General features: G+C 37.1%; 1 protein-coding gene and 4 pseudogenes across 1 annotated transcript; 4 read left to right on the forward strand and 1 right to left on the reverse strand.

Annotated features, from left to right (window-relative positions):
* The first annotated feature begins 41,926 nt into the window (after positions 1–41,926).
* LOC119520719 lies at positions 41,927–42,231 on the forward strand (annotated as a pseudogene).
* An 11,185-nt stretch (positions 42,232–53,416) lies between these two features.
* Positions 53,417–84,681, forward strand: LOC119520854 (olfactory receptor 5M10-like). Its single transcript, XM_037818738.1, is given in 4 exon segments — positions 53,417–53,752; positions 53,755–54,014; positions 83,846–84,163; positions 84,165–84,681. Coding segments are annotated over 4 exon segments (1,431 nt in total).
* A 2,267-nt stretch (positions 84,682–86,948) lies between these two features.
* LOC119520720 lies at positions 86,949–87,903 on the reverse strand (annotated as a pseudogene).
* A 14,371-nt stretch (positions 87,904–102,274) lies between these two features.
* Positions 102,275–103,211, forward strand: LOC119520832 (annotated as a pseudogene).
* Positions 103,212–126,026: 22,815 nt separating this feature from the next.
* LOC119520866 lies at positions 126,027–126,966 on the forward strand (annotated as a pseudogene).
* The last annotated feature ends 17,213 nt before the right edge of the window (positions 126,967–144,179 follow it).

The following is a 144,179-nucleotide window of genomic DNA, read 5'->3' on the forward strand; positions in this document are numbered from 1 at the left end:
CATTAAAAAAATCATACACCATGACCAAGTGGGGTTCATTCCAGGCATGCAAGGATGGTTCAACATCAGAAAAACAATCAATGTATTACAACACATTAAAAACTCGAAAGGGAAAAATCAATTGATCATCTCAATAGATGCTGAAAAAGCATTTGACAAAATCCAACATCCCTTTTTGATAAAAACACTTCAAAAGGTAGGAATTGAAGGAAACTTCCTCAACATGATAAAGAGCATATATGAAAAACCCACAGCCAGCATAGTACTCAATGGTGAGAGACTGAAAGCCTTCCCTCTAAGATCAGGAACAAGACAAGGATGCCCGCTGTCACCACTGTTATTCAACATTGTGCTGGAAGTGCTAGCCAGGGCAATCCGGCAAGACAAAGAAATAAAAGGCATCCAAATTGGAAAAGAAGAAGTAAAACTCTCATTGTTTGCAGATGATATGATCTTATATCTAGAAAACCCTGAGAAATCAACGATACACCTACTAGAGCTAATAAACAAATTTAGCAAAGTAGCGGGATACAAGATTAATGCACATAAGTCAGTAATGTTTCTATATGCTAGAAATGAACAAACTGAAGAGACACTCAAGAAAAAGATACCATTTTCAATAGCAACTAAAAAAATCAAGTACCTAGGAATCAACTTAACCAAAGATGTAAAAGACCTATACAAAGAAAACTACATAACTCTACTAAAAGAAATAGAAGGGGACCTTAAAAGATGGAAAAATATTCCATGTTCATGGATAGGAAGGCTAAATGTCATTAAGATGTCAATTCTACCCAAACTCATCTACAGATTCAATGCAATCCCAATCAAAATTCCAACAACCTACTTTGCAGACTTGGAAAAGCTAGTTATCAAATTTATTTGGAAAGGGAAGATGCCTCGAATTGCTAAAGACACTCTAAAAAAGAAAAACGAAGTGGGAGGACTTACACTCCCTGACTTTGAAGCTTATTATAAAGCCACAGTTGCCAAGACAGCATGGTACTGGCACAAAGATAGACATATAGATCAATGGAATCGAATTGAGAATTCAGAGATAGACCCTCAGATCTATGGCCGACTGATCTTTGATAAGGCCCCCAAAGTCACCGAACTGAGCCATAATGGTCTTTTCAACAAATGGGGCTGGGAGAGTTGGATATCCATATCCAAAAGAATGAAAGAGGACCCCTACCTCACCCCCTACACAAAAATTAACTCAAAATGGACCAAAGATCTCAATATAAAAGAAAGTACCATAAAACTCCTAGAAGATAATGTAGGAAAACATCTTCAAGACCTTGTATTAGGAGGCCACTTCCTAGACTTTACACCCAAAGCACAAGCAACAAAAGAGAAAATAGATAAATGGGAACTCCTCAAGCTTAGAAGTTTCTGCACCTCAAAGGAATTTCTCAAAAAGGTAAAGAGGCAGCCAACTCAATGGGAAAAAATTTTTGGAAACCATGTATCTGACAAAAGACTGATATCTTGCATATACAAAGAAATCCTACAACTCAATGACAATAGTACAGACAGCCCAATTATAAAATGGGCAAAAGATATGAAAAGACAGTTCTCTGAAGAGGAAATACAAATGACCAAGAAACACATGAAAAAATGTTCAGCTTCACTAGCTATTAGAGAGATGCAAATTAAGACCACAATGAGATACCATCTAACACCGGTTAGAATGGCTGCCATTAAACAAACAGGAAACTACAAATGCTGGAGGGGATGTGGAGAAATTGGAACTCTTATTCATTGTTGGTGGGACTGTATAATGGTTCAGCCACTCTGGAAGTCAGTCTGGCAGTTCCTTAGAAAACTAGATATAGAGCTACCATTCGATCCAGCGATTGCACTCCTCGGTATATACCCGGAAGATCGGAAAGCAGTGACACGAACAGATATCTGCACGCCAATGTTCATAGCAGCATTATTCACAATTGCCAAGAGATGGAAACAACCCAAATGTCCTTCAACAGATGAGTGGATAAATAAAATGTGGTATATACACACGATGCAATACTACGCGGCAGTAAGAAGGAACGATCTGGTGAAACATATGACAACATGGATGAACCTTGAAGACATAATGCTGAGCGAAATAAGCCAGGCACAAAAAGAGAAATATTATATGCTACCACTAATGTGAACTTTGAAAAATGTAAAACAAATGGTTTATATTGTAGAATGTAGGGGAACTAGCAGTAGAGAGCAATTAAGGAAGGGGGAACAATAATCCAGGAAGAACAGATAAGCTATTTAACGTTCTGGGGATGCCCAGAAATGACTATGGTCTGTTAATTTCTGATGGTTGTAGTAGGAACAAGTTCACTGAAATGTTGCTATATTATGTAACTTTCTTGGGGTAAAGTAGGAACATGTTGGAAGTTAAGCAGTTATCTTAGGTTAGTTGTCTTTTTCTTACTCCCTTGCTATGGTCTCTTTGAAATGCTCTTTTATTGTATGTTTGTTTTCTTTTTAACTTTTTTTTCATACAGGTGATTTGAAAAAAGAAGGGAAAGTTAAAAAAAAAAAAAAAAGGAAAAAAAGAAAAAAGACAAACAAGGGGAAAAAAAAAAAAAAAGATGTAGTGCCCCCTTGAGGAGCCTGTGGAGAATGCAGGGATATTCGCCTACCCCACCTCCATGGTTGCTAACATGACCACAGACATAGGGGACTGGTGGTTTGATGGGTTGAGCCCTCTACCATAAGTTTTACCCTTGGGAAGACGGTTGCTGCAAAGGAGAGGCTAGGCCTCCCTGTATTTGTGCCTAAGAGTCTCCTCCTGAATGCCTCTTTGTTGCTCAGATGTGGCCCTCTCTCTCTGGCTAAGCCAACTTGAAAGGTGAAATCACTGCCCTCCCCCCTACGTGGGATCAGACACCCAGGGAAGTGAATCTCCCTGGCAACGTGGAATATGACTCCCAGGGAGGAATGTAGACCTGGCACCGTGGGACGGAGAACATCTTCTTGACCAAAAGGGGGATGTGAAAGGAAATGAAATAAGCTTCAGTGGCAGAGAGATTCCAAAAGGAGCCGAGAGGTCACTCTGGTGGGCACTCTTATGCACACTTTAGACAACCTTTTTAGGTTCTAAAGAATTGGGGTAGCTGGTGGTGGATACCTGAAACTATCAAACTACAACCCAGAACCCATGAATCTCGAAGACAGTTGTATAAAAATGTAGCTTATGAGGGGTGACAATGGGATTGGGAAAGCCATAAGGACCAAACACCACTTTGTCTAGTTTATGGATGGATGTGTAGAAAAGTAGGGGAAGGAAACAAACAGACAAAGGTACCCAGTGTTCTTTTTTACTTCAGTTGCTCTTTTTCACTCTAATTATTATTCTTGTTATTTTTGTGTGTGTGCTAATGAAGGTGTCAGGGATTGATTTAGGTGATGAATGTACAACTATGTAATGGTACTGTAAACAATCGAAAGTACAATTTCTTTTGTATGACTGCGTGGTATGTGAATATATCTCAATAAAATGATGATTTAAAAAAAAAAAAAAAAAAAAAAAAAAAAAAAAAAAAAAAAAAACAAACAACACACTCCTAAACAATCATTGGGTTAAAGAAAAAATAGCAAGAGAAATTGCTAAATATATAGAGACGAATGAAAATGAGAACACAACCTACCAAAACCTATGGGATGCAGCAAAAGCAGTGCTAAAGGGGAAATTTATAGCACTAAACGCATATATTAAAAAGGAAGAAAGAGCCAAAATCAAAGAACTAATGGATCAACTGAAGAAGCTAGAAAATGAACAGAAAACCAATCATAAACCAAGTAGAAGAAAAGAAATAACAAGGATTAAAGCACAAATACATGACATAGAGAACAAAAAAACAATAGAGAGGATAAATATCACCAAAAGTTGGTTCTTTGAGAAGATCAACAAGATTGACAAGCCCCTAGCTAGACTGACAAAATCAAAAAGAGAGAAGACCCATATAAAACAAATAATGAATGAAAAAGGTGACATAACTGCAGATCCTGAAGAAATTAAAAAAATTATAAGAGGATATTATGAACAACTGTATGGCAACAAACTGGAGAATGTAGAAGAAATGGACAATTTCCTGGAAACATATGAACAACCTAGACTGACCAGAGAAGGAATAGAAGACCTCAACCAACCCATCACAAGCAAAGGGATCCAATCAGTCATCAAAAATCTTCCCACAAATAAATGCCCAGGGCCAGATGGCTTCACAGGGGAATTCTACCAAACTTTCCAGAAAGAACTGACACCAATCTTACTCAAACTCTTTCAAAACATTGAAGAAAATGGAACACTACCTAACTCATTCTATGAAGCTAAAATCAATCTAATACCAAAACCAGGCAAAGATGCTACAAAAAAGGAAAACTACCGGCCAATCTCCCTAATGAATATAGATGCAAAAATCCTCAACAAAATACTTGCAAATCGAATCCAAAGACACATTAAAAAAATCATACACCATGACCAAGTGGGGTTCATTCCAGGCATGCAAGGATGGTTCAACATAAGAAAAACAATCAATGTATTACAACACATTAAAAACTCGAAAGGGAAAAATCAATTGATCATCTCAATAGATGCTAAAAAAGCATTTGACAAAATCCAACATCCGTTTTTGATAAAAACACTTCAAAAGGTAGGAATTGAAGGAAACTTCCTCAACATGATAAAGAGCATATATGAAAAACCCACAGCCAGCATAGCACTCAATGGTGAGAGACTGAAAGCCTTCCCTCTAAGATCAGGAACAAGACAAGGATGCCCGCTGTCACCACTGTTATTCAACATTGTGCTGGAAGTGCTAGCCAGGGCAATCCGGCAAGACAAAGAAATAAAAGGCATCCAAATTGGAAAAGAAGAAGTAAAACTCTCATTGTTTGCAGATGATATGATCTTATATCTAGAAAACCCTGAGAAATCAACGATACACCTACTAGAGCTAATAAACAAATTTAGCAAAGTAGTGGGATACAAGATTAATGCACATAAGTCAGTAATGTTTCTATATGCTAGAAATGAACAAACTGAAGAGACACTCAAGAAAAAGATACCATTTTCAATAGCAACTAAAAAAATCAAGTACCTAGGAATAAACTTAACCAAAGATGTAAAAGACCTATACAAAGAAAACTACATAACTCTACTAAAAGACATAGAAGGGGACCTTAAAAGATGGAAAAATATTCCATGTTCATGGATAGGAAGGCTAAATGTTATTAAGATGTCAATTCTACCCAAACTCATCTACAGATTCAATGCAATCCCAATCAAAATTCCAACAACCTACTTTGCAGACTTGGAAAAGCTAGTTATCAAATTTATTTGGAAAGGGAAGATGCCTCGAATTGCTAAAGACACTCTTAAAAAGAAAAACGAAGTGGGAGGAGTTACACTCCCTGACTTTGAAGCTTATTATAAAGCCACAGTTGCCAAAACAGCATGGTACTGGCAGAAAGATAGACATATAGATCAATGGAATCGAATTGAGAATTCAGAGATAGACCCTCAGATCTATGGCTGACTGATCTTTGATAAGGCCCCCAAAGTCACTGAACTGAGTCATAATGGTCTTTTCAACAAATGGGGCTGAACTGAGTCATAATGGTCTTTTCAACAAATGGGGCTGGGAGAGTTGGATATCCATATCCAAAAGAATGAAAGAGGACCCCTACCTCACCCCCTACACAAAAATTAACTCAAAATGGACCAAAGATCTCAATAGAAAAGAAAGTACCATAAAACTCCTAGAAGATAATGTAGGAAAACATCTTCAAGACCTTGTATTAGGCGGCCACTTCCTAGACTTTACACCCAAAGCACAAGCAACAAAAGAGAAAACAGATAAATGGGAACTCCTCAAGCTTAGAAGTTTCTGCATCTCAAAGGAATTTCTCAAAAAGGTAAAGAGGCAGCCAACTCAATGGGAAAAAATTTTTGGAAACCATGTATCTGACAAAAGACTGATATCTTGCATATACAAAGAAATCCTACAACTCAATGACAATAGTACAGACAGCCCAATTATAAAATGGGCAAAAGATATGAAAAGACAGTTCTCTGAAGAGGAAATACAAATGGCCAAGAAACACATGAAAAAATGTTCAGCTTCACTAGCTATTAGAGAGATGCAAATTAAGACCACAATGAGATACCATCTCACACCGGTTAGAATGGCTGCCATTAAACAAACAGGAAACTACAAATGCTGGAGGGGATGTGGAGAAATTGGAACTCTTATTCATTGTTGGTGGGACTGTATAATGGTTCAGCCACTGTGGAAGTCAGTCTGGCAGTTCCTTAGAAAACTAGATATAGAGTTAACATTCGATCCAGCGATTGCACTTCTCGGTATATACCCGGAAGATCGGAAAGCAGTGACACGAACAGATATCTGCACGCCAATGTTCATAGCAGCATTATTCACAATTGCCAAGAGATGGAAACAACCCAAATGTCCTTCAACAGATGAGTGGATAAATAAAATGTGGTATATACACACGATGGAATACTATGCGGCAGTAAGAAGGAACGATCTCGTGAAACATATGACAACATGGATGAACCTTGAAGACATAATGCTGAGCGAAATAAGCCAGGCACAAAAAGAGAAATATTATATGCTACCACTAATGTGAACTTTGAAAAATGTAAAACAAATGGTTTATAATGTAGAATGTAGGGGAACTAGCAGTAGAGAGCAATTAAGGAAGGGGGAACAATAATTCAAGAAGAACAGATAAGCTATTTAACGTTCTGGGGATGCCCAGAAATGACTACGGTCTGTTAATTTCTGATGGATATAGTAGGAACAAGTTCACAGAAATGTTGCTATATTATGTAACTTTCTTGGGGTAAAGTAGGAACATGTTGGAAATTAAGCAGTTATCTTAGGTTAGTTGTCTTTTTCTTATTCCCTTGTTATGGTCTCTTTGAAATGTTATTTTATTGTATGTTTGTTTTCTTTTTAACTTTTTTTTTCATACAGTTGATTTAAAAAAGAAGAGAAAGTAAAAAAAAAAAAAAGAAAAGAAAAACAAGGAAAAAAAAAAGAAAAGGAAAACTAGGAAAAAAAAAAGTTGTAGTGCCCCCTTGAGGAGCCTGTGGAGAATGCAGGGGTATTCGCCTACCCCACCTCCATGGTTGCTAACATGACCACAGGCATAGGGGACTGGTGGTTGGATGGGTTGAGCCCTCTACCATAAGTTTTACCCTTGGGAAGATGGTTGCTGCAAAGGAGAGGCTAGGCCTCCCTATATTTATGCCTAAGAGTCTCCTCCTGAATGCCTCTTTGTTGCTCAGATGTGGCCCTCTCTCTCTGGCTAAGCCAACTTGAAAGGTGAAATCACTGCCCTCCCCCCTACGTGGGATCAGACACCTAGGGGAGTGAATCTCCCTGGCAACATGGAATATGACTCCCGGGGAGGAATGTAGACCCGGCATCGTGGGACAGAGAACATCATCTTGACCAAAAGGGGGATGTGAAAGTAAATGAAATAAGCTTCAGTGGCAGAGAGATTCCAAAACGAGCCGAGAGATCACTCTGATGGGCACTCTTACGCACGCTTAAACAACCCTTTTTAGGTTCTAAAGAATTGGGGTAGCTGGTGGTGGATACCTGAAACTATTAAACTACAACCCAGAACCCATGAATCTCGAAGACAGTTGTATAAAAATGTAGCTTATGAGGGGTGACAATGGGATTGGGAAAGCCATAAGGACCAAACTCCACTTTGTCTAGTTTATGGATGGATGTGCAGAAAAGTAGGGGAAGGAAACAAACAGACAAAGGTACCCAGTGTTCTTTTTCACTTCAATTGCTCTTTTTCACTCTAATTATTATTCTTGTTATTTTTGTGTGTGTGCTAATGAAGGTGTCAGGGATTGATTTAGGTGATGAATGTACAACTATGTAATGGTACTGTAAACAATCGAAAGTACAATTTGTTTTGTATGACTGCGTGGTATGTGAATATATCTCAATAAAATGATGATTAAAAAAAAAATGATCATGGCTGTTTCGGAGGGCATAATATACCCAAACCAGCCCAGTAGTCAAAATCAAATATGGAAAAATTTGCATGTAGTCAATGATGATTTAAAGTCCTCAGGGCAACTTCAATGGTGCAAATTATATCTCCAAGTAAACAGCACTTAGGCTGCAGTTTCTTGCCCAAATTTTCTGGGATATATAACCAAGAAGAAATGTTTTCAAAGGCAAAAATACAAATGAATGGGTAAATAAAATGAGAGAGAGAAAAGAACATTTAACTCTGAGAGTTGTGAATTCTACAAGCACTTTTTTCATATCTCCTGGCTCCCCAAAATGTACAGAAACAAATGAACTGCAGAACATGGACATTCAACACAGATTCCCAAGTGTGTAGCATATAAACTATGTTCTGACAAACAAGTATGACATAAGCAAAAAAGTGAAGTGTCACAGAGCAAAATCTCTGAAGCTCCAAATAATATCTAAAAAGAGATTCTGAAGAGGAAGAAAGGAGATAAAATACTAACAGACACTGGATTTCAAAATGCCAATATGAATTTAAAATAGCCATATTCCCCCTCTGATAATGCAACATTTTTTCTCTATTCATTTCAGTCTGTAAAAGGGCAGATTGTCTCTCCATTTTTGTGGAAAAACACTGAAAATTCCAGTATTTCCTTTCAAAGAAACTGAATTATAAAAATGCAGCTGATATAGGGAGGGAGAAAGTCATGCTAGCATTTTACATTTTGGGGGAAAGAGAATATATAGCAACTTAAAGCAAATAAATATCAAAACTTTTTAAACTTTAAAATATCACAAGACAGAAACCACCAATAACTAAATTCCAATTAAGTGTTTCTGGTTAATACAGACACCAAGGATAAATGTTTCACTCAAAAATAATTTTTCAGAAATGAAGTGAAATGTCAGTATTTTATACTGCAGCTGTTAATTAATATTTAATTATGGAACTGAAACTTCTAACTATTCCATATGAATTTATTATTTATTTTTTTATTTTTTTTTAACTTTCCCTTCTTTTTTCAAATCACCTGTATGAAAAAAAAAGTTAAAAAGAAAACAAACATACAATAAAAGAGCATTTCAAAGAGACCATAGCAAGGGAGTAAGAAAAAGACAACTAACCTAAGATAACTGCTTAACTTCCAACATGTTCCTACTTTACCCCAAGAAAGTTACATAATATAGCAACATTTCAGTGAACTTGTTCCTACTACAACCATCAGAAATTAACAGACCATAGTCATTTCTGGGCATCCCCAGAACGTTAAATAGCTTATCTGTTCTTCCTGGATTATTGTTCCCCCTTCCTTAATTGCTCTCTACTGCTAGTTCCCCTACATTCTACAATATAAACCATTTGTTTTACATTTTTCAAAGTTCACATTAGTGGTAGCATATAATATTTCTCTTTTTGTGCCTGGCTTATTTCGCTCAGCATTATGTCTTCAAGGTTCATCCATGTTGTCATATGTTTCACCAGATCGTTCCTTCTTACTGCCGCGTAGTATTGCATCGTGTGTATATACCACATTTTATTTATCCACTCATCTGTTGAAGGACATTTGGGTTGTTTCCATCTCTTGGCAATTGTGAATAATGCTGCTATGAACATTGGCGTGCAGATATCTGTTCGTGTCACTGCTTTCCGATCTTCCGGGTATATACCGAGGAGTGCAATCGCTGGATCGAATGGTAGCTCTATATCTAGTTTTCTAAGGAACTGCCAGACTGACTTCCAGAGTGGCTGAACCATTATACAGTCCCACCAACAATGAATAAGAGTTCCAATTTCTCCACATCCCCTCCAGCATTTGTAGTTTCCTGTTTGTTTAATGGCAGCCATTCTAACCGGTGTTAGATGGTATCTCATTGTGGTCTTAATTTGCATCTCTCTAATAGCTAGTGAAGCTGAACATTTTTTCATGTGTTTCTTGGTCATTTGTATTTCCTCTTCAGAGAACTGTCTTTTCATATCTTTTGCCCATTTTATAATTGGGCTGTCTGTACTATTGTCATTGAGTTGTAGGATTTCTTTGTATATGCAAGATATCAGTCTTTTGTCAGATACATGGTTTCCAAAAATTTTTTCCCATTGAGTTGGCTGCCTCTTTACCTTTTTGAGAAATTCCTTTGAGGTGCAGAAACTTCTAAGCTTGAGGAGTTCCCATTTATCTATTTTCTCTTTTGTTGCTTGTGCTTTGGGTGTAAAGTCTAGGAAGTGGCCTCCTAATACAAGGTCTTGAAGATGTTTTCCTACATTATCTTCTAGGAGTTTTATGGTACTTTCTTTTATATTGAGATCTTTGGTCCATTTTGAGTTAATTTTTGTGTAGGGGGTGAGGTAGGGGTCCTCTTTCATTCTTTTGGATATGGATATCCAACTCTCCCAGCCCCATTTGTTGAAAAGACCATTATGGCTCAGTTCGGTGACTTTGGGGGCCTTATCAAAGATCAGTCGGCCATAGATCTGAGGGTCTATCTCTGAATTCTCAATTCGATTCCATTGATCTATATGTCTATCTTTGTGCCAGTACCATGCTGTCTTGGCAACTGTGGCTTTATAATAAGCTTCAAAGTCAGGGAGTGTAAGTCCTCCCACTTCGTTTTTCTTTTTTAGAGTGTCTTTAGCAATTCGAGGCATCTTCCCTTTCCAAATAAATTTGATAACTAGCTTTTCCAAGTCTGCAAAGTAGGTTGTTGGAATTTTGATTGGGATTGCATTGAATCTGTAGATGAGTTTGGGTAGAATTGACATCTTAATGACATTTAGCCTTCCTATCCATGAACATGGAATATTTTTCCATCTTTTAAGGTCCCCTTCTATTTCTTTTAGTAGAGTTATGTAGTTTTCTTTGTATAGGTCTTTTACATCTTTGGTTAAGTTGATTCCTAGGTACTTGATTTTTTTAGTTGCTATTGAAAATGGTATCTTTTTCTTGAGTGTCTCTTCAGTTTGTTCATTTCTAGCATATAGAAACATTACTGACTTATGTGCATTAATCTTGTATCCCGCTACTTTGCTAAATTTGTTTATTAGCTCTAGTAGGTGTATCGTTGATTTCTCAGGGTTTTCTAGATATAAGATCATATCATCTGCAAACAATGAGAGTTTTACTTCTTCTTTTCCAATTTGGATGCCTTTTATTTCTTTGTCTTGCCGGATTGCCCTGGCTAGCACTTCCAGCACAATGTTGAATAACAGTGGTGACAGCGGGCATCCTTGTCTTGTTCCTGATCTTAGAGGGAAGGCTTTCAGTCTCTCACCATTGAGTGCTATGCTGGCTGTGGGTTTTTCATATATGCTCTTTATCATGTTGAGGAAGTTTCCTTCAATTCCTACCTTTTGAAGTGTTTTTATCAAAAACGGATGTTGGATTTTGTCAAATGCTTTTTCAGCATCTATTGAGATGATCAATTGATTTTTCCCTTTCGAGTTTTTAATGTGTTGTAATACATTGATTGTTTTTCTTATGTTGAACCATCCTTGCATGCCTGGAATGAACCCCACTTGGTCATGGTGTATGATTTTTTTAATGTGTCTTTGGATTCGATTTGCAAGTATTTTGTTGAGGATTTTTGCATCTATATTCATTAGGGAGATTGGCCGGTAGTTTTCCTTTTTTGTAGCATCTTTGCCTGGTTTTGGTATTAGATTGATGTTAGCTTCATAAAATGAGTTAGGTAGTGTTCCATTTTTTTCAATGTTTTGAAAGAGTTTGAGTAAGATTGGTGTCAGTTCTTTCTGGAAAGTTTGGTAGAATTCCCCTGTGAAGCCATCTGGCCCTGGGCATTTATTTGTGGGAAGATTTTTGATGACTGATTGGATCTCTTTGCTTGTGATGGGTTGGTTGAGGTCTTCTATTTCTTCTCTGGTCAGTCTAGGTTGTTCATATGTTTCCAGGAAATTGTCCATTTCTTCTACATTATCCAGTTTGTTGCCATACAGTTGTTCATAATATCCTCTTATAATTTTTTTAATTTCTTCAGGATCTGCAGTTATGTCACCTTTTTCATTCATTATTTTGTTTATATGGGTCTTCTCTCTTTTTGATTTTGTCAGTCTAGCTAGGGGCTTGTCAATCTTGTTGATCTTCTCAAAGAACCAACTTTTGGTGATATTTATCCTTTCTATTGTTTTTTTGTTCTCTATGTCATTTATTTCTGCTTTAATCCTTGTTATTTCTTTTCTTCTACTTGGTTTATGATTGGTTTTCTGTTCATCTTCTAGCTTCTTCAGTTGATCCATTAGTTCTTTGATTTTGGCTCTTTCTTCCTTTTTAATATATGCGTTTAGTGCTATAAATTTCCCCCTTAGCACTGCTTTTGCTGCATCCCATAGGTTTTGGTAGGTTGTGTTCTCATTTTCATTCGTCTCTATATATTTAGCAATTTCTCTTGCTATTTCTTCTTTAACCCACTGATTGTTTAGGAGTGTGTTGTTTAACCTCCAGGTATTTGTGAATTTTCTAAGTCTCTGATGGTTATTGACTTCTAATTGTATTCCATTGTGGTCAGAGAATGTGCTTTGAATAATTTCAATCTTTTTAAATTTATTGAGGCTTGTTTTATGTCCCAGCATATGATCTATTCTGGAGAAAGTTCCGTGAGCACTAGAAAAGTATGTGTATCCTGGTGATTTGGGATGTAATGTCCTGTAGATGTCTGTTAAATCTAATTCATTTATCAGATTGTTTAGGTTTTCAATTTCCTTATTGGTCTTCTGTCTGGTTGATCTATCTATAGGAGAGAGTGATGTGTTGAAGTCTCCCACAATTATTGTGGAAACATCAATTGCTTCCTTTAGTTTTGCCAATGTTTCTCTCATGTATTTTGTGGCACCTTGATTGGGTGCATAGACATTTACGATTGTTATTTCTTCTTGCTGAATTGCCCCTTTTATTAGTATGTAGTGGCCTTCTTTGTCTCTCAAAACATCCCTGCATTTGAAGTCTATTTTATCTGAGATTAATATTGCTACACCTGCTTTCTTTTGGCTGTAGCTTGCATGAAATATTTTTTTCCATCCTTTCACTTTCAATTTCTTTGTGTCCCTGTGTCTAAGATGAGTCTCTTGTATGCAACATATTGATGGTTCATTTTTTTTGATCCATTCTGCGAATCTATATCTTTTAATTGGGGAGTTTAATCCATTTACATTCAACGTTAAAACCGTGAAGGCATTTCTTGAATCGGCCATCTTATCCTTTGGATTATGTTTGCCATATTTTTCCCTCTCTCTATTAATATCCTTTATTGTACCCATACCGAATCTCTTTAGTACTGAACCTTTCTCCAAGTCTCTCTGTCCTGTCTTTGTTTCTCTGTCTGTAGGGCTCCCTTTAGTATCTCCAGTAGGGCAGGTCTCTTGTTAGCAAATTCTCTCAGCATTTCTTTGTCTGTGAAAAATTTAAGCTCTCCCTCAAATTTGAAGGAGAGCTTTGCTGGATAAAGTATTCTTGGCTGGAAATTCCTCTCTCTCAGAATTTTAAATATATCGTGCCATTGCCTTCTCGCCTCCATGGTGGCTGCTGAGTAGTCACTACTTAGTCTTATGCTGTTTCCTTTGTATGTGGTGAATTGCTTTTCTCTTGCTGCTTTCAGAACTTGCTCCTTCTCTTCTATGTTTGACAGTGTGATCAGTATATGTCTCGGAGTGGGTTTTTTTGGATTTATTCTATTTGGAGTTCGCTGAGCATTTATGATTTGTGTATTTATGTTGTTTAGAAGATTTGGGAAGTTTTCCCCAACAATTTCTTTGAATACTCTTCCTAGACCTTTACCCTTTTCTTCCCCTTCTGGGACACCAATGAGTCTTATATTCGGACGTTTCATATTATCTATCATATCCCTGAGGTCCATTTTGAGTTTTTCAATTTTTTTCCCCATTCTTTCTTTTATGCTTTCATTTTCCATTCTGTCATCTTCCAGGTCACTGATTCGTTGTTCAACTTCCTCTAGTCTTGTACTATGAGTGTCCAGAATCTTTTCAATTTGGTCAACAGTTTCTTTAATTTCCATAAGATCATCCATTTTTTTATTTAGTCTTGCAATGTCTTCTTTATGCTCTTCTAGGGTCTTCTTGATTTCCTTCATATCCCGTACTAGGGTCTCATTGTTCATCTTTAGTTCTTTGAGTAGCTGCTCTAGGTGTGTCTCTTCTGGTCTTTTGATTTGGGTGCTTGGGCTTGGGTTATCCATATCGTCTGGTTTTTTCATATGCTTTATAATTTTCTGTTGTTTTTGGCCTCGTGGCATTTGCTGTCCTTGATAGGGTTCTTTTAGGGTTTGTAGACCAGTTGAAGTCCTTATCTCTAGTTTATCAGATCTACAGCTTCGTGGAGTACACTTTCTCTAACTAACCAGCAGGTGGCGTCCACGAGGCACCTGTTCTCCACAAGCCAGATCTCCCCTGCTTAGCCTTTTTGGTGAGTGGGGGAGTGAGTCTTGTGGGGCCCAATTGGTGTCCCAAGCTTGCGTGTGTAGTTGGTGTTGCCTGCCCTGTATGTGGGGTGTGTTTCTGGGCAGTCGGGGAGGGGGGGTGGCCCTAACAATCAAATCTCCCTGATGATCCTAGAGTTTTAAAGCTACTGCAATAGTCTAATCCTTCAGTTCAGTCCTGCCACAGTTTGTCTCTGCCACTGACCCACAAGTCTTTGGTATTGGCGTATGGCTCCTGAGACTTGCAAGTGGGCCCCTCTTCCAGGCTGTGCACCCCGGGTCCTCTGTTGAGGGATGACTGTGCTATGTCACAGGTGAGTGCCGTCCCCCCAGGGCAGTTCTGGGCTGCTGGGCTGTGTTGGGAGGCTCCCAGTCTGCTCAAATGATGGCTGAATGGGGCTCTGTTAATTCACACTGCTCCCCCTTCCCAGCTCTGGGACATTCAGCTGAGGTTGCAGGGAAGGCTAATGTCCACGCCCAGTTTTGTGGTGTGTGCCTGTTATTTGAAGCACTTCCGTCACACTGGGTTGTCTGGGGCAGCTCTGGGCTATGGGGCTGGCGATGGGCAGGAGTGTTTCCTGTCCACCAGGATGGTGGCTGTGAGCGGACACCCCCCTTTTCTTGGGAAGTTGTGTTGTTTAGTGAATTTTCTCAGCCACTGGATTATTGCCTTTTGTCTCAGAGCTCTCTTAGTTCTGCTCTTGACTTGACGTGCCCAAATTTCAATTCTTTGAAGCTTTCTGTATTGAGCTTCTTAGAGTAATTGTTTTAGAAAAAGCAAAAAGGATTTAAAAAAAAAAAAAAAAAAAAACGGCCCTCCTCAGAGATCTAATGGGTTATTGAAATGCTAATAGACAAAGCAACCAGGGCCATTAAGGAAAGGTGCCCTGGGCAGAGAGATCAGCCTTGCTTCGGGATTTGCATATGCGCCTCAAGGCCTGATCTCCGCCCTTCCCCTTTCTGTGTTCACCAGAACTCCAAAAATCCTCTGCTTTTACTTTGGAGCTTCTCGTGTTGTTTTCCTTCTATGCCTCTCTGCTGGGCTGGCTGCTCTCAGAGTCTCTGGTGTCTGGCCTCAGTCTATCTATGGTTGGAGTTTGAATCAGTAGAATGATTTTCCGATGAGAGCAGCCACTGCAATTCTCCCTTCTCCTTCCTGGAGCTGACAGCCCCTCCTCCCCCGGGACTGAGCCTGGCAGGGAGGGGCGCGGGTCCCCTGGCCGCAAAAACTTACAGATTTCGCTGATCTCAGCAGTTCCACGTTTTCATGAGTGTTGTATGAAGTATGCCCAAAGACAGATTGCTCTGTGGTGTCCAGTCCACGCAGTTCCTGGCTTTTTACCTACTTTCCTGGAGGAGTAACTAAAACATACAGCTCACCAGTCTGCCATCTTGCCCCGCCTCCGCCTTCCCATATGAATTTAAATACTTCAATAACTAAGATTACTTTTCAAAATACAATCAAGAAATAAAATATACCTGTTACTAGCTTATTTATGTCATATTATTTGTGCCACTTCTTAATCTGGATTTCCAGTTCTTAATCCAAAATCTCCTACATCACCACTGCCTTATACAGACACCTGCTGGGAAGTGCTGGAATTGTCTATTACTCTTTCATTATATGTACATTTGTTATTTTTGCATATGTGAAAAGAATATGTGGAAGAGAACATTTCAATTTCAAATCATGCAAATGTCAACTTTCTAAAAGAGAAAAAAGTAACATTTATTTTCAATATTTAAACATTTATTTTGATGGGTTCATTAGGAAATTATAAGCCTCAGGATGTCTGCCCAAAGAGCACTTCAGACAACAGTTAACTAGTGACTTTGGTAACATGATTTCTACTTATATAGGGGTATAATTAAGGAATGGATTAAGCAACTTCCTCTGCACTGGGCTTCCACTCCTCACCTCAGACTCACTTAATACCTGGGTGGCTGGACTTGAGATAAAAATCTGGCTTTGTGGAAAAAAGATCCTTTATATATTCATAGCATACTTTAAAATAATTTTCAAAAGATTATTGAATGAGTTTTCTTCTCTATTAACAAAACTGACTTTTCATGAAAAAAAAGTTTTACCAGAATGATTTGTTTTTTCAAATGGACCAAAAAAAAAAAAAAAAAAAAAAAACATTGAAATAATTCCATTTATGAGTTTTTACAAAAGGATCAATTATTAGAGATTACATTTTAATTAACATGTTGTGCAAATAAAAACACTTCTAAATATTACTGCAAAGAATGCCTCACTACCTTAGTCTGCCTTCTAAAACTTCTCAAAATAAAAAAAAAAGTTTCTCAATAGAAACACATGTAATTGACCAAACTGTAAGAAATAACAATATAATATCATCAACTTAATAGAATGTTCCTCCCCAGTCTGCTGCCTTGTAAGCATATTTTAGGTGCTTGTTCATGTCACATTTTACATCATCAGAAAAATAATATTACCTGGCAGTCAGTCACATTATAAATGATTCTAGGAAGCTAACAAAAACACCGGGGTACCTTCCTGGTCTTATATAGAAAATGGCAGTAAGAATATGATACAAAAGAAGAATTGACACTGGGGAGTTGTATAAATTGCTTTAATGTTCCTCATATAATTCCTTCCTCTTTTATATCAAATCCTTTCCAAGTTTTGAAAAGAGTAATGACACACTACAATCATAGTTTAAATAAAACAAAATTATGAATGGAACTATAATAGCTAACTTTTTAAAGGTGCAAAGGTTGATTCAATTGTCCATGATTTGGATGATGTGGTATCTGAAATTTGCCCCTGTTAAACATATTGCCTTCTGGAAGTCTACTGAATCAACCTGTTCTAACGAAATTAAGCTCCTCAAGTTTATACATGGAAACAGATGTTTTATGATAATGAGAAAAGAATGGTAGCTTCAAAAAGGTGCTTTAATATTTTTAATGAAAAAAATGACCTTATAAAATGATAGGCAGCTATTAAGTAATCTACTGAAAGATTAAACTCCTCTTTCAAATTTACTGATATTTGCATAGGATTAATGTGGCATTCTCTATGGAGAGACTGGAAAGAACCCAAAGGTAATAGGTCTTGATGGATGAGTTGCTCACATATTTTTCTCCCAGCAGTTCACTAGCTCATCTTCAAAGGCAAGGTTTTGTCCATTGCAAAATAAAATATGCATTAAAGCAGTACTTATTGCAGATTCTTAAATCAAATTGAAACAAGCCATCCCCTGTAACAGCTTTTACATTTACTGAGAAAAGCAATATTTCTCTAAGAACTAAGTAAGAGTAGTTTTCAGAGTCTGAAAAACAGGAGCTTTGTCAGACCCCCAAGTTCCCAGCTCTCAACCAGTTACATTAAAGAGCTTCTGATACTGAGGAGAGGAGACTGCCATTCCCTGCAAAAGAAGCAACAAAACCACAACTTTCTGCAGACACATCTGCACCAAGCCATCATCTTAAGTTTACCACACTTCTGGGGACACCTCAGGATTTGCACTATCAAGGAAGAGCCAGGATCATTTCCTCATGGTCTCTGGACCACAATCTGCCCATTTCCAGGGATGCATTTGAAAGATACAGCAGTTCAGGGTCTAGGGTAAAGGAGGCTGGTATTCCTCCAACTTCTTCCCAATTAATAAGCAACAGTAAAACAAAAAACAGATATGACACAGCACAGAAAGCCCCCAGCAGATGCCCCCAGCCAGACCCTGCTCAGCCAGGAATGGAGAGGACATGAACAAGCTATTCAGCAATTGAATGCTGTCTGCCTGCCTCTGGGGAGGAGCATGCATGGCAGCCAAAAATGGTAGGAAGTGAAACATTACAGCTGTGGCTTCAAAGCAGATATCCCCGGGAAACCCAAACCCAGTGTGTCTGTGCAGTGCCAGCCTTGCAGCAGTTTATATGAAGGGATGGAGGGGCAGTGGCTTGCTATCATGGTGAGGAGGTTGCATTCCCTCCTGGCTAGCTGCAGTTCTGGCAGGGCTCAGAGTATGCATGGAGAATGGACCCTGTCTGTGATCAGTCTCAAGAGGAACAGGAGGGGACCTTCCTCCAACAGTATCAGACCAGACATTAGGTGCCAATAAATCACAGTCAGGCATCTCTGAGAGCCAGACAGTCTGAAATGACATAGCATAATGCAACACAACACAACACACCTGTGGGGTATGCAGCTTTACCCACAATACCCTATAAGTAGGGTCAGATCCTACCCAGGGTTCTTGTGCCTACCCAGGAGGGAAGCTGTTAGGACCATAGTGGGTGAGCATCCAGCTCACTGAAAAGCAAACTTAATAATAACAACTGTAAGTGATGAACAAGCATCCCAAAATGCCACAACCCCTTCTGGACAGCATCTCCCTGATCTCACTTTATTTGCAAAAAGCTACCTTAATTTTATGGTAAGAGGTAGAAGACCTTGACAGTATCATGTAAGGGTGAGCACATATTGGGTTGCTTTCAGTTTTGGATACAGGAAGAGCACTGTCATGGACACCAGCTGTGCCAGGCATTGTGATGGTTTCAATCCCCATTTCAAGCTGAACAAAAGATCTCAGAATGGTTAGATGGCTGGGTCAAAGGGCACAACCAGAAATAGAGGCCAGAGTCCCCTCACCAGCATTCTGCTGGAGCTCTGGGTGGGGCTGAAGTCCTCCATCCCACATATATCATGGCTGAACTTCATTATAAGTTGTTGTTCAGAATGCATCTTATTCCAGTTGTTGTAATTTAGGTGTATTGGGTGATACATTCAAGGCCCCAAACCCACATAACTGCACCTCAGTTGGTTTTTACATTGTTTGCTTCTCTTTTTTTACTTCACCTGTGCCCTCAGTCCTTCATTGCTGCAGGATTTAAAGTGCTGTATTGGGCCTTGGAATAGTGTTCCTCAAGCAGCACCCTCAGAGCTTCTGTTTATCTTTTCCCTTCAGTTCTCTACTGAGGATCCATACTGCCTCCCTCTGATCAGGATAACAAAATCAAAATAACTACATAAGCCAAAATCAGGTGAGGAAGTCAACTGATGAAGTCACTGAAATAGGAAGTTACCAGGAAAATATACAAGGAAGAGCTAAGATGAGTGACTGTGTGGGGCATGGATGACTGGGGGATAACAGGTTTATTTTGGGGTGATGGAAACTTTCTAAAATTGGTGGTTTCTATGGTTGCACTACTCTTGTGAATATATAAAACCACAGTGTTGTCCACTCTAAATGGGTAAGTTTTATGCTATGTGCATTATATCACATAAACTGTTATGAAATATGAAGCCATAATTCTAGTACATCTCCCTGAACCAACAAGTGTATCTCTTATGACAAGGCACTTTGTCACCCAAACCTGGTGCTCACAGAACTGGGTGGGGAACAGCTAAAACAATCCACAGCTTCTAGAGGATGAAAAATGGGCAAAAAGGGAAGGAAGGAGAAGAAAATATAATAACCTCCAACTGCTACTTGTTAGGGAATAAAAACAGCCACCTGTTGTCATATGAGCCCAGAATAGCAGCAGGGCAGCTGCAGGGTTTGACTCAGAAAAGAATCTGAGCACCTTAATTAAGCAGTGTCACTGAAATGTAAAGCTTGAGCTAAGAAATATAACTGAAATAACAGAATCCTAGAATGTTGTCATGACTCTCAAGAAAAAGATGCATCTGTATTAGGAGAGAAACTAGGAAGTTGTTCTAGTTTGCTAATGCTGCTGGAATGCAAAACACCAGAGATGGATTGGCTTTTGTAAAAGGGGGTTTATTTGGTTACACAGTTACAGTCTTAAGGCCATGAAGGGTCCAAGGTAACTCATCAGCAATTGGTTACCTTCACTGGAAGATGGCCAATGGCATCCAGAAAACCTCTGTTAGCTGGGAAGGCACATGGCTGGTGTCTGCTCCAAAGTTCTGGTTTTGAAATGGCTTTCTCCCAGGACATTCCTCTCTAAGTTGTAGTTCCTCAAAAATATCACTCTTAGTTGCTCTTGGGGCATGTTTCCTCTCACAGCTTCTCCAGAGCAAAAGTCTGCTTTCAACGGCTGTCTTCAAACTGTCCCATCATCTGAAGCTCTTCTCTCAGTTCCTGGGCATTCTTCAAAGTGTCCCTCTTGGCTGTAGCTCCTCTTCAAAATGTAACTCACAGCTGCACTGATTTCCCTCTGCCCATCAGCTGATTTATATGGCTCCACTGACCAAGGCCCACCCTGAATGGGTGGGGTCAGGCCTCCATGGAAATATCTCATCAGAGTTATCACCTACAGTTGGGTGGGGTGCATTTCCATGCAAATCTAATCAGCACCAAAACATCTGCCCCACAAGATTGCATCAAAGAATATGGCTTTTTCTGGGGGACATAATACATTCAAACTGGCACAGAGTCAATCTTTGGTTTTCATTGAAACACAAAAAAGACCAAAAAAAGTTCTTGGCCTGTGACTGAGTTCTCTCCTCTGAACAAATGTCCCTCCCAGCATGGGTGGGATGGAAGTTACCACCCATCATGCTCCATGGATTCCCCTTGCACTGACAGTCTCTTCTGTATGTTCCTCCAGCTGTGGCTCCTCCCCTCCTTTACAGGCTCCCTGTACTATCAACTCACCAGGTCCAGCACTCCTGCCACTGCCTTGCTTCTGGCTGACACATCCCCTGACCTAGACAGCCACCAGCACATCCCAGCAGGGGCTCAATTGGCAGACTTGCCCATCTCCCCTCCATTCTCTATTATGCCATCAGAGTACAAATCTCATGGCACCCCTTTTAGGCACAGTGTGTCTTACTGAGCTCTCCCCACAGCCACCAGGACATATGGCAAGCAAGGCCTGCCACAATCTGAGGGCTTTGCTCCCCAAGAGCTTCTCTCCCCTTCAGATCACCAAAGGATTAGGTTTCCTTTGTTAGGGGCCTCTGCTGGGGATGAAGACCCTGTGCCTTGCAGCAGAACAATGGAAGGCAAAGGCACACACCCAGGAGATGGCCCTTCCAGGATGAAATAGAAGGAGTCCTCTGCCATAGTGCTACCAAAGGAGGCTTCAACATGCTCATCTTTGTGAAGTCCTCCCATGCTCTTGACCAGGCTGTCACAGACACAAGGCCACATACCCAGAATCAGTGGGTAAGCAGCCCCACCTGCCCCTGTGCAAGGGGTCCTCCTTCCACCCTGGGAGCCTTCCCACCAACAGCCCTACCACTACCACCTCACTGCTGCTGAGAGCAGATTCTGCAATTTCAGGGGCCTCTTCAGATCCATTTTCCTCCAACAGTTGTCTTACTGGGCTCCCATTTAAATATGTTTACTTGCAGAACAGAATGATCCACACAACAGCCCAAAGGAGTCCCATGTCTCAAAGATTCTCAGCTAAAGGAACCACATCCATCACAATCACAAACCTATAAGGCACCCACAGGAAATCATGGAGTTACTTTCTAATAAAGTGGACATTTTAAAATAAAGAGCATTTAGAAAAGGAGGAGGTGGGTGGGAAACAATGAAATTACTCTAATCTACTGGGAAATATCTTAAATGGAAAAAAATGAGTGTGTTTATCCTTAGATAAACAAGGAGATTTTAATGGACTCCTAATAAATGCTCTCTTTAATGCTTCCTATGAGGCAAAACAGACTAGTTTAGCCACACTAAATTATTTTTGAGAAGCAGTTACTCTAAATGCTTCAATGTATTTTTGTATTTTCTTCATTACCTTTTTGCCTTCATTCCATTTTCCATAAGAAAAGTCATCCTATGCTTAATTACTTTTTATTTAGAAAAATTCTGAATGCTTCTATTTACATATACTTCTTCCCAAGTTTGAATATCCATCAAGTATTGAGAAGCATTTTGGCTATGGCAAGAACAGAACCAAGACATGTTTGTGCAAGGGAGTCCCTAAAGTCTATGACAGGCCTGGTCTTCCTGCTCTGTCTGTAAGCAGCCCCCACTCAAGAACATAACCTGGAGGCCTGTGAATTTAATACTATTACATAAATCAAGCAGAGTAAGCACTGATAGTTCAGTCTTATACTTGTTGAAATCACAAAGAACAAGATGCTCTAGGACCTACACACCTGTAGAGCCCTCTAGAACCCCTTAAGCCATGTACTCTCCAAGGATAGCCAGGTTATGTTTCTTTTTAGTGTGGCCCTTTGTGGTTCCAGAGCAGGAAGGCAAAAGAGCAGATTTCACCCCACACTTGCTGGGTTGCCCTCATCACCATGTCACAAAGGGATTTTGCAAAAAGCAGGAAGTCAGAAGCATCATCGTGATCAGTAACAGCAACACATGTGAGTGAGGACTTTCATCTAATTATGCTTGAGAATACAAAAGAAAAACTCCATAACCATCCTTATGTGGGGAACAAGTTAGAAATAAGTCTAATCAAAAAAGTTATCTTTTTCTCCCCAATTTTTGTATTCTTTTATTGAAAAGAACCTTAGAGAAAATTTGTAAGATTAAGAAATGTTTGAAGAAAGTCTACCTACCCTTGATCCAGATTTGCATATTGGGAACATTTTATGGAAAGGTCCTAAGAAAGGGTTCAGAGAGGGTCATCAGGCAACATTCCACAATGGTGGCATCTGGGTGGTTGGTGGTGTGTTTTCAGGACTGCACCCAGGGCACTGTGCAGGCAACAGCTGAAGTCAGATCTGCTGCCCTTGGAGAAGTATATGATCACCAGAAGAGGGGATGAGGGAATGCCCACTCCCAGCCTACAGGAGGGTTACTTTCAAAACATGTGAGACTGGCATAGCCAAAGAAGCAAGCAGTGGTACAGCCATGACAGACAAGGAGAATTCTCCACCAAGAAGGGCCTTGAGCCAAGTCTACATGACTGCAAGAGCAGCCCATTCTTCACAGAGAAGGGGGCTTCAAGGGCACTTAGGGGCAGAGGGAAGCTTCTAGCATGCTTCATAAGGGTCCTTATAAATTGTTTTAGAGAAAAGATTTTGTATATCACATTTCATGTAGAAGAAAATTTTGACCTTCAGACTGCCCATATAATCAGTTATCAAGCTAAAGACAAAAAAATGAATACCTTCAAACCTATATCCTTAGTTATAAGCCATGCCACAGAGTCTTTGCAGCATATATGTTAGGTATTTATGATAAAAGAGGAAGAAAACTTCAAGTTAAGTAAAAATGCCCATATAATTTAGGATTTAAAAGTTTGATTTGTGATAGGGCTGAAAATGACAGAAAACAGAATAGCCATAAGCCCATAAGTCTAAATCAACAAGTATTATTTCAAAAAAGCAAGGTATTTTGCCTCTATTACTAAATAAAATAATTTTGTAGACCTTATTACTAGAAACATATTAGTCCCCAGGGAGCATGGATTTCACAACAGAGCCAGGTGACAACAGCAGCTTCTATTTTAACAGCCACTAGCCTGCAGGTGGGTAGGTCTGGGTGTGGCCCAGGTGAAGGTGTTACTTGTGCTCCCCCCACTCACCTGCACCTGCTGCCTAAGCTCCCTGGCCTGGGGGCCCTCCTTGAATGTGTTCTACCACTGAAGGTCTTCTGCTGGCATGTTCAGAATGGTTTCTGCTCTCTGGATCCACTTGAGGAAGTTCTCCAGGACACAGTGAGAAGCCTATGCCACCCTCATATAAGCATCCAAGGCTCTCTGCCTTTCAGTAATACTGAAAGAACAAGCAACAGGTGTTCTTGTTAGCTCTGGGCCCAGACTGCACCCACAATTTAACAAAGGGCATTGGCTGCAAAGACCATCATTGATGACCATCACCCCTGCAAGTGGAAGGTTCATTGATACTGCATCCAACTAAGCCTTCATGGAGAAGACACATTAATTGTGAGATGAGGGATAGAGATAGGCAAACACGGACAAAATCACAGCCATCCATATTTCAAAATCATTATGACTATATTTTACAAATCATAACTGCAGGTGATGTCATTCCTCAGAACATTTTAGTCAAGTTCCTTAGTGGTTAGAATGCCTGGTGCTCAAAATACTGTATCAATAAATATTTATAAGGAGCACCAAAATGAATTCTAGAAAGAAGGAAAATCTGAAGAAATATTTAAGGTGAAAAAAAAACTTCAGGGGCAACTTGGTTTTATACGGATAAATACAAATCAGTTTTTTATGCTGATTCAGTAATGTTATATTTGGAGGAAATTAGACAATCAAGCTTTTACAAACCCTTCCTTAAGACTACATCAAAATTGGGTACTTTGAAGAGAGAACTATTTTGGAGATAACTGATTTTAAAGATACACCTACCTGTTAATTCAACATTTAAAACTTCATATACCTCAGAATTCCAGAAGGAAAAAAAAACCATTAAAACAATGAGCATCAGCAATGCCACCCTGAGGTATTTAAAGCCAAAATTGAAAAATCCACCCATACAAAATGTGCACACAATGTTCTTAGCAGCATTACTTATAATGGCCATAAAGTGGAAGCAACCCAAATATCTGTCAACTAATGAATAGATTTAAAAAAATATGGTATAGCCATACAATGGAATATTTTCCAGGTGGAAAAAGGAATGAAATTCTGGTACATGTTACAACATGGATGAATCTTGAAAACGTGATGCTGAGTGAAAGAAGCCAGAACCAAAAAGACCAAATTATATGGTTTCCCACATATGAAATGTCCAGAAAAAATAAATCCATAGAGACAGAAAGTAAATTAGTGGTTGTCAGGGGCCAAGGGGTTGAGGAGGGGTATGGGTTTGTTTTGGGAGTGTGATGAAAAATGTTCTAAAATTAAGAGGGGTGATTTTTGTACAACATTGTGAATATATGAAAAACTGCTGAATTGCATGGTTGAAAGGTTGAATTTCATGGTATATACATATTTCAATAAAGCAGCCTGTATTTTATGATCCCACTTATTTATATGTATTTTTCTCTCTGTCCAAGTACTCATTCATCCATTTAACTACCCATCTATCTTTATATTCCAGAAATGTCTGGAATATTATTAATTTAATATTAAAATAGTTATTTTGGGGACAGTAATGGGAAATATGGTTATTTACTTAGTTATTTGTAATCTTTGGCATTTACTGAATTTATAATGAACATGTGTCTAACAAATCAAGAATCACAATCTTTACAAAATAAATAAGAGATTTAAACAACTCTTCACTATAGAAGTTACATGGATGAGCAAGAAGCCCATGAGTAGATCTAAGCATCATTAGTCACTGGAGGAATGCAAATTACAACCCCAATGAGATGCTGCTGCATATTAAAATGGCTTAAAAAGCTGACAGTTCTAAGGGTTCCAAGGATGTGAAGCAGCTGGGATGTTTGTTCACTACAGGCAGGAATGTAAAATGGGACAGACCATTGAAAAGAGTTTGGCAGACTGTTATAAACTTAAACATGCACTTATGATACAACCCAGCAATACCACTCCCATTTACATTAAAAACTGGAATTTGTTCACATCAAACCTGTATAAATATGCTTACAGAAGGTTTATTCATAATGGTCCCAAACTGGAGACAAGCCAAATGCCAACAACTGGTATACAGATAAATTATGGTGCATCCATGCATTGGGCACCACTCAATAATAAAAATAAACAGACTATTGACACACTCAACAACCTGGATGAGTCTCAAATGCACTCTGCTACGTGAGAGAAGCCAGACAAAAAATACTACATATTACAATTCTGTTTATATAGCATTCTGGAATAGCATCAGCCTTTTCCTAGTATTTATTATTTAAAAACCTCCAATTGTTTCTGATTGTTCACAGATTAAATTCAAACTGCTCAGCCTGGAATGCAACATCCTCCATAACTGACCCCCAATTTACTTTCCAACTTCATCCCTACTTATCTCCAGTGCTTTGTCCAGTCAAAGCAGCATACTCCTTTTCTTTGGAGCATACTTAATGTTTGCTTCTATCCAGGTAAAAAATGTTCTTCCAACCATCCCTATGTATCAAAATCCTGTCCATCCTTTAAAAGATAAGACACTTCCTCCAGACAATCCCAGTCCAATTGGGTTCCTGCTCTGGGTTCATAAAAGCTCTGTACTTCATTTATACAGATGTTAAACACATGTAAACTGGAAAAACCCATGGATTGTGATCTTGTTTCACTCTTAGATTTCCCTTTAACTATATCACATTAGATTTCTGGTCTGCCTACCTATTCTATAAACTCATCATGGGCAGAAGTGATCTTCATATCTTCATATTCCTTAGTCCTCATTAATGTATGGCAATGAGTATTTACAGAATAATGACAATCAATTCATAATATGTTTTTAAAATTACATCCCAAACACAGTTTTCAAGAAGCTGCTGGAAGTTGTCCTCCACAAAATTCAATGCATAAGTGAAGAAAGAGAAAGGCACAAGAAGCATGAATATACCAGCCCCAACACAAGGGGAAGTAGACAACTGTTGGGGGAAAGACAACCCCAGAGAAGAGGCAGGGGATCAAATTGGAGCAGCTTAGTTGGTCCCACCATGTCAGTCTCTACCTTCTCCTTTTGAGTCAAAATAACTGAATCTGAAGGATGTACTCAGACACAATGAGGAAATAAACCAAAACCACAACAAAATTTAAAACCCCAAAATATTATATCCAGGAACTTGGGAATCCAAATGAGTAGAAAGACACACAGAACACACAGCTGTGCAACAGGTCTAGAAAGCACAACCTCAAGAAAAAAATATGAGCAGTGATGGATAGCTTACTATGCCATACTTGATGGAAAATCATACTTTTGGGTCACTGGAAGGGTAAGAACAATTAGCAATAGGTATAAAGAAAAACCAAGCATATAAAAACAATCCATTGTTATTCTCAGGTCAAAGAAAAGAGGGAACAAAATTATAGTGAACCTTATTGCTTGGTGCTTAATGATGTTTGAGCAAGAATAGTTACATAAACACTTAACATCTATTTATCTAAAAATATAATGCTGAGAAAGGAGAAGAAGGGAGGGTGGTACAGGAAAGTTCTATCCTCATTTATCAAAATAAGACTTCAACAGACAATGTTGAATATTGATGAACTTTTTTTCACTTAATTTGGATTATGGAAATTTAAAAACGATATAAGAGAGGGTCCCAGCTCTCCAAAGAAGGGGAATTGTGGCCAGTGGAGAGAAAGCCACCATATTTTTCCCCATTATTCACTCTTTTATTTAAGAAATATTTTTATTAATTACTTTTTGTACAATGATAGCATTGTGTTAATTTGCCAATGTTAGCAGGGAATTAAAAATAACAGATTATGAAGCAGGGGGAACTGAACTAGTAATTATATTTAAAGGGTTTTTTAATACTTAAATTCAAATATAATATAATTTCTTCTTATATTTTTACAAGGTACCATTTAGAATCATAACATGCAGGACATCAAGATTCTCCTTAAACATTATTTTATAAATAAAATCCAAGCCACAAGTGAGACTACCCTGGGTCATACAGTTTATAAATGTCATTCATTCATACATTCATTCAATTTATTTAATCAATAGCCATGTGCCTACACAAGGATGTGGAGTACCTAAAGGTGATAAAGGCCTTGTCCACCCCAATAAGGATTTACACACCAAGAGTGGAGATTTGAAGTCTGCCCACGTAACTATAATACCAATTATTATAATGTAAGATCAACTAGAAAGTATACAATATCTTAATCTTAAGAGCTATGGAAAATCAGAGACAGGAGTTAAAACTTCAGAAAGGACAAATTTAGAATTGAGTAGTAGAGGCTGGGGAGGCTGGGAGAGAGTCAAAAAGGCTTGTGAGCAGGAGGTGGATCTGGCTTTGTTTGCTGTGTCAACAAGGTAAATAACAGAGCTGGAGAGTTAGGCTGGGGTCACATTGTGGGAAGTCTAGAGCACCCTACAAGGAAAGCTTGACTTCATCACATAAAGAAAAAAATTGAGGATGCATGGCATCTTTACCAGTCCCATCCAGGCAGTCCTGAGGCTCCCAGCAGACCAGGCAGGCCTGAAATTCCTGGCAGTGCACTGAGGCCATGGCCTTTACCAGGTGAAGCCCACAGCAATGATGCCTCCTCATGCCCCACTGCCATGGACACCTCTGCACACATACCCACTGTGCCTTCTGATTGGCTGCCAGGTCCCAGTGCAGAGGGTGGGTGCAGGTCTGGCCATGCACACACACTATGGCATCCCTGGCAGTGACCTGTTGCCACAGATGTGAGGCTGGATGGTGAAGGGGAGCATTTCTGGAGACCTTGCTCTGGGCTCACAATGCTTCCTATCCCAGCTCAGCATCCCTTCTGGCTGCCCATCCTGAGCCTTCCTCCACCTGCACTCTGCAGCTGGTCAGGTGTTCTGAGTTTTCCAGCCCAGGTAAGACTCTGGAGAAGAGATCTGTTGGTAAGGTAGCAAAGAACATTCTGGAGAGAAAAGAATCAGAGGGAGGGGGGCACAATTTCTGGGGTGAGAAAATGGGGTAAAGAGCAGCAGACATCCAGGCTGGCTGAGGGTGGGTGTCCCCTCTGGAGGAGGGAGAGGGGCTCTGAGATTGACCCCTGCCTTTTGCTGGTGAGCTCAGCACACCTGCACAGACCAGACCCTGCACCTCAAAACTGAAGGAAGAAAGTGGACATCAGAAGAGTAGGCTGTGGAGGTGGGCCTTGGTCTCTCCACTCCCCATCTCAGAGACCTGATATTTGATTGGTATGGTCATGGGGGAGCAGCCTGCCACCCAACTCCCAGCCCCCACCCTTTCTAAACTTTCAGGCTAGTCCCAATCCCCTTCCCCACACCACTCCCAGTTCCTCCCCCACCTCTGTAAAATGCTAGTCTCCTCTCCACCCAGGACCAGCCAGTTCCCTCTCTCCACCACAAAGCCCAGCTCCTCCCCACTCCTAAGGAGAAGCCTAGTCCCCTCTCCCCACCAGAAGCCCATTTCCTTCCCCCTGCCTTGGGACCATCCCATTCCCATACCCCACCACAGCTCTCCTCCTCAGGGCCAGCCCAGTCCCCTTTCCTCACCCCAAACACAGTTCCTCTTCCACCCTGTGACCAGCTTCTTAAAAGGCCCCATGCCAGGGCTCAATCCTGCCCTACCATCTTCACCCCATTTTATCAACCCTCTCTCACCCCACACCCTCCCTTTTGGTCAAACAATGCCAACACTGGTAAGGATTCTCCTGGTGAGCTCCAGGGAATTTGCAGAGTAAGCACCCTCCTTCTTTTCCCCCAGCTGCTGGGGGTGTGTGATTTGGATGAAAATCAGGTAAATTCAAACCCCCATTTCTCCATTTTCATGTGGAGTGACTCTGGGTTACCCACCAATTACCCTCCAGGGCATCTGTTTCCCTTCTGTAAAATGCAGATAACAACATAGGGTTCATAGGAAGGCAAAATGAAGTCATGTGCTCCACTCAGGTCAGCCTGGGACTTCTGCTTGTTAAAGTATGACAAGGAGAGAACAATGGGGCAGAAATGTGGGTGGAAGGACAGTACTCAATTTGTTGGAAAATAGGGCATGTCACTCAAATTGTCCCCTGGTTCAGTCAAGAAGGAACTGCAGAGGAGGTGGGGCAAGATGGTGGATTGGTGAGCTGTATGTTTAAGTTACTCCTTCAGGAAAGTAGGTAGAAAGCCAGGAACTCCATGGACTGGACACTGCAGAGCAATTTGGCTTTGGGCATACTTCATACAACACTCTTGAACATGTTGAACTGCTGAGATCAGTGAAATCTGTAAGTTTTTGTGGCCAGGGGACCCACACCCCTCCCTGCCGGGCTCAGTCCCATGGGAGGAGGGGCTGTCAGTGCTGGGAAGGAGAAGGGAGAACTGCAGTGGCAGCTCTTATTGGAAACTCATTCTACTGTTCCAAACTCCAACCATAGATAGACTGAGACCAGACACCAGAGAATCTGAGAGCAGCCAGCCCAGCAGAGAGGAGATAGGCATAGCAAAAAAACAGCAAGAAAATCTCCAAAATAAAAGCAGAGGCTTTTTGGAATTCTGGTGAACATAGAAAGGGGAAGGGCAGAGTTCAGGCCCTGAGGCTCATATACAAATCCTGAAAAACAACTGATCTCTCTGTCCCCTGGATCTTTCCTTAATGGCCCTAATTGCTTTGTCTCTTAGCATTCCAATAACCCATTAGATCTGCAAGGAGGGCTTTTTTTTTTAACTTTTTTTTTCGGTTTCTAAAACAATTACTCTAAGAAGCCCAATACAGAAAGCCTCAAAGATTTGCAATTTGGGCAGGTCAAGACAAGAGCAGGACTAACAGAGCTCTGAGACAAAAGGCAATAATCCAGTGGCTGAGAAAATTCACTAAACACAACTTCCCAAGAAAATGGGGGGTGTGTGCTCACAGCCATCATCCTGGTGGACAGGAAACACTCCTGCCCATCACCAGCCCCATGGCCCAGAGCTGCCCCAGACAACCCAGTGTGACAGAAGTGCTTCAAATAACACACACACCAGAAAACTGGGCATGGACATTAGCCTTCCCTGCACCCTCAGCTGATTGTCCCAGAGTTGGGAAGGTGGAGCAGTGTGAATTAACAAAGCCCCATTCAACCATCATTTCAGCAGACTGGGAGCCTCCCTACAAAGCCCAGCAGCCCAGAACCACCCTGGGGGGATGGCACTCACCTGTGACAGAGCACAGTCATCCCTCAACAGAGGACCAGGGGGTGCATGGCTTGGAAGAGGGACTCAATTTCAAGTCTCAGGGGCCATAAGCCAATACCAAGGACTTGTGGGTCAGTGGCAGAGACAAACAGTGGCATGATTGAACTGAAGGATTAGACTATTGCAGCAACTTTAAAACTCCAGGAACACCAGTGAGATTTGATAGTAAGAGCTACCACCCTCCCTGACTGCCCAGACATATGCCCCATATACAGGGTGGGCAACACCAACTACACATGCAAGCTTGGTACACCAATTGAACCCCACAAGACTCACTCCCCCAATCACCACAAAGGCAAAGCAGGGGAGAACTGGTTTGTGGAGAACAGGTGGCTCATGGATGCCAGCTGCTGGTTAGTTAAATTGTATGCCATGAAGCTGTAGATCTGATAAATTAGAGATAAGGACTTCAATTGGTCTACAAATCCTAAAAGAACCCTAACAAGTTAAGCAAATGCCAAGAGGCCAAAAGCAACAGAAAATTCTAAAGCATATGAAAAAACCAGATGATATGGATAACCCAAGCCCAAACACCTAAATCAAAAGATCAGAAGAGACACAGTCCCTAGAGCAACTAATAAAAGAACTAAAGATGAATAATGAGACCATAGTACAGGATACAAAGGATATCAACAAGACCCTAGAAGAGCATAAAGAATACATTGCAAGACTAGATAAAAAAATGGATGATCTTATGGAAATTAAAGAAACTGTTGCCCAAATTGAAAAGATTCTGGATCCTCATAGTACAAGCCTAGAGGAAGATGAACAACAAATCAGTGACCTGGAAGATAACAGAAAGTAAAATGAAAGCACAAAGGAAAGAATGGGGAAAAAAATCAAAAAAATCCAAATGGACTTCAGAGATATGATAGATAATGTAAAACATCCAAATATACGACTCATTGGTGTTCCAGAAGGGGAAGAAAAGGGTAAAGGTCTAGGAAAAATATTCAAAGAAATTGTTGGGGAAAACTTCCCAAATCTTTTAAAAACCATAAATAGACAAATCGTAAATGCCCAGTGAACTCCAAATATAATAAATCCAAATAAACCCACTCCAAGACGTATTCTGATCACACTGTCAAACATGGAAGAGAAGGAGCAAGTTCTGAAAGCAGCAAGAAAAAAGCAATTGACCACATACAAAGGAAACAGCATAGGACTAAGTAGTGACTACTCAGCAGCCACCATGGATGCAAGAAGGCAGTGGCATGATATATTTAAAATTCTGAGTGAGAAAAATTTCCAACCAAGAATTCTTTATCCAGCAAAGATCTCCTTCCAATTTGAGGGAGATCTTAAATTTTTCACAGACTAACAAATGCTGAGAGAATTTGCTAACAAGAGACCTGCCCTACTGGAGATACTCAAGGGAGCCCTACAGACAGAAAAACAAAGAAAGGAGAGAGAGACTTGGAGAAAGGTTCAGTACTAAAGAGATTTGGTGTGGGTATATTAAAGGATATTAATAGAGAGAGGGGAATAATATATCTGACAAACATAAACCAAAGGAGAAGAAGGCTGATTAAAGAAACACCTTCACAGTTATAATGCTGAATGTAAATGGATTAAACTCCCCAATTAAAAGACATAGATTCACAGAATGGATTAAAGAAAATGAACCATCAATATGTTGCATAAAAGAGACTCTTCTTACACACAGGGACACAAAGAAATTGAAAGTGAAAGGATGGAAGAAAATATTTCATGCAAGCTACAGCCAAAAGAAAGCAGGTGTAGCAATATCAATCTCAGATAAAATAGACTTTAAACACAGGGATGTTTTGAGAGACAAAGAAGGCCACTACATACTAATAAAAGGGGCAATTCAACAAGAAGAAATAACAATCATAAATGTTTATGCACCCAGTCAAGGTGCCACAAAATACATGAGAGAAACACTGGCAAAACTAAAGGAAGCAATTGATGTTTCCACAATAATTGTGGGAGACTTCAACACATCACTCTCTCCTATAGATAGATCAACCAGACAGAAAACCAATAAGGAAATTGAAAACCTAAACAATCTGATAAATGAATTGGATTTAACAGACATATATAGAACATTACATCCCAAATCACCAGGATACACATACTTCTCTAGTGCTCACGGAACTTTCTCCAGAATAGATCATATGCTGGGACATAAAACAAGGCTCAATAAATTTAAAAACATTGAAATTATTCAAAGCACATTCTCTGACCACAATGGAATACAATTAGAAGTCAATAACTATCAGAGACTTAGAAAATTCACAAATACCTGGAGGTTAAACAACACACTCCTAAACAATCAGTGGGTTAAAGAAGAAATAGCAGGAGAAATTGCTAAATATATAGAGACAAATGAAAATGAGAACACAACATACCAAAACCTATGGGTTACAGCAAAAGCAGTACTGAGGGGGAAATTTATAGCACTAAATGCATATATTAAAAAGGAAGAAAGAGCCAAAATCAAAGAACTAATGGATCAACTGAAGAAGCTAGAAAATGAACAGCAAACCAATACTAAACCAAGTAGAAGAAAAGAAATAACAAGGATTAAAGCAGAAATAAATGACATGGAGAACAAAAAAACAATACAGAGATAAATAACACCAAAAGTTGGTTCTTTGAGAAGATCAACAAAATTGACAAGCCCCTAGCTAGACTGACAAAATCAAAAAGGGAGAAGACCCTTATAAACAGAATAATGAATGAAAAAGGTAACATAACTGCAGATCCCGAAGAAATTAAAAAAATCATAAAAGGATACTATGAACAAGTGTATGGCAACAAATTGGATAATGTAGAGGAAACGGAAAATTTCCTGGAAACATATGAACAACCTAGACTGACCAGAGAAGAAACAGAAGACCTCAACCAACCCATCAGAAGCAAAGAGATCCAATCAGTCATCAAAAATCTTCCCAGAAATAAATGCCCAGGGCCAGATGGCTTCACAGGGGAATTCTACCAAATGTTCCAGAAAGAACTGATACCAATCTTACTTAAACTCTTTCAAAACATTGAAGAAAATGGAACACTACCTAACTCATTTTATGAACCTAACATCAATCTAATACTAAAACCAGACAAAGATGCTACAAGAAAGGAAAACTACTGGCCAATCTCCCTAACGAATATAGATGCAAGAATGCTCAACAAAATACTTGCAAATTGAATCCAAAGACACATTAAAAAAATCATACACCATGACCATGTGGGGTTCATTTCAGGCAGGCAAGGATGGTTCAACAAAAGAAAATCAATCAATGTATTACAACACATTAACAAAAGGGAAAAATCTAATGATCATCTCAATAGATGCTGAAAAAGCATTTGACAAAATCCAACATCCATTTTTGATTAAAACACTTCAAAAGGTAGGAATTGAAGGAAACTTCCTCAACATGATAAAGAGCATATATGAAAAACCCACAGCCAGCATAGTACTCAATGGTGAGAGACTGAAAGCCTTCCCTCTAAGATCAGGAACAAGACAAGGATGCCCGCTGTCACCACTGTTATTCAACATTGTGCTGGAAGTGCTAGCCAGGGCAATCCGGCAAGACAAAGAAATAAAAGGCATCCAGATTGGAAAAGAAGAAGTAAAACTGTCATTGTTTGCAGATGATATGATCTTATATCTGGGAAACCCTGAGAAATCAACGATACAGCTACTAGAGCTAATAAACAAATTTAGCAAAGTAGTGGGATACAAGATTAATGCACATAAGTCAGTAATGTTTCTATATGCTAGAAATGAACAAACTGAAGAGACACTCAAGAAAAAGATACCATTTTCAATAGCAACTAAAAAAATCAAGTACCTAGGAATAAACTTAACCAAAGATGTAAAAGACCTATACAAAGAAAACTACATAACTCTACTAAAAGAAATAGAAGGGGACCTTAAAAGATGGAAAAATATTCCATGTTCATGAATAGGAAGGCTAAATGTCATTAAGATGTCAATTCTACCCAAACTCATCTACAGATTCAATGCTATCCCAATCAAAATTCCAACAACCTACTTTGCAGACTTGGAAAAGCTAGTTATCAAATTTATTTGGAAAGGGAAGATGCCTTGAATTGCTAAAGACACTCTTAAAAAGAAAAACAAAGTGGGAGGACTTACACTCCCTGACATTGAAATTTATTATAAAGCCACAGTTGTCAAAACAGCATGGTACTGGACAAAGATAGACATATAGATCAATGGAATCAAATTGAGTATTCAGAGATAGACCCCCAGATCTATGACTGACTGATCTTTGATAAGACCCCCAAAGTCACTGAACTGGGTCATTATGGTCTTTTCAACAAATGAGGCTGGGAGAGTTGGATAGCCATATCCAAAAGAATGAAAGAGTACCCCTACCTAACACCCTACACAAAAATTAACTCACAATGGACCAAAGATCTCAATATAAAAGAAAGCACCATAAAACTCCTAGAAGATAATGTAGGAAAACATCTTCAAGACCTTGTATTAGGCGGCCACTTCCTAGACTTTACACCTGAAGCATAAGTAAAAAAAGGAAAAAAATAGATAAATGGGAACTCCTGAAGCTTAGAAGTTTCTTTACCTCAAAGGAATTTCTCAAAAAGGTAAAGAGGCAGCCAACTCAATGGGAAAAAAATTTTGGAAACCATGTATCTGACAAAAGACTGATATCTTGCATATACAAAGAAATCTTACAACTCAATGACAATAGTACAGACAGCCCAATTATAAAATGGGCAAAAGATATGAAAATACAGTTCTCTGAAGAGGAAATACAAATGGCCAAGAAACACATGAAAAAATGTTCAGCTTCACTAGCTGTTAGAGAGATGCAAATTAGGACCACAATGAGATACCATCTCACACCGATTAGATTGGCTGCCATTAAACAAACAGGAAACTATAAACACTGGTGAGGATGTGGAGAAATTGGAACTCTTATTCATTGTTGGTGGGACTGTATAATGGTTCAGCCACTCTGGAAGTCAGTCTGGCAGTTCCTTAGAAAACTAGATATAGAGTTACCATTCAATCCAGCGATTGCACTTCTCGGTATATACCTGGAAGATTGGAATGTAGTGACACAAACAGATATCTGCATGCCAATGTTCATAGCCACATTATTCACAATTGCCAAGAGATGGAAACAACCCAAATGTCCTTCAACAGATGAGTGGATAAATAAAATGTGGTATATACACACGATGGAATACTACGCGGCAGTTAGAAGGAACGATCTCGTGAAACATATGACAACATGGATGAACCTTGAAGACATAATGCTGAGCGAAATAAGCCAGGCACAAAAAGAGAAATATTATATGCTACCACTAATATGAACTTTGAAAAATGTAAAACAAATGGTTTATAATGTAGAATGTAGGGGAACTAGCAATAGAGAGCAATTAAGGAAGGGGGAACAATAATCCAAGAACAGATAAGCTCTCGTGGGTAAATTGAACATTCTGGGAATGCCCAGGAATGACTATGGTCTGTTAATTTCTGATCAGTATAGTAGGAACAAGTTCACAGAAATGTTGCTATATTAGGTAACTTTCTTGGGGTAGAGTAGGAACATGTTGGAAGTAAAGTAGTTAGGTTAGTTGTCTTTTTCTTACTCCCTTGTTATGGTCTCTTTGAAATGTTCTTTTATTGTATGTTTTTTTAAATTATTTTTTATTGTTTTATTTTTCATACAGTTTATTTAAAAAAAAGTTTAAAAAAACACAAGGAAAAAAATATGTAGAGCCCCCTTGAGGAACCTGTGGAGAATACAGGGGTATTGGCCTACCCCACCTCAACAGTTGCTAACATGACCAGACACAAGGGACTAGTGGTAGCTCAAGCTCTCTACCACAGGATTTACCCTTGGGAAGACTATTGCTGCAAAGGAGAGGCTAGACCTCCCTATAATTGTGCCTAAGAGCCTCCTCCTGAATGCCTCTTTGTTGCTCAGATTTGGCCCTCTCTCTCTAGCTAGGCCAACTTGAAAGGTGAAATCACTGCCCTCCCCCTATGTGGGATCAGACACCCAGAGGAGGGAATCTCCCTGGCAACGTGGAATATGACTCCTGGGGAGGAATGTAGACTGGGCATTGTGGGATGGAGAACATCTTCTTGACCAAAAGGGGGATGTGAAAGGAAATGAAATAAGCTTCAGTGGCAGAGAGATTCCAAAAGGAGCTGAGAGGTCACTCTGGTGGGCACTCTTATGCACAATTTAGACAACCCTTTTTAGGTTCTAAAGAATTGGGGTAGCTGGTGGTGGATACCTGAAACTATCAAACTACAACCCAGAACCCATGAATCTCAAAGACAATTCTATAAAAATGTACCTTATGAGGGGTGACAATGGGATTGGGAAAGCCATAAGGACCACACTCCCCTTTGTCTAGTTTATGGATGGATGAGTAGAAAAATAGGGGAATGAAACAAACAAACAGACAAAGGCACCCAGTGTTCTTTATTACTTTAATTGCTCTTTATCACTTTAATTATTATTCTTGTTATTTCTGTGTGTGTGCTAATGAAGGCGTCAGGGATTGGTTTAGGTGATGAATGTACAACTGTGTAATGGTACTGTGAACAATCAAATGTACGATTTGTTTTGTAAGACTGCGTGGTATGTGCATGTATCTCAATAAAATGAAGAAAAAAAGTATAGGGAGCTGCAATTTACAAGACTATGTTTTATGCTGGCTGCATTTGAGGTCGTTTGTATACCCTCAGAAAACAATCTCCAAGCCACAGGTGCAGATGGGCTATTTTTGAGAGGTGACTGCAGGTGCCTAATCCCATCTATTTGTATTGTTTTTTAATAACATAATTTTTGAAGCTCAGTGTATTTGCAAAGGGTAAACTTAGAAAGTTGGAAAAGGTCTTAATAAAATGATGACCCAAACATAGGGTTAAAGACATGGGTCACTTCCATTTAAAATATGCTACACCATGAGAGGTTAAAATTGGGGAAAATAAAAAAAGGAGCCAAAGAGGACCAGAGTCAGTTGACATGACCATCAACAAACACTTCTGTTTGGTTTTGGATACATGTCTACCTGCATCTCAGATAGAGCAAGACTTTGTCTAATGCTTGTTTATTTGTTCATTATCTGTTTCCATGGTTAAAATGGAGTCCCATGAGAGAAGGGACTCTTGTCTTGTTCATTGCTGTATTCCCAGTGCCTGAGCAGTGCCTGCCATGTAATGAATACTTGTTAAATCTTGATCACTTCTTGACATTCTGTATTTGTCCACCCCATTTTTTTCATGCTGCCTAATAAACACTTACTCTTTGCTCCAACAAAAAAAAAAAAAAAAAAAAAAAAGATGGAACTGGAGATCAAATTGGAAGATAAAGAGGAAAGACACACTGAAAAGGCAGGACTGGCTCTCTAGTTTTCAATTTCCTCAGTCCCATTGGTAAAGGATTTCAAGAGAGACCATTGCTTTATAAATGGATGTGGTAAAAACAGCCTCTTGGTTTGTAGAGCATCATGGTAACTTCACTCTGACTTGGGTGGAAACAGGCCACTGAGACCATAGAAGACCCAAGAAACAAACTCTTCCAAGACATGAGGCCAGTCTGAGTTGGGCCAGAATGGGAAGAAGTCTTTAGGTAATATGGCCCCATAAACTATCACTCCCTCTGTCTTTATCATTGAGAAGCTAGAATGTGACTGTCTGCTGAGGCCTCTGGCAGGGGAAAGAAGAAGCAGTGGTATTTTTCCTGCTACATCATTATCAGAAACAACCACAATGTATTAGAGTACCTTTTCCAAAGCCAATATCATGTTCAGAACTACTGCTCATGGTGAAGGAGCAGAGCAAGTGTCAGACAACAAGATTCAAACTTCTGTTGGGTTGTCAAGCAGGGGATGATGCATGAGCTCAGACAGGGTTTGGGCCCATGTCTCCCTGGGCTTTGAGATCAATGAGAAGGGACCTGTTTGCAAATGAGCAGTGAGAAAGCAGGCTTGTCCTGCAGCTGCACCACAGGGGGGCCAGGGAGGCCAAGAGGCCCAACTTGGAGGGGGAGAATCTAGTTGGGAACCCTAGGTCCAAGAATGACCCTGTGAATTATGACTTTGGGGACAGTTCATGGGTGCTTGTTTTACAAGGACACCTTTTTATAACTGCCATTTTTACTGCTGCTTCCAACACAGGAGATGGTGACTGTCCCAGAGCCCCATATGCTGAGGGAGTCTGATTCAGGGCAGACTGAGGCTAGGACCCTGAGAGAAGGGTTGCATGCAGAAAGGAATAAGGTCAGAGCCATGACCCCAGGTATCCTGGACAGGAGGAAAGAGGATCAGCTCTGGGTGCACAGAAGTTCCCCTCCTTAGCATCTCTTACCTCTGCAGAGAGGGAGGAGAGTGGGCAGAATGGGACCCAGGCCATGGTCATGACATCATGGAGCTCTGCCTCCTGCAGCCCCACCATGGGCTCTAACCTCTCTTGCCAGCTCATATTTGGAAGCAGCCTCCATCCCCATCTGCTCCCACTGGTTCCAGGCCCTGTGGGTGAAGTATGCTCATGATACTCTCCTTACTCACTCCTGGTTAGGAATTGAAGGCAGGGAGGTGTTTCTGCTGAGCCTTGCCTACTGGGAAGATAACTGCTGAGCTGAGGTCCCTTGCATCAGGGAGCACCAGCCCATCCTGATTGCTCTCTGAGTATTTAATTCTCATCCTCCTGCAGCCACCTCTGCTTAAGCACAGATCTTTGTGAATCCCTGCACTGTCGGGTTGATGCCACCCACTTGCATGCTGCCTGCTGTCATTGCTGGCCTTGGTCACAAGGCCAAACAGAGCTAGTGGGATGTACCCATTCTAGTACAACTTCTCAAGGCACAGCTGCCTCAGTTGAGACATGTGCAAGGCTATGAGGGAGCCCTGGATGAGGACCCAGAGTTCTGGACCAGGCCCAGGATTCCTGTTCCCATGTCATCCTCCATTAGCAACTTGGTGTACATTGACTCCCCATGCACAGCCTCAGTTACTACTGTACCTGGAAGGGGAAGGTCCATGTAAGCCTACTGTCAGCTATCCATGACTTAGGTCAGGAAAGTGAAATATTTTTGTAATTTTTATATTTTACCAAATGTGAGGAATTTTTTCACTCCATCATCATAGTACACGGTCCCACCCATTCCTTCTCAGGCTTATGCTCCCTATCTCCCAGAGAAGCACAAATGATTCTTGATGATAATTGTAGATATATATTGCTTTCATCATGTGACCCCCTGATTGTGAAAACTGTGTGACTGACACTCCCTTTATGCAGGCAGATTAGTAATAAGATAAAATATAAAGGAAATGTTGATAGTGTGGGCCTCTGATTGTATACTTTGGATGGAGTATATGGTGTGTGAATAAATCTCAATAAAATTAATTAAAAAAATCAGCCAACCATGGTTCTGAGGTTCTAGTTCTGAGCTCTTAACTAGATTCCATTGATCAATATGTCTATCTTACTGCCAGTACCATGCTTTATTTTTGTTTTTTTAACAATTATTTTTTGTTGAAATATATCCACATACCATACAATCATCCAAAGTGTAAAACACTATCACCATATAGTTGTGCATTCATCACCACAATCATTTTTGAACATTTTTCATTACTCAAAAAATTACCATGATGTTTTGACCACTGTGACCTTATAATATGCTTTACAATCAGGAAGGGTGATACCTCCACTTCATTCTTCTTTTTCAAGATGGTTTTAGCTATCTGATGCACCTTATCCTTCCAAATAAAATTGATCCTTTGCTTCTCCATTTCTGCAAAGCAGTCTGTTGGAATTTTGATTGGTATTGAATCTCTAGATCAATTTGGGTAAAATTCACACCTTAATGACATTAAGCCTTCTAATACTCTAACAACTAAGGAAAATAAAATTATATAGAGATTCAGTATTCATAATACTTTGTTAAATTTGTTCTCATATGTTGTTACCTCTTCCTCTAGTATATCACTTTCCTGATCTTCAGGGGTGTCTAGACAGTGACCACCCTAAATTGTTCATGTTGAAAAGGGGTGTTGACATTGTAGGAAAAGGGGATGCAACTCGATTTTCTTTTGTTGAACCACCCTTGCATGCAGGAATGAACCCCACTTTGTCATGGCATATAATTCTTTTAATGTGTTTGGATTTCATTTGCAAGCCTTTTCTTGAAATTTTTGCATCTATATTCATTACAAAGATTGGCCTACAGTTTTCCTTTTTTGTAGTATCTTCATCTGGTTTTGGTATTAGAGTGATGTTAGCTTCATAAAATGAGTTAGTCAATGTTCAAGTTTTTGAAAGAGCTTGAGCAGGAATAGTGTTAATTCTTTTTGGAAAGTTTGGTAAAATTCTCCTGTGAAGTCATCTGGCCCTGAGATTTTATTTGTAGGTAGACTTTTTTTAAGTTCAGTTTTATTGAGACATATTCACATATCATACAATCATCTGTGGTGCACACAGTACCATCATATATTTGTGCATTCATCACCCCAATCTAATTTTTGAATGTTTTCCTTATACCCTATTTTTTATTTAGTTTTGTCCCCATTTTTCTACTCATCCATCCATACACTAGATAAAGGGAGTGTGATCTACAAGGCTTTCACAATCACACTGTCATGTCTTGTATGCTACATTGTTATACAATCATCTTCAAGAGTCAAGGCTACTGGGATACATTGACAGTTTCAGGTATTTACTTCTAGCTATTCCAATACCTTAAAACCTAAAAAGGAGTTAGGTAGTTAGGTGTGTGGGGTCATGCCATCTCCAGTCCCATGGCTTTGCCTCTCCTTCCCCCTCTCTTTCAACCCCAAGCCTATGGTTTCACAGTACCAAACCTTGGAGGAGTTCAGCCATGTGGCTGAGAAGCTCTACCTAGCCAACTCTATGAAGGCATGTGTTGTTCTCAAATATAGGCATTCTGATGGATGTTGGTGTATTAAAGTACACATGATGATTTAGTTTGTTTGGTGTATAGCACAGAACAAGTTCAAGATGGAAAGAAGATTAAGAAGTTCCACTGTCAATTAATGTGACTTATGGTAGCCAAGGAATCCCACAGATTTGCCATGGAAACTGACTGGTTTGAAATGAAGAGTATTTCTCATGTTCTTAGGAAGTAAATAGATATCTTTTGCATTTAAGGAAGTGTTGGGACAGAAAATACTTTATGTAGATGTAGGTGTCTGAGAAAGAGAGGTCCCAGAGTGGTGGCATTTCACAGAAGAAGTGGTTGACGATATTGGAATCACAATAACTGAGGCTGAAGGTGAGGGAAGTATGGGCTGCCAAACTCACCAGACCAAACAGGTAAGAGCCCAGCATGAGAATGAAGCAGACCCGCTTGGACATGAGGGTGCCATAATGAAGAGGCCAACAGATGGCCACAAAACAGTCATAGGCCATGGCCACCAGGACATAGCACTCAGCATCTATGAAACCTACAAAGAAAGCAAACTGGGTGGCACAGCTGGAGAAGATGACTTTCTGCTTGCTTAGGAAGTCAGCCAACATCCTGGAGGCAGTGGCCAAGGAGTAGCCTAGGTCAACATAGGAGAGATTGCAGAGGAAAAAATACATGGGTGTGTGAAGCTGCATGTCTGTTATGATTAGGATAATCATACTAACATTCCCCACTACATTGACCATGTAGACCACCAGAAAGACCTCAAAGAAGATGATCTGCAGCTGAGGGTCCTGAGTGATGCCTGTAAAGATGAACTCAGTCACCACTGAGTGGTTTCCTCTATCCATCTCTTCAGTTTTGTGTGTGCCTGGATTTGATTTGTTAATGATTGTAGTTAAGTTCCTTGCCACTGGAAATATTCAAACTAAGGATAAAAAATCATAAACTAGAGATATTATACCAATTATATATATTCCTACAGTAAATGAAGGCTTCTTTGGGGCAATTTTTAAAACCCCTGACAGTAAAAAGATTCTGTGACCAATAAGGTAACTCAAATGACTTTGGTGAAGGTGATGGTCATGTGTCATCTCCAAGTCCCCAGTCAAAATAGAAGTTATTAGCTTCTTGGAGATGAAAAATTATGATTTTACAATCTTCTTGGTGCTGTGAGGTCATTTATCCCATGGCATCCATTGCTTGGCCTGGTCTGTGCAATTACCCATTTAACTAATTAGTAAAAGAGGAGTCATTTACAGCATTCCTTATTTCTTTCTAAAACAAAGAAAATATGAATTCAGATAATAAATAAATGTTAACTCTCATTACAGGTAGGCATAGAGAGGAAGCACAAAATGAATTTTGAAGTTTAACACATCACACATGCATATAAAGAAAGTGAAATACTTGGAGTAGAGGGTGAGAAATATAACCTCTAAAATTATAGTATTTTTTAAAAATACAAGTTATTCAGTGTAACTATGTGTCAAATTATTATTGAGTGTTTTGCAGGGACTGCACAATTTCATCCTCACAATATGAGATGTGTCATCATTACCATCATCTCATATGTGAAAAAATAAGCAAATATAGGCTAGCTATTAAGTAACTGCCAAAGTCAACAGCCAGTAAACAATAGAGCTGGGTCTGTCAGACCCACTACATTTTATTGTGTTCCATGTAGATGAGGTTTTATGGAAGTTAAGTTTCTTTATTTTTGTGCCTGTCTTTCCTTTCCTGCTTGGCTATCATGCATGAACATGAAACCAATTCTTAGGTTTCCTTGATTTTTGCAAGCTCTAAGTGGTCAAGCATAGGATATAACTAGTGTGAAGGCACAACTGTGTCTTTGGGAAACTTCTATTGCCTAACCAACAGCCCCTGATAGATCAGCTCAGACATAAGATTCAAGGATCCATCAGTAAGGAGAGAATAAAGTGTTGTCCATTGCTGTGGTCACACAGGAGCATGTATTTATTAAATCTCTTTTCCCTTTGATGACTATCTGACCCTACTACAAGATTTCTAAGAGGGAAATGGGGAAAAATAATGTAGAAATGAGTAGTGCCTCTTATCTAAAGATGAAGGGAGAAAGACTGTAACTTCTTTAATTAGGTTGCTACTTGAGAAAGTAGAGAAGTAGCTTTATATGTCTTTCATATGTCTTTTGTATATCTTTCATAGGTTACTTTAAGTCCTAGGGTAGGCAGAAGTAGGGCCCTCATCTTTTAATCTACATAGAATATAATCAACCATATCAAAGAGGGGGCTCTAATAAATAAACAATACCATGTATTGGTCCAAGAGTTTATAATTTACAAAGATTTTGTATTTATTACTCTTCAATTAATCGTTAATATCATGAATGTGTTTATCATGTCAAATAGGAGACAGAGAATGAAAAGACAAACTAAAGCCTAGAAAAAGCACATTTCTGATAAAGTATATATATATATATATATATGGCAACTATGAATAATAAGAAAACCAACAGCCCAATGAAAATGAGCCAAAATTTGAACAGACACTTAACCAAAGAAGATATATTTGTGGGAATCAAGCACAGGAAAGGATGCTAAACATCATTAGTTATTAATTAGTTATTAAGGTAATTCAACTGAATTATCACTACACATTTATTAAAATGACTAAATTTTAAAAAAAGAGTAACATACCAAGTATTGACAAGGAAGTAGATGGACTGGAACTTCTGTCACTGTTGGTGGGAATATAAAATGGTACAATCACTCTGGACATGCTTTGGCAGTTTCTTATTAAATCAACACACAACTACCCACCTTATTATCCAACCACACCACTCGGGCACTTAGCCAAAAGAAAGGAAAGCACATGTCCATATAAAGACTTGTGTACAAATGCTCATAGTAGCATAGACAATAGCCAAATGTTTGGTTGTTTTTAATAGCCAAGAAACTGAAACAGCCCAAATTTCCACCCATAGGTGACTATATAAACAAATTGTGGCATTTCCATAAAAGGAAATACTACTCAGCAATTAAAGGGAATGAAATATTGATACAGGCATCATGCTGGATGTGTGAACAATCTCAAAACAATTACACTGAATGAAAAAACAGAAACAAGGATGCATGCATTAGATGATTCCATTTATAAAACTCTAGAAATGCAAGTTAATAGGTGACAGAGCATCAGTGGTTGCCTGAGGAGGGGGCTGTGTGAGGGGGAACAGGAGGAAGAGATTACAAACAGGCATGAGGAAACTTCTGGGGATGATGGTTAACTTCACTACTTTGATTGTGGTGATGGTTTCACAGATGTCTTCATGTATCAAAATTTATCAAATTGTGCACTTTAAATATGTGCAACATATTGTATATTCATTATGCCTCCAAAAAAGCTGTTAAAAAGAACAAAGTGCTTGCCCCTATTCCAACTGAGCTCATTCTCACTGCATGTGAATGCATATTATCATTTCATAGGTTAGGTTGCTGAGGAAAAGAAGACTTATTCAGGGTGAGAGGACTTGCCAGGTCATGTAATAAGTTAGTTGCAGAATCAGCCATTGAATCTGGGACTGCTAGTTTCCCACACCATGCTCTGCTGATTTCTTTTTCCCCCATTGCCTCACACAGGAATGTGAAAATGACACATCAGGGATAAAAAACAAAAAGAAGAAAAAATAGCCCTCAGGTTGTCAGCTTCTTTTTTTTTTTTCTTTTTTTACTTTAGAGGGTAAGAAAATAATCCTAATGTTAAAGCTAGAAGGACAGTTTGGTCAAACTCGTCATTTAATAGATGAGGAAACAGACCTGGACATCAATATTGGAAATGCAAGGGTGGTATCAGACTGCAGCAGTGAGAGGAGTGTGAGATGCCTGGTAAGAACAGAGCCCCAGGAGTCAGGACTCTGTGCCACAACTGAAATGGGTATACTCTGGCCAATTCATTTCACTCAACTGGAAAATGTGCTTATAAAATCATTCTTTCCTGCCTTATAGATTCCAGGTGCCGGTTAAATGAGGCAGTGCATGAGAAGATGCTTCACCAGTCATAAAAAATCCTGCTTGCTACTCTGTTATTGTGGACAGACAAATCAAGTCTGTACAAAATATCCTTAAGTGATTTTTAGCATATTATATAACTTTTTGGAGTCTCAGTTTCATACCTATTCAATAGGGTTAATAATGACTGCTTTAATAACTTCATGTAAAAGTTGTTTAGAATATATATGAATTGATTAGAATATATAGTGTAAAGTGCTGAATTCAGTGATTGCATCTGCTAGGTATTAGTGCTTTTGGCCATTGTTTGTTAATATAGATGTTTAGATGCAGTAGACAAATGTGCCCTCATATCTCCTAGATAAAAGAGGTTTCATGCTTTTGCCATAGAGGTATCATGGCAGCCTTAACCTGTGGGAAAGGTGTGATATTATTTCTATAGCACTTCCATTAAATGATAAAATAATTATAGATGATACTATAAAATTCAAAACCAAGTCTTGACAAAAAAAATTCAATTTCTTGTTTAGTATCATCTAGTAAGAATACAGCCCATCTCACTATTGAAAGAATGGTAGAAGTAAATAAGCAAACTCCTTAGTTATCAATGAACTCAAATATTTAACAAAAGACCAGTAAAAGTATTGTCTTATAGAAATAAACACAGGTCCACTATATTCCAGATTTGTATATATCACCTGCTTTTGCATGGTTATTTGAAAAGAATACTAGGGTAAGAGTCTGGAGGTTTAGACTGCCGTCCTGTTTCTGCCACTAACACATTGTGTTATTGGTGAGTTGCTGAACCAGATGCACTGTACTTAACTGTGAAATGGATGGAGCAGAAAATGCAGACTCTCTATCTCTATGGAACCTTCAAATTCTTGTCTTCTCTGAGTCTAAACCTATTATACAATTCCTAAAAGCCAAACCCATGACTTATGTCTCCTTTTGAAATTTTAAAAGGCATGGACCTGGCACCAAGCAGAACTCATGCTCAAAGGAGCACAGGGTGGTGTGATGTGCCACCTCCCAAATGTCACATCTCTTTCTCTCCCAAATACTGACTTGGAACCTGACCTGTTTTCTACCTGTTGGGAAGAAGTTGAATGCCTCCTCTTCTCTTGATTGGGTATACTGAGCAAATATACCAAGAAGAATCCAAAGATGGTGAAATGCTCTGGCAGTTGTTTCTGAGCTACATGCTCATCCCTTGCTTTCTCCTGTGTGTGGAAGGTATTTAAGTCTCACAGTGCATTCAATCCCCAGAAGAAATATGATGAAATGCTTCCTACACTAATGGGAAACTCAAAACTTTATCTGTCATCCCCTAAAGAATTGAACTCTTTTCCTTTGCTTGTAATTTATCATTACAAGAAGGAAACACAAGGATATTATTTTCAGACACTCTAGTTAAGATGACTTAGTGACTCATAAGTGTGGCATTGACTCTTTTGCTCATCCCAAAACTGCCTACAGGGTGTGATTCTGGGATTACTGAGAAAGTTATTTTGCTGATGACTGAAAGCTCTTGCAAGACTAATGATACACTGCAAGTCACATGGAGGGACCCTATTTTAAAAATATATTAATCTGGCAAATGTGACCAGAATCTGAAATTTATATTTACAAAACAACTTAATCAGATTTGACCTTTTATTCCCTAGGGATTCATGCCACAGTTTCAACTATGTGACCCAAATGAATCTTCTGATCATAATAGTACTGCCTCTAGTTTCAGTTGAAATGAGTGAGTCTCTGATTTATAGGAAAAAGGAGTGGAAGAAAATTAATTACCTTTCCCAAGATTCCAAATGGGATAATTTTATATTTTGTTAATTTACTAAGTTCTCTATTTTTGCACATAATTTTTAGGTTTTTTAATATATGAGATGTTAGATTGTGGTGCCTTTTAAACTGGCCAAAGAAATTAATTTATAATGAAATAATATATATTTTAGTAACTAATTGATCAGGTATGACTGCTTGCAGAGGTATGCAAAATCTCCATAAACCTGAAAGTTAAAAATGCGGACTGATACAGGTATGTTATCTAGGCACCTCAACCAATCTGGTGCCTCTTTTAATGACAGTCAACATAGGATTTGGCATGGGTTCTCTGCTTATTCTAGAGCTCTCTTGGTGTCTTTCTTCATAGTGCAGGGCTGACTAGGCCCTACCACCCATCCTGTTCACAATCCAAATTCACCTTCGTGGCCCAGTAGTCTTATTCTACCACTTTGCTATCACCTAGGTTTCTTATATCCTATGTTCCTCCCAATGATCTCTTAGTGCCATGTGATCATTTTTCCAACCTTGATCCACACTCTTATTGTATAAATCTCAGTCTGCTTTAATTTACCACAGTCTGATCCCATATAACAACTAATTCACACTTAGGTGAGAAAGGGTGATTTATTTATTTTTCAATTAAATCTTCATTGTGTGCCAATTATGTTTCTGACTGTGTTTATAGGAATCAACTGTATTTTCCTTATAGTTTACTAAAAATAAATAAATATAAAAACAAAAGATATGACAGTCAAAATAATGCATAATAAATTTTCTGAATTGATGGGGATGAAGCAACAAGTACTTTAAGTCTTTGTGTCTCCCAACATCTAGCACAAATTGTGTTAATTACATGTTACTGACAGGCAAATTAGAGTGTCTCCTCAAAGTAGTATACATACTTTAAATAATCTTCAGATATTTATGCATCTCAATTTCAGACCATGGTAATATTTGCCCACAACTATTTGTCATTTGTACATTTGGGCTCCGGGTAAGTCAGAATCTAGGCTATATAGGCTGATACCTATTTCTTCCTCTGAAGAGTGAGGAAGCAGGTGGCAATGGATTAAATTCTTATTTATAAATCATCTATATTTTCCAGGCATTGGGCTAAGTAATACATTTTCATTATTTGATCTTCAGACAACCTTTAAGGTAGTCATCAAAATTGTCACTTAAAATCAAAAGGTGGATACACAGAAAGACACCGTGAAATACCTGGAGACTCACAATCAGTGAGCCACATAGCCAGAGTTCCAATCAGGTCAACCCTGATTCTCTCCACCTCCCCATGCCTCCTCCACTGGGACAACTCCCTGTAATTCAGGCTGCACAATTCCTTACAGTAAATGTATACCTTAGAGATGGTGGGACCAGAGGTTGAGGGAATCAGCTGTTCTGTGGATTCTTTCAATTCCCCCTAGGAAAACTAAACATTAGCTTCTGAGGGAGACATGGTGGTTGGGAATGTGGGACTGAAAACTCATTCTCCACTAGGCCCAGCTGTCCCAAAGGAGGAGAGAAATATGAAAAATAATATATCTACTTAGTTCAGAGGGAAGAAATGAGAAAACTACAATGGGTGACACAAAGATGTTGTCCCCAGGGACAGAGAACAAGATATATGTCTTATTTGTGGTAAGTCAGGTTATTTCCTCCAGATTCCAGTGTAGAGACCCTGTAATTAGGAATAGCTGTGAGCAATATTACAGCTGCGCTGCAGTGATCTGCTCTATATTTTGAAAGGTATTTTACTCTGATATAACAAATTGGGCTATTTACCTTTAAAGAAAAGTAAAAGAAAGAAGATATCTCTCCTGCATGTAAGAATTCAGAGTAACTTTCTTATGAAGAGGAAGGTATAGAGGGCATCAGTTTTCCTATATATAAAATGGATTGCTATCTCTAAGGTACATTCTAACTATGCCATCAGCTTAACTTGGAAGAATTACAGTTAGTGGTTCTCTAAAAGGAGGATTTTTTTCTCACTTTTGCCTCTTTTTGGTGAATTTAGGCATTGGACAGGAGCAAGCAAAGGGAGTGAAGAGAACTCAAGCAGGTACAAAAGTTAAGTTGAAGATATGAAGGGTGTTGCCAATATAACTTAATGGCATGAAGAAAAAATCACACTCCTGTTAATTCTGCTAACCACCCACTGAACCAAATTTCCAAGAGCACTGAGTTGCTAAGAAAATATGTTAAATAAATGCTCAGTCCATTTTTATTCTTAGAAGATTTGTGAAACATTAAGAGAAATATAAACAGCAGTAAATAACATTATTTTTATGGCTTTTTGAAACACTTAGAAAGATCTCAAGAAATTCCACTACCATTTTCAGGAACTCAAAGAAAATGAAAACTCAGATAAAGAATCTCTGGGTTAAAGAATTGATTGCAAAATCAAAGTAGAAGATAAATTGCATAGAAAGGAGATGAAACTATATAATTATCAGCACCAGACATTAAACAAATGGTATTTCATTAATATCACAAGTAAATCAATGTGAGTTCTAGAAAAGACAATTTCCAACAACTGCAATTACTTTTTAACTTCAGGAGATAAATAGCTGCATTTTCTGTAACTAAATATATTATATAACATAAATGTAGGGCTGAGAATTATAAAATGAAGTGCTCTGTGTATTTATACTCTCATCTATTAATTGAGCGGGTCATTCAAAGTGATCTTAAATGTTAAGAGAATATGAAGTGCATTTCCTGGGTATAAATTCACAGTAACTTTGTGACTATGGGAAACTTAATATTTTTAGCTTTTTATTTTAATGACATATATACAACTCAAAATTTCCCATATGAATGCAAAATTCAGTGACATTAATTATATCCACAATATTATGCTACTTTTTGACCACCTCAAACAGAAATGCTACATGCAGCCCATGATAGCCTGCAATCTACTTTTTGTCTCTATGAATTTGCTTATTCTAGGTATTTCATATGGCAACCTCACTTTAGTACCTCAAATTTCCCATCTACCAAAATGGGATAATGACACTACCTTCTTTGGGAGTCCTCATGTCATGTGCTTCTGACCTGGACAAAAAATCAGGACTGCCTATAGAATAATGGGAATGAACTGTCAGGTCAAGTTAAAGGAAACACAGAGGAAGAACATCAAAGGTCATGGAATGGAAGTTTTGAGGGATTAGAAAAGAGGCATTCCTCATAATTCTTCAATATAAAAGTGTCTCATTGTCTGATCTTTGCTTGTTAAACATATAAGCTTGAAAAGCCAGGGCATGATGAATATCATTTTCCTAAATCCTTAGTAAATGATTACACATATTTATTTTACTGCTAGCTACAATTTGAATGGGATATATCTAAGTTTTTCATGGCTGGGTCATCATCCCAAAGTGCAGACTAATTTTTTCAGAGATCAACCACTGAGATGTGTACATAAATTCAACTTATTGGCAGTATACTAATATACTAGGATATACTAGTATATCCTTTTGTCATAGAAAAAATATACTGTGTCCAAATAGAAAGTAATCCCTTCAAGTATATAAGGTATAATCTTACTATTGGTTACAGTGTGTGTGTGTGTTTTTTAATGAGAAATAGAGCACAAGTCTACAGATTTATCCTCCTCTATTTTGCTTGTTAGATATTGCATATCATATAATTTTCCTGCCCTCCTTTATTACTAACCCAATGACTGTTGCTCATTCATTGTTGGGTAGACTTATGTTATATGAAAATCTTCTCAAATTTCATGGGCTTGTAGCAATGTACATTTTAGTAGTGATATACAGCTTTATCACTGATTTCTCATAACTTAATCCCTCATTTGGAGGTCTGCCAAAATGAGGGAGGCCTCTCCTGTCTTGGTCAGATTTACCTAAATTTATTAATTTTATTGACCTAGTTTTGTGTTAGGATTTTCAGGGCACTAGAACACAAGGACAAATAAAAGTGTCTCTTGATTGCTTTATTCTCTAACAAATGCAATGCCAGATATTCAATTATTATGATGGGGACTCTCTCATCTTCAATAGAATAAATATAGAAAAATTATCTACACATATTTTCTTCCTTCCATCCTATTGAAAGTGGTGCTTAATTTCTTTAAATATATAACGACCCATGCACTCATGTACCAAGCAGGATACACAAATGTTGGATAGGGATTTCAGCCTCAATGGAGAATCTAGCCCCCCAAAACACCAAATTACAGTTATGCCCTTGAGGAACAAAGAAGATTTTAATTGCTTCTATACAATTATTCATAAAATACTTTAGGGAATATACTTAAGGAATACACTATAAATCTTCCCACTTTCAACTGGCAAAATACGGAAAGCCAACTTTTATAGGTAGGTCATTTTCTCCATTTGTATACTAAAAATTCTTCTTGTTCTATTGTGTGGTGATTAGTATCCTACCAATGCAATTTGGGAAAAGAAAAAGAATATTTTCATCAATTGGGCTTGCTTTCCTATTCACATATATTAATGGGAGTGCATTCCATCTCTAAAACATCAATTATTATATGCAAGTTTTTCTGCTATCAGTCAAATAAGCAGTGACCTAGGGGGAAATCCTAAAGAGCATTTGCAGCTAAATCTTATTTCACAATGAATGAATGAAAAAAAGAGTGTCTAGAGCTATAAGCTAAGTCTACATTGTAAGATTATCAGTTCTTTCCTAAATAATTTAATAAGTGGGTTACTGACACAAGAATTTAGGAAAAAATGCCACACTCTTCACAAATACTTGTTTGCTTTATTTACTGTTGAAATACCATCTGTCTAAATGACTTCAAGATGTCCTCATTGCACTCTTACCTGCATTTTTCTTCACAGTGCTTTGTTTGCTTCTACTTGACATTATATATATTTTTTCTCACATTTACTATCTGATTCCTGTACTATAGTAGATGTTCCACAAGCGTGGTGAATTTGTTCAGTGCTGTAACCCCAGAACCAAGAACAGAAGAAATCAAACCTTACAATATAAATAAATAAATGAGTGACTCAATTTACAAATGAGAAAGGACAAAATAGCCACATATTAAGAGATAAATTCAGCTAATGCAATGTTTTTTTTAAATGAAATTAGGCCATAGAACACTGGCTTCCAAGTGAAAATGACATGCGGAACGCTCCTCTCACAATTTGAATCTGAAAAACAGGATACCAGAACTGGAGAATCCTGAGAGATTCAACTCTTCAGTTGTCCATTTAAATGACACAAAGGACATGGTTTTCATACCTGATTTTCTTGCCCTTTTGACATATTTTCCTCATATTTTTAAAAGTCCCAAATGTGCAGTTTCCCAAGTAGATGTGTATAAATGTCTGAGTATGTATATGTGTGCAAGTATGTATATGTGTGTGTGTTCATGTATACATGTATGACTATATAAGAGTATGTATGTGAGAAACTGAGTTTGAGAGGGAAAGAAAGAGGCATATAGAGTAACAGTGTTGTGGTAGGAAGTATATGTAGATATACTAATGTGTTTGTTAAAAAATGAACAGTTATTATCCATGGCTGAGATCTAGGAGACAATGATAAAATGGATGGAATAAACAGGGAATAAGGACCAGATGAAAATCTCACATTCCCTGCCATTTTCAGTTTTCAAAGGATGAGAAAATGTCCTCTCCAAATCATACCACAGTGACTGAATTCATTCTGCTGGGGCTCACCGACGATGCAGTGCTGGAGAAGATCCTGTTTGGGGTGTTTCTGGTTGTCTACCTAATCACACTGGCAGGGAGTCTGTGCATGATTGTGCTGATCAGGACAAGTTCACACCACCATACTCCCATGTATTTCTTCCTGGGACACCTCTCCTTTGTAGACATTTGCTATTCTTCCAACATTACTCCAAATATGCTGTACAATTTCCTCTCAAACCAAAAGACTATCTCCTATGCTGGGTGCTTCACACAGTGTCTTCTCTTCATTGCCCTGGTGATCACTGAGTTTTATATATCCTGGCTTCAATGGCAGTAGATCACTATGTGCCCATTTGTAGCCCTCTTCATTACAGTATCGGAATGTCCAAGAACATTTGTAGGTCTTTAGTCACAGTCCCTTATACTTATGGCTTCCTTAATGGCCTCTCTCAGACACTGTTGACTTTTCACTTATCTTTCTGTGGTTCCCTTGAAATCAATCATTTCTACTGTGCTGATCCTCCTCTTCTAATGTTGGCCTTCTCTGACACCTCTGTCAAAAAGATGGCAATGTTTGTAGTTGCCAGCTTTACACTCTCAAGTTCTGTATCATCCTTCTGCCCTGCCTTTTCATTTTTGCAACCATCTTGAAGATGAATTCTGCTGAAGGCAGGCACAAAGCCTTCTCTACTTGTGATTCCCATTTGGCATCTGTTACCATATTTTATGGAACTCTCTTCTGCATGTACTTGAGGCCCCCAACTGATAAGCATAGAGGAGTCCAAAATAATTGCAGTCTTTTATGCTTTTTTGAGCCCAGTGATGAACCCATTGATCTACAGTCTAAGGAACAAGATGTGATCCATGCTATGCAACAAATGATCAAGGAAATTTTCTTTAGTTAAACTGCAGTTTAGGTGTCTGATCATTTGTAATCAGTAAATGCTGTGGTAACATAATTAGACTCTTTGAAGGACAAACCCATTACTCTGAGATCATGATTTGTTTATTGTCATGAGCTTGGAATGCTTTCTTTTGATAATTGCTTCTCAAAATTAATACATTTAAGAGATATTGCATTGATAAAACACTTTAGTATTTAAACATAAAATATTTTCTTTGGCAATAATTCTATGAAAATGAATTGTTTTTATTCAGCACTTCTGCATGTTAATGATAACTTAATATCTTTACTACTTGGGATTAAATTTTATAACAAGTTGACTCTAATAAGAATGCTGTACAACTGTCTATACTGAATTATATGATCTATAAACCCATAGTGAGACCCAAGGTAAGCAGACATGTTTTACCCTTTCTTTAAATGATGAAAGTATCTCTACTCCAATGTGTTATATAGAACAGTGACTCTGAAGCCTCACTAATCACTACAATCAACTTTAGGAAATTTTTAAATATATGGGTATTCCATAGGTGTAAACTTTCTCCCATTTTTCCTTAAACCACCATCATGTGTATTTTGATAAACATTTTGTCCATGTGATTCTACTGATTATTGTTCTCAGTATTTAAAATTAACTATCCATACCTGCTTATGAGTTTCCAAGCATACAGATCCAATTCAGTCCTGAATATACTATAATGGCATCCCAGATATTTTCAATGTAGTGATTTTGATGTTATAATAATTTACTAAGAGTCAAATGGGTCTATCAGTTTTGACACACAAATGATCTGAAACTGTATGCATATGATTATATGTGTGCATATCTTTTTGAATGAGAAGACATGATGTTTAACCTGGTTCATAAAGCAGTCTGTGACTCATTATTTTTTAGATAAAACTGGTCCAGTAGTTCTCAAAACTTCTACTGACAAAAGCATAAGAAAGCAATATAAGAAATGAGTAATGATCCACATTAGTCCATGTATTATTAGTCAACCAGATGGTTACACATTGAATCATAATTTACCCATTTTTAAGTTGCCTTAAATGTTTTGCATTTTAGTACTGTGCACTCTGATTTTTCACACTACTGTAAGAAATGTCTGTATGAAATCAACTACAGTATTTACTGTAAGGTATTCAAATTATTTTCCAGAATCCTCTAAATAACTTTGAGTGTTCAGAAAATTGAGCCCCATACTTAAATCTCAACTGATTGAAGAGGGCTGTGTTTATCAAAATCCTATTCCAGAAACAGTAAAGTAGAGAAGAGATGATTTCTCAGTGTCTACAGTATAATATTTAAATCATAGGACTGTTTGTTGTTCTATTTGTTAGTTTTTGAATGTGATGGTAGGACAAAAGGAGAAGCTGATCTTCAGAGAGACAATGAAGCAGAAAAACCTATAAATGAGTAACCAAACAAGGGTCCTTACTGTCATAGTGTCCTTGATTCCACTTCCCTTAGTCTTTGGAACATTCCCTATCTTCTAACCATCTTCCCTTTTTTGTAAGCAAAGAGTTGTGTTTCCTTTCCTAGCAACCAGGGTGGTCTGACACTCAAATTTATAATTGTATAAAATACATTTTACAATTAGTGTGAAAAACAATCTCTGTTCTGTCTTAATATCTGTATGTTTTCAATTATTTTCTAATCCTGAGAACCATTTTGGCTTTCAGAACTGAATTTAAATTCAATCTTACTAATCTCCTAACCCACATGGTTGGTATATACAGAGTCTCTCTTTATTTTTTATTCTATTTATATGTTTCTACTTATGAATTATTTTTCCATTTAAAAATCTTTATTGAAAAACACTTCAGAAAATTTGTATAGGTAGTGTACAACATATACCAACATAAATAAATTAATATTGCTATAGATTATGCTTAATTACAGTTATCTCTCACTTTTAAACCACTACTTACTTTAATCCTCAGAAATGAACTTGTAAAAGAGTTAATTTTTTTTGCAACATTTTGAATCTTAGGCACAAAGAGATTGAATGACTTTCTCAAAGTCACTCAGCTACTAGGGAGGGCATAGGCAAGTCCTTTGGTTCTAAATTCTCTTCTCTTTCCAACACACACTGAAGTGGCAACAAAACTCCTCAGCACACTGCAAAGGCCAGATGGAATGTGTTTCATGAGGAAATGGTACAATTATTGCAGGAGATGAAATGATGGTGATTAGGTGGTTGATGATGATGATAGTGATATTTATTCTAATAATTGATAAGGATCTTCTCCAGTATTTCAGGTTAGCATCATAATTGTGTGCATTATAAGTAGACTTATCTTACTGTTCAATGCAAAAGTACATAATTTTGATATATGGTAGTTCTATTCATACTGCATTTTATTAACATATATTCAAAATTATAAATGCATATATTTTATAAATAGAAAATACAGGCAGAAATGGTGAAGTAAATTTTCTTATCTAAATCCAATGAACTATATATGTTTGCATTTTGTCACATTTCCTCTCAATAAGTTTATATGCCTACATATGTTATCATAATTCATAAAACAAAATTGAAATCAAATGCCATAAACAATTTGAACATTTGTTTTCACCTGATAGTGTGGTATTTGTATTTTCATACACAGTAAATAATTTCAGTGAACAAATTTTTAATGTGGCATGATATTTCAGAATTAAACTATTCCCATATTGATTGTAAGAAAATAAATTGAATTAAATTGAAAGATATAAGGAATAAAAACAAAATTTACTTATATGGACTTACTTATGCATTGGTACTCTAAGCAGTTTTGTGTATTTCATTGAGATTGGTTAATTTTCAAACCATCATTCCATCATATCGATATATCATATTGTTTTCAATGATTCATACTCTTTGGACAGTTCTCCAATTATTCCTCTAACATACATTCCTAGAGGCTGGGCAAGATGATGGAGTGGTGAGGTGTGGGTTTTAGTTACTCCTCTGGAGCACTTGGTAAATAGCCAGGAATTCCATGGACCAGATGCCACAGAGGAATTGCAGTTTGAACATACTTCATGCAACACTCATGAAAGCATGGAGCAGCTGAGATCAGTGAAACCTGTGAGTTCTCATGGCCAGGGGGCCCATATCCCTCCCTGCCAGGCACAATTCTGAGTGAGGAGGGGTTGGTGGTGATGGAAACCAGGAAAGAGAACTGCAGTTGCAGCACTTATTAACAGACTCAAACTGCTGAACAAAAACTCCAACCATAGGTAAACTGTGACCAACACCAGAGAACCTGGGAACAATCAGCCCAGTGGAGAGGAGATGCAGCTAGCCAAAATGGCAAAAAATAAAAACAAAAATAAAAACAGAGACTTTTGGAGCTGTGGAGTGAACATATGGAGAAGGGCCAGGCTCAAACAGAATCAGGCACATATGTAAACCCAGGGGGCCAGGGCCTTTCTCTGAAAAGCTGGGTTTTCTGGTTTATTGATTGTTCTTTAATCACCTTGAACTCCTTGGCTTTATGCATTTCAGTAGCCCATCAGAACTGCAAGGACTTAATTAAAAGGCTTTTTTTTTGAAAATAGTCTATACTGGTCCCTTCTTTTCCTTTTTTCCTTTCTCTCTCTCTCTCTCTCTCTCTCTCTCCTCTCTCTCTCTTTCTCTCTCTATTTTTAAAATAACTATACTAAGAAACCTATCACAGAAGCCTGAAAAACTTGCAATTTGGGCCCAGGCAAAGCCAGAGCTAAGAGAGCTCTGAGAGAAAAGCAATAAGTCTAGTGGTGGAGAAATTTCACTAAAGGCCATAATTTTCCAAGAAAAGGGGTGTGTGGCCTAGCTCCAATGGCAGCCCTCCTTTGGGGAATTCAGAAACCAAGGACTGGAATTCAGACACCAGCTTCAGTCAGCCATGCCCCCAGCAGGGTCAGGGTCACTGGGAGAACTAAAGGCTCCATACCTCGTCACACTGGTGGGGAAGCTATGGGTTGGCAAGTGCCACCTGCTGGACAGCATAGGAAAAGCACAGAGTCTAAAAGCCTCACCGGAGGGCCTCATTCTCAAAGAAACTCCATACCTTTCTCCTGAGACCTGGGCATCTCTGGACTGGGAAAACTTGATAAGGGTTAAATATATCTGAGGAGACCCTCATACAAAAAGGCTACATAGAGGGAGGGCAAGAAACAGAAAAACAAGGGGTGAAAAACTCTGATCAACTATATGGAACCTAAGTTAGAGGCCTAACATAAGCTGAACTAAACACCAAATGTTAGATAATAAAGCCAACCAACAAGAAAATCCTTGGTAAAAGAGTGAAAATTAGCTCTAGAATAAACTGCTCAAGAAAGTCAGATGTCTAGACAGCTCAAGATAATGAGACATACTAGGAAACATGAAAATACAGACCAGCCAAAGGCAAACTAAGAGTTCAACCGAGATCCAGGAGTTGTGGCAACTGAATTGTTCATTAAATCTGTTCAATGAACTGATGGAAAAACTAATTAAAGATGCTCAAACAAATCTCCTAAATCAATTCAAAAATCAAGTCAATGAACTGAGGGAAGATATAGCAAAAGAGATGAAGGATGAAAAGGAAGACACTGGATGGCTACAAAGTAAAAGACATAAACATGAAAAAACAAATGGCAGAACTTATGGGAATGAAGGGCAAAATGGAGGAGATGAAAAAGAGAATGGAGGGATACAATAGTAGATTTGAATAGGCAAAAGAAGGGATCAGTGAATTGGAAGATATTTGAATAAGAACATACAAAGAACAGATGGTGAAAAAATGGAAAATTATGAGCAGAGTCTTGAGCTGAGTGACAACATGAAGTACACAAATATCCATGTTATGGATGTCCCAGAAGGAGAAGAGAAGGGAAAAGGGGCAGAAAGAATAACAGAAGAAATAATCACCAAAAATTCCCCAACTGTTTTGAAAGAGAAAATTACAGATTCAAGAAATACAGTGCAACCCAAACAGAATAGACCCCAATAGAACTTCTCCAAGACACTTATTTATCAGATTATCCAATGTCAAAGACAGGGAATTCTGAAAGCAGCAAGAGAAAAGCAATCCATCACATACAAGGGAAGCTGGATATGACTATGTACAGATTTCTTCACAGAAACCATGGAGGTGAGAAGACAGTGGTATGATATATTGAAGATATAGAAGGAGAAGAACTGCCAACCAAGAATTCTATATCTGGCAAAACTGTCCTTCAGAAATGATGGAAGGAAAACCTAAGATGGTGGCTAGGTGAGACAGGGCAAAAAAAAATACCTCCATGAAAAATACTAGATAAAAGCCAGAAAGTGACCCAGAACACAAGTTCCAGTGATCCACCAGCCAGACAAAGTCTGCCAAATCCACAAGGACAGTGCATTTGGTGAAACCAGGAGTCTGTGTTCTGAAATGAGTGAGTGAGACAGCTGAAAGTCTGGTGGCTGTGCTGCAGTGTGGGGAAACTGTGGGTTGGTGTTTGGAGACAGACTACTTCTTATAAAAAAAAAAAAAAAAAAAAAAGCCTGGGAGCAACTGCAGATTCGGTGACAAGAACTGTGCAGTGAAGTGCGGCACAAACAAGCTGTGCCAACACCTCAATATCTGGCATGAAAGATAGGCCTTCTCATACCCACTGCTAATTATCTTGGAGCCAGGAGGGCAGAGGGGAGCCAAAAGAAGGAAGAAACCAGCCCTTGCAGCCATCTTCCTGATGGGTTGGGGATGCTCCTGCCTGGGGCCAGAGCAACAGCCCAGAGCTGTGCCAAGGGTCCCAGTGTGATGAAGTGTTTCCTGCAGCAGTACCATGCACACACCACAATATCAGCCATGGACAGTGGCCTTTAGCGCACCCACAGCTAATTGTCCTGGAGCTGGGAAGGTGGAGCTGTGCAAAAAGGGGGAAATTAACACATCCCATTCAGCCATCTTTACAGCACACTAGGAATGTCCCTGCATGGCCTGGTGGCCCAGGGCTTTGCTGGAGGGCTGGCATGCACTTGTGGCATGGCACAGCCTTCCCTCAGCAGAGGACCTGGAAAAGCATGGCTAAGAAGGGGGACCCACTTGGAAATCCCAGGGACCCTATGCCAATACCAAGGACTTGTGGGTCACCGGCAGAGAAAATCTGTGGCAAGACTGAAATGAAGGTTTAATCTCTGGCAACAGCCTTCAATCTCTGGGAAAACCTGGGAGGTTTGATTATTAAAGCTGCCCTGCCTCCCTAACCACTCAGACACAAACCCCAAATTCAGGGCAGACAGCACCAACACACCCAAACTTAGTGCACCAACTGAACCCCACAAGAATCAGACCCCCACACACTACAAAGACAAAGTTGGGGAGAACTGACTTGAGGGGAATAGGTGACTCATGGATGCCACCTGCTGGTTAGTTAGAGAAACTGTATGCCACCAAGCTGTAGATATCACAAATTGGACATTGGTATTATTTCATATCCTGAAAGAACCCTATCAAGTGAAGCAAATGCCAAGAGGCCAAAAGCAACAGAAAATTTTAAAACATATGATAAAACCAGATGACATGGAGAATGCAAACCCAAACACCAAATCAAAAGGTCAGAAGAGACAGAGTACTTGCAGCAATTAATCAAAGAACTAATGACAAAAAAATGAGAGCATGGCACAGGAGATAAATGCCATGAAGAAGAGCATGGCACAGGATATAAAGGACATAAAGAAGACCCTAGAAGAGCATAAAGAAGAAACTGCAAGAGTAAATTAAAAAAAAAAATGATGATCTTATGGAAATAAAAGAAACTGCTGACCAAATTAAAAAGATGCTGGATACTCATAGTACAAGACTACAGGAAGCTGAACAATTCAGAGTCCACAAGGGCCCTAGAATGGAAAATGAGAGAACAAAAGAAAGAATGGGGAAAAAATTGAAAAAATCAAAGTGGATCTCAGGGATGTGATAGATAAAATAAAACATCCAAATTTAAGACTCATTGGTGTCCCAGAAGGGGAAGAAAAGGGTAAAGATCTAGAAAGACTATTCAAACAAATTGTAGGGGAAATTTTCCCAAACTTTCTACACAATGAAAATACACAAAGCATAAATGCCCAGCAAACTCCAAATAGAATAAATCCAAATAAACCAACTCCAAGACATATCTGATCAGACTGTCAAATACTGAAGAGAAGGAGCAAGTTCTGAAAGCAGCAAGAGAAAAGCAACTCACCACATACAAAGGAAACAATACAAGACAAAGTAGTGACTACTCAGCAGCCACCATGGAGGTGAGAAGGCAGTGGCATGATGTATTTAAAATTCTGAGAGAGAAAAATTTCCAACCAAGAATACTTTATCCAGCAAAACTCTCCTTCAATTTTGAGGGAGAGCTTAAATTTTTCACAAACAGATGCTGAGAGATTTTGTTAATAAGAGACCTGCCCTACTCCAGATACTAAAGGGAGCCCTATTGACAGAGATACAAAGAAAGGAGAGAAAGATATAGAGAAATGTAACAGACATATATAGAATATTACATCACAAATCACCAGGATACATATTCTTCTCTAGTGATCACAGAACTTTCTCCAGATTAGACCATAGGCTGGGACATAAAAACAATCCTCAATAAATTTTAAAAAATTGAAATTATTCCAAGCACATTCTCTGACCACAATGGAATACAAACAGAAGTCAATAACCACCAGAGACTTAGAAAATTCACAAACACCTGGAGGTTAAAAATGAGGGGGAGATGAAAACATTCCCAGATAATCAAAAGCTGAGGGACTTCCTCACCAGTAGATCAGTCCTATAAGAAATGATAAGGGGAATTGTGCAGGCTGAAAGGAAGGGACACTAAACAATTGACTGAAACCACTTGAATAAATAAAGATTCCCAGTAAAGATAACATGGCAAATATAAATAACAATACTACTGTATTTTTGATTTGTAACTCCACTATTTACTTCCTACAGGATCTAAAATACATAAAGTACAATGATTAATCAGTGGTTTTGGACTCAATGTAAAATATATAATTTTTGACAAGAACTGCATAAAGGTGGGGGAATGAAGGAGTATAGGAACATAGTTTAGATGTCCTATTGAAGTTAAGTTGGTATCAAAGAAAAACAAGATTGTTATAGATTTAAAATGTTAAATTTAAGCCCCACAGAAAACACAAAGAAAGTATCAGGGAATATGACAATAGAGATGAAGAGTATGGGTTATGAGAAGTGGGGGAAGAGGCAATTGGGAGTTAAGAAATGAGTGTAGGGTTTCTGTTTGGGGTGAAGGGAAATTTCTAGTAATGGATGATGGGAAGGTGATGGCATTGCAACATTCTAAATGTGATTAATCCCACTAATAGAATGCTAGGGAGGGGCTGGAATGGGAAGATTTAGGCTGTATATATGTTTCCACAATTGGAAAAAAAAAAGACAGTTGAGATAGATAATGATAATTAAATGCCAAGGATGATCATGGATGGGATATGAGGATGGAGGAGAGGAGACTCAAAGGGACATAGTTGGTACATAAGAAAAAAAAAAGGGAATATAGAATGTAAGCTTCATATCAATGTTGAATGTCTTTAACTCCTTAGCTGTGCTTAATGGGACTGCATAATGGAATGTTCTTGTTCATGGGAAATGTATATGTGAATTTTATTGTTTGTTCAAGGATGTGTGCAGCTTGCTCTCATATGTTCAGAAGATAGAGCAATAGAGGATGGATGATAGGGAGGGAGGGAGGGAGGGAAAGAAAAAATGGTGGTGTGACAGGATGTTAAAGCTGGTGGATTGGGGTAGTGGGGGAGAGGGTCAGGGTATGCTGGAGTTCTGTGTACGGGGTTTTTATTGTTTTTGCAACTGTTCCCATAAGTTTGAATTTATTTCAAAATAAAATTTATAAAAAATGATGGAGACATTAAAATATTTTCAGACAAACAGACAGTGAGATAGTTTGTGAAAAAGAGAGTGGCACTACAAAAATACCAAAGGGAGTGCTACAGGCTGATAGGAAAAGACAGGAGAAAGGTTTGTAGAAGTGTGTAGAAATGAAGATTATCAGGAAGGGTAAAAGAGAGAGAGGAAAAAATAAGGCATGACATATGAAATCCCAAAGACAAAATGGTAGAAGAAAGTACTGCCCTTAGAGTAATAACACCAAATGTTAATGGATTAAACTCCCCAGTAAAAAGACACAGACTGGCAGAATGGATTAAAAAACAGGACCTATCTATATGCTTTCTACAAGAAACTCACTTTAGACACAAGGACAAAGACAGGCTGAAAGTGAAAGATTGGAAAAAGATATTTCATGCAAACAGCAACTAGAAAAAAAAATAGGAGTAACTATATTAGTATCAGACAAATTAGACTTTGAATGTAAATTAATTAAAAGAGACAAAGAAGGACACTATATATTAATAAAAGCATCAATTCATCAAGAAAACCTATCATATATATTGATGCATAAAGCCAGAGTACCCCAAAATTCATGAGGCAAACACTGAGATCACTGAAAGGAGGAGTACAGTAATAGTTGGAGACTTCAATATACCACTCCCATCAATGGATAGAACATCTAGACAAAGGATTAATAAGGAAATATAGATGTTGAATCATATGATAAATGAACAAAACTTGACAGATATTTATAGAACACTAAAGCCCACAGCAGCAGGGTACACATCTTTCTCAAGTGTCAATGAAACATTTTCTAGGATGGACCACATGTTGGGTCACAAAGCAAGTCTCAGCAAATTTAAAAATATTGACATTATAAAAAATCATTTCTCAGATCATACTGGAATGAAGCTGGAAATAAATAACAGTGAGGAGATTGTAAAATTCACAAATATCTGGAGACTAAACAACACACTCTTAGAAAACCAGTGGGTAAAGGAAGAAATTGCAAGAGAAATTAGTAAATACACCAAGGCAAATGACAGAAAACACAACATATCAAATCCTATGAGATGCAGCAATGGTGGTGTTGAGAAGAAAATTTATTGCCATAAATGCCAATATTAAAAGAGAAGAGAGACTGGTTCTTTCTGATGTAAGGAAAAAGTTCAGAGATAGATTGTGGTGATGAATGCATAACTATGTGATCATACTGTGGACAGCTGATTGTATACCATGGATGATTGTATGGTGTGTGAATGTATTTCAATAAAACTGAATTTAAAAAAAAATGTTAACTATAAACAAAAAAAAAAAAAGAGAAGAGAGAGCAAAAATTGGAGAATTACCTGTCCACTAGGAGGAACTAGAGAAAGAACAGCAAACAAACCCCAAAGCAAACAGAAGGAAATAAATACCAAAGATTAGAGAAGAAATAAATGAAACTGAGAACAGGAAAATGATAGAGAGAATCAACAAAGCCAGAAGTTGCTTCCTTGAGAAAATCAACAAAATTAATGGACCTCTTGCTAGGCTATCAAACAAACAAACAAAAAAGCAGATGCAAATAAATGCATTCAGAAATGGGAAAGGAAATATTACTGACCCTACAGAAATAATAGAGATAAGGATAAGATACTATGAGCAACTATATGCTAATAAACTAGACAATTTACATGAAATGGACAACTTCCTAGAAAAGCATAAAACTGACCTGAGAAAAAATAGATGACTTCAACAAACCAATCATAAGAGATTGAATCAGTCATCCAAAGCTCCAAAAAAAGACAACCTCAGGACCAGATGACTTCATATGTGAATTCTACCAAACGTTCAATAAAGAATTAATGCCAATCCTACTCAAACTCTTCAAAAAAAATTGAAGAGGAGGGAAAGCTACCCAACCCATTCTATGAAGTCATCATCACCCTAATACCAAAACCAGACAATGATACTACAAAAAAAAAGAAAATTATTGACCAATCTCTTTAATGAATATAGATGCAAAAATCCTCAACAAAATACTTACAAATCAAATCTCAGCAGCAGATTAAAAGAACTATAGACCACAACCAAGTGGGGTTTATTCCAGGTATGCAAGGTTGGTTCAACACAAGAAAATCAATGAATTTAATACACAACATCAATAAATCAAAGCTGAAGAAGCACATGTTAATCTTGATTGATGCAGAAAAGGGCAGTTGACAAAATTCTGCATCCTTTCTTGATGAAAACACTTCAAAGGATAGGAATAGAAGGGAATTTTCTCAATATGATAAAGGCAATATATGAAAAACCCACAGCAACCATCATATTCAATGGGGAGAGACTGAAAGTTTTTCCTCTAAGATCAGGAACAAGACAGGGATGCCCACTGTTATTCAATATTGTGCTGGAAGTTCTAGCTAGAGTAATTAGGCAAGAAAATGAAATAAAAGGCATCCAAATAGGAGAAGAAGTAAAACTTTCCCTCTTTGCAGATGACATGATTCCATATGTAGAAAATCCAGGAAAAATCTAAAGCAAAGCTATTAGAACTAATCAATGAATACAGCAAAGTGGAAGACTACAACATCAACACAAAAAAATCTATAGTGTTCTTATACACAAGTAATATGCCACAAGAGGAAGAAATAAAAAAAAAATCCATTTACAATAGCAACCAAAAGAATCAAGTACTTAGGAATAAACTTAATGAATGCCATAAGGGACCTATACAAAGAAAACTACAAGAAACTGCTAAAAGAAATTGAACAGAACCTAAAAAAAATGGAAGAATATACCACATCCATGGATTGAAAGACTAAATATAATTAAGATATCAGCTCTACCTAATTTATACATTCAATGCAATACCAATTAAAATCACAACTTACTTTGCAGAAATAGAAAAACCAATAACCAAATTTCTTTGGAAAGGTAAGGTGCCCTTAATAGCCAAAAATACCTTGAGAAAGAGAAACAAAGGGAGAAGTCTCACACTACCTGACTTTGAAGCACATTTCACAGCTACAGTGTTCAAAACATTGTGGTACTGGCATAAGTATGGATATACTGACCAGTGGAATTGAATTGAGTGTTCAGAAATAGACTCTCACATCTATGGGACAATTGAACTTTGATAAGGCAGTCAAGTCAAAGCAATTGGGACAGAGCAGCCTCTTCAATAAATGGTGTTTGGAGAACTGGATATCTGTTTCCAGAAGAATGAAAGAGGGCCCATGTCTCACACCTTACACAAAAATTAACTCCAAATGGATCAAAGACCTAAACATTACTGCTAAGACCATAAGACTCTTAGAAGAAAATGTAGGGCAATTTCTTAAAGATCTTGTGTTAGGAGGTGGTTTCCGAGACCTTACAGCCAAACAGCAAGCAACCAAAGAACAAATACACAAATGGGATCTCCTCAAAATCAAATGCTTTTGTATATTAAAGGACATTGTTAGAAAAATAAAAAGACAGCCTACACAATGGGAGAAAATATTTGGAAACCACATATCAGATGAGGGTTTAACAACCCAAATACATAAAGCAATCCTAAAACTCAACAACAGAAAGACAACCAATCCAATTAAAACATGGGTAAAGGATATGGACAGAAATACAAATGGCTCAGAAACAAATGAAAAATGCTCAATTTCACTAGCTATCAAGGAAATGCAAATCAAAACCACAATGAGCTATCCTGTCACACCTACTAGAATGGCCATTATCCAAAAATATGGAGGGAGGGAGGTATGTGTTTACTGATAGGAGGCAGAATGGTATAGCCTCTCTGGAGGACAGTGTGGTGGTTCTGCAAGAAGCTAAGAGTGTGGGTGCTATAAGGTCCTGCAAACTCATTAGGGGGCATTTACTTAGGGGATCTGAGAACAGGGATATGAATGGATATTTGCATACTGGTGTTTATGAAGAGAGTATGACTTGCAATGGGTCTAAGTGTACATGGAGTGAGGAACAGAATGGTAAATTGTGGTGTGTGCATACAATGCAATATTGAGCTATTGTGAGAAGGAGTGAAGCCATGAGACACACAATGAGGTGAATGGAACCAGTAGACAGTGTTTTGAGTGAACTACACCAGAAACAAAGGCAAATAGTATAATGCCTCACCAATATGGACTACCTACAATGTGTGAACTAAGAATTGAACCTTAGAGCACAGCTTATCAGGGGAATGCTTATTCTAATTGTCCCTAGGTTATAAGCTCTTAGAGCAGTCACATCTATTCCTGAATTGTAATGGCTATCTCCAGATTCCAAGATACTGCTCCCTTTGTGGATAACCTGATCAATTCCTGGAACTTTGGGTATCTGTGTGACACCTGAAGCTTGGAGCTGGAGCTCAGCAGGTATGAATGTCACTTTTGGCACCTATGGCAACAGTTGAAAAAGTGGAAAAAGAATCCAGACTTAAACTAGAGATATGAATGAAGCAGATATGGTTAGGACTAGGGCAAATTGGGCCAAAGGGTAAAGGACAATACTGGCTGCATTTTAAAACTTCAAATTCCATGTGATACCAGGGGAAGAGATGCTTTATTGGTGCAAGATCTATATATACTAAATAGAGTAACTTGCACAGTTTGTTCAAATACCATAATTACATAGAACTTTTAATAGGAAGTAAGACCTACTAGGTTTGCATAGGTTAGTGTGAAATAGCAACACATCCCAGAGCAGTTTGGACAGAGAATAGAAATATATATTCAGGGCCTCCCTGAGAAGCTGGGGGAAAATGCAGAGGTGTTGTGCTTCCTTCCCTGGATTGTTGCTGATGTTCTCACAAGCATTGAGGACTGACAGTTTGATGTGCCATGCCCTCTATCATGGGACTTGCCCTTATGAAGATTGTCACTGCAAATGGGAGGCTAAACCTTCTTGTAATTGTGCCTAAGAGTCTCCCCTGAGTACCTCTTTGTTGCTGAGATGTGGTCCTCTCTCCCTAGATAGGCAATCTTGACAGGTGGACTCACTGCCCTCCCCCCTATGTGGGATCTGACTCCCAGGTGTGTAAATCTCCCTGGCATCCAGGGGATGAATCTGGGCCTGACATTTGGGGATTAAGAACATCTTCTTGACCAAAAGGGGGATACAAAATGAAACAAAGTAAAGTCTATTGACTGAGAGATTCCAAATGGAGTTGTGAGGATGACTCTGGTGGGCATTCTTATGCACTCTATAGATAACTCTTCTTAGGTTTTAATGCATTGGAATATCTAGAAGTAAATACCTGAAACTTCAAACTGCAGCCTAGTAGCCTTGACTCTTGAAGACAATTGTATAGCAATGTAGCTTACAAGAGGTTACAGTGTGATTGTGAAAGACTTATGGATCACACTCCCTTTATTCAGTGTATGGATGGATTAGTAGAAAAATGGGGACAAAAAACTAAATGAAAAATAGGGTGGGAAGGGGAGTGTTTTGGGTGTTCTTCTTTTATTTTATTTTTTATTCTTATTTTCACTCTTACTGGTACAAGGAAAACGTTGAAAAAATAGATTGAGGTGATGAATGCACAGCTATATGATGGTACTGTGAACAATTGATTGTATACTTTGGATGATTATATGGTATGTGATTATATCTCAATAAAGTTGAATAAAAAATACATTCCTAGAAGGTGAATTTATTAATTAAATATTTTAAATATCTTTAAAGCTCTTCATAAATTATTCTACAGAAAATTTATAGCAATTGATAGCTATGAATAATAAATTTTTGAGAGTAGCTGTGTTACTGTAATTTTATCATTATTGGAAATATTATAAAAAGTTATTTGTTACTTTGTTGTCTCTACTGAAAATTCTTAGGGAAGGATTGTGTCAATTTGAGCAAAAGACTGAAATATATATTTAACAAATAAAAGATAAACCTTAGTTTGATAAGTATTTGTCATGTTGCTTTTGATGATTTATTATATGGGAAATATTTATTTTTTATTGGGAAAAATTCTAAGAATTTTTTTTTAATTTCATCACCCTGATATTAGATAAGCATTCTTCTGTATTTTTTATTAATTTTTCATGGTTATATTTTAGAGATATGTCTTTATTTATTCTGTATATAATTTTGAAGTATAATGTTTTCTATAACTTTTTATCTTCCATTTTAAGCCAATTTTCTCATACTAGCTTTTAAGCAATTTTTCTTCCAATTGATTTGTGAAGTCACCTTTGTTGTGTCCTGGGATAGTCTATTTCTGGCCCATATATCCTATTCATTCCTTTAACCAATCTGTACATACATTTTAAACCAAATTAATATAATTAATGCACACAAGGTATGTTTCAATTTCTAGTAGAAAAATTCCATCTCCAGTGTTCTACTTTTTCATTTTATCTTAGAATGCAAATCAGATGTTTCTAGTTCCCCAATATTTTGTAACCCAGAAACTACACACATAATGGTTTAATATAGAAAGAATATGCACATATGTGTGTGTTTACATATAAGGTTATACATGCAATACACACATTGCAAATTATTAGAAACGTATGAAAAACAAGTAAAATACTTCTGGTAATATTAGTATTGTACTAGCTATGTCCCTATAGATCTGATGGGGAGATTATGGAAATGAAGCCATTATATAGAAGATCATTTAAGAAAAACACTGATTTGTTAATGTGGATTTACTTCACACTTTTGTACAAGCATTTATTTTTACCCCATACAATGCTCATAATGCAACTTTCTTTTGGACAAAAATCTCTACATATGGAACCTTATACCTAACTAGGCTGTCTTTTGTTAACAGCTGTTAACTCCAGAAAACTGATGCCTATATACACCACTCAGCAGATCTAGGCATATTAAACACTGAAAAAAGTTTCTGTGTCTAATGAGAATTAAAGCAAATATCATCCAATTCAGTAATCAGAAGAAAATCTCTCTGAGGTTATTAGTAGAAGAAATCACAATGAAAAAGTTACTAAAATTTGACCAAACAAATATTTAAAATTAATAGCCACCCCAGAAGAACCTAAGATGGTGGCTAGGTGAGACAGGGCAAAAAAAAAAACACCTCCATGAAAAGTACTAGATAAAACCCATAAAGTGACCCAGAACACCAGTCCCAGTGATGCACCAGCAGGACAAGATCTGCTAAACCCGCAGGGACCATGCACTTGGTGAAACTGGGAGTCTGTGTTCTGAAATGAGTGAGTGAGCTTGCTGAATGTCCAGCAGCCATGCTGCAGTGTAGAGAAACCATGGGTTGGCATTTGGAGGTGGACTAGTTCTTTTTTAAAAAAACCCAAAAGCAGCTGCAGATACGGCAGCAAGAACCACACAGTGAAGCACAGCAGGAATGGGCTGTGTGAATGCCTCAATATCTGGCATGGAAGATAGCCTTTTGTGCACCCACTGCTAGTAGTCTCAGAGTGAGGAGGACAGAGGTTAGCCAAAAGGAGAAAATAACCATGCCCCTTGTAGCCATCTTGACAGCAGACTGGGAAATCTCCTTCCAGCCCAGGAGCCACAGCCCAGAGCCATACCAAAAAACCCTGTGTGACAGAAAGTGTTTCCAGCAACACAAGCAAATGCCACAATATCAGGCATGGACAATAGCCTTTCATGCACCCACAGCTAATTGTCCCAGAGCTGGGAAGGTAGAGCTGTGTGAAAAGGGGGAAATCAACACATCCCATTCAGCCATCCTTGCAGCAGGCTGGGAATGCCCCTGCACAGCCCAGTGGCCCAGGGCTTCCCTTGATGGATGATGTGCACTTGTGACAAAGCACAGCCTTCTCAGCAGAGGCCCTAGAAGGGCACAGCTGGGAAGAGGGAACCACTTGGAAATCCCAGGGACTATACACCAATATGAAGGACTTGTGGGTCAGTGGCAGAGACAATCTTTGGTGAGACCAAACTGAAGGTTTAGACTCTTGGAACAGCCTTAAATCTCCAGGAACAACTGGGAAGTTTGATTATTAAAGCTGCCCTGCCTCCCTAACCACTCAGACACATGCCCCACATACAGGGCAGACAGCACTAACAACACACCTAAACTTAGTGCACCAACTGAACCCCACAAGAATCAGGCACCCACACACCAAAAAGAAATTTGGGGAGAACTGACTTGCGGGGAATAGGTGATTCATGGACACCATCTGCTGGTTAGAGAAAGTGTATGCCACCAAGCTGTAAATCTGACAAATCAGAGATTGGTGTCTGAATAATCCTTCATATCCTAAAAGAACCCTGTCAAGTAAAGCAAATGCCAAAGCCCAAAAACAACAGAAAATTTTACAGCATATGATAAAACAAACCCAAAAACCCAAATCAAAAGATCAGAAGAGACAAAGTACTTGGAGTAATTAATCAAATAACTAAAGACAAACAATGAGACAGCATGACACAGGATATAAAGGACATGAAGAAGACCATGGCACAGGATATAAAGGATATGAGGAAGACCCTAGAAGAGTATGAAGAAGAAATTGCAAGAGTAAATTAAAAAGTAGATGATCTTATGGAAATAAAAGAAACTGTTGACCAAATTAAAAAGATTCTGGATAATCATAGTACAAGACTAGAGGAAGCTGACCAATGACTCAGTGACCTCGAGAACCACAGAATAGAAAAAGAAAGAACAAAAGAAATAATGGGGAAAAAATTTTTAAAATATCTAAAAAGATCTCAGGGATATGATAAGGTAAAACATCCAAATATAAGACTCATTGGTGTCCCAGAAGGGGAAGAGAAAGGTAAAGGTCTAGAAAGAGTGTTCAAAGAAATTGGGGAAAACTTCCCAAACCTTCTACACAATGTAAATACACAGAGGATAAATGCCCAGTGAACTCCAAATAGAATAAATCCAAATAAAACCACTCCAAGACATTCTGATCACATTGTCAAATACTGAAGAGAAGGAGCAAGTTCTGAAAGCAGCAAGAGAAAAGCAACTCACCACATACAAAGGAAACAACATAAGACTAAGTAGTGACTACTCAGTGGCCATGATAGGGGTGAGAAGGCAGTGGCATGACATATTTAAAATTCTGAGAGAGAAAAATTTCCAACCAAGAATACTTTATCCAGCAAAACTCTCTTTCAAATTTGATGGAGAGCTTAAATCATTCACAAACAAATGCTGAGGCATTTTGCTAATAAAAGACCTGCCCTACTTCAGATATTAAAGGGAGCCCTATTGACAGAGACACAAAGAAAGGAGAGAGAGATATAGAGAAATGTAGCTGACATACATAGGACATTGCATCACAAATCACCAGGATACACATTCTTCTCTAGTGATCACATAACTTTCTCCAGAATAGACCATAGGCTGGGACATAAAAACAAACCTCAATAAATTTTTAAAAAATTGAAATCATTCCAAGCACATTCTCTGACCACAATGGAATACAAATAGAAGTCAATAACCACCAGAGACTTAGAAAATTCACAAACACCTGGAGGTTAAAAATGAAGGGGAGATGAAAACATTCCCAGATAATCAAAAGCGGAGGGACTTCCTCACCAGTAGATCAGTCCTATAAGATATGATAAAGGGAATTGTGCAGGCTGAAAGGAGGGGGTCACTAAACAATTGACTGAAACCACATGAAGAAATAAGGATTTTAAGTAAAGATCACATGATAAATATGAATAACAATACTACTGTATTTTTTATTTGTAACTCCACTATTTACTTCCTCCAGGATCTAAAATATATAAAGTGTAATGATAAATCAGTGGTTTGGTACTTGTGCCAGTTTGAGTGTATTGTGTCCCCCAAATGCCATTATCTTTGTGGTCTTGTGTGGGGCAGGCGTTTTGGTGATGGTTGGATTTGCTTGGAATGTGCCCCACCCAGCTGTGGGCATTGATTCTGATGAGATGTTCCCATGGAGGCGTGGCCCCACTCATTCAGGGTGGGCCTTTATCAGTGGAGCTATATAAATGAGCCGACTCAGGGGGAGGAAAGAGAGTGCAGCTGGGAGTGATGTTTTGAAGAGGAGCAAGCTTGCTAGAGAGGAACGTCCTGGGAGAAAGCCGTTTTGAGGCCAGAGCTTTGGAGCAGATGCCAGCTGCCTTCCTAGCTAACAGAGGTTTTCCAGAGGCCATTGGCCATCCTCTGGCGAGGGTACCCGATTGCTGATGTGTTACCTTGGACACTTTGTGGCCTTAAGACTGTAATTGTGTAATGAAATAAACCTCCATTTTATAAAAGCTTATCCATCTCTGGTGTTTTGCATTCTGCAGCATTAGCAAACTAGAACAGTACTCAATGTAAAATACATAATTTTTGATAAGAACTACATAAAGGTGGGGGAATGGAGGAGTATAGGAACATAGTTTATGTGTCCTATTGAAGTTAAGTAGGTATCAAAGAAAACAAGATTGTTATAGATTTAAGATGTTAAATTTAAGCCCCACAGTAAACACAAAGAAAGTATCAGAGAATATGACCATAGAGGTGAAAAGTAGAGTATGGGTTGTGAGAAATGGGGGAAGGGGCAATGTGGAGTTAATAAGAAATGAGTGTAGAGTTTGTTTGGGGTGAAGGGAAACTTCTAGAAATGGATGGTGGTCAGCTCTCTTCCAGTAAGAGGATATAGCTCAGCTGAGCTCCATCTGGGGTTTTAATTAACAAGCCTGGACTGCTCAATATAAGCTACAAATCCCCAACAAGCAGACAGAGGCTTTTGGTAACAACTGACACTGGAGAGATGGAGGGTGGCTGTGGGCTGGGTTTTCTGTCCCTGTTTTGGCTCAGTGGAGAAAGCCTCAGCCATTTTCATTTCCCAGCAGTCTGATCCAGACAAGGGTGAAGATAGCAGAGGCAGGGAGTCTATTCAAATACTAATGACCTCTCCATAGGGGGGTTATCTTCCCTAAGAGGAAAGATATGTAACCCAGCTCTACTACCTGCCTTCCATTCAGAACCTGACACCAGATCCTAAGGAGTTCAGGGATTTTGTGGATTCAAATAAGGGGAGATGAAATATAACCATCACAATATCAAATATATACAGGGTTGAGACTAGACTAGAATAACCATTACAATAATAAATATGTACAAGGCTGAGATTAGGCTAGAATGACTAATACAATAGTGAGTATACACAGGATTAAGACCAGTTGACTTTCAGTAATTTCAGATATTAACTTCTGCCTATTCAATAATATAGAAAGAAAAATTATCTGTATAATGATTCAGTAATCATAATCATTTGATAATTATTAATGTCTCAGTTACATTAAGAGGGGTGTGTTGGAAGGGAAGAAATGGCTAACATTATTGGGTCCACAAAAGGACAGCCAGGAGGTCAATATTACCTGCATTTTACCCACCATGAAACCCCACTGGTAGGGGAAGGTGACCAGGCAGATGCAAACTGGCCTAGACATTAGATTACCATACTGCAGCAGATGGCAGATGGCCACATAGCAGTCATAGAACATAGCATCTAATGTGTAATAGTAAGGAGCAGGGTCACAAAAAACAAAATACTATGCCAGACACCCAGCATAGGAAATGGTTTTCTTCCCAGAGAATAAGTTAACAAGCATCTGAGGAGAGACATTAGTGGAGTAAAACATATCCACACATGCTAAATGAGTGAGGAAAAATTATGTGGGGGTATGCAGCCTGGGAGTGAATCTGATTAACAAAATCATCCCAAAGTTTCTGGTCAGTGTGTGAAATAAATCAGAAGAAACACCACAAAAAGGATGGACCACAGTTCTGGCCAGCTGGTGAACCACAGGTGAATAAACTCAGTGTATTTCCTTTGGGAACTCCCTTCATCTTCCGATTCTCTAATAAGAGAAGAATTTGCCAGCTATTTAAAATAAAATTATATGCAGCCCAAGAATAGGCAAAACAAATGAGCATTAAAACACACTGATTTTGAAAGGACAGAATAAAAAGAATTCCTTCTGAATTAGAAGAATCACAATAGATAACAACAAGGTTTGAGGTGCAGATCAAGGTGGGCAAAGCATTTGAAAAAGAGATTTTGAGGTCCATGAAACATACTTTGCAGTTTGTGTTGCAACTCCCAGCTTAATTCTGTTAGCTCATACAAGATTTGACTTAGTCCATTTGTGTCCTTAATAAGCCATAGAATCTGGGTTCCTGATTCACAGGTCAGTCAGATCATGACAGAAATGCTTGATGAATGGGGAAACTGGATGATTCTGAATCAACTTGGCATCATTGCTATCAAAGGCAAACCTCTTTTAAGTTGGGGGAACACATATTTATTGAGAGCCATACATCTCAGAAGAGTCATATGTCTGGTTTTTGTTATATATATATATATATATATATATATATATATATATATATTTGTGCTAATTTAGTCTCTTTCCCATTTCTGTCCTTCTCTCCATCAGCAATGAATCTATCCAGTCCCTGTGTGTCCTGTCTATCCCAGCTCCTTCATACCAGATTAACAACTGAAAATCTGGGCTGCTTCTTCACCTAATTTCTATCTTTAATCTCACATCTCTTATCTCCCAATAGCCCCATTCATCTCAGTATCTTTCCTATAGAACTTACCTCAAAACCATTAGAAGGACTTGTCAGCTCTACCTTCAAAACATTTTATAACAAATCTGAAAACCACTCATCAACACTTCCTCTGCTAAAAATGAGGTCTTTGCAGCCTAAGCTACTGCAATGTTCTCTCTTCTTCCTCCCTTGAAATTCTTGATTTGGCCAACATCAGGGAATGATCTCCTACAAACATAAAACATTGTTGTTACTAACTAAAATAGTCAATGTATTTCCACCACTTGGGCTTGAACTAAAATCTAAGCTCATTACTTTACCAGGTCTATCAGGGTCCATGTGATGTCTTCCTATCTACCTTTCCAAACTGTTTTCATACCACTTTCTCCTTCATTCCTTCTGTTCCTGTCACATTGATCTTCTAGCTGTTCCTTGAACATGTTCAGTACATTCTCCCCCTTCAAGACCATTGCACTTAATATTCCTGCTACAGAATGCCCTTTCTCCAGAGCATGGAATGACTTCCTTCATCACTTCATTTATATCTCTCTTCTAAGAACACCTCCTCTGAATTAGGTATGGACCTTAAAATAATGATGTCTGTGTCTCAGCCTAGCCCAGGTGGAGCATACATTTGTGTGGACACATTTCCATAAATTTATGTTATAGGCATGCATTGAAATGGTCTTGTTTACACCAAATAAAAGTGTTCTTTCACATAGTTTTCCCCTCTGATAACATATGGTTTCCCCCTAAAGTGGATTCTGAGATGTTCTCAAAAAGTACCCCTTCCCCAGTTATAGAACTTGCCATCATCAATGTTCACAAAACTTGTCACCTTCTGTTATGAAGAAGAAAATGCCCCAATCTTTGATGTTTGCCCTTAAAGTTTTCTTGTTGTTTTGAGAATGGTTGAAAAGAAGGTCTTTTCATGAGAGATTCCATGAACCTATCTCAAGTCTTCTTCACTCAAGAAACAGGAAGAGAAAAGAAGAAACTCTCTTATCTATGGTCACACCATCCTATACTCACACACAGCTGAAGAGTTTGATTCTGGAACACACATAAAGAAATATTTTTGAAATTAGAATTTTTGTACAGTTACCTTTGAAGTAATGTGCTAGAGTGGAGAAGTAAGGTATTATCTTAGTTTACCAGGCTGCTATGACAAATATCACACAATGGTTGGTTTAAGCAATCAGGATTTATTGGCTCATGGGCTTGAGACTAGGAGAAGTCCAAAATCAAGGATTCATCTAGGTGATGCTTTCTCCCCAGTGTCAATAACATTCTGGTGCTGGCTGCCTGAGGTCCTTGGGGCTCCTTGGCTTGTATCCTTGCCTTCTGTCACATGACAGTGCCCTCTCCTTCCTCTTCCAAGTTCTCTTGACTTCTGGCTTCAGTCTCCTCCCTTTGGCTTGCTCTTTTTAAAGCCTCCAGCAATCTGGATTAAGACCCACCTTCATTCAGGTGGGCCACACTTTAACTGAAAATAGCATCTTCAAAAGATCCTATTTACTGTGTTCACACCCACAGGAACTCAGACCAAGATTAAAAACATGCATTTTCCAGGATATAAATCCCATATACCACAGGCAAGAAGTCTCATATGTTCTCATCCCCACTAAAGGGCTCTGGGTTTTTAAATGCCACCCCAATTTTATTGTGCTAAGAACTTTTCAATTGGGGTTACACACTATTACACGCAATGATGTACATCTCCACAGATAGACAAAATCCATATTTTTGAGTCCTTCTCCTTCATTCAGTGCTGCTCTCTCCTTCCATGACATAGACTATTGAGAAAATGGAAGGAGTAAGGACTTTTAATAGATGACAATTAGTAATTAAATGTTTAAATAATGCATTTTTATATTCATTTATATTAAATGTACAAATATATTCAGTTTAAATAACAGAATTGTTGAAAGGAACCCTAATATGCAAATAGGGGAGGATTAAAGCTCTATATACAAGGCAGGAAATAAATGAAAAGAAAACCTCAGCAGTAGAGAATATATTTTTGTGTACTTCAGACCAAAGATCAATGAAATCCCTAGCAATGTTTGAAAGGGACATCAACACAGTAGAAAAAAAGAGTAATTCCCTTGAAAAAAATAACACAATTCATTTCTGATGGTACTGGAAAATATTCATTTAAGTTATAAAGGAAGTAACATTTATGAACTATTTGAATTCCATGGAATGCTCAACATGTAAGTCTACTCTAAACCTTAGCTTATTTATAACTATGAATTTGTAAATGGGGAGAGAGATAGTGGCAGATCCTTCCTGACTTCTATATATTGTCACAGCAAGTCACCTACTCTTTGTCAGAGCAAGTCCAAGGTCTGTCTGCCTGTGGTTTTGATGCAATGTGGACATTCTTATAGTTACTACTAACTTCATTCTTTGATAAGAGGAAATAGGAATAAATTAAAAAATGTGATATGCCTTGTCTTTGGAGTTATTGATAGTCAGACTCACCAGTGAAGGTATAGTGATTTCTTAGTTTCCCAAAGATCTCAAAATTGGGAAAGCTATATACTTGAATGGCTAACCTTAAGACCATCATCCCTGAAGCACTAATCAAGAAATGACCCATGAGACATCATTATGCCTCCTTTTGGATGTGTTTGCAAAAGCCACATTTTTAATGCAGAGACTACTAATTTATGAGATAATCATCAGATGCATGCAGAAGCTTTTGGTAAATGAAAAAACATACTATGCCAGTAATTATTTGGGGATAAATTTTGGGCAGTTATAAAGGTATTCCTGTCTTCATAACCATAAAGCATTTTCAATAAAAATGCCTTTCATGATTTCAGCTGGAATAGTTTTCCCTCTCATGGCAATTTTCTTTGCTACCTTTATAGCCTTTGCCTCCTTCTCTAGGTTTTCATTTTCTTTTACTGGACTTTACATGACCTGAAGACAGAAGTAATCTCAGTTTCATCTTGGTATCTTCTCTAGAGATCTGCACAAAATTATAGGTGCTGAATTAATATTTAGTGAAGACAAAGTGATAATTAAACAATGATAGTGGGTAGAGGGTTGTAAACCTAATGGCGTTTCACATAAACAGTACTTTAACAGTGACCTAACTTCATTTCTTCTTACCTATAAATACAAGATGCAGGGAATTCATTTTTAGACTCAGGGATCTACATTCAAGATTAGTTTAAATTAAATTATTTCAAGTGGATGTTTCAGCATGGGGATACCAAGAAGGTTAGAAAGGTTTGAGGGAAAAGTTTAAATGACATTAGAGGGAAAGATTTTTGAAAACTTTTTGGATGTCATTCCCTACAACCCTCTGCCCCTCCCTCGATAGGGTGAATACAGATTGGTGACATCATGGAAAGGGTCATAGTAGCTGCCATGCTTGAACCAAAATGTCCTCTTCTCAGGTGACTGAGGCTGTTCACAATTCTGGAAAGGGAAGGAGGTTGCAAGAGTTTATCTAGCTGCTCTGCTATGTCTGAGTGATTTGAAGTCAAAGGAAAGGAGCAAAAAAAAATATGTCTAGGCCACATTCTCAAATTCAAGCACATCTGCAATACTCTTTGTAATTTTAGTATCTGATTCTTATGTGTAATCATCAATTAATTCAGGACCCCAGAGGAGTTATCAATTAATGGCCCCTTTAAACTACAGCAATGGTGACCCAGAAATATCACAAACCTTCAATAAAAACAATATTTTCATCATGATAGTTATTACTGCTGTAACTGCTGTCATTTTTATTGAATAACTACTATGTGCTACTTTGGCCTGGGTCAGGGAAACAGCCTGAAACAACATTCCACTCAGATGTCTTAGCAGAAAAGCATTTTAATGAAAAGTAGAGAATGGGGCAAAATTAAGGAAATCAACCAAAGAAGTTGAAGTACCTGTAGGTTAAATGCAGAGGGCAATTTCCATCCATGGGATAGGAGGGAGAAAGGTAGGGGATACCTCACTAGAGCCCCATGGGAGCTGGAATGAGGAAGAGGGTCCCTTACTAGCTTCATCCCCAACATACACCTGAGCATGAGTTCTCCTTGGAGGGGTGCAGTCATTCTAGGAACTTCATAAATATGGAAGAGAATGAGAAAGACATTGAATTCCACCTCTTTCCTTCCCACCTTTGAAATTCCGTTGGTGCCTCCCATTGGCAAACTCAGTTCAAAACTAGTCATCAAATAGCCCTTTCGTTGTGGCTCATAGGGGTTAAACTACAGGTGCACAAAGCAAGAGACAGAAGAATAGACATTAGATCTGGGCTAGAATCAGGAGGCACAAGGGGAGAATCACCAACACACTTACATATAAATACACCTATGAATAATTATTTCTATTAAAAGGATATGGTACAAGGCTTGGAATCAGTAAATGGTTAGTCCAAGTTTATCAAACATTGATTGATTTTTTGATGACCTTTCAGAATCCAAAACTTTCTCCTTATACTGTATACTATTCTTAAATGTTATAAACCAAAGTACTTAATTTTTCCCAAGTCAAAAAATATCAAGATGTTTAAGGGTAAATTAAAATAATTAATGAATCCTATTGCCTCACCATTCTTAGGAGATTTAATTCCCTGATGACAATGGAGAGTAGGTAAAAATCATATCCTCAAGGCATTTGGGATTCTCAGAAGAATAAAAATTATTGGGTGCTCAGAGTGAGAATGACTTTCTGCTAGAAATAGTTTAACCTTAGGGATTTGGTCCTTATGTGATAATTTGGTTATAAACACTTCAGGTTCTTCATATCCATGATGTCTCTGGGAAACCTCTCTCATTCCTCAGGTAGGATTAGATATCTTTTTGAATTTAGAATCTACAAATAAATATTTAATGAATAAATGTGAAATGAAAGCCTGAAATTCATATGCTGAGTATTAATAAATGCCTGTATTAAAATGAGTAGCCAATTATGGTCTATTCTTAGAGTGCCATTATTAATAAAGGTTCAGTGGAATGACATTTACATAATGTAAGGGAAACTAGACCCAAAAGAACATTCATTCTATCCACAATGATTTACGATCTGCAATTGGGAAAGCACTGTTCTAGGTGCTGCTGAGGCTGCAGCTATAGATTAGACAAAATCCTTGACCATAAGGACCTCACACTTGGATGCTGAATCTTGTTCTGATCTAGACCTGATTCTGTCACCAAATGATAGTAGCTTCAACTTGTTAAGTGCTTACCACACAGCATGCATATTTACAAACTGTTACCTGAATTAACCCCCTTGCATGTAGTGAGTTGCTATTATTAACTACATTTATGAATGAGGAAGCTAAGGCAAAGAGATTAATAATTTGTCCAAAGCCACACAGCTGGAAACTGCAGGAGCTGGGATTTCCACACAGAAATTCTGGTTCTAGAATATTTCCCAGTAACTGTTTGTTTTAGTTTGCTAATGCTGCAGAATGCAAAACACCAGAGATGGATAGGCTTTTATAAAACGGGGATTTATTTACAATTACAGTCTTAAGGCCACAAAGCATCCAAGGTAACACATCAGCAGTCGGGTACCCTCACCGGAGGATGGGCAATGGCCTCCGGAAAACCTCTGTTAGCTAGGAAGGCAGCTGGCATCTGCTCCAAAGCTCCGGCCTCAAAACGGCTTTCTCCCAGGACATTCCTTTCTAGCAAGCTTGCTTCTCTTCAAAACATCACTCCCAGCTGCACTCTCTTTTCTCTCTTTGAGTCAGCTCATTTATATAGCTCCACCAATCAAGGCCCACCCCGAATGGGTGGGGCCACGCCTCCATGGGAACATCTCATCAAAATTATCTCCCACAGCTGGGTGGGGCACATTCCAAGCAAATCCAACCAGCACCAAAACTTCTGCCCCACACAAGACCACAAAGATAATGGCATTTGGGGGACACAATACACTCAAACCGGCACACTGTTAAACTGTGTTGACTCTCAATAATTAAGCATTCTTATTCTCTGTTGATTCATGAAGAAAAATAAGGAGTGGAATGTAATAATCTTCTGATTTCTTCGGAGTTAACAAAGCTACTCTTTTTAATTATGGGTATAATATTGTGAAATATGCTGTAAGCACTTCATGATGAATTGGTCACTTTTGAGTTGATTATCTATCTATCTATCTATCTATCTATCTATCTATCTATCTATCTCTCTATCTATCCATCTATCTATCTGTCTAAATTTCTTTTTTCCTGTCAGCTTGAACATGCCTACCTGTAAAGAAAACACTACCTTGTTAAAGCTGAAGACCAATCTTCTAGACTCCTTGGGGGACTGAGCAGTGGCAACAAACACTTACATGAGACAGCCTCAGGGTGAAAATCAATTTTAGAAATACAATATCTGGAGCACCACACAGCCACTTATGTCTCCTACAAATGCTTTTCTCTGAGATGTCCTGATCACACCATATAGGATGTGGTGTTCTGCTCCTTAAATGAAGGTTATTACCATAAAGTACTCAGTTAAATTATCTGGAAAGTTCATTTGCTCACCTTACCTCACTTTCTCACAATCAAGGATGAATAACTGGGAATAGTAATTATTTTAACTCTTGATTAATATTTCTATAGAGACATTAAAATTAGCAAGGAAATCTGCCTGTCTGTGTTGTTGTACACTAAGTGGTGTGAGCAAGCTGGCATATTTATATAAATCATGAGACATACACAGCAGACAATAAGAGGAATCATGAACTGAAGTCCAGTAAATCTTCTATGAGTTTGTTCTGGCACCAAATGAATAGTTGTCTATTTGACAGTTATTATAAAAAATTCAGTTTGAACTTATGAGCTTAAAAAAGTAAAATTCAGAATAATTATGAATCCATTGATTATTTTGCCTGTCTTGCATCTTATTATCTTAATCAGTGGGTACAAAGACCTCATTTACAGAATGTAGTAAGTAATTCAATGGAATACCATTTGAGTGATGGGATTACCATGTACCTTACAAAGTGACCTGTTTCCAAACTTGCCAATGAATCTGTTTAAAAAGTGAACATAGCATTGCCGTACCTGGTTATGTGCCACTGAAGGAGGATGTGGATTTTTCCATGATGATTTCTCTGCTTACTTTCACCTGGCTAAATGTCCAGACATGCATTTCATGTTATCTTAAATACCATCTTGATTGTCTGATTAATATCATTATTATTTGACTATAACCTTTGTAAATGTTTTAAATAACTTAAGTTGAATTCATACTATAGTGTTTTTGTTAATTTACAAGGAGGTAGGCTAAGGTAAACTTTTAAGTCACTATTATCTGGGGCAATGTTTCCCAACCTTTTTTTTTTTTTTTTTTTTGCAATCTACCCCGAAAGAGAATCTTTTTACACATTATTTTTCCCTAATCACCCCTGCTTCCCTATGAAAAGTATATCTAACTCTAAATATATAGATATTTGTCTCTATAGATAGATAGAGATACACATATACATATATGTATTTGTTTACAGACTGTATGTATTTCACTGCTTTATACATAAAAGCAGGAAGATTTACTTTCATCCCCAAGGACCACTTTTTGCCCTATATGGCACACACAGAAAATAATATAAAACTGATGAGATCATGAGCTTGTCTTAAAAGTTTAGTAAGATTGGGTGATAAGAGGATCAACTGAGGTAGTCTTGAGTGGGGAAAATGGACAAACATTGCAGGGTGAAGGAACAGTTAAGATGTTCAGAGAGGTGGGAAAGAAGATCCAGTTCTACAATGATATGCCCCATATATAAGTTCCATTTATGCCCAAGTCTATTCAGTTGCATACACAAATCATATAATGGTTTCATTTATGCCCAAGCCCATTCAGCTGGGCATGGCATAGGTAAGATTCAGATTAATACTTCAGATACTATACAACAAAGGATTACAATTTCAAAGAAAAGCAATAATTTCATCCACAGGTCCAAGGAATTGTAAATGGACAAATATCATAAAGAGTTCCAGAAATGGTGCCAGTTAAAAAAAGAATGTTTATACATAAGGAGATCTATATCAGTTTAGATGTCTAAATTATAAGTCACTGGTTAATAGGCTATTTCTTTATGTCGCATATAACTACATGTTTGACAGAAGAGGAAGAAGTATTAGATGACATGATGGGGGTTATGAATAAATTCAACATAGCAATGAATTTTATTTGCTTTTCTTTAGAGCTCATGAGAAGCCAAGAAAATACAATGTTAAAGAAAAACTACACACCTGTGACTGAGTTTATTCTCCTGGGACTGACAGATCGAGCTGAGTTGCAACCTGTCCTTTTTGTGGTATTCCTACTGATCTATCTTATCACAGTAATAGGCAATGTGACCATGATTTTGTTAATCAGAAGTGACTCAAAACTTGATACTCCAATGTATTTCTTCCTCAGTCACCTCTCCTTAGTAGATGTCTGTTATTCCACTACTGTCACTCCTCAGATGCTAGTTAATTTCTTATCCAAGAGAAAAACCATTTCCTTCACCAGTTGTTTGATGCAATTCCACTTTTATTTCCCTGGTGATCACTGACTATTCTATCCTTGCAGTAATGGCTTATGACCACTACATGGCCATCTGTAAGCCTTTGTTATATGGGAGTAAAATGTCCAGACGTACCTGCTTCTCTCTGGTTCCTGCTCCCTATATTTATGGCTTTGCCAATGGTCTGGCCCAGACCATCCTGATGCTTTGTCTGTCCTTCTGTGGACCCAATGAGATCAACCACTTTTACTGTGCAGACCTCACTTGTTCTCTTACCATCATCCTTGTCTCTTATATGTTCATCTTCACAGCCATCCTGGACATCCACTCAACTGAGGGGTGGCACAAAGCCTTCTCTACCTGTGGGTCCCATCTGATGTCTGTCACCATCTTTTATGGAACTCTGTTCTGCATGCATTTGAGGCCCCCTTCTGATACATCTGTAGAAGAGGGCAAAATTGCAGCTGTTTTTTATATCTTTGTGAGTCCTATGTTAAATCCTTTTATCTATAGCCTGAGGAACAAAGATGTTAAAGAGTAATAAGGGAACTTATTCAAAAGAAATTATTTGCAAAATAAGGCAGGCATTTTTTGGATGTAGGCAGGCAATATATCTTCATTTGCTGACCTGTTAATGAGCACTTCAAATTACCAAATTACTTTCTGTTATGAAGTAGTTTTTTTTTCCTAATTCAGTTTTATTGAGATATAATCACATGGTATGTGATTATACCATGCAATCATCCATGGTTCACAGTACCATCTTATAGTTGTGCATTCATCACCCCAATCTATTTTTGAAAATTTTCCTTACACCAGAAAGAATAAGAATCAGAATGAAAAATAAAAATAAAAAAAGAACACCCAAATCTCTCCCCATCCCACCCTATTTTTTCATTTAGGTTTTTTCCCCATTTTTCTGCTCATCCTTCCATATATTGGATAAAGGGAGTGCAATCCACAGGGTTTTCACAATCACACTGTCACCCCTTGTAAGCTACATTGTTTTACAACTGTCTTCAAGAGTCAAGGCTACTGGGTTGGAGTTTGGTAATTTCAGATATTTACTCTAGCTAGTCCAATATATTGAAACCTAAAAAGTGTTATCTACATAGCGTGTAAGAATGTTCACCAGAGTGACCTCTCGACTCCATTTGAAATCTCTCAGCCACTGAAGCTTTATTTCATTTTGCATCCCCCTTTTGGTCAAGAAGATGTTCTCAATCCCATGATGCTGAGTCCAGATTCATCCGCAGGAGTCATATCCTGTGTTGCCAGGGAGATTTCCACCCCTGGGAGTCAGGTCCAATGCAGGGGGGAGGGCAGTGAGATCACCCACCAAGGTGGCTTAGTTAGAGAGAGAGGGCCAAATCTGAGCAACAAAGAGGCACTCAGGGGGAGACTCTTAGGCCCAATTATAGCAGGTTAAGGCTCTCCTTGCAGCAACAAGCTTCACAGGGGCAAACCCCAAGACAAGAGGGCTCAGCACATCAAGCCATCAGTCCCCAATGTTTGTGAGAACATCAGCAACAATTGTTATGGTGTAGTTTTGTCTTTCTTAATTCACTTATGGAAGTTGGAACAATGTGTCAAATAGTTTGCAAGAATTTAGTATCATCTCAATGAGTTAAAGCACACACAAATACAGGAAATCAAACATAGAATATACTGCTATTCCTCTACAAAACCAAAAAAGAACAAGAGATTCCATTTTTAGTAGTCATACTTGTGCAAAATTATAAAGATAGAATTACCACATTATATTGCAATGGAGCATATTATACTTTATAGCACTGAATAATTTCCTATTTTCTAGGTATCTGCCAACCATAGCAGGTGTTTTTCTTCTTTTATACAGTTTATCTAACAAAGAAGATCTCGGGTATATCTCATATTATTTCCCTAAAAACATCTAAGGAATGAGCTTCCCAGTATAATGACCTCCTCATAAGTCTTTTAAAACAGTTTAATTAAGATGTATACTCATAACATACAATCCATCCAAAGTATACAATCAATAGTTCTCAGTATCATCACTGAGTTGTTATTATCACTACAACCAATTATTGAATATTTCCATTACTCAACAAAACAAAACAAAACATACACCTTATCCCCTCTATTATTGACCCCTAGCACCTAGCACTGGTGTGGTACTTTCAGTTTTTTGTTTTGTTTGTTTTCGTTTTTGTTTTTGTTTTGTTTTTGATAGCAGTTTTTGAGGCAAATTTAATAGACTATAACAATCACTCAAATCAGGAAAACACGAAGTTGCAGGCACAAAAATCCTTACAGGATTACTACTATTCGCAATGAACAACTCATGGTATCACCGAATTGGCAGCTTATTTAAAAAAAAAAAAATCACCCCAGTTATAATATTTTCTTTCTTACCATTATTTCCTTAACAGAAAAAGTTATAAAATTGGGGAGGGGAGACATGTTATCTCTGCAGGCTGACTCACTTGCAGAGGAGCCATGAATGATAATGATTCAAAAGCTCCGAGTTTTATTCCTGAATCAGGTAAAGAGTAAATGGCAATATAAGAACAAATTTTGTTTGCAGCAATATCATATTACAACATTGAATTATTACAGTGCAGAGGTTATAATTCACTTTAGAATATTCTTAGCCCAAATACCAGACTAAAACCACCCAGCTGCTCACCTGAAGAATAGGTTAGTGCAAGCAGTTGTCTTAATGATGAAAACCCAAATTGGTAAGGCTTTCTGGCAGTGAGTCTTTGACACTGAAAGCTTCCTCTCCTGAGAGCGAAACATTCTGCTCAGCAAGGACCCGTGCCACCCTCATTTTGAGTCTTGGTCGTTTTTTTCATCTAAAAGGACGGAACTGATCCCCAGCTTTTTCAGTTCTTCCACCAGGTCCACGTTCTGGTGCATATGCAGAATAATGTCACAGCCATCCACAAACTCGCCATTGAGCTACACCGGCGGGATGGTGGGCCAATTGGAATAGCCTTTAATGCCTTGCGGGAGCTCGGGGTCGTCCAGAGCGTTGTATGCCGTGTATTCGCTGACGCCCTGCGGGCGCAGGATCTGCACCGTGGCGTGGCTGAAGCCGCACTGGGGCTGCTCCAACGTCCCCTTGAGGAAGACCACCACCTTGTCCTTCCTCACCAGCGAGTCCAGTTGCTCCCCCGAGCCGCTGCCGCCGCCAAAGCCCGAGCCCGCCGCCCGCACGCCCGGGCCTGGTCGGCCGCCGCCGCCGCTTCCCCAGGGAGCCGCTCATTTGTTGGGCCGGGACCTGCGCTCTCTACCGCTGCTTTTCCCCGCCGGCGATGGCCGGGCCTGCCTCCCGGACGCCCTCATTGCTCCCACCAGAGCTGCTGTCCAGGATTGGAGGACATTGGCCCACAACGAAACGATTCTGCCAATCACGTCACTCATCCTGCCTCGGCCCATTTGTTGTTATTGATGAGAAAATAATAAACTATTACTGTTAACTATAGTCCCAAGTTTGCAACAGCTGCGTGTTTTTCCATGTACCATTCTATTAGCTCCTTGTAATTCTGAGATATATTTGTTTTAGTTCACAAAAGAATATTTTTTATATTTCTTCCAGCAGTCACAGTCATCGAACACCACAGGGTTCACTGTGTCATACGCGCCTGGGTTTAATCCTCTAGATTTCCTTCTTGTGACACACATGACTCTAAACTTCCCCTTTCAAAACCAATCACACACATAATTCAATGTGGTTAAATTACACACACGAAATTGTGTTACCAGCACTGCTCTCCATTTCCAAACATTTAACTTAAACCTAGTTAAAAATCCTGTACACATTAAACATCCACTCCCCATTCTCTACCTTCATTCTATCTCCTAGTAACCTATATTCTGTACTTTAATTCTATGAATTTAATATAATCAGTTCACATTAGTGAGATCATACAATATTTGTCCTTTTATGTCTGACTTACTTCACTGAATATAATATCCTCAAGGTTCATCCATGCTGTCACATACTTCAGGAATTCAGTCTTTCTTATTGCTGAATCATATTCAATCGTACGTATATACCACATTTTGCTTATCCATTCATGTGTTGATGGACACTTGGGTTGTTTCCATCTTTTGGCAATTGTGAATAATACTGCTATGAACATCAGTGTGCAAGTGTCTGTTCATGTCCCTGATTTCAGTTCTTTTGTGTTTTTTACCTAGCAGTGGGATTGACATATCATATGGTAGTTCTGTACTTAGCTTCCTGAGAAAACGCCAAACTGTCTTCCACAACAGGTGCCCCATTCTAAATTCCCACCAGCTGTGAATAGGTGTTCCTATATCTTCACATTCACTCCAACATTTGTAGGTTTCTGTTTGCATACAGTGATGAAACTAGTAAGTGTAAAATGACAACTCGTGGTTTTGACTTGCATTGCCATAATAGCTAGTTAAGTTGGGCATCTTCTCATGTGCTTTTTCAACATTTGTATTTCCTCTTATGAAATGTCTATTCATGTCTTTTAACCATTTTTAAATTGGATTTTTTATTTTTCAGTTGTAGGATGTCTTTATATATTTTGGATTTCAATCACTTATCTGATAAGTGTTTTCCAAATATATTCTCTGACTGAGTAGACTGATTTTTCACCTTTTCAACAAATTCCTTTGAAATGCACAAGTATTCAATATGAGGAGATCTCATTTACCTATTTTTTCTTTCATTGCTGGTGCTTTGGGAGTAAGTTCTAAGAAACCACTGCCTGACACTAGATCTTGTAGCTATTTCCATACATTTTCTTCTGGGAGTTTTATGGTACTGTCTCATATTTAGGTTTTTAATCCATTTTGAGTTAATTTTTGTATAGTTTGTGAGATAGGGTCCCTCTTTCATTTTTTTAGACATGGCTATCAAGTTCTCCCAAAACCATTTATTGAAAACTGTTCTCTCCCTATTGAGTGGATTTGGGAAACTTGTAAAAATAAAGTGATCGTAGATCTGAGCATCAATTTCTGCACACTCAATTCAATTCCATTGATCTGTATGCCCATCATCAGGTCAGTATCAAGTTGTTTTGACAACTGTACCTTTTTAACATGTTTTAAAGTCAGGAGGTATGAGTCCTCAAACTTTAATCTTTTTTTTTCAAGATACTTTTCCCTATTCAAAGCCTGCTAATCTTTTTTTTTATTATTAAATACAGTTTTATTGAAATACATTCACACACCATACAATCATCCATGATATACAATCCACTGTCCAGAGTATGATAACATAGTTATGCGTTCATCACCACAATCTATCTCTGAACATTTTCCTTACATCAGAAAGAACCAGAACAAGAATAAAAAATAAAAGTGAAAAAACACCCAAATCATCCCCCATCCCACCCCATTTGTCCTTTAGTTTTTATCCCCATTCCTCCACTCATCCATACACTAGATAAAGGGGGTGTGATCCACAAGGTCTTCACAATCACACTGTCACCCCTTGTAATCTACATTATTATATAATTGTCTTCAGCAGTCCACACTGCTGGGTTGGAGTTTGGTAGTTTCATGTATTTACTTCTAGCTATTCCAATACATTAAAGCCTAAGAGGTGTTATCTATATAGTGCATAAGAATGTCCACCAGAGTGACCTCTCGACTCCATTTGGAATCTCTCAGCCACTGAAACTATTTCGTCTCATTTTGCATCCCCCTTTTGGTCAAGAAGATACTCTCAGTCCCACAATGCCGGGTCCACATTCATCCCCGGGAGTCATACTCTGCATTGCCAGGGAGATTTACAACCCTGGGAGTTGGGTCCCACGTAGAGGGGAGGGCAGCGAGTTCACCTGTCGAGATGGCTCAGTTAGAGAGAGAGAGGGCCACATCTGAGCAACAAAGAGGTACTCAGGGGGAGACTCTTAGGCACCATTACATACAACTTTAGACTTTCCTTTGTGGTGATGAGCTTCATAAGGGCAAGTCCCATGCTTGAGGGCTCAGCACATCAAACTGCCAGTCCCAATGTTTGTGACAACATACGCTAGGGGATCAGCATCTTAAAGTTTAGAGATAGGCCTTACAATTCAGGGACAGAGTTAACTGCTGTAAGAGCTTACAATCTAGGGACTATTACAATTATTGTGTCCACATTAGGCTATGTTCTAAGATTCAATTCTGAGTTTACACATTGTAGTTAGTCCATATTAGTGAGGCATCATCCCTCTCACCATGTTTTCTCCAACACTTTTACTCCTATATATATATTTTCCTACAATTTTATAGAGTTATATTCACATACCATACATTTATCCACAGTGTACAATCAGTTGTTCATGGTATCATCATAAAGTTGTACATTTATCACCACAATCAGCATTTGAACATACTGATTACTACAAGAAAAATTGTTGTTTTTTTTTTTTTAGCAATAAGAAAAAATGATAAAAAGAAAAATAACCTGTCATACAATACAATATACTACTAAGGACAGCAAATAACACCACTACCAAGAATCCCATATTACTCCCCTATATCCCCTTCTCATATACATTTAGCATTGGCGTATTGCCTTTGTTACATTTAATGGAGGTATATTACAATGTTACTGTTGACCATAGACTCCAGTTTGCTTTGATTATGTTTTTTCCTGAATACCATCCCTTTTTCAAATTTCTACATGGTTGACATTCATTTGCTTTCCCACATGCAAAAACATTTTTATATTTGTATATTTAGTAACAGTCATTGGCCACTCCAGTTTTTGCCACCTTATACAGTCCCAGTCTTTATCATCTATCTTTACCTCTGGTGTCATACATTCTCCTATCCCACCTCTTTCAACTTTACTCACAGACATCTTTGTTCAGTGTACTTACAATACTGTGCTACCATCACACAGTATTATGCTATCTATTTCTGGATCTATGCAATCAATCCTAAACATTCTGTAGTCCTTCAGCATCAAATGGCTGATCTCTGCCCTCTTTCTATCTCCTGGTCGCCTGTGTTGTCAGCTTTTAGCTCCCAAAGTTTGTTCATTAATGTCTGTTCATATTAGTGAGACCATACAGAATCTGTCCTTTTGTTTCTGGCTAACTTCACTCAACATAATGTCCTCAAGGTTCATCCACATTATTACATGATCCATGTCTTTGTTCTGTGTTACAGCTGCATAATATTCCATCATGTGTATATACCACAATTTGTTTATCCACTCATCCTTTGATGGACATTTGAAGCCTGCTAATCTTGCAGTTAAATTTGATATTTGGCTTTTCTATTTCTGCAAAGTGAGATGCTGTGATTTTGACTGGTATTGCATTGAATCTGTAGGTCAACCTGGGTAGAACTTACATCCTAATGACATCTAGCCTTCCAATCCATGAACACATAATGTCCTTCAATTCATTTAGCCCTTCTTTGATTTCTGTTAGCAATGTTTTATAGTTTTCTAAATAGAGATCTTTTACATCCTTGTTTAAGTTTATTCCTAGGTATTTGATTCTTTTAGATACTATTGTAAGTGGAATTTTATCTTGATTTCTTTGTCAAATAGCTCATTACTAGTATATAGAAATGCTATTGTTGATTTTGTATCCCATCATATTGCTGAACTTTTTAAATTAGTTTTTGTAGCTTTGTTGTATATTTTTCAAGAATTTCTAAATATAAAATCATGTCATCTGTAAATAGTGAAAATTTTATTTCTCCCATTCCAATTTGGATGCCTTTTATTTCTTTTTCTTGCCTAATTGTTGTAGCTGCAACATTAAGCTCAATGTTGAATAATAGTTGTGCAAGTTGGCATTCTTATCTTATTCCCAATCTTAGAGGGAAAGCTTTAAGTCTCTCATCATTCAGTGTGATGTTAGTTGTGTGTTTTTCATATATACCCTTTTTTTCATTTTAAGGAAGTCACCTTTGATTGCTACCTTTCAAAATGTTTTTGTTTCTAAATGTGGTATATCACATTAATTGATTTTTTTGTATTGAGCCACTGTTGCATAAAGGGAATAAAACCCACTTAGTCATGGTGTATAATTCTCTTAATGTGCAGTTGGATTGATTTGCAAGTATTTTGTTGAGGATTTTTGTATCTATAGTCACAGGCTTTGGTATTAGGATGATGTTGGCTTCATATAATGAGTTAGGTAGTATTCCCTCCTGTTCAATTTTTTGGATGAGTTTGAGCAGGATTAGTATTAATTCTTCTTGGAATGATGGGTGGAATTCACCTGTGAAGCAATCTGGTTCTGTGTTTTTATTGTTGGGAGGTTTTTTGGTGACAGATTCAATCCTTTTACTTGTGATTTGTTTGTTGGGGTGCTATATTTCTTATTGAGTCAGTGTAGGTTGTTCCTGTGTTTCTAGGAAGTTGGCCATTTCATCTGCATTCTCTACTCATAAGGCTTTTGTAGGAGATGCCAAAGCCTTCAATGATTTCCTTTTTAACCTATGTGTTTCCCTACCACTATATGATGGCTCTTCTCTACCCTTTCATTATCAGTGTCTTTCCATTAAAAATTGATTCCATTTTGATATTTTATCTATATCTATGCATTCATATATGTGTGCATGTGTATTTGATTATAACCTTTCTATATTTTATTACTAATTTGAATTTATGATCTGAATTTTCTTTGTATGTCCTTCACCTTGACTATTTTCAAATTTGGGTGCTTATCTTGTTTTTTCTCTTTTTCATTTAAGACCTCTTTCCTGAAGGTATAAGATACATGTGCTTACAAAATTAAATTCTAACATTTGTATATTTTAAATGCCACTATTTATTATTTTTAAATATTTTCAAGCTATATTTCACTTTATTATTTCTTTTTTTGCTCTGAGAATTAATTTTTTTCCCACTGATGATCTATTTGATATTTACCTATATTATCAAATTGTTTTATAGTTTCACTGCTCAATTTTTTATTGTGAACTATTTACAACATACAACCCAAAGTAGAAAATAACATAAAGACCACCTGTGTAAAAGAACTAATTATTAGTAAGACTTCACTCAATGCCACAATCTTACAGATTTTTTTGAAAGTTAGAAGATATTAAAGTTGAGTCTACTTTGGCTGATTCTATTTCTTTACCCATTTCCTGCAGTAAACTTGATTAAGAATTTAATGTTCTTAAGCCTGTGTAAAATCATGTCATTTGTTAGGTGTTTATCTATACATATATTTATTTAGTATTATTTGCATATTTTAAACCTGATATAAATGAAATAAATTTCAGTATCCATTACAACTTGTTTATCCTCCATTAAACATTTTAGTTTTATCCATGCTGATTCATGTAGCAGTAATTTTCTCTGCAATATTCTATGCCAACATATAAGTATGCTACAACATATTTATTCATTCTACTATTTATGAGAAATTACATTATTTCTAGTTTCTTGATAATATGAAAATACAGCAAAAAAAAAATAAAAAAAAATAAATAAAAAATAAATAAAAAAGAAAATACAGCAATAAAAATCTTCATGTAGTTCTGCATTGAGAATTGATACCCCTGCAAGATTGCCTGTCAGGTAAATACTTTACTGTAATTTCTGAGTCTGATGATGTATCTTTAAACTTACTATATATTGACAAATTGCTCTATCAGTTTACAATAGTGTGGGAGAGCTCCCTTTATTTCACATTCTTGCCAATATAATAAAGTGTCTCTTTCAAAAAATATGTTAATCTGATGGATGTAAAATATATTTTCATTTCTGTTTAAGTTTTTGGATTCTTCATTGCAAATGAAGTTAAATATTTTAAATGTTTATTTTAATTCAAGATTTCTTTCAGTTGGATAACCATATTCATTGACCACTTTTAATCTAATTGTTTTATATTTTATTTGTATCCATTCCCAATATATCCTTATGTACTCCGTAGTAGGTAGCAATCTTTTGATATTATATGCAATGCACATTTGTATTTCATTTTGAGGTATGAAATATGTAGTGGTGCAGATGTCTTTCATTTAAAGGTAGATCAAATTTACCAGTCTTCTCTCTATGGTTTTTCTTTGTTTATCTTCTATAGAAACTATTTCCTATTAAAATATTCCCTTTTTTGTTCCCAATATTTTAAAATTTTGTTTTTTCCTGTTTAGGTCTTTATTGTTTCTTGACTTCTAAGTGGATCAAAACAAAGATTAATTTTATTTTTTAATGAAAATATATTTTCATTTATTGACTAATCCATAGTATTCTCAGGACACTTTTAATGCTATCACTGTCATATATCAAATTTTCATTGGTTTGTTTCTGGTTTCTTTGTTCTAAGGCCAATTTATCAGTCCCTGCATCAACACAATCTGTTTTAATATGATAGTTTCATTATAAATCTACCATTCATGATCTGGAAGTCTGAAACAATATAATTTTTTTTAAGGATCTCTGAGAGAAGTTGACTTTAAAATGAATATCAATACTCTTTATTTCCCCCTATCATTGACCCATGATCATGACAAGGTGCATTTGTTACTATTGATGAAAGAATTTTAAAATATTACCATCAACTATACTCTGTAGTTTGCAATGGATAATATTTTCCCCATAGACCATTCTATTATTAATTCCTTGTAATAGCATCATATATTTGATTGAGTTTGTGGAATAACTTTTTGATATTTTAAACAGCTAATCACAGTCATCTTCCACCACAAGAGTCATTGTGTTCTCCATTCCCATGTTTTAACTGCCAATTTTCCTTCTAGTGACATAGATGACTCTAAATTTCATGACTGTAACTCCTTTATAAACTTTTTGATTCCATGTAATGCTCAACAAATGCATCTATTCCAAACCTTAGCCTATTTCTAAATATGGATGTGTAAATTGGGTGAGGGATGTTTGCATGTTCTGCCTTTGTCAGAAAATGTAGAGGGTCTGTCAGTCTGTACTTTTGACTTAGTGTGGCAATTCTTATAGTTGTACTATGTTTGATAAGAGGAAATAGGAAGAAATCAAACAATATGACATTCCTCATCATAGGGGTATTTGATTTTCAAATTTATCAGACTGACCAGTGAAGATGTAGTTACTCCTTAGCCTCCCCAAAGGACACAGAAGTGGAAAAATTTATGCCTGAATGACTAATCTTCAGAACCTCATCCCTGGAGAAGCCATCAAAAATCACCCATGAGATATTATTATGCCTCCCTCTGGATGTGTTTACAAAAGTCACATTTTAATGAATAGAATCCTAAATTATGAGTTAATCAGATGTATATAGTTACTTTTAAAAAATGTAAAACCCACTACCCTAATTTATATTAGTATCAATTTTATGGCATTTATAAAGGTGTTCCTGTCTTCATAATCATAAAACATTTTCTATAACAGTGCTTGACATGTCTTCAGCTGGAATAGCTTTCCCTCTGCATGACAATGTTCTTTTCCTCCTTTTTGACCTTTGCCTTCTTCTCCAACTTTTCCACTTCTTTTACTGGACTGTACATGCTCTGAAGACAGATATAATATCAGTTTCATCTTGGTATCTCCTATAGAGATCTGCACAAAATTTTAGGTGCTGAATAATCTTTATTGAAGAGATCATGAATGGGTAATTAAACAGTGATAGTGGGAAGAGGGTTATAAACACATAAACAAGTGTTTATCTCATGATGACCTAAGACCATTTCTTCTTATCTACTAAATGCAAGAGACAGGGATTCCCTTGTTAGACTGTGGGATCTCCTTTCAGATTAGTTTAAATTAAATTAGTTCAAGTGGATGCATCAACATAGGGATGCAAGACAGGTTACAAAGGATGGAGGGTAAATTTTAAATGATATTAGATAGAAAGTTTTAGAGGACACTTCATATTCCACTCCCTACACTTCCCATGCCCCTCCTAGTAGGGTGAAAACAGTTTGGTGACATCACTGAAAAGGTCATAGCAGCTGCCTTGCTTGAATTCAAAATGTTCTCTTCTTCTCTATATGGTGAATGCTGGATATTCTCTGAAAATGGAAGGATGGTGCAACAGTTCATCTAGCTGTTCTACTGTGTCTGAGAGAGTTCAAGTCAAAGAGAGGAGCAAAAAAGCATATGCATAAGCCACATTCTCAACTTCAAGTTTAGCTGTAATATTGATAGTAATTTTGTAATAGTCTGACTCCTACATGTATTCTTCAATTAATTCAGGGTTCCAGAAGAGTTGTCATTTAATGGCTCCTTTACATTCCAACAACAGGAAGCTCATAAATATCCCAAATTTTTAACAAGAACAATAAATGCCATCACAATGATTATTATTTCTGCTGCTACTGCACTGTTAGTGAGTAACTACTGTGAGATGCTTTGGCCTGGGTCAGGAACACTCAGATGGGTTACCCGAAAGGGATTTACTGAAAAGGTAGAGAATGGAGCAAATTAAGGAAGCAAACCAAAGAATTTAAAGCACCTGGAAGTTAAATGTAGAAAGCAATTTCCACCACTGGGACTGAACAGACATAGAAAGTGGGTTCTTCACTAGAGCCCCATGAGAGCTGGAACAAGGTAGAAGGACCTTTGCCACCTTCTTCTCTAAAAAACACCTGGGCTCCAGTTCACCTTGGAGGGCTGCTGACATTCTAATATTTTCAAAATGACTCTGGAAGAGAATAAGAAAAACGTTGAGCTCCTCCTCTTTCCTTCCCACCTCTGAAATTCTGTTGGTACCTCCTATTGGCAAAATCAGTTGGAAACTAGTCACCAAAGAGCCCTTTTGTTGTGCTCATATGGGTTAAACTCCAAGTGCACAAAGCAAGAGAGAGAAGACTAGATATCAGATCTGGGCTGGAATTAGAAGGGGCAAGGGCAGAATCACCAAAACACCTGTATTATACATCAATACACAAATGCATAATATTTAAATTAAAGGATATGGTACAAGGTTCAGAATCAGTAAATGGCTAGTAAAGTTAACCAAAAAAATTAATTGATTTTCCAATGGAATTTCAGAATCCAATATTTTCTCCATATACCATATAGTATTTCTTACATATTATAAATCAAAGCACATAATATTTCCCAAATCAAAATTAAGAAAAATTTAAGTCTAAATTAAAATAAATAATGAATCTTATTGCCTCACTATTCTTAGGAGATTTAATTCCCTGATGATATTGGAGAATGGGTAAAAATCATGTCCTCAATGCACTTGGGATTCTCAGAAGAATAAAATGTATTAAGTATTCTTCATAGTAAGAATGACTTTCTGCTAGAAATAATTGAACCATAGGGATTTGTCCCTATGTGGAAAAACTGGTTATAAATACTAAAGTTTCTTCAAGTCCATGGCAGTTCTGGGAAATCACTTTCTCAGGTAGGATTTGACATATTTTAGATTTTATTATCTGGATTAAACCTTTTAACTAGTAAACATGAAACAAAAGCCTGAAATTCATATTCTGATGAATTAGTAAATGTAACTATTAAATTGAGTGGCTAATTATGCCCTATTTTCAGAGTACAGTTATTTATAAATGTACAATAGAGTGACATTACATAATGGAAGGGGAACTAGACCTAAGAGAACATTCATTCCATCCACAATAATTTACCACCTGCAATTGGGGAAGTACTGTTCTACATGCTACCAAGGCTGTAGCTAGAGATTAGACAAAATTCTTGTCCTTATGAGCTCATATTTTGATGCCAAATTTTGTTCAGGACTAGACCTGACTGTTATAAAGAAATAATAGTAGATACAACTTATTAAAGCTTACCACATTGCATGCATATTTACAAAGTTTATAAATATGTAAATTTTTACAACTAATTTCCTTGCATGGGTGACTTGCTATTTTTAACTACATGTTATGGATGAGGAAACTGAAGGAAGGGATTTATAATGTGTCCAAGCTCACAGCTAGAAACTAGAGGAGTTGGGATTTCCAGCCAAGGATTCTGGCTTCAGAAAATTTCCCAATAAGTGTTACACTCTGCTAACTCTCAGTAATTAAGCATTCTTATTCTACATTGATTCATGAACACAAATAAGGGGATGGCATTCAATAAATTCTCTGATTTCTTCTGAGTCAGCAAGGCTACTCTTTTAAATTAAAAGAGCATACTCTTTTAAATTATGAGTGTAATGTGCTTTAATCACTTCAGGATGCATTGGCCACTTTTGGGTTATTCAGTCTATCAATTGATCAATTTATCTCTTCGACTAAACTTAAGTAAAATTTATTCCAGGAACATGTCTTCTCTAAATTTCTTTTTTTCCTTCAACTTAACCCATGACTACATTTAAAGAGACAATACCCTAGCTAAAGCTGAAGATGAATCTTCAAGATTCTTTGGGACACCCAGCATTTGCAACAAGCATGCAGATGAGAGAGCCCCAGGGTGAAGGTGAATGTTTGCAGTACAAAGTCTGGGATACCACAGAGCCATTTATGTCCACCTACAAATGCTTCTGTCTAAAGTTTCCTTGATCAGACCATATCGAATATTGTGTTCTCTCCTTTAAATGAAAATTGTTACCATAAGCTGCTCAGTTAAATTATTTGGAAAGTTCATTTATTTGTCTTACCTCATTTTCTCACAATCAAGAATAAATAAATGGGGATACTAATTATTTTAACTTTTGATTACTATTTCAATAAATAGAGACATTAAAAATACTAAGGACATCTGTCTGTCTTTGTGTGATATTAGACTAAGCAACATGTGAAAGGTGGCATTTTATATAAATCATGAGACATAAAGAACAGACAAGAGGAGTCCTGAATTAAGTTCAATTAATTTTGTATGACTTCATTTTGTCAAAAAAATAGGTGTTTGTCTATTTGAAAATTATTATAATAAAATTCAGTTTGAACTTCTGAGTTTCCAAAAAGTAAAATGCAAAATAATTGTGAGTCTATTGAATTATTTAACCTGTCTTGCATATTATCTTAGTCAAAATGTCCAAAGACCTCTTGTACAGAATAGGATAATTCAATGGACAATAAAGTTTGGGTGATGGATCTACAGTGTTCCTTACAAAGTGACCTGTTTCCAAACTTTTCACTGATTCTGTTTTTAAAAATGCATATAACATTAAGTGCCACTGAGGCAAGATGGTGGAGTGGTGACGTGCAGAATTTCATCTCTCCCCTAGAGCAGCTGGCAATTACCCAAGAACTATATGAAACACTGTTTTTGGGGTCTCCAGTAACCAGTCACACATTGGATGCAAGTTTGGAATTGGAGGAAAAGCTGAGATTGCAGTGAACATTGTAAGTTCCCCGGACCAGGGGTCTGGCGCCCCTCCCCACCCAGACCTCACAGACTGTCTTGCTGCTGGCTCCCTGAAAGGTGGGGGGGGACAAAAAACAGCAATCTGCTGAGGGCAAGAAGGGAGGCTCAACCCAGCCTCAACTGCAGAATTAATTAACAAATTAATTAACTAATTTGGGGAGCTGGGGTGCTAAAGAAGGGCTGGGCTCTGAGCAGTGGGAGCACATAAAAGCAGGCACCCATACCCAGACTCCAAAAAAGCCATTTTTCCCCCCTACATTTTGTCCCTTCTGGCTTCTCACTGATCCTTTATCTTTTTGCATTTCAATAGCCCCCTGCAGGGGTGGAACTGAAGCTGTTGGAGAGTAATTATCAGACACTAGCCCAAAGCCTATATTTAAATGCTCTATTTTGACACTGACAAAACTTCCAGGCTGGGGAAAGATTTTTAAAAGAGACTCTCTTTTTTTTCTTTTTTCTTTTTCTTGTTTTTTTCTATTCTTTTTAATCTAAAAGTAATATATGTGGTTATTTTCTATCAGAAAGCCCAGGTTGAGGGACTAGGCTGGGCTTGGGGGGGAGACAGAGTACCCACAGTGTCTTTGAGTTCTGTATTCACTACTAAAGGTCTCCACCCCCATCTTTAACTGGTAACTCAGGCTGACCAAGGAATCTACCTGGAGAGGCCCCAAAAAGGAGAGGGGAGAAGGGAATAGTGCCCTGTGAGACAACTGGAGTTCTGAGGATTGGGAGAGTGGAGGGAGGTCCAGCTCAACTGGCAGTCCTCCTTTTGGGAACTCAGACCCCAGGGGCTGAAATTCAGATTCCGGCTTCAGTCAGCCATGCCCCCAACAGGATCAGAGTCACCAGGGGAACTAAAGTCTACATACCTCCTTACACTGGTGGGGGAGCTGCAGGCTGGCAAGTGTCACCTGCTGGACAGGAGAGGAAAAGCACCAATTCTAAAGGCCTCATAGGAGGGTCTCATTCTCAGGAAAACTCCATACCTTCCCAATGAGACCTGGGCCTCACTAGACTGGGAAAATCTGACTAGGGTCGACCATATCTGAGGAGACCCACTCACAAAAAGGTTACATAGAGGCAGAGCAAGGAACAGAAAAAACCAGAGGGGAAAAATTCTGATCAACTAAATAGAACCTAAGTTAGAGGTCTAGAATAAGTTGAACTGAATAACAAAGGCCAGAGAACAAAGCCAACCAACAAGGAAACCACTAGGTAAAAGATAGAAAACAAGCTCCAAAATAAACTAATCAAGAAAATCAGATGCCTAGACAACTTAAGATAACAAGCCATACCAGGAAACATGAAAACATGGACCAGTCAAAGGAACAAACTAATAGCTCAGCTGAGATACAGGAGTTGAAGCAACAAATGCTAAATAAATTTGATGAAATGAAGGAAGATATAGCAAAAGAGCTGAAGGATATAAAGAAGACACTGGATGACCATAAGGAAGAATTCATAAACTTAAAAAAGCAAATGGCGGAACTCATGGGAATGAAGGCCACAATGGAGGAGATGAAAAACACAATGGAGGGAAACAACAGTCGATTTGAACAGGCAGAAGAAAGGATCAGTGAACTGGAAGACATGTCATTCGAATTCATACACACAAAAGAACAGATGGTGAAAAAAATGGAAAAATATGAGCAAGGTCTTAGGGAGCTGAGTGACAACATGAAATGCACAAATATATGTATTATGGGTATCCCAGAAGGAGAAGAGAGGGGAAAAGGGGCAGAAAGATTAATAGAAGACATATTCACTGAAAATTTCCCAACTCTTATAAAAGTGCCATTGAAGGAGGATGGAGATGTTTCCATGATGATCTCTCTGCTTTCATCCTGGCTAAATGTTGGGAAATGCACTTCAGGATATGTTAAGTATCATCTAGATTGTTCAGTTAATATCACTATTATTTGCCTAAGATCATTGTACATGTTTTAAATAACTTAAGTTGAATTCATATTACAATGTCTTTATTAATTTGCAAGGAGTTTGGTTGAGGTAGTTACAACAAGTCATTTTGATCTGAGTCAATATTTCCCAATCTTTTTATTCCATTTTATCCCCAAAAGAGAGCCTTTTATGTCTTATTTTTTCCCTAATCACCCTTTCATCAGCCATGAAAATTGTACCTGTCTCTAAATCTATAGATATCTGTCTACGGATATGTAGAGATAAAGATACATATACATATATGTATTTGTTTACAGACTGTGTTTATAAATAAATTTGTGCTTTACATATAAGAATGGTAAGATGTATTTTCATACAAAGTACCAATTTTTGCCTTTTCTGGTACACACAGAAAATAATACAAAACTGAGGAGATCCTGAGCTGTGTCTTAAAAGTTAAGTAAGAGCTGGGGATTATAGGGCCAGCTGAGGTAGACTAGAGTGGGGAAATGGACAACATTGCAGGGTGAGGGAAGAGCTTGAAGATGTTCAGAAGGGCAGGAAAGGAGATCCCAGTTCTACAAGGATATGAAACATATATCAGTTTCAGTTATGCCCAAGCCTACTCAGCTGCTCATAGCCTTGGTAATTTTCAAGACTAATATTTTAGATACCCCATCAAAAGCTATGCCATAAAACAAAGGATTGAAAGTTCAATGAAAAAAAAAGCAACTTTTTCATCCCTCTGTTGAAGGAAATTGTAAATGGGCAAATGTAAAAGTTCCAGAAATGGTGTCATTAAAAACAAAAGTAAGACTGCCTTTATGCAAAAGGAGTTCTATATCAACTTAGATGTTTAAATTAGAAATCATATGCTTAATAGGCTATATCTTTACATCACATATAATTACAAGTTTGACAGAAGAGGAAGAAGTACCAGATGACATGATGGGGGTAATGGACAAATGACAACATACCAATGAATTTTATTTCCTTCTCTTTAGACCTCATTAAAAGCCAAGCAAATACAATGTTAAAGAAAAACCACACACTGTGACTGAGTTTATTCTCCTGGGACTGACAGATCAAGCTGAATTGCATCCTGTCCTTTTTGTGGTATTCCTATTGATTTATCTTATCACAGTAATATGCAATATGACCATGATTTTGTTAATCAGATGTGACATAAAACTTGATACACCAATGTATTTCTTCCTCAGTCATCTCTCTTTTTTAGATGCCTGTTACTCCACCATTGTCACTCCTCAGATGCTAGTTAATTTCTTATCCAAGAGAAAAACTATTTCCTTCACTGGTTGTTTTATACAATTCCACTTTCTCATTGCCCTGATGATCACTGACTATAAATCCTTGCAGTAATGGCTTATGACCATTACATGGCCATCGGCAAACCCTTGTTATATGGGAGTAAAATGTCCAGATGTACCTGCTTCTCTCTGGTTGCTGCTCTCTATATTTATGGCTTTGCCAATGGTCTGGCCCAGACCATCCTGATACTTCATCTGTCCTTCTGTGGACCCAATGAGATCAACCACTTTTACTGTGCAGACCCGCCTTTCATAATCCTTGCCTGCTCAGATACCTACATCAAAGAAACTGCCATGTTTGTGGTAGCTGGTTTCAACCTCACTTGTTCTCTCACCGTCATCCTTGTCTCTTATATGTTCATCTTCACAGCCATCCTGGGCATCTGCTTAGCTGAGGGGAGGCACAAAGCCTTCTCTACCTGTGGGTCCCATCTGATGTCTGTCACCATCTTTTATGGAACTCTGTTCTGCATGTATTTGAGGCCCCCTTCTGAGACATCTGTAGAAGAAGGGAAAATTGTAGCTGTTTTTTATATCTTTGTGAGTCCCATGTTAAATCCTTTTATCTATAGCCTGAGAAACAAAGATGTTAAAAGAGCAATAAGGGAACTTATTCAAAAGAATTTTTTTGCTAAATAATACACTTTTTTTGATGAGGAAGGTACATAATATATCATCATTATCTGAGGTACTACTTAGCACCCTAGATTAACATTTCACTTTGTGCCTTTGAGTAATTTTTGTCTTTATTAATGCACTTATGGAAGTTGGAAGAATGTGTCACATTGTTTGGTTGAGTACAGTGTCATCACAATGAACTAAATCATACTCACACATCTTGAAAATGACAGACAGACCAGAATGTACTGTTATTTCTCTATAAAACCAGAAAAGAACAGGTGATTCATCTTTGGTACTCATACTTGTGCAAAGTTAGGAAAAGAAAATTATGACATGCTATGATAAAGGCAACATATTACATTTCAAGGTGCTTTATAATTTCCAAACTATTTTCCATACATCTGCCAACCACAGAAGGTGTGTTTTTATTCTTTTATACTATATATATGTATATTTATAATATATGGGTGTATTTTATATTATTTCTCCAAAAACATCTTTGGAATAATATTTCCAGTAAAATGACCTCCTTATAAAACAATTTTAGCAGTTTTATTTGGATATATTCTCATAACAAACAATCCATCCAAAGTATAAAATCAATGGTTCATAGTATCATCACATATTTGTGCATTCTTCACTACAATCAATTTTAGAATGTTTTCATTAGTCAAAAAAAAAATACCTCTATTTACACCTATTATTGACTTCTAGCATTATTGTGATACATTTGTTCCTGTTGATGAAAGAATATTAAAATATTGCTATTAACTATAGTCCATAGTTTGCAATAGGTACATTTTTCCCATATACCACTTTATTATTAACTACTTTTACTAACAGCATACATTTTTTCTGGTTCATGAAAGAACACTTTTGTGCTTGTACTATTAATTGCAGTTGTCTTCTGCCACAAGATTCACTGTGTTTTACAGTACCAAGTTTTATCCTCCATATTTCCTTCTAGTGACACACATGCCTCTATTCTTCCCTATTCAAGCACAATCACATGTATAATTCATTGCTGTTACATGTTCTCACCATATTGTCCTCCCATTGCCTATATTCATTTCCAAACATTTAAATTCCACTGACTTAATTATTCTGCACATATTAAGCATCCGATCTGCATTCTGTACACTTATTCTGTCTCCTGGAAACCTGTGTTCTGGATTTTAATTCTGTGAGTTTACTTATTACAATTAGCTCATATTAGTGCAATCATACAATATTTGTCCTTTTGTATTTGACTTATTTCACTAAACATACAGCCCTCAAGTTTCATCCACATTGTCACATGCTTCAGGGCTACATTCTGAATGCTGAATAATATTCCATCATATGTCTATACCACATTTGTTTATACATTGGTTGGTTGATGGACACTCAGTTTCTTTCCATCTTTTGGCAATTGAGAATGTCACTATGAGCATTGTTGTGTAAATGTCTGTCTGCATCCCTACTTTCTGTTCTTGTGCTTACGTACCTTGTAGTGGGATGATGGATCATTTGGCAGTTCTATAGATGACTTTCTGAAAACTGCCAAACTCTTCCACAGTGGCTGCAACATTCTACTTTCCCAGGAACAGTGAATAAGTTTTCCTATTTGGCCACATCCTCTCCAATACTTGTAGATTCCTGTTTGTTGAATATTAGCCACTCTAGTAGGTTTGAAACAATATCTCCTGGTTTTGATTTGAGTTTCCCTAGTAGCTACCGAAGTTGAGCATCTTCTAATTTGCTTCTTAGCCATTTGTGTTTCCTGTTTGGAAAATGCCTATTCATGCCTTTTTCCCAATTTTAAAATTGGGTCGTTTGTCTTTTTATTGTTGAGTTGTAAGATTTCTTTATATTTTCTGGATATCAAACTCTCCTCGGGTATGTGGTTTCCAAATATTTTGTACCATTGAAGAGGCCACTTTTTACCTTTTTAACAGTCCTTTGAAGCATAAAAGGATTCACTTTTGAGAAGATCTCATTTACCTATTTTTTGTGGTTTTTTTTTTTTCTTTCATTGGTTGTACTTTGGGAATAAGCCTAAGAAACCACTGCCTATCACTTCTCTATATTTCTTTAGGAGTTTTATGACACTGGTTCTTATATTTAAGTTTTTAATCCATTTTGAGTTAATTTTTATATAGGTCATGAGATAGGGTCCCTCTATCATTTTTTTGGATATGGATATCAAGCTCTCTTAGCCCCAATTATTAAAGAGACTGCTCTGTCCCAGTTGAGTGGTCCTGGGAGACTTGTAAAATATTAATTGACCATAGACTTCAGGGTCTATATCTGAAATCTCAATTCAATTCCATTGATCAATGTGTCTATCTTTATGTCAGTACCATGCTCTTTAGACAACTGTAGCACTGTAATATGCTTTAAAGTCAGCAAGTACGAGTCCTCCAACTTCATTCTTCTTTTTCAAGATGTTTTTGGCTATTTGAGGTGTCCTACCTATCCATATAAATTTGATAATTAACTTTTCCATTTCTGCAAAGTAGGATATTTGGATTTTGATTGGTATTACATTGAGTCTGCAGAAGAATTTGTGTAGAACTGAGATCTTAAGAATATTTAGCTTTCTAGTCCATGAACACAGAATGTCCTTCCATTTATTAGCTCTTCTTTGATTTATTTTAGTAATGTTTTGTAGTTTTCTGAATGTCAATACCTTATGCCCTTGGTTAACTTTATTTGTAGCTATTTAATTCCTTTAGCTGTTATTGTAAATGGAATTGTTTTCTTGATTTTCTCCTCAGATAGCTCATTACTAGTGTATAGAAACACCATAATTTTTGTGTCAATTTGTATCCCATCATATTTTGCTGAACTTGTTTATTAGGTTTATTAGCTCTAGTTGCTTTGTACTATATTTTTGAGGATATTCTAAGTATAGAATCATGATAGCTGCACATTGTGAAATTTTTACTTCTTTTCTAATATGGAAGACTTTTGTTTCTTTTCTTTTCTTTTCTTTCTTCTTTTTTCCTAATTATTGATCTAGCTAGAACTTCTAGCACAATTTTGAATAATACATGATAGTGGTTACAGTGGGAATCCTTGTGTTCTTTCTACTTTTAGAAGGAAAGCTTTCAGCCTCTCACCCTGGATTATGATCTCTGCTTTGAATTTTTCAAATATACCCCATATCATGTCATGGAAGATACTTTTGATTGCTACCTTTCAAAATATTTTATCAAGAAAGGACACTGCACTTTTTCAAATGCCTTTTCTGCATCATTTGAGGTGGTCATGTGGTTTTTCTCTTTCAGTTTGTAAGTGTGGTGTATTACATTAATTGATTTTCTTCTGTTGAAGCACTTTTGCATACCTGGCAAAAAACACATGTACATGGTGTACAATTCTCTTATTGCACAGTTCAATTTGATTTTCAAGTATTATGTTCGGATTGTTTGAATCTTCATTCATTACGGAGATTGTTCTGTCATTTTCTTTTCTTGTAGTATGCTCCTCAGGCTTTGAAATATGGTGATGTATTTTCTTTGTATGATGAGCTTGGTAATATTCCCTTCTCTTCAATTTTTTGGAAGAGTTTGAGTGGGATTGGTATTAATTCTTCTTGGAATGATTGGTGGAATTCATCTATGAAACAACCATCATGTCCTGATCTTTTATTTTGTTAGTAGCTTTTTGATGACTGATTTGTCATTGGATTGTTAAAATCTTCTATTTATTCTTCAGTCTGTGTTGGTTGTTTATGTATTTCTAGGAAATTATCCATTTTATCTATATTGTCTACTCATAAGGCCTTTGAAGGAGATGCCAAAGTTTTCAAACTATCTCCTTTTTAACCTCCATGTATCCTCACCAATATGTGATTCCTCTTCTCCACTCTTGAACAATCACTGCTTTTCCATTAAAAAATAGATTACATTCTGATGTTTTATCTATGTCTGTATTTCTATGTATGTATACATATATGTGTGTACATATATTTAATTATTTAACATATTTATATTTTACTGCTAATTTGAATTTATGTTGTGAATTTCCTTCTTATGTTCTTTGCCTCACATATTTTCAAATTGTAGTGCTACCATTGTTTTCTTTCTTATTCACTTTAAGACCACTTTCGGGATGTTACAAACTCAATTCTGGTTATATGTAGTACTTTCTTTCATTTCTATTTTAATTTTTCATTTATATTTTGAAATGATGAAATTTTATCATTTAAAATATTTTCAAGCTATATTTCACTTTATTGTTTCTTTTTTTTTTTTTGCCCCAAGGAATTTAAGTTCTTTCCCACTCATAATCTATTTGATATTTACCTATAATATTAAATTATTGTAATGCTTCCATTGCTCAATTTTTTATTGTAAACTGTTTACAACATAAAACCAAACATATAAATAACATAAAGACCACCTGTGTATCCACAACTAATTATTAATAAATCTGCATACATTGTCCCATTTGTTGCAGATATTTTTTTGAAAGATATAAGATATTACAGCAGAGTCCTCCCTTGCTGATTTTATTCCTTTATCGCTATGCTTAAGTAAACTCTTTTATGAATTTCATGTTCTTAAGCTTATGTAGAATGATATCATTTGTTAGGTGCTTATGTATCTATAGAATTATCCCATATTGTTTAGCATGATTTGAAACTTGGTATAAATGAAATAATTTTAAGTATCTATTTGCAACTTGTTTATCCTCCATTAAGAATTGTGGGGTTTATGCATGCTGATTTATTTAACAATAATTTTCTCTGTATCATTCTATGCCAATATGTAAGTATGCTACAATGTATTCATCCATTCTACTATTGATGAAAAATTACATTGTTTCTAGTTCTTTGATAATATGAAAATCCAGCAATAAACATCTTTGTGTAGTAGCATTGATACCTCTGAAAGATTTCCTCTCAAGTAGATACCTTATTGTAATTGCTAAGTCAGAGGCTATGCATGCCTTTAAATTTATTATATATTGTCAAATTGCTCTATTAATTTACATTCCCACCAATAGTGTGTGAGAGTTTCCTTTAATCCACATCCTTCTTAACCCAATAGAGTGTCACATTTCAAAATGTTTGTCAGTCAGATAAACATAAAATATACTTTCATTTTGTGCTTAAGGTTTTGGATCCTTTATTATGAATGAAATTAAATATTCTTAAATGTATTTATGTTAATTCAAAATTACTCTTCTTTCATTTAGATGACCATATTCATTTTTCACTTTTAAACTGATTGTTTTATGTTTTATTTTATCTATTTTCAGTAGATCCTTATGTATTTTGTACTAGGTACTAACCTTTCAGTATTATAGGCAATACAAATATCTTCAAACTGTTTATATTATTTTTTATGTGTATAATATATTTAGTGGTGCAGAAGTCTTACATTTTATTGTAGTTCATATTTATCAATCTTCTCTCCATGGTTTTTCTTTGTTTATCTTCTCTATAAAATATTTCCTGTTATTTAAGTATTCTCATTTATTTTTTCCAATATTTTAAAAATTTGTTGTTATTGTTACTGGAATTATAAGTGGTTCAAAGCAAAGTCTAATTCTCTTTTCTTAATGAAAACAATTTCCATTTATTGAATAATCCATACTATTCTCATGAACATTTTTAATTCAAAATCTGCCATGTATCAAGTTTTTGTTGGTTTGTGTCTTGGTTCTTTATTCTAAGGCTAATTAATCAGTTTCTGCAACGATATATCGATATAGCATTTTATTTATTATGATAGCTTCATAATAAATCTACCACTCATGATCTGGAAGTTCAGAACAATAGAGTATTTTTTTTGAAGGATCTCTGAGAGAGGTTGACTTTTAAATGAATATCAATATCTATAGTCTCTCCAGAGTCTATGTCCATCATTTCTTTAGAAGGTCCAGGAAACCAGCTCTGTTCGTCCAGTGTTGCTGGCTTAGAGAATGGAAAGGAAAAAAATGTCATTTATAATCTACATATAGTCCCAAAGGAACCCTCTTATTTTGATCACCATTACAAATATTCAATAAACATGGCTTAACATGCTTTGTGAGTTGCCATCAGTTGTATATGCTTTCATCATCCTTTTTCTTAATGGAACTGGATCAGTACCCAACCTGAAGTTTCCATACTCTGATATGGGAGATCACAATGAAAACACAACTGGTGTGAGGCAACTAAGATTTTTACTCTCTAAATTTTCTAGGTATTGCATTTCCTGCTGGATGATTTTCAGAGCCACCCACTTCATGGCCATTTCCTCCTGAGACATACAAATTGTGGAAGCCAGTGGTGCTGAACAGTATTTTCTGAAATGACGGGACCTGAGCCAAGCAGAGTTTTGTTAGGGCAATCCAGTTGATTTTGTTTTGTTTTCTTTCTTTTTTCAGCTCTTGTTTTGATTATTTCTTATATAAAAACCAAGAGAAACATGTAAAAATACTCCTTGATGGTTGTGGATTTGTCTATTTCCCTTGTAATTTTCTTTGTTTTTAAATGTTAAGGATTGTATTTTAATACAGTTATAATATTTAACAAAATTTCTGTCTAGATTGATATTCTTATCTTTATCCTCTTCTATTTTCTGTGTATCCTGGGCTGATCTTTCTGAATAAATCATATCATCTTAGTCTATGATCTCCTACCCTCAGGTGCTTTTAGTTTGTATGATTTTTCAGTATTACTATTCTAATATTCTAATATTATTGTCTGATAGACTCATGGCTATATCATCTCAGTAAACATTTGTTGCATAATAAACTATGGATGAATGCCTCTATACTCAGAAAATGTTAATAATGTGTGACTTTGTCACATTTCTTTGCTAAACTATCAACAACTTGATATCAAGTACTATTTCTTTTCTTGTTTGAATCCCAGTCTCACAACTTACTAGTTGTATATACTAGCACAACTTATTTAACTTCTCTTATTTCAGATTATAAATGGTAAAATGGAGATAATGGTACTAAGCCTCTCATGTACTTGTGTGAGAATTCAGAGAGCTGAGGCTTGTAAAGTACTAAGAGCAAGGTATGTAGCATATTAAGTATTGAATGTCTGTTACCTATAATTAGTTGTCACTATTCTGTTCACTTTCCCATGGATTCTTAAACACACTAGTCACTCATTCCATATCATACCCTTACAGAATTACATTTTTGGATGGTAAGGGACTGTGCTTAATAAAACACAATACCTGAGAGGGGAAAACCAAGATTTGTTATATATTTTCTGTATTAACTGAACATTAGGCATTTCTTTATTCATAAATGTTTGTTGATCAGTTATTATATAACAGGATGTGTGATGGATGCAGAGACCTCACTTCTTGTCCATAAGGAGTTTACAGTCTAGTGGAGGAAAGAGACACATACACTTTTAATTACCACACATTGTGTCACCTACTTCATCATGGATGACAGCAGAGTGCTATGGCCACCTGGGAGTGGAGGTGGAGGTCAAGCTCAGTTTTGTGGAGGCAGAGAGACTTTGATTTAGAAGACTTCAATCTGAAACTTTCTTACTTTCAAGGGCACCTTGGATATTGTGAGAATAAGAAGGGCTGACTAGAAGGAAGCTGAGGAAGGAAATATTTTTTAAATGCTGAGGGAAGGAAGGATAAACTATGATTATGATACAAGACAAGGAATTGCAACTGCCTGCAATTGAGAAAGCATTCTACTCATAATATGAAAACAGGAATTCAAATATGACCATGCCCTTACTAGGTGTGTGGCTGTGGGTAAGTCAGGTGGTCACTATTCTTTTAGTTGAACCTCTAATTCCTTAGAGGAAAGTTGAGGATGGAGTACATACTTCACTGGATTATTTTGAGGAATCAACTAAACTACCTGAGTGAAAGTGCTTGACAGATAGGAGGTGCTCACCAAACTTTTTGCTGAATTGCATTGTTTCACAGTCCTGCTGATTATGGCTTAACCTTTACAAAACATCTAGGCCAGAAAGGACATGACTAAGTGCTCTGAATTTTAGGAAAGGAGATAGTTTTAATATAAAAGAAAAATAAAAATGAAAAGCAATCTTCAAAATTTCAAGATGAAACTTCTTTGTGTGTCTTCCCTAGAACTTTAGAGTAAACACTGGTGAATTTGAAATTGCAGTAATACACTGAGGCTTATGATTAACATCCTGATCCCAGAGTGTTCCAATTAAACCCAAGAAGGGTGATTCATGATGTAACTTTCATCTCTGCTACTCCTCAGTCCTTCTGAGATTTGCTGTTAAGGAGTGACTCTCCACCTCCTTTGCCCTGGTATAAATTCAATTCAATTTTACAGCTTACAGAGGCATCAGGAAAATTCCTTACTCAGAGAAATTAAGGGCATATTTGATTCTGAAGTAAGTCTTTGTGTACTTGTCATTTTTATTTTTAATCAAGAGGAAATTTTATTAAGTCTTATGCTGAGGCTTGCAGATAATTTGGGTATTCCTCTTTAAAAATCAGGTTTTCTTTGACTTTGAAAATCAGTGGAGTAGAAGAATGCTGACATTTGTCTCTGAAACCTTACCTGCCCTTCTACCAGTATCTTGGGGTAAAGAAGAGAGATGAGGTCAACTGTGAAAAGTGTTAACTATTTCTAAAAGCACTCATTATATGCTTACTTTATGCCAGTCATTTTTCTACAAACCTTAAATGAATTAACTATATTATTCCTTATGACAAGCCTATTTCCCATTTTACACCTGGGAAACCAAAAACCAAACAGGTTACTTACCTTGCCACTCTCAGGAGATTGTTTTTGGTGGAACCAGAATCAGTATCACTAATTGGCATTGGTTTCATGAAATTCTGCCTTTCTGAATACCAAGTTACTGACTCTTTGGACTTTCAAATATTAGAAATAACCAGCATAATTTAACCTCATTCATTTAGTTTGCCAGCTAACCTGAACTATCCCTTTCTAGACTTCTCTATTTCCATTTGTTTCAACAGCAAGCACAGAGTCTCAAGATGCTCATTAAAAATGGCAGTACAACAACAGAATTCATTCTCCTGGGGCTTTCAGATCACCCAGAACTTCAGCCTCTCCTCTTTGTGTTGTTTCTGGTTGTATACCTCATCACAGTCTTAGGCAACCTGGGAATAATGGTGTTAATCAGACTGGACCCTCACCTTCACACTCCCATGTACTTCTTCCTCACTAACTTAGCCTTTGTAGAATTGTGCTATGCCTCAAATGCAACTCCACAGATGTTAATGGCTTTCCTATTGGAGAAGAAGACCATTTCCTATGCTGGCTGTTTTATCCAGTGTTATGTTTTCATTTCACTCCTCCTTACTGAGATCTACATGCTGGCAACAGTGGCTATTACCGTTACGTGGCCATATGCAACCCACTGCACTACAGTGTGAAAATGTCCAGGAGAGTCTGCATCTGCCTGGCCACATTTCCTTATGTCTATGGATTCTCAGATGGTCTCTTCCAGGCCATCCTGAACTTTTGCTTGAGCTTCTGCTGATCCAATGTCATCAACCACTTCTACTATGCTGACCCACCACTCATTAAGCTTTCTTGCTCTGATACTTATGTCAAGGAACATGCCATGCTCATATCAGCCAGCTTTAACTTCTCCAATTCCCTCCCATCACCCTGGTGTCCTATGCCTGTATTATTGCTGCCATCCTCAGGATGACATCAGCTAAAGGAAGACACAAGGCATTCTCCACCTGTGGTTCTCACATGATGGCTGTCACCTTACTTTATGGAACCATCTTCTGCATGTATGTAAGACTACCAACAATAAGACTGTTGAGGAATCCAAAATAATAACTGTCTTCTACATCTTTGTAAGCCCAGTGCTTAATCCACTGATCTATAGTCTGCTAAACAAAGATATAAAGCAAGCCTTGAAAAATATCCTCAGATGAAATATGGTCACTAAGATGGCAATGTCTACAGTTTCCAATAAACCATAATTCTAAGCCATTTGCTCAAATTTCTTTATATTTTGATAATGCAGTTTATTACTCTCTATGTATATGACTCTTCTGTCTCTGCTAAAATTATAAGGTCCAGGGAATATGGAGCTGAATTTTAAAATCTAGGCTTTCAGGAAATGAAATAAGCTTCAGTGGCAGAGAGATTCCAAAAGGAGCCGAGAGGTCACTCTGGTGGGCACTCTTATGCACACTTTAGACAACCCTTTTTAGGTTCTAAAGAATTGGGGTAGCTGGTGGTGGATACCTGAAACTATCAAACTACAACCCAGAACCCATGAATCTCGAAGACAGTTGTATAAAAATGTAGCTTATGAGGGGTGACAATGGGATTGGGAAAGCCATAAGGACCACACTCCACTTTGTCTAGTTTATGGATGGATGAGTAGAAAAATAGGGGAAGGAAACAAACAGACAAAGGTACCCAGTGTTCTTTTTTACTTCAATTGCTCTCTTTCACTCTAATTATTATTCTTGTTATTTTTGTGTGTGTGCTAATGAAGGTGTCAGGGATTGATTTCGGTGATGAATGTACCACTATGTAATGGTACTGTAAACAATTGAAAGTACGATTTGTTTTGTATGACTGCGTGGTATGTGAATATATCTCAATAAAATGAAGATTAAAAAAAAAAATCTAGGCTTTCAGTCTCCAACTTATGATCCATGAACCTGCAACATCATCTTTGCCTCAGAGCTTATTAGAAATGCAGAATCTCATTCTGACCTCAGATCTCTGCATGCAAATCTGAATTTTATCCAAATCCTTATATGATTTTTAAGCTTCTTACAGTTTGAGAAGCACTGCTCTAGTTTCCAAATTCCTTACTGGTATGTCTTGGCACATTGGTATGCTCTGATTGCTTATAAATGCAAATAGTATGACCATGCTCTGGGTTCAGTTCCTTGAATTTCCCTTGTTTTTGATCCCATCTATTTAGAGGGTCTTTTAAGAAACACATCTTCCTACACTCTTTACAGACTTTTGATTAAAAGCAGAAACTGTGATTCATGACACTGTTTCTCTTTCTAAAGAAAGTGTCTGTTAGCACTTTCTGGAGAGGATAGCAATCAAAAAAGAGGTGGGGGTTGGGATCACACTTGAATTTGTGACTCTTTATCAATGAGCTACAGCAACTCTCCTCCCACTTACTCTGCAGAGAACACTTGATCACCTTCTCTTTAAAACTTAGAATTAGTTGATGCATGAGGGAGGACTAAACTTGAAGGAAAACACAGGAATTGAAGAAGCAATCAGTCCTAACAAATAAAGTACCTACTTTTATTTGAATGCTGCTATTATTCCTGATTATGCTTAGTTAAGTAATATTAATTCTTTTCTCCTGGAGGATAGATCTAGTGGAATACACTGTTAATAGTCAATAGAGGGAGAGTGTAGTCTCGGGGAGGGTTTGAAATTGTTCTGGCTTCTTTACACCCTCAAGTAAGCAAATTAGCTTTGCCTTCAGGATCTGTGCTAAACTGATGTTTAAAGGGTAATAAAAAGGTTTTTGTAGTCTCCAAAACACCTAGTTTTGTCTTATTCCCTCAAAATGTTATTTACTAAGTTCCTCTTTTGAGCAATAAAGCCTTTCTTTCCACCTCAGAGAATGAAAGGCACAAAAAAACTATAGTTACATAAATATATATTAAGTTGAAAGAAAACAAATGTATTAGGAAGGTCTCATTTTTTATACAAGGAAAAAAATCCCCTTAAACTAGTAAAGTCAACAAGGGGTATACAGTGTATCTCACAGCATCCAAGGAAAGAGCACAGCTGGAGCTCAGAAATTAAGTGGAATGTGGGACTCTAAGGTCATATCAACATATTGCTGTGGTAGGTAATAATATGAGCCGTGTTTATGGGCTTTCTGTCCTGCAAACTTGCAAATTTCTTTTTTTAATTCTAGTAGGATATCAGCTTTCGTGTGTGTGTGTGTGTGTGTGTGTGTGTGTGTGTGTGTGTGTGTATTCCCTAAATTTACTACATGTTATCTGGGAATTAAGAGAGTTTTTGCTTCTTTTTAGTATTAATGACATTTATAACTTTTTACTTCCTTCTTACACTGGCTTAGACTGAAAGTATCATTTTGGTAGAAGTCATGAGAGCCGGTATCCAAGTCAGGTCCCCATCTGGGGTGTGGGCATTTTTAATACGTCATATGGTAGTAAGAAGTTAGCTGTAGGTTTTTTCATAGCCTTCCTTTATCCAGTCAAGCAAGTTCCTTTCTTTACATACTTTCTTGAGAATTTTCATCATCAATAGTTGCATTTTGTAAAATGTTTCCTGTATCTATAAAATGGTCTTATGGATTCTCCTTTATTCTGCTAATGTGTGAAATATGTTAAACCTGTTTTGCACTCCTGAGTTTAAATCAGTTTGTAATGGTGTGTTATCCTTTCTTTCTATGATGGATTAGATTTCTTAAAATATGATTAAGATTTTTTTCATTTATTCTTAAGGGGGTAACTGCTATGCAATTTTTGTGTTTTAAAATGACTGTCAGTTTTAGTAATAGGGTTATGCCAGTTTCATAAAATGAGTTGAGAAGTATCTTATCTTCCTGCATTTTCTGAAAGGGTTTGATGATTAGTATGCTATTTCTTCCTTTAATATTTGACAGACTGTACCAGTGAAATCAATTCTAGTTTCCATTGTGGGAAATTTTTTATTGTGAATTCTTTTTAACAGATATAGATTTATTCATATTTTCTCCGTTTTCTATTATGTGTCTGGGTAATTTGTGTAGTTTTTCAAGCAATCAGTCCATTTAATTTATGCTGACAAATGTATTAGTATAAAATTGTTTATAATATCTGCAATATCCTTTTAATGTTTGTACTAAATTTTCAAATATCTCTTCCCTTCTGGATGGAGTGATTTCTGTTTTCTCTTATCTTTTTTGCTAATTTGTCTGATAAGGAATTTATAAATTTAATGAACTTTTCCAATGCCATTCTTTCCATTGTGTATGTTTTCTATTTAACAGATTTCTGTTCTTACTTCCATATTTCTACACCTTTGGGGTTTACTTTTATCATCTTTTTTAATTTTTCAAACTGAAAGTTTAGATAAATGATTTGATCTTTTTTCCTTTCTCATATAAGTGTTTAAATCCATACATTTCCCCAAACACTGCTTTAAATGTCCTTTGCTAATTTTGATATTTTCTTTTTTAGCATTAAAGTTGCATTATTTTCTTATTTCCCTAATAAATTCTTCTTTTACCCTTTGAGTTATTTAGAAGAGTGTGCTTAATTAACATATATTTGGGGATTTTATACATGTTTTATTGTTATTGATTTTTAGTTTAATTCCATTGTAGACAAAGAACATGCTCCTTGTGAAGTTAATCTTTTAACATTTATTGAGGTGAGCTTTATGGGTCAGCATATGGTCTGTATTCCATGAGCATTCCATATATACTTGAAAGGAATGTGCATTCTTCAGTTGTTGGGTGTCAATTAAGTTCATTAATAATGTTATTCATATATTCTAAGTATTTACTGATTTATGATCTATTTGTCCTAAAACACATTGTGTTAAATATTCCTCTTTATTTCTGATAATGCTTCTTGACATGTACTTAATTTTATTTCATGTAAGCTATTATATCTATCTGTCTCTATCAATCTATCATCTAGCTAGCTAGCTAACTAGCTTTATATCTATCATCTACTTATTGCTATAACAGATTTTTAAAGCTTATCATTTGCAAATTATGTAACTTTCTGTCATTTTCATTTATTTATTATTTATTCATTTATTTATTCATATTTTTGTGACTATTTCTGTATTTTAAATTGTACCACTTACAGACAGTGTATAGTGGCTTTTAATTTTTTGTAGTCTGGAAATCTATGACTTTGAATTAATGGATTATTTACATTGAAAATACTTATTGATGTACTTGGTATGTTGATATTTGTATATTGATATACATGCACCAATTTTCTATTTATTCTCTCTCTCAATGCTCTTTTTTTCTGTTCCTTTTTTCCTTCATTCCACTTTTTTCTGACATCTTTTGTGTTAATTTAATATTTTGTTAATATTACATTTATTTCCTCTATTGTTTTTTCAACTATGCCACTTTTGATAATTTTGGTAGTTTGGGGATTAAAATAAATATTAACATGTCACTGTGAACCTTAATAATTTGCCACTTCACATTTTTTGTGTTATACTTCATATATGATAGTATAAGTACATATCTCCTCCTGCTCTTTGTGTTATTTTTTCATATATATTTTTACTTCTACATACCTTATAAACCATACATTATATTGAAGTTTTATTTGACTTGAAATAGTCACTTGTCTGTTAAAGAAATTTTTTTAAAATGAAATAATATAGTTTTATATTTACCCAAATATTTACCTTGTCCAAAGTTCTTCATTACTTCCTGTAATTACCAGTTTCCATCTGATACCATTCTGCTATAGCATAAAAAAAAACTTCTTGTTTACTTCTTATAGTACAATTCTGCTGACCACAAATTAACTCAGCTTTCTTACTGGATGATATTTTAATTTTACCTCCTTTCTTGGTGAGTATTTTTCCTGGATATAAAATTCCTTATTTTTTTTCATTTCTAATTTTTAAAGAAATTTTAAAATGTTATTCAACTGCCTTCAATCTACCTTTGTCTCTGATATGGTAGCCATCATTTGCATTTTTGTTCTCTTGTGTCTAAGTGACATTTTGTCAAGATTTTCTCATTAGCAGTTTCCAGTCTTTTGAGTAGTATGCATCTAGGTAGGGTCTTCTTTGTGTTGAACATGTTTGAAATTTGTTGAATATCTTGATCTTTAAGTGGAGGTTTTCACCAGGTTGGTAAAGTCCTAACTATTATTGATTTTTTTTCCTACACCCATAATGTGTACTTTAACTAATTTGTGTTTCCACAGGTCTGTGAGGCCTGTCTATTGTTTTTTTTTCCACTCCTTTTTCTTTTGATGGTTCATGTTAGACAACTTCTATGAATTTGTCTTCCAACTCTGTGTCCCTTTCTTCTTCCATCTCTAATCTCATGTTTAGATCTTGCTGTGATTTTTTTTTCTCTTAAGGTATGTGCTTTTTCAGTTCTAGAATTTTCATGTGGCCCTTTTTCATAGTCTCCATATCACCACTGGCATTCTTTATCTATTTAATCATAAAACCACCCAAACATTTTTTGATATGTCCTTAACATAATTATAATAGCTATTTTAGAGTCCTAATTCTGCTAATTCCTACACATGCATCAACTTTGCATTTGTTTATATTGGCTGCATTTATTTGCAAATATGTTTCACAGTTTTTCTGTTTCTTCTTGTTTAGTATTTGTTATTTATGCTGAAAATTGTGCATGATACAATATAAGGTATCTGGAATTAAGTTGTCTTCTGTTAAGGAATGTTGAGTTTTGTTTGGAAACACACTTTGTTCTGATGACTTATTTTGGCTCTCTGAAGGGCAGGATTTAGGTTGGTTGGGTAAGGCCTATATAGAGTAGTCCTTGTTCTGGGATATGGGTTTCCTCCAAAACTGTGAACTTAATGCTGTCTTAGATGGATCTTTGGGTTATTTATAAGGTATATACATGGTTTCTGCATCTGAAATGAAATCTCTCATAGTATTTGGCATGACTAGTATTTCTATTCTCCTCTCAACTTAGAAGGTTTACTGTCTGCTAAGTGTGGTACAGCTTAGACAGGTGAGCTCGGACCTGTGATGCACCTGTTAATGGCTAACAACAGATGCTCAAAAATTAGGACAACTTTTCAGATGGAAGATTAATTCCATGCCAGTCTTATTCTGTCATTAGAAACAGAAAACTCATTCTGTAAATTTTGATGTGCACACCCACAAAATGACAGCTAGATTATGATGGGTGCTTGGTCAATGGTGCTTGTAAGGCACATCTTAACTTCATAAATATTAAAATGTAAATAAAAACTGTACTTCTTAGAATCCATGTAATATAATAATTTGGTTCAAAAAAACTCAAGTTGGAAGTTTCTCAGTGTTTCCAAGTGATGGGAGAAAGCATAACTTAAAGAGACAATCAATTTGTTTGAGGACTATGGTCGCAGCATATTTCTCCTATGTGGACTGAAACAAACAAAGCTTGTGTACATTCACTTGTTCATAAACTATTGCTCTCTAGGGAGACAACACTTTATGTATAATGTGTTACACATGAATTTGAATCTTGTTTCTAAAGTTTGATAGATGTACTTTGGGCAAGTGATGACCTCTTTAATTTAATACTTTTTGCTTGATTTGGAATAAAAGAAACATATTGTATAAGTTTCATGCTCACATTTTTGGACATAAAATATTGTTTCCCAAAATCTGAATCTATCACCTCAAAATATGTCGGCCACAACTCTTTATGTGACCTGGTCCAAATTGTTTTACTCACTGAATGTTATAATCTAACCACTATATTCCAGAGATTAAATTCCTTTCAGCAAACATTTACCTGATAGTCATTTTTTGGTAGGAACTGTACAAAACACAATATAGACCAGGAAGGGGTCACAGAAAACTCAAAGTCCATCAATTGTGTCATGATTTTATATTGTTATTAGTTTTTCTACTCATCTGATTGAAATAAATGATGACCTGTAATGCAAAAATCCCGTGAGAATAAACTCCTGAACACACAAAGTAAACAGCTCAACATGATCACAAACTGATGTAATCATGCAGAAAACCCGAGAGTCTAGTGAGTGTTAGTCTATACCAATTACAATTTTTCCCTAGGTTGTCTCTTGTAGTAATTTTGTAATTACTTCAGGGTGTGTTTAAAAAACACTTCAGGGATAAAAGCTCCAAAGTGCAAAATGGGTAGGAATCATTCCCATTAACTCATCTCTTGGACCACTAAATGTTTCTGAGAGAATCTATCCAGGGTAGGAATTAAATCTACCGGGTAGGAATTAAAATTCAGACTTATATACTCACACTATTCTCTTCATGGTTCAGTTACAGAGCTTCATTGGAAGGAGTCAAGAGTAAACAAAAGCAACTTTCAATGTTACCTTAAATTCTTAATCTGTTTAAGAATTGTTATGCATTTCTGATTTAGATTGATCACTAGAACTATACTAAACTTTTATTGGAATTATGTATTTATACTCATTGTTTTACTTTAAATATAACATTCTACCATTCACTCAAATAATGTGTACACATTAATTAACCATCTTAGAGTAGGAACTTAAATTCATCAAATTATCAATATTTCTAGAATATCTTTTCAAAGGTAGTCACCCTAAAAAATGTTATCAAATAATTCAAAGGAAAATAGAGTCAAAGAGGAATCATATTCATTCTAACAAAAATAGAGCTCTTATAGAAATTTATAAATTTCCCTTTAAATTACTGGTAAGAGAAAATTGGAGGGCAAATTTAATATTAATTAAGAGATGAAATCATTATCACAAATATCATATGTAGAGTCAGAATGTTAGAAATGATAGCCATTTTAGTAATCATTTAGACAAAGTCTGGCATTAGACAGATGGGAATCCTGAAGTCCATATAAAGAAAGTCACTAAATCAAGGTAGCAAGTCTATTTTCTAAAGGAAGACTCAAAAGAATTTTCTCTGACTTAGTAAAAAGCCATGATGGGGGAAACATTACCTAGAATCTAAGTTCATACATAGTCATCAGATGATGTGCTGTGTGCTGAGGTTTGTGAGACACTGGAATGGAGGACCAAGACAGGGAGAAGGTGCTTGAGCTCACCTTGGCAGAGTAAACAAGCTTGGTACTCATTTCTAGGAAATTTATATTCACATGCAATGAAATGCATGGCTCTACCTACAACATGTCATCAACCATTTGATGAATTTTCCTATTTAAAATATCAATATTTTCCCAGCTATTCTGGTAGACTTTTCTATGCTTTAATGCCCAATTCAGGTAGTTTATGGACTGAGGTATTAAAACTAAACTTCAGTAAGCCTTAATTCTATATCCCATGGTCTCTTCCATGACTTTGATGTCCCCAAGTCGCCCACTCAATCCATTTTACAGGACTGCAAATGGTGACTGTATGCCCATGGATTACTAACTTGATAGTATTCCAATGCCACTCTGCTACCTAAGACATATGCATTTTAACTGGAGCCTGAAGAGGACTAACTTATCCCCAAAAGAACATTTCAAAAAGTAGTACTTTAGCCACCACAACAAATGTATAGTTGAGCTTTGTACTTTTACTTTTTCTTTTTTTTCCTTTGAGTAAGAGGATAAAGGAAATCCTTGGAGCTCTGAAATTTGCCAAGTATTTACCTTTTTACCACTTTACCATAAATGAAATCTCTTTTATTCTGCTTAATAATCACTATTATTCTACAAGTAATGACTTTTTTACATCTTTAAATAATCAAAAATAAACATATGAGTATTGATATCATATGTATCAAATTTATCAGCATGAATAAATATGCTTTCTCTGATATCTTTTGTTATCTGTGCTCATTCCAATCCCAAGAAAAGAAATTTGATATTATTGAACCAATGAAACCTCATGTAAAGTATTTATTTTTGTTGTGTCTTTCAATGAGAATCCTAGACTTTTGAAAGCTTCACTTACTTCTAATTCCCAATAAACTTCCAATTGGACATCATTGTGATAGCAGAACCCTTGCTTAAAAGACTCTCTGATGACCTGCCCAACTAAGGATTAGTTATTTATCTGAGTGATAGCTGTCACAGAGATCAAAATATTCATGGCTATTACACAACTGGTTCTGCAGTATCTCTACTATTTCAATATGAATTACTTGGCATTCTATATTGATACAGGAGTTAGAAAATGATAAGAGTCAGGTGGGATATATTTTGCTACTGCTTGCATAAATATGACATAAGCAAGCAATGCTACACTGTGCAATAAATAATGAATAAGAAGTTATCAAAGGTGACTCTCAGTCATCCAAGAAGAGTCTGTGACATCCTGGCAGTGCAAGTTCTAAAAGCATTTGCTTATAGAGGTAGAAATATTCTTCAGCTGAATTTCTATTAAATATTTCATGATCATTCAGAGAGTTACTTTCAGCAGATAAAGCTCTTAGCCTTAATGCAGCAAACTTGATTTTATAACAGGGATTTGCCAAAAATATTTTACATTTGCTGATAATATTTATCTTATGCCTACTTAATAATCTCATTTAAATTAGTATGCATACACACATATATGTATGTATATGAAACCACCTTTATGTCACACTGAGACTATCTAGAAATAAAACTGTATCCTTTAATGTGGTTATATACCTGAGGTAGAGTAAACTCCTCTCCAGGCAAAAGGCATTAAAGTAACTTCAGGTCTTGGAGACTTTTTTCTTTATTGACTAATTGAGAGTGATGTTACCCAGATACTTTTGGCCATGTGAATTATGCAAGAAACTCAATTAGAGAGGTCATGGGAAGGGGATCATGGATGACAAGAAAGGGCTGAAAAAAGAGAAGGGGTAGAAAATAACAGCTTAACTTGTAATAATTTCAAGAGATAAAAGTTAAAATGTGTGAAAATTATATGGGGTAATTTTATACAATGGGACCTTGCCTCACATGTGATACTAACTTATATATTAATTTGTCATATGCCTTACACCAAACAGATACTTAATAGACAACCACTAATATTTGTTAAATATGGCACATTAATAAAACATGTGCTAGTATTTAGGGTCATGGCATGTTTGAGAGTAGAACAGATTTATGCCCACCTGCAACTGATGTGCAAAGCTCTGATGTCACGTTCTAGTCTATTTCAGTCAACTCTCTTTAACTTCTGCCTGTTTCTATTTGCTCCCCTTTTACAGAGTGGCTCTTGCATGGTCAGGATTTGCCACAGGAATTTTTTTTTTTTTTGAGGTCATTAATGATTCATAAATTCCAAATTTCTTTACTATTCAACCAGTGGCAAAGTTGAATGAATGAGATTTCCCAACTAGTTCAGGTGCACGGATTCTAGCATTATCTGTGATCATTGTGGAAATGAGGATTCTTAGCCTAAAGATAATGAGACTTTCAACAAGTAAGTTTGAGAAATGCTGCATATTGTTGCCCACCTCTTTAGTTTACAGCACACATGGATATATAAAATGCTCTGAGAATTCTTACTATAGAAAATTCCATTTTATCTTTTTTCAAAACCTGGCATCTTCCACATTTATTGTGTCATAGAACTATGTTATTGCCTGATTTCCAGTAATTTCATTGAACACAGTTTTGAGAATACTAAACTATTTCTACTAAATAAATATAAACACAGGTGACAACACACAGTATTTGTTTGTGTCCTATTTTCCCATTCCTAATCATAATTGCTCTACATCTTTTGCAGGGCTCTTCTAAAGGTGAAATGAAATAGAAGGAGTGTGATTACTTTGTTAAAGTTAGTTAACTACATGTGTGTCAGGAGATACTATTATTAAAATATATTTATTTTCTTCCTAAGCTGTGGAGTGTGGGTGGCTGCATCTGTAAAAGAAAGGGTAGGAAATAGGCAAAACAAATTCCAATTTTTCCTTTTGTCATTTAAGATACATTAGCTGAGTGCCCATATGCATTAAAACAGAGGATTTATGCATACTAATGTGAATATTTTCCAAATGATTCTTCCTCCTGGGGAATGAGAAAAGATCACTTCTAACACACAAATCCTGATCCTCTAGTGATGTGTTTCCCTCATAACAGTCAAAGTGGTAGATTGAAGCACTAAATTATTTCTGTTTCAAAGTAACAGTGAATATGAGTTCCAATACTTTACCATTGGGTATAACACACACACATACACAAACACAATCCATAACAGTAGTGAAGATAAAGTCAGAGTTGTGTATCTCAACTTAACAGAAGTGTCTACACTTCTTGTGCTGCTATGAAAGGACTTTCTTAGTTTGTCTGCTTACTACTTTTTAAAACAATGTTTTGCCATGATAGAAAATTCATCCCTGCATCCAAGTGGAATATCTTTGATTTTTTGTCTTGTAAACTTTCTATCCCTGCATGTTTGTTTACACTTCCTGGATGCTCTCCCTACTCTTGTCCCGAGAAAATCCCTAATTATCTTTCAGATTCCAATTAAAGGTAGCTTTTCTTTTCTTTGATTTATACTATGATTCCTGAACACAATTAATCACTTCTGTCAAATCTTTATTATTGTATGAATTGCATTTTGCTTAATTTTCTCTAAATATGTCTCCCTCATTACAGAGATATTAAGCTTTCCCTGATTTCAGTCATATTTATCTTCCTAGCAAAATAACGTGTATGTGCAAGGTGTTCAATGCTGTTTGTGTACAAACATTACATTTGTATCATGACTGAATCAAGTGGTACCCTGGTAGCATCAAAGAGGCAAAACAGCTAACTTATGAAGGTTCTTGTTTTAATTCCCAACAGCTTAACGATCAGAAATATGTATGTGGTGATGTTGGCATTGAACTAAATTGTTAACTGCACCTAAGTGGATCAAGCCTGAAAACTTTGTGTTATACCCTGGTTCAATAATGTGCTAAAATTGAATTAATGGCTAAAATTTTATGTTTGATATGCTGCCTATATTATAATGAATTCTGTTGAATCTTTAATATTGGAAGCTTTTACATTCTGGGAATATGGGGCTCACACTACCACCTGCCAAAAATTCCTTTGGCCTGAGCGGCTGTTGATTTTTTAGATTGGATACCACTCTCAAGTTCACCTCAGTTCATTCCTATACCTAACTCATTTCACTCATTTCTGTTATCTAAATGGTTCCTGTAGGCATTTCAGTTTGTAATTCCTTATCTCATTCATTTTCATCATTTATAAAAATAATATATGATATGACCAGGAATCCATGTATAAAAAGGGTGTTTCCCAAACTCCTAACACAATGCTAGATCATTTTTTGTTTCATTAATCACTGTATTTGAACTGACAATATCATCTGAAAGTTTAATCCTTGCATTATAAGTAGGATTTTTTGTACTTATACTAATGATATTTCTACTTTTATTGATCAGTTCTTTTTTAATAACTTCTGAACATTATAATACTACAACAAAGAATGTTGAACTGTTTACATATTTTGCTAGAAAGCTTAGAGTCCAATTTTTGCTTATCAGTAACAAGAATTTGCCAAATTTTGTTATATGCTCTAAACTCCTTAAATTCTTTCTGAGATAAATGAAGCACATGGATGGATATGCAAACAAATGCTATGATCAAAATTCAGAGAATGCTCTTTTTCCCTATCCATGTCTCTCCTGCTTTATTCATCTGTGTTCTACTTACCACAAATTCCTTCTTCAGTAATTCATACAAGGCAGTTCTATCCAAATTTGGGGACCTTATGTTTGATATATTTACATAGAAGTCATACAATCTATTGTATCATATGGATATAACAGGAAAGCAGGTCTTAGAGTTTCCTTTTAACCTCTGTAATTCTGGGCTCTCTAATGCAGCAAGTTGACAATGCAATTCTCAAAAGTGTGACTTCTAAGGGTTATTCCTCTAAACACCACACACATTGTTAGTGACCACAAAATATTTTCCAAATACATGTCACCATTTTCTTCAGGACTAGTCCTGGCTCAATGAAGAAACTTATGATGTTATAGTGAACTATAAATGACAGATGATGGTTCAATCCATTTTTAGATAAACTTCAAGTAATAATTCCTCTGTTCTAAACAAGTTGGAGTCACAGCAGCTATTCTTTCTGGGATTCATCTGCCCATTATATAGCCAGCTGTCTTGGGCCAGCTACTTTATTCTTAGTCTATCTCTAGTGATATCAGTAAGTGAGGGTGAATGAGCAAGGAAGAAACAGAGAGGTGAAGCATATGATTGACTTCCCATTCACCTTTTTAATTTATTTTAATTTATCTAAGTGAACAATGTTGGTATCTAAGAAAATGGCCAGCAGAAATTCCACCTTGGTGACTGAATTTATTCTCTTGGGATTGATGGATCATCCAGAGCTTCAGCCCATCCTCTTTGTGCTGTTCCTGGTGATCAACTTGATCACTGTGCGGGGGAAATCTTGGGATGCTGGTTTTGATCAGGATAGATTCACACCTCCACACTCCCATGTACTTCTTTCTTGCCAGATTGTCTTGTCTGGACTTATACTATTCCACTAATGTGACTCCCAAAATGTTGGTGAACTTATCAGAGAAGAAAATCATTTCCTATGCTGCTTGCTTAGTCCAGTGTTATATTTTCATTGCCATGGTGATTACTGAATATTATATGTTAGCTGTGATGGCCTATGATAGATACATGGCAATCTGTAACCCTTTGCTTTATGGCAGCAAGATGTCCAAAGAGGTGTGTGTTCAACTGATTGCTGGTCTGTATGTCTATGGGTTTCTTAGTGGCCTGATGGAAACCATGTGGACATACTGCTTGATCTTCTGTGGCTCTAACATCATTAACCACTTCTATTGTGATGACCCACCCCTCATCTGACTCTCCTGCTCTGACACTTTCATTAAGGAAACATCCATGTTTGTGGTAGCAGGATTTAACCTCTGCAGCTTCCTTCTCATCATCCTCATCTCCTACATCTTCATTCTCATTGCCATCTTGAGGATGCATTCTGCTGAAGGCAGGCACAAAGCTTTTTCTACCTGTGGGTCTCACCTGGTGGCAGTGACTGTGTTCTGCATGTACGTTAGACCTCCCATGGACAAGTCAGTGGAGCAATCCAAAATCATTGCTGTTTTCTACACTTTTGTAAGCCCTATGTTGAACCCCATCATTTATAGTCTGAGGAACAAGGATGTGAAACAAGCTTTTTGGAAACTGATCACAAGAAATGCAGTTTCAAAATAAAATCACAGTGCATCTTACTTTATAAATCAAATAAAAGATCTATATTTGAGAACTGGATCGAACTCAACAGAATTTATAATAAAGTCAAATTTAAATCCATAATGAGAAACTATAACTAATGACAATTCATAAAGGACATAGGAACAGATGATTTATAGTTTCCCATGTGAGATATATGTACATGTGTGGGGACAAGATGTGGGTATATGTAGCTTTTTGGAATAATTGCTCTTTGTAGTTTTATAACATAAAATCTATAATTCTTATAGCAAAATATTCTATCTCTATAGAAAGACATAAAGTAAAAATTGAAAGATTCCTCTTTTTTCTACTGCCCTGATTTCCCATTCTCTGTTCCCTATAATTAGCACTATTAATGGTTTTGTAAGTTTCCCTAAATTTTCTATACATCTACAAACAAATACAGGGCTATTTATTGACACATACACAAAAATAATAGTACACATTTTGACAATCATAAGCTAATATTTAGTGGTTTATGATTCTGTAGCCATAACTCTTCAAGTACTTCTCTCTCATGGTTGAGAGGAAAGTGACCACAACTACTGATGAGACTTGCTGTCACCTCTAGGAAAGAGGTCTTATGATGAGACTTCCTTGCCCATGACTGCCACCCTGATAACATCCACCCAACAAGATTACATCAAAGATAATGGCATTTGGGGGACATAATAAATTCAAACTGGCACACTCAGTAAGAGACTCCCCACTTGTGAGTCAATCTCAGTGTTCTAGTTTGTTAATGCTGTGGAATGCAAAACACCAGAGAAGGATTGGTTTTTATAAAAAGGGGGTTTATTTGGCTACACAGTTTCAGTCTTAAGGCCATAAACTGTCCAAGGTAACACATCAGCAATCGGGTACCTTCACTGGAGGATGGCCAATGGTGTCCAGAAAACCTCTGTTAGCTGGGAAGGCATGTGGCTGATGTCTGCTCCAAAGTTCTGGTTTCAAAATGGCTTTCTCCCAGGATGTTCCTCTCTAGCAAGCTTGCTCCTCTTCTAAACATCCCTCACAGCTGCACTGAGTTCCTTCTTTTATGTCAGCTCATTTATATATCTCCACTGATCAACTTAAATCCACCCTGGATGGGTGGAGCAACACCTCCATGGAAATTACCCAATCAGAGTCATCACCCACAGCTGGGTGGGGCACATTCCATAGAAGCACTCAAAGAATTACAATCTGATCAACCCTGATAATGTCTGCCCATACAAGATTACATCAAAGATAATGGTGTTTGGGGGACATAATACATTCAAACTGGCACATTCCACCCCCTGGACCCCAAAATGACATTATCTTTCCATATACAAAATACATTTCATCCCACAACAATATCACAGAAACTTATATCATTTCAGTAACAAAAGTTGAGTACAAGATCCCATCAAAATCAATTAGAGATGTGGTAGGTCCTAAGACATAATTCTCCTTTAGCTTTGGATCTGTGAACTTAGAACAAGTTATATGCTTCCAATATACAAAGGAGGGACATTCATAGGATAAACATTCCCATTGCCATAAGGAGAAACAGTAAGGAAAACAGGGTTAACAGGAAAAAAACAGTTCCTAAAACCTGCAGGACAAACTCCATTAGATTTCAAAGTCTGAGAGTCATTAACAAAGCAAAGTTGCATCCTTGGGGCTTGAGACAGTGGGAGTCTAACCCTTCCTAAGGGCCTTTTTGGCAGCCCTTTTCTCTCCAAATGCTTTGGTGAGTGCTCCAACATATCCACATATTGGGGAGACCACCTTCTTGGCCCCACCCTCCTCAAACATCGGGGCAGCTCCCAGATTCCCTTCCATCTCTGGAGCACATGCTCAACCCTTTCAGAACAGTGTGGTGGCAGCCAGGCTCTTCCCAATTCCCTAGGAATGTGCTCCACCCTCTTTGGGACCTCAGGTGGCAAAACTCTTCCTGAGCATCGAGGCAGAAGGCCCACCCTTGACCTCCAGGGCAAACTCACCTTTTCCATGCATGTGGGCTGCTCCGCTCTCCCAGCCCAAGACCTCTTGACTCCAGACCTCAACCTCCATGGCTCTGTCTTTGAAGAAATTTTTCCTTCAGTTTGTTCCTTGTCTGTGTTCTCCAGTCCAGACTGGCAATGGCTCTGTATGTAAAGATATCACAAAAATTCTGTTAGCTTTCCATGAAGCATGCAGGGGTCAAAGCCATCAGACAATAGGACTTTCCACAAATCCTTTCTTGATAATTCCATCTCCAATCTTGGCTTGTACTGAAATGGTGTCTGGGTTCCATGTTTGGTAACATCCTCACATTGGGCTGTAACTTCTGGGATTCCAACCCCTGGAAGCCCGTAATTTTCCAAGCCATCAGCTTCTGGTTTCTTTGAACCCAAGAGTTCAGTTCTAAGTTTATCTCTCTCTGCTCACATTTTACTATAATCTGCAAGGAAAAGCCAGGATACATCCTCCACATGGATTCTGGAGATCTCCACAGCTAAGTATTCCTGGTTGTTGCCTTCAAATTCTTCCTTCCATCTGACACCAGTACTCAATTTTGCCAAATTCTTTGCCACTTCAAAACAAGGATCACCTTTCTTCCAGTTTGCAACAGCACATTCATCATTTCTGTTCAAGGCCTTGTCAGAAGTATCTTTAGAGTCCATATTTCCACAAACAGTCTCTTCAAAACAGTTTAAGCCTTTTCTATCAAGCACCTCCCAATTCTTCCAGAATCTTCCTCTTACCCATTTAAAAAGCCATTCCAACATGTTTGGTATTTGCAAACTCAGCAGCAAAAGCACCCCACTTTTCTGGTACCAAAATCTGTTCTAGTTTGCTAATGCTGCAGAATGCAAAACACCAGAGATGGATTGGTTTTTATAAAAAGGGGGTTTATTTGGCTACATAGTTGCAGTCTTAAGGCCATAAAGTGTCCAAGGTAACACATCAGTAATCAGGTACCTTCACTGGAGAATGGCCAATGGTGTTCAGAAAACCTCTGTTAGCTGGGAAGGCACGTGGCATCTGCTCCAAAGTTCTGGTTTCAAAATGGCTTTCTCCCAGATGTTCCTCTCTAGCAAGCTTGCTCCTCTTCTAAACATCACTCACAGCTGCACTGAGTTCCTTCTGTTATGTCAGCTCATTTATATGGCTCCACTGATCAACTTAAACCCACCCTGGATGGATGGAGCAACACCTCCATGGAAATTATCCAATCAGAGTCATCACCCACAGCTGGGTGGGGTGCATTCCATAGAAGCACTCAAAGAATTACAATCTGATCAACCCTGATAACATCCACCCATACAAGATTACATCAAAGATAATGGCATTTGGGGGACATAATACATTCAAACTGGCACACTCAGTAAGACACCTCCCTTCTTCAGCCAAACAGGAAATCAGAATCAGAACATTCAAAGAATTCCTTTAGAGATTCTTAACATCTTAAGTAGCAAAAGATGTTTATTACAAATATGCACAGCTGACCTCAGAAGATATTAGGACTTCTGTAGAATTTATCACCGACATTTCATACTTCTGGGGTCTGTGGTCCTTCATGCCTTCCCTCCTCTCTGCCTTGTTAATCTACTTTTCAGGAACTGCCAGATATTTGGTATTCATACCACAGTTCAAATTGTACCCTCAGCTGTCCTCTGCCACAATTAATCATTTTTTATCTAATTTTAGAATGAAAGAAGGTGAGCTTTTTTTAAGACTTTCAGGCTAAAGGAAGCATATGGCAGGCAAGTTAACTTTTTAAGATGTAACATTTCTGGTGACCTTGAACTTGCATTGCATGAGGAAAGTTGAGGAATGCTTATTGTTCATCCACAATAAACCAAGCACCACCTCTAGTACAGAGGAATCTTCAAGAGGTTCTAGGATTGTATAGTTTTTAGAAGAAATGAAAATGCTAGGAAAGAGTTCAGTATAATATGTTAAGTGCTAACTGTAAGAATATGAAAGTGCTTTTGTAACTTAGGAAAGAGGCACTGGACTGAGGCTTTCCCTAGACAAGAACATCACTCTTTGTATGCCATCCACTCCACCCATAGTTCTTGCAACAATGTTTTATCAGACTTGACAGGCAGGGTCTGAACAAAATAAGTGTTAGAAATGATTTGTGATTACATAGAAGATATTACTTTCAATTAAAAAGGAAAAGGTAGAGTGTTCTTTACACTTTCCCTAATCAAAATATTTTCTTTAGTTTATTTCAAAGCAGACTTTCTACCTTAGAAAATCTCCTACAGGGTAATATTTCAGTTTTATTCATTTTATATTATTCCATACACTTATATCTATATCTTTTACTAAACTGTGTTATTCAAATGTTTTACCTTTGAAAATCAGATAGTATACAAATTCTGTCAAAACACTGATACAAATAACTATTTTTGTAATTTCTTACATTCAATTCATAACTTATTTGATTTCTGTTTAAATATATATGCATATTTAATTATGAAAAACTAGTCTTTGTATTACCCTGAATTTTCTGAGCTCACAGTCCATGCTTTTCACTTTAAAGCTGAGCACAGTCTTTGTCACCAAAAATGTTTGAAACATTAAATAATAAATGAATTCCCATTTTGAAACTAAACAAAATGCCTCCACTGTGGTTTAATATAGAAAAAAGAAATGTCTTCATATGGAATAAAAATAAATAAATAAATAAAATGCCCCCAAGGAAATACATTAGTTAGTTATCAGCCAATAACATTTTTCAGAAATATGTGACCCAACATGATATGGACACTTCCAACTGATCACAGCAATATGCAACCAATTGTTATATGCACATACATCCAAGTTCAAGACAAAAAGGGATTACAAGTACTTTCATGAATTGACTAGTTCTTTGAAATTACACAATCAGCCTGTTAAGATAGCCTGTTTTATAGTTCATATTGCACTTTACTGTACATAGAATAATGGTACTCAGGAAATGTTTTTTTAATTAATGAATTATTTCAGTAGACTCTTTTACCTAAAAATTAAAGAAAAATTCCCTTATTACTGACAAAATTCTCATGAGAGAGTTTAGGAAGATGTCCCTAAATCCATGCTTTTCTCCTTTTAAAGTTAATTCTGCTGGATTATATATGTATTGAGCAAATTGAATAATGTGATCAGGGAAGAATTTAGGTGAAAGTAGGAAAAAAGTGATTTATACCTCCCTAAGGCTCAGTAACTATGATAGAATATTTTGTAATATTTCCCCCTACCTATATGAATGATCAGCAATTTGGTATTTATTTCTGTAAGGAAAATTTATAGCCAAATTTTCCAGGGAATGACAATGCCATAAACCTAACACCTTTATTCATAGATCAGATACTTTCTTGGATGTGCTGGATGTCTGAAGATTTAGATACACACAAATATGAAAACACAAAGGGGAGAGAAATAAATGATAATGGTTGTTTAAGTTCAAGCATTTTAAAATAAATGCTGTATGATTTAATTTTTCCAACAGCACTATGAGTTTGGTCTTATACTCTCAATATAAAGATAAGGAAATGGAAACTTCCAGTTTAATTATTAATCTAAAATCACATAACTCAGAAAGGCATTCAAATTTGTCCTCCTTCAAAGTTTGTTTTTACCTTAACATAGTATATTGTTCCACCATATTTTACTAAATGGAACAGTCATGTAGCATATGCAATCATTTTTTGTCTTTCTAAAATGCTGTTGATGAAGTATTTTACAACTGCATAAAAACTGAATAACAATTCACTAACAGAAAACATCCTTTTTATAATGTATAGACAAATCCAACTTGTTGAATAAAGTGAACTTTGAAGTCAGATCCTGACTCTTTCACTTACCTGTTGAAGTAATATTTAAAGGCATGAACACTGGAATCAGACTTACTGGGCAGGTTACTCTACTTTTCTTTGCATCAGATTCTTCCTGTATAAAATGAAGGTATAGGACTATTTCATAGGTTGCTGTGTATAGGAATTGGATTAAAACATATAAAACACTTAGCATCATGGCTGAAATATAACATTCATTTAATAAATATTTACTCCTGTTCATCATTAGCTAGATAGTTACTTCACATACCTGAGGTAAGATTTCCTGCCTTAACTTTCTGTGTTTTTCCTTGAATGCACTTCTCATTCTTTGTAGAATATATACCTATATGTTTTGTTACTTTATTAAGGTCTGTGTTCCCATGATACTGTAAATACTAGAAGGTCAGAAACACTGCCTTGAAATCAATTGTTACTATATTGCTTAGCTTGCTACATAGTAAGGGCATCATTAAAAAATACATTTTAAAAATTGGAGATTATAATATGTGGTAATTTTATGTATATATATGTATCTATCTCGTAAGATGATGAGAATTGGAAGACATTATATAAAATGCAAAAATGGAATATTAAATGTGTATAATTTCTTCATGTGTAATCAGTCTGTTTTATTTCCTTATAGAGAAGAATTCATCTGGAAATGTTCAGAATAAATCAAACCAGACAGAAGGAATTTAGCTTCCTGAGGTTGACCAGTATTCCAGAGTTGCAGCTTGCATTCTTTGTCTTGTTTCTAATAATTTGCATTTTCTATTTTGTAAAAGTCTTGGGCCTAACCCTCTGGATAACACCTTTGTATTGTCTTTTCACCAATCTGCCAATCATACAAATTCTGGTGAATTTTTTATTTGAAAAGACTAGTCCCTTAACCCATTTGTTTGAACAGTATAACATGGTCACATTATTGTTTACTCAATATTGTGTCCCTGCTGCAGCCTGTGACAATCAGGTTCACAGGTTCATCTGCTTTTCACTTACAATATTGGGTCCAAATGATTCCAGATTTATATGGTTGTTGTTATTTACATATGTAGTTTAATATAGGCTGATTTTATATCACAGTTGTTTTCTCAAGAGCTGGTAACATGGAACATCATCCTGTCTTGCCGTTTTGCAACTTCTCCAACCAAATAAAACCATATTTACCATACACCATGTTGGACTGCTACAATGTGCTCAGGAGTATATAGGTATTAAGTTTATATTTTTATCAACAAAATGGGGGAACTGTTTACTTTTATAAGACAGAAGAACATCTCTACTTTTTGTCTTATAACAATTGCAAGGCAATGAAGAAAATGCATGCTCCTTGAAAGAGTCATCAGCAAAATTAAAATAGTTGCTGTTCTATATGTTTGAAACCCTCCTTTTTGACCCCCAAATATATGCAAAGAGAAAGAATGTAGTATTTGAAAGTATGAGGAGGTCAGAAATAGAATTGTTATGTAAATCTCATTTTAATTCATAAGTATGATGAATTACCACATAAATAATTTGAAAGTTTCCTATATGTGCGTGATTTCATGGCAGAATATTGTAAACCATCATATTTTTTGTTGCTATTTGCATTTCTTGAGGGAAAATGATTCTTTATTTGAACAGCACAAAGAAGTCTCATACAGTAAATTTTCCAAAAACATCCAGTCACTAGTCAGGAATAATAGCTTAATTTTAAAGAACTTTGGCTACAAAGTATATTTCATTGAAACCTTTTTGAAACCTTTATTTTTCTGCTTATAAAATCCTCTGTCTAACATCCCACAAGTAGTTGTCTAATGATGATTTCAATGTCAAATTAATTCACATGAGCTTTAAAGAACACATTAGAAATGATTGATGAATGACATTGGAAAGTAAGTATGTATGTGAGAGTAGCCAATGATTTTGGAATTGTAGGTAATCACTATTTATTCCACTGGCATTGGGTGAGGGAGCTATTAGAACAGAGTGGATTTTTCCTAGTGATTTACCTTATTTAATGGCCTTAATATCAGCCTGCTTCAACTTGGACAAGACCATGCCAAGGAGAGTTTAGCTCTTGCTTCACACCTCGACTCCTAGAATGATTTTCATATTTTTGTGTTCATATTTCAATAAATCAGCTCAATATGTAATTATTGATGTCCACCATAGTCAAAGTAGTATCAGGTTTAAGGATGAGTAAAATATAGTCCCTGCCTATTGAAAGTGATGTACAGTCAGGAAGAAACATCCACAGTTACCATGTGACATGCTAGGATAAGTGAAATAGTAGAATTTTTTAAAAGTGTTTTGTGGAAACAGAGGAAAAAAATTAATTCTGACCAAGGGTTTTAAATTGAGATCCCAGAGGAGGTTATTCTTGAGCTGGGCTTTGAAAGTTGAGTAGGAATTTCAATGGTTAGAAAAGGGGGCATCAGCATTAACTAAAGAAGGACAGAAGTGATCAAAGTGGAATAGCTTGGTTATACCTGGATGACCAATCATGGATGGGAAAGTGAGAGGAGATGAGGCTGAAGTGAATCAGATAAGGAGGGCATGGACTGCTTAGCTAACATATTTAGACTGAATTTGGTGTAGACTAAATGTCGTGTTTAGTGCAGACTTTACATATTATATACCAAGAAATGACAAGAAAGGAATATTTTACCAATCATTCTTCAGCATGTACCTGAAAAAGAAAGATCCTGTGAATCTTTTTTAACCATAGGAGTCAGTGACTGCATGTCAAGCCAACATTACCATTCTGGTAAATGAGTCTTTTTCCTTGGCCATTTTTATGTCTCACGAGATTTCAAACTCTCTTTTTACATCAAGGGATTAAATTTAGGAGAACCACATGAATTGGTTACTCACCTTTTCCTACTTCTCTGCTACTGTTACAACACCCCATTTCCTTATAGGTTCAGGGTTATGCTGCCCAATTCTCCATTACCATGTTCTAAAGTGTGTGGGAATTAATCCCCTCTTATGTCCAACTTGTTGACCATAGTTGAGATTCAGTAAGGTCTCACAAAATTTATTTTGCATCCCAAACTCCCCCATGAGGTACCTAGATGTATGTTCTTTTAAACCATGCAAGGATATTAATAGCTCAGAAAACAAAGAATTGTGGAAATTACTTCAATCTGTTACCATTAGAAAACACAGTCTTAAATAGTCAGGCCCACTTGATCCCACATCAAACAGAGAAATAAGTCTCTTTGTTTTGGTGAGAAGGTGAGTCTATTGAAGATGCATCAGAAAGGAACTAGAGGTGTGTGTGGGGGGGAACCTCTCCAAGACCAGTTGAGAATGAGAAGAGTTGTTTGGGCCTTTATAACTAATTCAAGCTTGTGTTTCAAGAAGGTGCTGCTTATCAGACTATATGGTGATATCCCTCCTATCCTCCTACAGGCAATGCTGGGAAAGTTCCTGGGAACAGAGAATAAGCTTTTTGTTGTTGTTGAGATAAGTGCAACAGGGCTTTTCATGCTTAGAATAACTCAAGGCTGCTTGAGTGAAGTGACCCTAATAAACAGTATTTTTTTTCCTTTTGGCTATTGAAGACTATACTAAACATTTTTCAGCTAAAGAATTATAATGAGTATTTTCTACTTATCCAGCTATCAAATCATCTGCATAATTTAGGTTTCCCCAGTTGCTTTAATTTGCTGTTTGGACTTCTTCAATACAAAACAAAAAAATATAAAAACAAACAAACAAAAAGTCCTAAAAATATCTCACAAGTTTTTCTTTCAAATGGATGTTTACTGCAATGAAACCAAGTAATAAAATATGCTCTTTGTACATTGGTGTCCAGGTGAAATGTGTGCATAATGAACTTTCCTTAGAATATGGCCCTTTCTGTTGAGTAATAAAGTGATTAGTGGCAAGCATGTTTGGCAAAGCATGGGAAGTGGTGTGCAAGGTTGTTACCAAGAGGAATGAAGAAGCTGACATGGGAGAGATGCTTAAGTCATTACTTAACTCTCATGTTAAAAGTCCCTAGACTGTCTTCAGGGAACATTTAATTGGCAGAAGTGATTATTTTACCTTGACTTTTTTTTTTAAACTGTCATAAGGAAAAGAAATCAACCTTATAAACTCAAGCAAAGATTTCTTTTAATTATTATTTTGACATGCCCATTGATTTTACTGTTACTTATTGGCAGGGCTGAGTATTCTATGTATGTTGAGAACCAGTTAAAATGTTAATATTCCCACTTGCAATTCCATGTCTTATTTGGTAAGAATAAGATGAGGTTCAAGATGGTTAAATGACTACACAGAAAGCAGTATGTTTGATTATATAAGTACAAAGGCCCATGATTTTAGAACTTTTACTTCTAAAGATTAAACAAGGAAGAAGGAGAAATTAAGTCTTGGGTTGGCTTTATGTGCCTCTCACATGGTCAGAATGTTACATACATTTTCACTTTCAATCCTCAAAGAAAACCCTGCAACAAAATTTTATAGGTGAGAAAATTGAGGCTCAGATAGATTAATTGTCTAAAATTGTAGAGCTAATATGTAGCACAATTGTAATTTTTTAAGTTATATCATCTCAGTTCCAAAACCTATGAGTTGATTTTGTGAGATGAATATCCATACCAGGGACACCAGAAACATTTTATCACAAATTCATTTTTAAAGGTTAAGAAAGTACAAAGACACTTTGGCAGACCCTTTTCAAAGAAGGAACAATGTAAGGATAGGACATCAACACATAGAAGGATAAAGCATGGCATTTCATTGTTCTCCAGTAAGGGAAAAGGAAAAGATACCAAGATACCCACTATCCAGTCCTAACAAAAATGCATACACACACTGAAGCAACTAAAAATCCACATATGTGTGTGTGTGTGTACTTGAAATATTCATATGTATTTTTATATGTGTACATAAACACAAACATGTAGATGTCAAATCATTGTCCTTCCAAGAATCATGGTTCTTAGCATGTGAAAAGGTCGTCAGTTCTGCAGAGCACCTTCTTGTGTTCACTAGACATAGATGGAACTAGAACTGAGCTTGTGGTTAAAATCCAGCAAAAGGTCACTCCCCTGAATTCTATGGGAAAAATATGGAATTTTTGAGGTAATCTCATGAGAAAAGAAGTAGAAATGAGAAATAGAAGGGGTGTGTGTGCAGAAATAAGAAATCAGTTAGATATTAAGAAGCTGGGGATTAAACTAGCCAGAGGAAAATCCTCTGTGGTTGCAATGCAGGCAGATAGCTTAAAGGAAAATATGTTTAATACATAAATTGTGATTCTTACTCTGTTTTGAAATAAATATTTAACTTTCATCTGCCTTTGATGGAATTGCAATGCCATATGAACATGTGTATGTTTGCATATTTGTGAATATTTGGGATTTCCAATTGGCAAGGAATAGATGGGAAGGAGTTTCAAGACAATTTTTAGAATTTCACAAGAAGGTACCTGTCCTCTTCCAATATTGTAGGTGACTGTGTCAATTTGGATGTATTATTTCCCCCAAAATGCCATGTTCTTTGATGCAGTCTTGGGGGCCAGTTGTGTTAGTTAGTGTTGATTAGGTTGGAAGCCTTTGATTGAGTGTTTCCATGGAGATGTGACTCAATCAACTGTGGGTGAGATATTTGATTTGATAATTTCCATGGAGGTGTTAACCCACCCATTCAGGGTGGGTTTTAATTGAATCACTGGAGTCCTATAAAAGTGTTCACAGGCAGAAGGAGGTGTTGCAGCCAACACTGACACTTTGAAAAATGCACAGAAGCTGAGAGTGAACCTGGAACACAACCTGGGATCAGAAGATGCCAGCCACATGACTTCCCAGCTAACAGGTTTTCCAGATGCCATTGGCCTTTCTTCAGTGAAGGTATACTTGTGTTGATGCCTTCATTTGGATATTTTCATGGCCTTCAGACTGTAACTTTGTAACCAAATAAACCCCCTTTATAAAAGTCAATCCATTTCTGGTATTCTGCATAATGGCAGCATTAGCAAACCAGAACAGTGACTGTCTGTTTCTTCTGTCCTCTGTGATGTGCTCTTTTACAAACATCTCTAACATTTTGAAATGCTCCCATCCCATTTCAATTGGCAGTAACCTAACCAATAAATGTAATTAGAGTATTTAGACAAGCTTTATCTATTGAGTCTGTTCCTTCCATATTGCTCACTGAGCGCTATATGCCATTCTCCTTTAACTCAATTTAGTTCATTGGTTACTTAATTGTATCACCTGCCAATATCTGTAACTGGGAATCATACTACAATTCATCATCTGGGTTCTTTTGCACTGGAGCCACTGGGGAGATATAGAGGAACAGGTCTTCCTTCTCTTTATCACTCTGGGGATTTTTCCAAGGTTCTCCAAAGGAAAGATTTTGCTCTTTCAGAGGGAAGATGAAGCATTCCTTTTGAATGTATCCCCACTCATCATAAATCCACTGATGTATGATTTGTTTCCTTCTTCCAAAAGTTCCCCTTGAATTCTTTCCATCTGAGTAAAGGAATAAGCACCCAACTCTTTTGGAAGGTCTTTGCTTCCCATTGGGAAGGATTTCATTTTCTGTGGATCCACCTAACTCTCTCTAGCAATGTCCCAAGCCAGAGTCATTTGTTCTGTAGTATCTGCTTTCACAATTTAATCACAATCACAGTAAAGCTAATTGCAACATACATTTCTAGGAGCTGAAAATGGTGTATGTTTGAGGAAAGGGGATTTTTGCTCACATTTTGGTAAATAATTTGGGGACACTGCATATCTAAATTCCTTTTAGATATTTCCACCAGTTTGAGCTACAATTATTATTGTGGGAACTTTAAACAGAAAATCCAAGATATTAAGTAAAAACACTTCTCCTCAAAAAAAACATTAATTTAGGAAGGCTAGCATAGCTTAAAATAAAAAAGAATGCATTTTATTCTTGCTGGAATAATAAATCATGACATTGTCATTCAGTGGTTACTCTTGACTGGATTAAAGTTTGACGTTTTTTAGAAAAATGGAGTCATTACATGAAACTATGTTATATAGTTAGTTATATGTCACCTAATAGAAATTAGATTATCATAGTTAATATCAGATTGTTTTTCTTATTTTATTTTTTTTGTTTTTTTTATTAAATTCAGTTTTATTGAAATACATTCACACACCATACAATCATCCATGATATACAATCCACTGTCCACAGTATGATAACATAGTTATGCGTTCATCACCACAATCTATCTCTGAACATTTTCCTTACATCAGAAAGAACCAGAACAAGAATAAAAAATAAAAGTGAAAAAAAGAACACCCAAATCATCCCCCATCCCACCCCATTTGTCCTTTAGTTTTTATCCCCATTCCTCCACTCATCCATACACTAGATAAAGGCGGTGTGATCCACAAGGTCTTCACAATCACACTGTCACCCCTTGTAATCTACATTATTATATAATTGTCTTCAGGAGTCCAGGCTGCTGGGTTGGAGTTTGGTAGTTTCAGGTATTTACTTCTAGCTATTCCAATACATTAAAGCCTAAGAGGTGTTATCTATATAGTGCATAAGAATGTCCACCAGAGTGACCTCTCAACTCCATTTGGAATCTCAGCCACTGAAACTATTTCATCTAATTTTGCATCCCCCTTTTGGTCAAGAAGATACTCTCAGTCCCACGATGCTGGGTCCACATTCATCCCTGGGAGTCATACTCTGCATTGCCAGGGAGATTTACACCCCTGGGAGTTGGGTCCCACGTAGGGGGGAGGGCAGCGAGTTCACCTGTCAAGATGGCTCAGTTAGAAAGAGAGAGGGCTACATCTGAGCAACAAAGAGGTACTCAGAGGGAGACTCTTAGGCACCATTACATACAAGTTTCGACTCTCCTTTGTGGTAATGAGCTTCATAAGGGCAAGTCCCATGCTCGAGGGCTTAGCACATCAAACTGCCAGTCCCAATGTTTTTGACAACATCAACACCAGTCCAGGTGAGGATGTGCAACACATCCGCACTTTCCCCCAGATCCTCGGGGCTGGGGAGGGGGAGGCTGTAAATATATTTTTTATTATCTGCCCAAATTACTCTAGGATCTGTCACTATTTCACTCCAGCCTATACTAACCTACCGTATCTCACTTCCTATTCAAAGTTCCATGCAATTGTGGTGTTTGAACAAATCGACTGTAGAGTTGTACTGTTTAGAAAATTTAGATCCTGTACCAAATAGATCAGATTGACTTTTTAAGGAGTGAATTTAGTTCCAGCAAAACAAATGTCTTTCCATTTTATGTAAGATAAAGAAAAAACCTCATGAAACAACCAGTGAGACCCATGGGGCCAGGCCTCTGGGGACCTTTCCAACCTACTCTCACAGCATATTCCCACTGCTATCTGCAATCAGGACTATCTGGTTTCTTTCAGTGCCCTAATCTGCACCATCCTTATGCTTTTTTTGTAGATCTTGCACATGCTATTCTCTATCCAGAATATTTTTGTTCTCCTTCTTTTTTTTTTTTTTTTTTTTTTTTTTTTTTTTTTTTTCTTTTTTTTATGCAAGATGCTAACAATAGGGAAAACTGTGCAGGGGTGGGAGGGGAAAATATGGGAATTCTCTGTACTTCCTATGCAATTTTTTTTTCTTCATTTTATTGAGATATATTCACATACCATGCAGTCATACAAAACAAATCGTACTTTCGATTGTTTACAGTACCATTACATAGTTGTACATTCATCACCTAAATCAAGCCCTGACACCTTCATTAGCACACACACAATAATAACAAGAATAATAATTAGAGTGAAAGAGAGCAATTGAAGTAAAAAAGAACACTGGGTACCTTTGTCTGTTTGTTTCCTTCCCCTATTTTTCTACTCATCCATCCATAAACTAGACAAAGTGGAGAGTGGTCCTTATGGCTTTCCCAATCCCATTGTCACCCCTCATAAGCTACATTTTTATACAACTGTCTTCGAGATTCATGGGTTCCGGGTTGTAGTTTGATAGTTTCAGGTATCCACCACCAGCTACCCCAATTCTTTAGACCCTAAAAAGGGTTGTCTAAAGTGTGCATAAGAGTGCACACCAGAGTGACCTCTAGGCTCCTTTTGGAATCTCTCTGCTACTGAAGCTTATTTCATTTCCGTTCACATCCCCCTTTTGGTCACGAAGATGTTCTCCGTCCCATGATGCCTGGTCTACATTCCTCCCAGGGAGTCATATTCCACGTTGCCAGGGAGATTCACTCCCCTGGGTGTCCGATCCCACGTAGGCGGGAGGGCAGTGATTTCAACTTTCAAGTTGGCTTAGCTAGAGAGAGAGGGCCACATCTGAGCAACAAAGAGGCATTCAGGAGGAGGCTCTTAGGCACAACCATAGGGAGGCCTAGCCTCTCCTTTGCAGCAAACATTTTCCCAGGGGTAAAACCTATGGTAGAGGGCTCAACCCATCAAACCACCAGTCCCCTATGTCTGTGGTCATGTTAGAAACCATCGAGGTGGGGTAGGCGAATACCCCTGCATTCTCCACAGGCTCCTCAAGGGTGCACTACATCTTTTTTTTTCCTTGTTTTACTTTTTTTTTTTTTTTAACTTTCCCTTCTTTTTTAAATCAACTGTATGAAAAAAAAAGTTAAAAAGAAAACAAACATACAATAAAAGAACATTTCAAAGAGACCATAACAAGGGAGTAAGAAAAAGACAACTAACTTAAGATAACTGCTTAACTCCCAACATGTTCCTACTTTATCCCAAGAAAGTTACATAATATAGCAACATTTCTGTGAACTTGTTCCTACTATATCCATCAGAAATTAACAGACCATAGTCATTCCTGGGCATCCCCAGAACGTTAAATAGCTTATCTGTTCTTCTTGGATTATTGTTCCCCCTTCCTTAATTGCTCTCTATTGTTAGTTCCCCTACATTCTACATTATAAACCATTTGTTTTACATTTTTCAAAGTTCACATTAGTGGTAGCATAGAATATTTCTCTTTTTGTGCCTGGCTTATTTCACTCAGCATTATGTCTTCAAGGTTCATCCATGTTGTCATATGTTTCACGAGATCGTTCCTTCTTACTGCCGCGTAGTATTCCATCGTGTGTATATACCACATTTTATTTATCCACTCATCTGTTGAAGGACATTTGGGTTGTTTCCATCTCTTGGCAATTGTGAATAATGCTGCTATGAACATTGGCGTGCAGATATCTGTTCGTGTCACTGCTTTCCGATCTTCCGGCTATATACCGAGAAGTGCAATCGCTGGATCGAATGGTAACTCTATATCTAGTTTTCTAAGGAACTGCCAGACTGACTTCCAGAGTGGCTGAACCATTATACAGTCCCACCAACAATGAATAAGACTTCCAATTTCTCCACATCCCCTCCAGCATTTGTAGTTTCCTGTTTCTTTAATGGCAGCCATTCTAACCAGTGTTAGATGGTATCTCATTGTGGTCTTAATTTGCATCTCTCTAATAGCTAGTGAAGCTGAACATTTTTTTCATGTGTTTCTTGGCCATTTGTATTTCCTCTTCAGAGAACTGTCTTTTCATATCTTTTGCCCATTTTATAATTGGGCCGACTGTACTATTGTCATTGAGTTGTAGGATTTCTTTATATATGCAAGATATCAGTCTTTTGTCAGATACATGGTTTCCAAAAACTTTTTCCCATTGAGTTGGCTGCCTCTTTACCTTTTTAACAAATTCCTTTGAGGTGCAGAAACTTCTAAACTTGAGGAGATCCCATTTATCTATTTTCTCTTTTGTTGCTTGTGCTTTGGGTGTATATTCTAGGAAGTGGTCACCTAATAGAAGGTCTTGAAGATGTTTTCCTACATTATCTTCTAGGAGTTTTATGGTACTTTCTTTTATATTGAGATCTTTGGTCCATTTTGAGTTAATTTTTGTGTAGGGGGAGAGGTAGGGGTCCTCTTTCATTCTTTTGGATATGGATATCCAACTCTCCCAGCCCCATTTGTTGAAAAGACCATTATGACTCAGTTCAGTGACTTTGGGGGCCTTATCAAAGATCAGTCGGCCATAGATCTGAGGGTCTATCTCTGAATTCTCAATTCGATTCCATTGATCTATATGTCTATCTTTGTGCCAGTACCATACTGTTTTGGCAACTGTGGCTTTATAATAAGCTTCAAAGTCAGGAAGTGTAAGTCCTCCCACTTCGTTTTTCTTTTTTAGAGTGTCTTTAGCAATTCGAGGCATCTTCCCTTTCCAAATAAATTTGATAACTAGCTTTTCCAAGTCGGCAAAGTAGGTTGTTGGAATTTTGATTGGGATTGCATTGAATCTGTAGATGAGTTTGGGTAGAATTGACATCTTAATGACATTTAGCCTTCCTATCCATGAACATGGAATATTTTTCCATCTTTTAAGGTCCCCTTCTATTTCTTTTAGTAGAGTTATGTAGTTTTCTTTGTATAGGTCTT

The sequence above is a fragment of the Choloepus didactylus genome, chromosome 26, assembly GCF_015220235.1.
Source record: "Choloepus didactylus isolate mChoDid1 chromosome 26, mChoDid1.pri, whole genome shotgun sequence".
Classification (NCBI taxonomy): Eukaryota; Metazoa; Chordata; class Mammalia; order Pilosa; family Megalonychidae; genus Choloepus; species Choloepus didactylus.